A 144179-nucleotide genomic window follows, 5' to 3' on the forward strand; every position below is an offset into this window, starting at 1 on the left:
CCTATAGTCACCAGCCCAAGGATCCGTCTCAGCTTCCTTGCACAGTCGCTTGGCATACAACTCACCTTGGAGACGTCACATGCTCGCCGTAACTTTTCGACCATCTGTAAAGCATTTCCTTTGAGCATTAGATTTTATTGCAGAACTTCTTTGAAAACATCTTCGTCAAACTTATTGGCTGCCCATCTTTCAGCTGTCGTGTCCGGAACCAGTTCATTCTTGTACAATATCTGATTTCAAAAATAATGACCTGGCGGTCGCAATGTGTATATTCTTCACTAACGTACCACTGCAGATGCTTAGCTAAAACATTGCTAACAAATGGGACAGCTATTACGGACCCCATTTCTCTCTTTTGGAAATTATTCACGCATCCAGTGTTATCAACTAGAAGATTCAGACGAGAAAGAGTTTCGAGTAATACACGTCCTCTTACGTTCGCTTCTTCAGTACATGCGTTGTAATCTCCAGCTACTATCTTCGGACTGTAATCGTTTGCATTCATTGTTAGCCTCTCCAGCATAGATTGGAACTCCTTTCTCGTAACGCTTGGTGTGGCATAGCAACTGTAGATATATATTCCACCTATTTTTGTTATAGTGAAGCCACTCTCAAGGATCTTCGTAGTTCCTTATATGACTCGATTTCTGCATCCATGGTACTGTCTAGATTTGGTTTTCTTATACCCTTTGGGAGAGCAGGTCCTGAGCCGCTTAGCAATGGTTCAGATTTCGTTGAACGAACCTCATTTGCGCATAGTATGGATCTTCTGGTGGTTAAAGGGTAGTATAGATCCCAGGGCGAAACCGGTACCCACAATGGAGCATAAAATAGCTCTACTACCAAACCCGATCTCCACCTCCACATGGTGACCGCTGGGAGCTTTTTCTTAACGAAAAGCTGCAGGCGGAGAAGGATGAAGGCAAATCTCCCGCGCCTAAAAACGGGACAAATTTTACTAACTGGTTCTCCAGGTTGGGTAGGACTGACAATCCTACACGGAAAACCGAAGTTACGAAGCCACAACAGGGAAAACCACGCCAGTAAAGGGATAGCGAATATGTTCAGTGCGCTTATTTTATTCTTCCCCGAGAAATGCGATTTCAGTACCAACTTTATACGTCTCAGGAATTCAGATAGCAGAGCATCCTTCAAATCACCAACTGGAGCATGGGTTCCTCGCAGAATTTCTAGGTAATCTGCAAGTCTGTTTCGGTCATAGCTTCGATGTGGAGATCACCAATGCTCTATCCGGTATGCGGCTCGTGATGGCTAGGATTCGACACTTGTCTAATCCAAACTCCATCCGAATATCACGGTTGAACATGTCTACTATTCGCAACAAACTATGTACATCAAATGTGTCAGTTCGCACTTAGTACGTAGGCCATACTTTATTGCAACCCCTTGACCCATCTCGGCAGCCCTTCTACTCCTCGGACGGAATGTTGTTGGTCTCGAGGTGCGCATTGACCCTTCCACTAATGATGGACGTTATGAATTTGTAGAGGGTTAGTGAACAAGTAATCGGTCTTGTGTCTGCGGGGTCTTGCACAGTATCCTTTTTGGGGATAAGGTAGATAATCCCCCCAGCGAGGAAAGGTGGAAATTCCTTCGGCTGAGTCATGACCTGATTTATGCTGTGTGCTAACCGACCATGTATACTGGTGAACTTTTTGCACAAAAAGTTCTCCACCCAATCCAGACCTGGGCCCCTCCAATTCTTCGAGCTGTTTATGGCTTGTCGAACTTCCTCTTCGGTAACGCTCGCAAAATTCATGCCAGGCATAGTAATATGGCGGGTTTCTTCGGTAGTGATCCAAACAGGATGATGGGCGAGTAACCCTCAAAGTGCACCCCAATACTCTTTCGCCTCCGTCACCGAAAACTGCACTGTCTACACCCTCTGTTGGGGTTCGTTGAGTGATCTGAAAAAACTCCGCTGGTTTCTCGTGCAAATTGCATTCTGGTTATGTCTGGAGAGGCTTTCGCCATACCGTCGTAACCGACTACATACGACAGAGAATTTCTGTTTTAGTGTGTCCAGAATTTCAACTGCGGATGTTTCACAGGAGATAGCATAGTTCCTGTAATCCGCTGGCATTGGCAAAGCTGATTTGAATCAGTCTGGCAATATGCTGCCTTAGTGAGTCCCGCCGACGTTCCAAACAAATTTTCCATGTTAGATCTCTTCGTAAACTCAAACCAATAACACGAAAGCGAATTTTCTGGCCGTGTAATCTAGCAGCCGCAACTGCACCATAATAAACAAGTAATTGTAATTGCAGCAGCGATATATCAGTACACAGTCGAGATGCAATCTCACCATTGATTTGAGGTAGAATTTTTGGAGTTGCTGGCGATGCATAGAGCCTGGATATACCTATTCTATGCAAAGGATTCATTACTGAGAATTCTAAGCACGTTCTTTGGAATTCGTCCTGCACTTCAGCGGAAACTTCAGCTGGACGGTGGAGAAGAGTGCTTCGGCAAGTACTGAAACTATTGCCTGCAGTACGGCCCGATGTTATTGATGCCGCCGCCTCTTCCCGCATCGACTCACGGTCGCTAGTTTCCCCGATGACCTCAAGCAACAAAGGGCAGTAACATGTTGTACCCGCCCCCACCGTTATGTCGTAGTTGGAGCGGATGATGAAGAGGTTCATTTTCTCAGTCCACTTCTTTCGCTGCCTGCTGAAGTGTTCGCCGGAGGCGAAAAAGCTGCAGCAGGCGGAGCAACGCTCCTGGTTGTCTTGGTGCCTAGAAGTCGAACTGCCCCACGGCTAGCGGTTTTGACCCCATGCTATCCATTACGGGTTACTAAATGAAACGACTCTCGCCGGTTATGGGTACCGGACCTCAAATTTCTCCTTCTTCTCATTTCTGGGTTTGCATTTGATACCTAACCCCTAGATGGGGTGACTGCTTCCTCAGTGAGAAATCTGCAAGACTACAAACTTTCTGCACTTTCCTCACCTATACCCTAAGACGCTGCGGTGGCGTACAGCAATTCAGACTGAAGCTATCCCTCCTCCTTTCACAACCGGGCTTGGGAATGGGAATGGTATGACAGGAAGGCAGGCAGACGGACAGACAAATATTGAATCGATTTTAATAAGGTTTTGTTTCACACAAAACTTTAGAAACTTTGGGAACAACAATAAACTGCAACAGATATTGCGACACACTATGAAAACCCAGGGAAGCGCTTCAAAGTGGTCGAGATTTAAAAAACCCTTGGGTGGAATATGCTTAAACACAACAAGGTTAGCGGCAGAATTTAATGGCATGGGTACAAAGGCCGGAACATCTTCTGCAAAAGTGCTTGGATAGACACGGCCATTATGCAGAAGAATAGCTTAGGTTCTAAACTGCGTAATGCTAAGAAAATTAATAATGATATCAATTTTTAAAACCATTGCAAGCCTTAAATTACAAATGACCGTCCCAAATCATGTAAAACAACTGAAAAGCATTATAAACTTCCAAGGAAATCCTGGAAATAATTAAGTCTTGAAAACGATACTGCGCCATGATTACTGCATTGATCTCCCTAGGGGCCTTAGAGTAATCAAAAAAATAACAAAAGGTTTTCTTGCAAAAAATTAAACCTTCTATTATTTATTTACATTAAAACTAAAATAAATTAAATTTAAAAACTTATTAGCTATAATCCATCACAGTCATGAAAAATCGTAGCTTTTGAACTTTTCATCATAGCTACCCTTGGCAACGTCCATTAACACCGCTGCCATAGCAGGTCCCGTTCTGTCCACTAAGTTCTTCAGGTAACCGGAACTTTGGCTCAGCAAATTATATGGATGACCTATCTCCACAGCACGTCCGTTATCCATCACAAGAATTCTGTCACTGTCCATAACAGTGTGCAGACGATGGGCTATAGTCAACACTGTGCAATTTGCAAATTTCGTACGAATCGTGTGCTGAATTAGCTGGTCAGTCCTGCAAAGAAAAACAGAAAATAAGAGTGAGCTTTTCTAATAAAAGAAAGTCAAAAATCAACTTACTCTGGGTCAACATTAGCTGTTGCTTCATCCAATATCAAAATCTTGTTATTTCTTAAAATTGCACGTGCTAAGCAAACAAGCTGCCTTTGTCCCATGCTGAAGTTGGAACCTCCGTCAGACATAACACATTCCAAGCCGCCAGATAGGTTTGAAACGAATTCTTTGAGCTCCACATCGTCTAAAGCCTTCCAAATCGCCTCGTCGGTCGCTGTCTCAAATGGATCCAAATTGTAACGCAGGGTACCCGAAAACAACACAGGATCTTGCGGAATGATCGAAATGTTGCTTCGAAGATCATGCAAGCCCAAATTATTAGTGTCAATATCGTCAATTTCGATTACACCTTCATTGATTGCCAGGCGGAATATTGCTTGAATAATTGACGATTTGCCGGCTCCTGTTCTGCCAACAATTCCCACTTTTTCTCCGGCCTCTATTGCAAAATTCAAGTTTTTCAGGATGTAGTCTTTGTTCTCTGCGTACTTCATGCTAACGTCAATGAAACGTATCGAACCATTTTCCGGCCAGTCTTTTCCTGGTTTATATGCTTCTGCCGTTTCAAGAGCAGCCTCTGGCTGAACTCGCGTATACTCCACTACTCGCTCCACGGATGTCATTTGATTTTCCACCTCGGCAGTCTGACGCATTCCCCACTGACACAACCCAACCATGTTAATGCAATTCATGATGGCCAATCCTACATCTCCACTCTGGAATTGGTTTTCCATCAGAAGGAAACTAAACGTCACAGCGGCAATGTACAGGATGCAGACGACATCCAGCCAAAGAGCCAAAGCCCGGTTTGCGGCTGAGAACACATACCAAGCCGAAGTATTTATGTTTTCGAGAGCATGAAACTCTTTTTCGAGGACATCCTCAGCGCAGAATGCCCGAATTGTAGTGAGTCCTTGAAACGTCTGATTGGTATGCGAATAGAGCGGACTGCGTGCTGTGAACGATAATTGGTTAGTTAATACTTCATATATATAAATTTAACGAATGTTTGTCACTTACTCAAGGACTCTACTCGCTTCAAGCTTCGACTTGTGCGTACATAAATGCCACGTATAATGTAGAAAATTACAAGGATAATTAGCGCAGGAATCAACAGCCAATAGTTGGCAATAGCGACAATTACCATTATAGCGGTCATGTCCATGAAGAACTGTAAAGATTAGGAGTATTATTGCGTGAATTTAGTAGTCCACAGCAGGAATTGAAGCTTAGCCTGACCAAATTCCATTCTCAAAATGTACACTCACCCCAATACAAATAAGCATCGAATTTGGAAGACTACTGTCAATCGCAAAAATATCCCTTGAAAACCGGTTCAAAATTCTCCCTGATGAGTTTGTGTTGAAGAACTGCATTGTGGCTCTAGTGATGCTCCGGAAAAGCCTATCATGTAGTTTCAATGATATACGGAGGCACATCATGAAAAATCCGTAAGTCCTTGACAGGAACAGCACAAATGCCGCTGCCAATAATATTGAATACGTGGTCACAAATGCTTTCCGCTGCTCTTGAAAACCATCGCTTATTTGAACTTCGGCACCGTTCTGCGTTGAAGTAGTGTTCCCCAGAGAGATGTCCTGTTCCCAATTCACCCTGGAAGATTAAAAGATAGTATACTGTAGTGGGGCTGATTTTTAACTAATCTATTCACGAAGGTCTTATTAAACATTTGCTCCCAAAAAAAATCAGTTGAACTCCTTACGCTTGAAGATCCTAAACTATTATACATCCGCCAATAACGGCAATTGAAGAACGAACACAATGATTACTTTCTAAGTGGAAGAAACGCATCTAGATCTTCATGGAGTGAATGAAGTTATAGTCTACTAAAGATCATCCCAATTCGCACGATAGTTTGAGTAACCTTATATCTCAGAGAGTAAATAGTATAAGCTTCCTTTTCTTATTAGTTTCTGTTTACTGAAAGCGGAAACTGCCGTTGAGAAAAAGACTTCCCCTCGAGTTAAGCACTGGGAGAAGCTCCTAGTTGTTGTAAAAGATAATTAAAAAGGATGGAGTAGGCCAGCAACATATAAATTTGTGTCTCCCTTTGTAGTGCAAATGGGGAGCTACCATAACCAATAGATAACCGCCTGCTTCACCTCTTCATATTTTCCCTTTTGGTGAGGTATCCGGTATTTCATTTTCCCCTGCACTGCGATGGTCAGGTTTCCAAAGTTGTATTACCATTTTCAACAATCGTTGTTGCAACAATCCATATTGGATCAGGGCCTTTAAGTGTGTTAGAGCATTTCATTCAAGACCGTGACAGTACACTCCTGGATTGCAGTACACTGTAGGAGACAATGTGGTCAACATTGCGCTCGCCCGAGATTATTATCCTGGTTTGGCTCAGGTACTCATTCACAGCTGAGTCGACTAGTATCCAACATCAAATTACGATACAAATCCCACTGCCACCAGTGAGATTTGAACCGCGATCTTCCGTTCAACACCCTTGCATTCTAAACACTCAGCTATCCGTTCACAGTTTTCAAATAGATGCAGAATTAAAAGGAGTTCTTGGTTGCTGAACGATTCTGGCTTAATGCCCTCAATATTGCTCAGCTGTCGCTACAGACCACGATAGTTTTTTCCAATCGCTCATCAAACACCTAAATTATCCCTCTTAGCATCGCATTTACACTATGATCAAAAAATACTGGCAATTTTTAATTTAAAGGAACTGCGCTTGATAGAACCACCATATATGTCAATATTTAGCGTCAATACATCATTAGTATTTACTTGGCGTCTATTTACATCAGTCAACTTTTTTTACCTTTTAATGTTGGTAGCTCTGTTGAGCAATGAAATGAAATTTCGTATGCTAAAGGATCGGAATTGTGGCAAACAACATTTCGAGAATCTGCTCTGTTGAAAACGCGGGCAAACGAATAGTATAAAAACTTTAAAAACGGCCGTATAACAGTAGGGGATTTACCTCGTTCCCCACGCCCTCGGTAGACCTAGATTTCGTATGGATACACCGTTGTGATTTTTCAGTTGGGCAAGTTTTGAGTGTCCGGATAGCTGAGTGGTTAGAGCGCAAGACTGTCGTACGGAAGGTCGCGGTTCAAATCTCACTGGTTTCAGTGGAGTTTGTATCGTGATTTGACGTCGGATACCAGTCGACTCAGCTGTGAATGAGTACCTGAGTCAAATCAGGGTAATAATCTCGGTCGAGCGCAATGCTGACCACATTGCCTCCTAGTGTACCGTTACGGTCTTCAATGAAGTGCTCTAACACACTTCAAGGCCCTGATCCAACATGGATTGTTGCGCCAACGATTATTATTATTAAGTTTTGAGAACGAAACCTGTTTCACATTTGGGACACACATTTTAAGCCCGCACTCCCCGATGTTCCACCCGGTAAACGTATTCAAAAAGAACTGATTGAGCCGTTTCATTTGACACGCCACATATTCTGTGAAAAAAAAAGAAAACCCCCCCACGGGGATCCCCCCCCTTAACCCTGGTGAAAAATAATGTTACCCGTTGTATGTAAAGGGATTCATAGACCACATGTTCTCATCAAATTTCCTGATAATCGGTTTAGCCGTTTCCAAGTGAACCGGGTGTAACAGGCAAACAGACAAATAGGCAAACAGACATCGAATCGATTCTAATAAGGTTTTGTGTTATATAGAATCTTTAAAAATTGAAAGTAATGGGGCTCGATCATCGGTATACCAGCCTACGGAAGATTGCTAATGAATTTAGCATTACATATCGAACCGCTCAACACGATATGGTGGAAATTTTGCATTTGAGACCGTTGCAGCGAGTTGCAGCTTTTTGATTTTATTCAGATTTTTCGATTGGCTAGGTGGAGACATTTCCACATGACTACATTAGGTGTAAAAAATTACACCCCATTTCGCATGTATTGAGACCCCCCTTTAAGTTCCACATAGAACCATGTAGCTCACTATATATGTGGACGTTTAAAATTTGGTGTCAATCAGTAAAACGGTTTCTGAGAAAGTGCATGCGACAGGCAGACAGTTAACCGATTTTAATGAAGTTCCCCAGAACCTTAAAAAGAAAAATTGGAAACTAGTAAAATAGTTATACTTAGAAGACGTTAGATATTGTCTTCTATTTGCACTTAAGTCTAAAATTGATACACCAGTAGCTTACTCCAAACTACAATTTTTATTTATCGGTGTAGGTATATATATCGGGAGCAACTTACTGCCTTCATCAGTACAAAGCTAAGAAGCAATAAAATAAAATTGTAGTTTGGAGTAAGCTACTGGTGTATCAATTTTAGAGTGCAGAGTGTAGAGAGCTAGAGTGGCCAATGGGAATCTTCAAACCACTGAAATCATTCGCAACAAGGGTATTTATTACGGAGGCAAGCAGTAAGGATTGTTTTCACCTTATAATTTTCTGACCAATTTGCTTGCCAATGTTTCCACTCAAAACAGTGGAGAATAGAGAAAACTAATATTTTAGAGTGCATCAGCTGACGGATGTAATACGAGATGCCACGGAAACTATGATAAATAAATCGCACTCTGTCCGTTTTTGGACATCAAAAAAGCGTTCTATAACACATCGTGTGCAGAGATGTGAGTTGCCCTGATTCGAAAGTGCGGGAAACACTCTGACCTTTTCAATGGACAGGATGTTAGACAGTAGAAGTTCCAGCAGGTACAAACTCAGTTGTCATGAATACTACGCAAGGCTGTCCATAGGGTATTGTACCATCACTCCTAGGAGAGATAGCAAAGGCTGGAATACAGGAATACGTTGACGACATTGCTTTAACCTACAAGGAAAAATATAAGAATTCTCTATGTGATAGAATCTAAACTGGATTGAGAATGATTAGCACCTGTAGTGGCGCAACAATCACCTAACATCAACTCAGCACCATTCACTAGGAAGCGCGTGTACGATCATCTGACAGCCATCCAATATTTTGGAATTACATTAAATCAAAAACTACTCTGAAAGACGCATATTGCGAACGCATGTCAGAAAGCTACAACTGCTTTGATAACTTGTAATCGGAGGAAGATTTAATTCGGTATTTGCAATTGCTAACACCAAAGAATAGCATGATAATGAGGTTTCATGTAGACCAAAGATTTGAAAGGGGTTGAAGTAATAGCGCAAACTAGGAGATCGTGGCAGTGGTCTAAGACTTGAACCAGCAACTGATCACCTGGAACACTCACGGGTTCCTCAAAGTAGAGGGAGGGACTGCTGAGATCATTGGTTTAAAAGAATTCTACCTTGAACCAATCGGTACATTTCAAAGGAACATTAAGGGACAGAACATAGCTTTTCAGACCAACAATCAAGCGGCTAATCCTGTGAATTCTGAAATCTGATAACAGCGGTGCAAGAGATATGCTAGACTGATTTCCTAACGAAAAGCCATTACACCATATATTATAACGGCTATACACTAAACCATGTATTCGAATTATGTTTCCTAGTCAAATAAAAAATGAAACCTGCTGTTGTCGGCTTTGAAAACATAAGTTAATGGCTGTAAATTCTGCGCTTGATAGTCAAAATTCGATATGAATTCAAAATCATACTTGGAGAACAGAAGACGGACACCGTATTCGGACAATATGTCTGCTACCGTAGTTTGACTGCGGGTTTTCCAACTAGCGGTGGTACACGAAATGGTTGATATAAGTAGCTGTTTTTCGTAGAAAGGGGTTCAGAAACAACCAAGGCCCTCTCTAGACGTGACTTTCAACCAAATTGACTACGTGTTAATCGAAAGTCGCCACCTTTCGTCACTTGGATCACCATCTCGTAGCTATGGTGCTTCGAGGTCAAATAAGAACACCATCTCTAACGCCCTTCTGACGATTAGTTGAGAATACACACTGAGAGCACACATATTTGGTCCCATTCACAAATAAGTGGGAAAGACTGGTACGACGATGAAGGGAAGAATTTTACAACGGTGCGGAAGAATGCTGCATACCGGACAATGAAGCAATCTCGAAGAACACAAGCACGTGCAGATGCCTCATCTGAATTCCGAAGCGAAGACGCAACTTCACAGACAAAAGAAGGATGTTTAGGAGAACCAGTTTGTCTATGAACTCGAGATGTGCAGGGAACGACCGCATCAATCACGGCAGTTTTACCTATAAGTTAGCAGGATGAAGCCATATACACATCGATGCTCATCTTGCCGCGACAAAGATGGAATTCCGGACTCTGTGTGGGCATATTGGAGCGACGGGTTGAGTACTTTGATGAACTGCTTAACAACGAAAATATCGGGGGATTGCTGGCTCGCCAACTGAAGATGACGGACAAATGCTGCCACCACCAAGAAGAAGAAATGGTCAATTTAAGAATCATAAATTGCCCGGAGCAAATGGAGTTGCAACCGAACTGGTTGAATATGGAAGCGACTGACTGCGCCAAGCGGTTAATGAACTCATGCTCAATGTTTGAGAAAGCGAATCAATCCGCAAGGAGGCATTATATGTGCCTTACATAAGAAGGGGGATATCACGCTGTACAGCAATTCTGGAGCTATCACCAACTTACGGTCCAGAAAAGTTGGTGTTTTCTGTTTTGAATCATATTTTGTGAACCTTACTGTTGTGGATACGTGACTTTTTTTTCTTGTTTGTTTCTAACGTCCCAAAATAAATTACCATCCGACAGCTCTGCTATACCTGCAAAGGCATCAAAAACATCCACATTTAACTTTTTCGCCGTTTTGAACTAAGAAGAGGCATAATATTGAAGGAGACAGACTTGTCCATTAGGCAATTAAAGCTTAAAGACGGTACACACATCAAGGAAGATTCGGCATTATTGCAAGTAAAAGGGATCGAAAGTACAGAGTCGGGAAGTACGGTCCACACTGTACAATTGAAATTGGAAGAATTTGGGCAGATTTTGTAGTTAGCCAGTTAGGATCGCGAGAAGCTTCAAGAATGAAGGCGAGCTAAATGGGAAGAATGAAAGGAAAATACTGACTCGACCGAGCGTCTGTGGCGGGAAAGCTTCTAGCCTGAGTGCTGCAATGAAGTAGAGAAGGTCCACGCTAGATCACATTCCCTTTTGATGTCAGCCCTGGCTCCAGTTTAGTTTTTATTTCAGTAAAACTGAAGGGAGCATAACAGGAAGATATATGCCACATAAAAGGAAGAAGATCCGGTGGGAGTTGTCTGATTTCGCGATTGGGTCGCTCTCCCATAATGGACAGCACGTCGCCGAAACCGCTAATCGTGGGGCGGTTCGACGTCTAGGCGCCACGATAACCAGGAGCATGGCTCTGTCTGCTGTAGCCGTTTCACCACAATCTGTGGCGACCACTTTAGCAGGTTCGAGTAGGCAGCGGATGAAATGAACTGAGAAAATGAACCGTTTTATCATCCGCTGCTACTACGAAATAACAAGGGTGGGGTATGTACCTCATCTTCCCGTTCACTGCTGCACCAGACTTTCGTCGAGAATTTCCCGCAATACGCGCATGTGTACCGTTTCATGACTCCCAACGACACCATCCGGGGAACTGCTGAGTTGTATATTGTATAACATAACATAAAGGTTGGACTGCATTTATGTGCAAAGCGCCTGTCAAAATATTTTTATATAGTTTTGCACGAAGCAATACAGACTTGAGCGAAACTGCGTGACGCGACATTTACCCAAGTGACGCGGTGGAGTCGCCGGGCAGAGAGTATTTTGCAGTATTGCATCTCATCTATATAATTAACTGCCACGATATTTCAGTTTTAGTTTGTATCCACCTGTTAAAATGTCAACATATATAGCTGTTTGCAGATGGCTGCGCGCTAGTGAAATGTGAGCATGGTTGTGCTGAATGTAGTGTGTGGCTACGCTTCGTGCAGTAAATATGGAGTGGGTAATCAAAAACAAAAGAATTTTTGAAATCTTAAAGCTTTCAAAATAAAGAAGAAATTTATCTACCGAACCATTAAACGGTATAATGACATCTCTCCTACCCATTTAGAAGCGAGGTCAGCTCATTGTGATCGGTTTCGCCACTTCGCTTCGTCGAAGGTTTGATCTGGATGCAGTCGTTAGGCTTTCGAGTCTCTATCTAGCATATTAAGGCACCGTTGTTTCGGCCGCCTTTTGTCGTTTTCCATTGACTTCAGTGTTCACAACAATCTTCTTTTTTTCTTCAGCCTTTTTCCCGTCCACAAGCGGGGTCGGCTCGTCATGATCGGTTTCGCCATTTGGCTTTGTCAAATGTCTGATCTGAATGCAATCTCGAGGCTTTTAAATCCCCATCCAGCGTATCAAGCCACCATCATTTCGGCTCGCCTCGATCGCTTACCATCGACTCCGATATTTAGCCCAATTTTGTCAAGTGAATTCTCGTTGGTGCGAATTACATTACCATACCATCGAAGCCGCCTCTCTCGTAGTTTTTTCACGATCGGTGCAACTCCATATCGATCACGGATATCCCGGTTTGTCCCAACATACCTGACTCTCGTGCAAAAATCAACATGGAAAGACAATTGCTCAGGACAGAGGATTTCTAAATCGAGTAATGAACTATCCTTCATAAAACACGTAATAACTCGTGACGAGACGTGGACCTGATTGGCATGGAGGCAAGTCAACAATCGTCCAAGGGACGCTTGGAAGATCAGCCAAAGCCAGAAAAATACAATGCGGTGTGAAAGACAATCCTTTGCGACCTACCAGGAGTGCATGGTCGAGGGGGTGAAACGCTAGCACACGTGTGTTGCTTCAGAGGGATGTTATTGTGATGGAGATAAAAAAAATTGGCTGGAAATCAGGTTACTTTTCTTCCGATACTTTTTGACGATAAGGAACTTTAGCCACAAATACTGTTCTATGTCCCACCACCACCCATATCCAGGCAAAGGTACATCTATTCAGCCCATAAGTTGTAAAAACACGTTTCATTTTTGACTCTACATATTTGTTCCAAAGAAGTTTTCTAACAGAAAATTACAAAGAACGCCAGTTGTGAAACGGTACTCAATCCAAGTTACACTGATGCATGAAGCAATTTCATAACGCGGTTCACCATTGGCTAAGATCTTTAATTCGAGATATTTACACAGATCAGTTCTTGACAGGTTGTTGCCACAGACAATGATAGTCTCTGTTTCATTGCGGCAAAGGAGAGTGATGAGAGGGCACAATCAGGAAGTATAATCAATGCGTGCTTGCGGTATTTCTAGCAAAAAGTTTCTGGAAATGAAAACTGAATACCGTCTCCGTCGCATGAAGTAATCTTTATTCGGCATATATCGGGAACAACTTATCACCATGTATCCATATCTGACAGCGGACCCGAAGAGCTTTCGCGCCTACGAAGGTTTCCAACGACCGCTTAAACATACAGATATAGATTGATAGTCCGGGTTCTATCATCCCGATAATACGGCTATTGATCTAAATATGAAAAAATTGTAAGATTTGAACCACCATTGAAGGTGTTCTTTTCTATGGAACTACACAGGTTGTCAACCATCCCCGAAGAAGACTATTGAAACGTGGAAGCAGATCGATAAGCATTACCAACTGTGAGTCCCGCGCAAATTGGCGGCGAACATAATGCCGTGAAATTTCAATAACGTAATAAATTTCTTGAATTGCAACTTCGTGTGAGAAAATAACAAAAAAAATTTACTATTGAACTGACTAGTGAAACTTCCGAAAACTTATAGATAGTCGCGAATTGTTCGATGGCCATGTCAGTGATGTTAACGATACTGTTTCTTACCTACGATGATCAATAACTTGAGATTGAAGAAGCACTTCATCATTATACTCAATCATATAATATCCGACGAAATCCGCGGATACGGCGTGCTCCTCCACATAAAATTGAAGAATAGACCATCAATACGCTCAAACTAAGTAAAGCCGCCGGTAATGAAAGTCATCCCCCGGAACTTCTCCTTACTCCTGGTTCCTGTATTTGCAAGGGTATTAGCTATAATCAGCCTGAAGTGCACCAAGTAACATCCCGAAAATTTGATAAAAAGCAACACATTAACACCCTTCAGAACGTTGTTGCCCAGTACGTGGAGTTCAGAGCGACTGTTATCATAAGAACGACATATGATGATGCAAAATATTACATGTTGTATCGAGGCAAAATTTCGGGTAAATTTGAAATCCAATGAGAAGTCCAAAAGGGTTGCGTCATGTCGCCATGCTGCCTTGGATGGACTATGGTCATTTTTGCTCAAGCACCTTCACTAAACTGATGACATTGATTTGTTTCGTTGATCGTGTCACAGGAAAAGAAGGCAAGCAAAGTAGAATTGCAATTCGACATTAACGAAACCAGTCTGACTAATCATCGCAAATTTTAATATTTGCGAAGGCGATGAACAATTCAAGTATCTAGGTAGCATTGTTTCTCCCGACGCGACACTGAACTTGAAGTTAACCGACGCATGAGCAGTGTCAAATTCACATTCGCTGTGTGGTTGCAAATTTCGAAATGAAGCTATCTCAACACCAACGTTAAATTTGGATTGCTCTGCGCCAATATTATCCGTGTGCCACTTCACGAGAGTAGAACATAGAAAGTGATGGCTGCTGTTACTCAAAATTTCCATGCTCCATATTCTGACCTGAGACAATAACCATTGAAAAAATTGGTCGGTCTATAGGCCACATTGCCATGTATGTGTTGACCAAAAAATGCAGTGAATAGGTCACATATAAGGAAATAGCAACAACTCCATTGCGGATTTTGCTATGCATTTGAACTCACTATCCCAAGTTTTGGTCATCCTAGAAGAGTAGGAGAGGGGTGTAAGTTTCACGGAAAATGTTGGAGGGAGATGAAACGCATTGCCAGGAAACGAAAGCGACGCGCTAAGCTCCAAATAGCGGTTTCCAGCAACCGTATATGATATGCATACCAGAAGACGATCTAACATAACTTCATTACTTATAGGAAGATTAAAGCAAACCAGAGCCGTGCCCGATAAAGTGTCTTAAATTAAATGATGTCGCCGTGTGCGGAGGGAGTTGCATTTTCCAACACAAATGTTTTGCATGTATTCAATATAGACTGAGGAAAGCTCAGACCACGAGGAAGACACAATTCCAAACGCAATTGGTACGTGATTAAAGAGGTAGCTCCCCGGCGATGAGGGACTTTCCGGTAGTTCGCCGGGAAAAAGGGGAGGAGTTGCCGGTGACTTTGGTGTATAAAACTCACAGACGCCATATCTCTACCATGGTCAGATTCTATCATATCTCTGACTTACAGAGAAAAAGCTAAGCTGTTTTTCTCTGTCGTGCAACACTCCACTGGTGTATCTTAGTCGGTCCCCGAAGAGGCTGGCTACCAGCGGCTTGGATGGTATGAAGTGGCATTGATCCTCATAAGCGAAAATCTCGGTATTCAGCATTAGAAGAGAATCTTCCGTTCATGAATTTAATGGACCTCTTTTTAAGATAGACGACTTTCAGACTCCGCATCAGATACGAGATAACAAATGTGATAAAAGGGTGTTACTTTACGACGATAATGATATTAAAGTGTATACAAATTAACTTCGAGCTTATTGCACATTCAATCAGCGCATTAGAATTGGCTCTATTAGGTTTCAAAACAAAACAGCAACTTATGACGAGGAAATGATATACGGCAGATAAAAATAAAAAACCTTTAAAACCATAGGAACGGGTGATTTTAGAATAATATTAGCTACAAAGTTCTGCCTCGAAAGAAGATTTGAATTCTCTGAACCATAAAAAACCATGCATTACTTACCATCTTGATAAGAAGTAATCCACTCCCGTAAGCGTAGTCCTAGCAGCAATGAACAGTGAAAAAATTATCAACAATATAAAGCAGCCGTCCATTGCTCCAAAATATGACTTATAGACTCCAAACCCCACTGCTCCCTCTGCCTGTTGCTCTTTTCGTTCATCACTGTTATCCTTTTCAGACTTTTCAATCAACGCTTCACCTTCACTCGCTTCTCCTTTTATTTTATCTGGCTTTTCCTCCTCATCTTCTTCCTCATCGTGAGTCTCTCCTAGGAATTTGATACTTTCCATATTTTGCAACTTGCTAAAACTCCCCTGCGCTTGAATTTCACCAGCGTTTATCAGAAGTACATGTTCAACGTCCTTAAGAAATTGAAGCTGATGGGTGACCAGAATACAGATTTTATCCTTTAGATATTCTTTGATACATTGTTCAAAAATGTGATGGCCAACATGAGTATCGACTGCTGAGAGGGGATCATCCAAAAGGTAAATGTCGGCCTTCTTGTAAATAGCTCTAGCAAGATTGACTCGAGCTTTCTGTCCACCACTAAGACTTATTCCTCGTTCACCCACTATAGTTTGGTCACCGTAGGGGAGCAACTTGAAATCAGTTTTCAAAGCACACACTTCTACAACTTGATTGTATCGAGCTTGATCGAAGTCCTCAATGAAGACAATGTTATCCTGGATTGTACCTTCAAATACCCAATTTTCTTGACAAGCATAACTGATTCTCCCGTTTATGAGCGCTGTTCCGTATTGAAGATCTAGTTCTCCCAAGATCACGTTTAAGAGTGATGATTTGCCGGCTCCTACAGGGCCAACTACTGCCATTAACTCCCCTGGGTTAACTTCAAAGCTAAAGTTCTTTATAGCTATACTTTCTTTCGAATCCTTGGAATTCCAGTATGCTGTTGCTTTTTCAAATATTACGGACTTTTTATCACTATCTCCATTATGTATCCTTCTAGGTATACCTTTTCCAGATTTCTCGGAATTAACTTCCTCATCTTGAAGTAGAAATTCTCCAACTCTTTTCGCTGAGACGTAAGCTTGAGCCCCGAAAGTCATGGCCATTGGCCAATACTGAACAAATGAATCGCTTAAAGCGTTGAAGAAAGTCGAAACTGTGAAAACTTTCTTTGCAGTCAGCGCATTCCCGAAAAGGACATAGGAAACTAAACTCAAAAAAACTGATATTCCAGAAATCATGTATATGGAGTTCAAAGCTGCTTGTATGTAAATTCCTCCTTTTATAGCCGACAGTTCAGATGCTCTTATTTTAGCTATGACTGCAGCGAAGGACTTCTCCCATGCGTACATCTTGATGACTTGAATTCCCTGAATTATCTCATTCATAAGCTTCACTCGTACATCAGTTCGGGCTGTAGCTCGTTCTCTGAAGGTTGCCGTCTTTTTTGCAGCTAACGTTTGAACAGGAAGGAAAAGCAGCATAAAGCCAATGCCAATAACTGCAGACAGTCCTATCTCCAGATACATCAAATATCCGAAAAGTAACGCTTCGATGGGTCCCCGATACAAATCGTGAATGAAAGTCAACGCCGGATCGAACATCCCCAAATCGTTGGAGAGAATATTAATCGCCCTTCCGCTCAATCCGTCGTTCGTCGCAGTCTTCGATAGCCTCAGTATTTTGCGATAAACCAGCCCGGCACATCCCAGTCTCATCTTCGTACCAAGGAAAAAGGAATACAGCATATAAGGATGGAACACTATCACTTTGAGTAGTACTGGAACAACAATTCCAGCTGCATACAGCCACGCCATGTCCCTACTTATATCCGTTTGACCGGGCGTAAAGTAAGAAACAAGGCCACCGAGACTGAAAATTTGTGCGACTCTGTAAGGACATTGGGGGAGAAAATTGCATTTGAAGTCAAATATGGATTTTGTTCGGTAGTATGAATAATAACAGTGCAAAGGACAAACTTTTGTGAAAAATTCGTATGTTCTGTTGATTTTCGATTGCTAGATACACATATATGCACTTATTCTGCACTCAACCACCTGAAGTCCTAAAACTTACTTGGATCCTGTTTCGAGCAAGCAGTAAAAAAATGCAGCAGATATTGATAGCATCCCATATGCCCGGAATAGCACTCGCAGGATGTTTGGATTCTTGTTGGTTGTAAGTTCATGATTCCATAATTTGAGAAGTTTGTTGGTCAGACGTTGACTGTTGAGCGTCGGTTTATTTTCATAGATATCATCTTCTGTGAGCGGTTGTCGGTATCCTTTCCGAAAGAGATCTTTCATCCACCTGGAAAATATGAAAGCCATATGAAAATTTCCTCCCTTCTAATTGTTTTTACATTCGGGTATAGAGCAGTACAAAAAGTTCAAAAATGGTATTTGCGACTTGGAGGATACTTCTCGCTCCAGTCGACTTTTCGACTTTGCCGAAGATTATCTGAAGGCATTGCTGGAATAAGATGGTCGATAAACAACACGAGAATTGACAGAATAGATGGGATGAACTTTCAAAGCTGCCGCCAACCATCCTAACACCATTAAAATTAAACATATGCAGTTGCATGACATTTTGTTAAAAATTATGAGATTTCCACCAAACTTTACGTTATGACCTTCCTTATCACTTATATTATACTATTCTTTATTTAATGAGAGACCTAGATATCGCATGCGGGCATTCTTATTATATTCCTCGATTGAGTGACGATGCCCACTAAAGAAGAGACCACTTTATTATCCGCCCCTCTCCCCTTACTTATGTCAGAATCACAACTCTCTGCCAAAAACACTAATAGAGACCAATTATTTGATTATTATTATTATTCTGTTAAGGAAAAATCGGAGCGCGTCCTTGAAGAACTATTGTGCCCCTTTTACTGGTTATAGTGTACCTATTGATCATAGCATCTCAAGCAGGCCTATAACCGTTAGGAACTTTAGTATGTTCCCTACTTCCAGATCTTTCAGCTTTGCATCTGGTATTAAGTGTTCTCCCAGACGCCTCGACCTACTTTGCAGTGCCGGACACTGTCCCGGAACGTGTAGGCAGTGTCCGTAGATATCCCTAGCTTCCCTCTTATTTGATACTCCATGTTATTATGGTTATATTCTGTGGAAAAATGTATACACTCTTTGGCAAGCAGATACCTTGAATAATTTTCCTGAAGATATTAATGAGCATCCTATCGCCATCAAAAATACTCCTTTCTGGGGCGGTTCTTAAATCTTCAGCCACATCCCGAAGGGGCATTACAAAACCAGACTTCGGAATATTTTATTGGTCGCTACGATACCGCAAGAAACCCCGGGAAGTTGACGTAGTGTGCGCCATGACAAAAGAAGATTTATTATTGTGCTGGTCGGTGAAACAGAAGATGTGGCGGAGAGCGATAATTTCTCGTATACTACATCAAGAAAGAACTTGCATATCGTCGCAAACTTGTCGATGGTCCTTTGAGGGACGTTAATGGTAGACTCCTCGTCCACGATGAGGAACTAAAGAGGACACTTCACCACGGTTCTTAACCGTTTGACATTCGGTGAAGTTTTCCTCTTGGATCACTTTGGAGCAATGTGAGGAGGGTCAAATCTATACTTCATCTGCTCTTCATCGATTTGGGGAAGGTTTATGATAGCGTCAACAGGGAGTTTATCTATAGTATTTTACACAGGAAGAGCAGAGAAGCTAATAGGTATTTTCAGTGCGACATAGATTGGCACAAAATTCCATAAAAATAAAATACAAATTTATTTTCATTTTATATTTTTTCTGGACTTTCGGTCTTGTCTGGAAGGCGTGGAAAATTTCAACGGACCAGAACATTCTTTTCGCAAACGTTTTGACCGGTTTTCTCAAGCTGACTGACTAAGGGGCCAAAAGCCTCTGGATTGAATATAAACACTAACAAAACCAAGGTCTGACAGTAGTCATCATGCTAATTTCGTTTGTTTGTCCGAACGTGGGTAAAAAAATATAATAATTAAACTTTGTCTAATATGAAAAGAAGACACGGAGACCTGTAATTAAAATGTTTATTCTCGAAATCAAATTAACAAAAAAAAAATGTTGTCAAGTACAGATAGCGGATTAAACTGGGAGGTAATTCCACATTTGTGTCAGATTTTTATTGCGGCAAAAGTGCTGACGGCATGTCTTTAAAACTAGATTCAAAACTTCCTGACATATTGCCTGGGACACCTACCTGTTGCAGGTATTGTGTTACTTCTATTATTGAAGCTGAATCCAACGGCTATGTTACCCGCTCTTTCTATTTGCACTAATAAGAGAAACATCGAAGGCTCTGACCAATTTCTTTATCTCAGAAGCGTGGTCTCTGCGTATGGTGACACCGAACTGGATGTTGTGCGTTGCATTAACAGTGCTAAATCCAAAATCTCGAAATAAACTTAACAAACATTGTCAAGTTAAGATTGGATTGTTCTTTCTGTGTTTTTATATGGGAGTTGTGCATGGAACTACACTTGTCTGCATCGTGCTATCGTTGGCAATAACGAGCAATGCCTGATCGGCTAATATAGCCGGCAGAACCGACATGATTTCAGATATTTTGGGTATTGAGTATTCTGTACGGTGAAGTGCTTCGGACCTCATCAGCCACGGCCCAAAACTGCATTATAAAATATGGCTAACTACGGAATTGTGGAAACGGATTGACGAACGGAGGGGGCCCAAAGCTCTATTGGTCATTGCGCTCGAACTTCAATACCGAACCATTACAAAAAGGAGTTCGCTAATACGCATTACGCTCGACGCCTCATCCACGATGGTAAGCGGCTAAAAACGTAGAATGAACACCTCACCACGGTTCTCAATCGTATCACATTCGTTGAAGTTCCTCTAAACAGAAGAGAAATCATTTCGGCCATCAAGGCACTCAGACAGAGTAAAACTGCTACGCTTGACGGTCTTTCAGGAGAATCGCTACATCAGCAGTTTCTACAAATCTGCAACTTTCACTTGTGTTTGGTGCTCAGAGGTGGCGGTGAAGAAAACGGGGCGGCAACCCTGTCGGCCAAACCAAATCAAGTGGCCGAGGAGAACGTCCACAGTGGTGCCACCGGGAGACGCGGTACTCATTTTGGATTGCCGGCCGTGATGCAGTAGGCGAATGCTCCAAAGGCCGAATTAGGGCAAATTGGTCACGAAACCTCACCAGGGGTATACGGTTATTTGCGGTTGGCCCCCCAGTGGGAGCTTCATCGGGTTGTTGGTTATGCTCAAGCGAAAAGAGACCTCGGCGTGGTGTCGCGTTTCAATACGGGTGCCGTACTCCTTAGTTCGGTAGAGATTTAGGTAGGGCTTGCATCCACCAGTATGAACATCTCGAAAGCGTAATCAACAGAGAGCAAGTTGGTTTCCGCTCCGGACTCTCCTGCATTGACCACGTCAACACCTTGGCGATCATTTTGGAACAGTATGCGGAATTTAAATCTCCGCTTCGCCAGCTCTTCATCGATTTCGAGAAAGCTTTCGACAATGTGAACAGGGAGCGCCTCTGGCGTATTTTTCGCAAGAGGAGTATACCGGAGAATTTAATTGCTATTTACGTGCTGCATTGAGGCAAAATCTCGGATTTTGTGGTTCAGAGCCGAGTCCACCAGCCTTGCATCTTGTCACTGATATTATTTCTTCTTGTTTTCGGTGACATTCTTCTCGCCGCATAGTCTGGAAGACGTAGAGGTGTTCAATGGAGTATAACATCTTTCCTTAGATACCTAGAAATACGCTAATGATATCTGTCCGCTCTGTCATCGGATCATGGACATTGGTCAAATGGTTCTAGCTTTGGGATGAGAGGCAAGACGAGTTGGACTAAAAATAGACAACATCAAAACCAAGATTCTCATTTATTATCCTCTTCCTATCTGCATTATGGACAGAGCATGGAAAGCATTGATCAATTCGTATATCTGAGTGGTTTGTACCCGATGATGATGCACCGAACTAGATGTTGCCGCAGTAGATAAATTATAGATTAAGGAGAGGCGGCAATTGCATTACTAGTTCACCCTCCCAAGGAGGAGGAGGAATTCGGGCGCTCATTTCGCGTAACCGTGAGCGATCGCGTGTAGGTGGGGTTGACGTGCTATACTGCACTAAGTGGTAAACTGTGTCCTTCGCACGATCGACGTGGCTCCGCTATCAAAATATGTAAGAAGTTAAATTAAAAGAAAGAATATTGTACACATCTCAGCGATAAATGGTTTCCAAGCTTCGGTCTAATTAATGACCAGTTATTCTTGTGTTACTCAATGGCATGATAGTTGAGCTATTTGAACGCCAGTCTCTGGTCTCGTTGCTCCTTAGTCGAATCTTAATCGTGTCTGTCAGTCCATGTCTCATTTATATAGAGTTATCATCTGCACATAATAGAGTATGATACTGTGATGATAATAAAACTAAAACGTAGTCTCATGTCAAATGAAACACTGGAAAAGGCAATAACGAAAAGGGGGAGAATATTTGGATGCACTTCACTCTAAAGAGCATCACCTTATTCATACGTCCTCCCCCCTTTTTCTTCTCTCGCTACCATAGGAGAGTAACGAATAGAATGTGATTACCGCTGTTACTCAAATGCACCACATTTTTATCAATTCATGTCTACGTCATGTCATCAGGTATTCTGGCCTAAGACAATAACTACAAAGAACTTGATCGGCATACAGGTCAGATACCGTGTTCATCAGAATGCGGATAAACCTAAATAAGCTGTTCAATATTTTTTTACCCTATATATCCATGTGAGATACCAAATAAAAGGTCTCGATTACTACTTTCCGAAGCAGGTATTAGTTTTGACCTTGATTGCAAAAGGGAGGAGTGTGGTGGTCCGGAAAGGGTGAATTACTTCAAACGCCCATTCTCAGAAACTACTCAACCAAAGAATCCGATCAAAATTATAGTGGTTCAAGCACATGGTATCTAGGCTCTAAAATACTCCCTGTTACAAACTTCAAATTGCAGCAACATAGATTTTAATATGGTGCAGCATTGTGCAAAGTTTGGAGAAAATTGTACCATTATTAACAAAGTTGTAATAGGTCAAAGTTGTTGCACTCGCTAAGAGATAAAGTATCAGTACCACATCAAACCACCGTGCACCCAAATATTCATACACAAATTTCAAATGACTGCACTACACTTCCTAGCGAACTTTCCAATGTAGCAAAAAGAAAGTTTCTCACTGTGTCCAGGGGATGTCAACTATTGACGAGTCTTTTAGGCATTCCTTGAAAAGCAACTATGCCTTGTGTTGATGGTCTCGAAATATTTTAATCATCGGCTATTTAGATGGTTTTCTTTTTTGGCAGCTGTAAAATCTATTATTAATAATTTCCTCGGATTGGATGGGTTAACAAAGTTCGTAATGCGAAAACCCAGCATTCCATTTTCTTCAAACCTCGATGTTGCGATCCTTAAAAATATTGTCATTGTTCTAGTTCCCTACGACTCTCCATTACGATTTATTTAAATTTTCTTATTTGTTTATCGGGGGTCAAAAAGTAGTATGGATCTCAGGGCGAAACGTGGATTGGTACACACGGTGGAGCATAAAATTTAGGAAACGCCTGAAAAACCAACACCAACAGCTCTACCACCAAACCCTATTACCATCTCCACGTAATTATCGCTTTCTTAATCAAAAACTGCAGACGGCGGCGGTTGGGTAGGGCTGATAGCCCCACATGCAAACCCAAAGTTACAAGTAACACAATGACGAACCCGGCAACGAAAACGGACTAACGATTTGCGATTGAACAATATAAGCCGATATAACAGCGTTGCAAGTGCTGCATTGGACAGGGACCGGTTTCCTGATTTGTGCGAAAAGCGGTCCACAATCATATGTAGGCCTTTTAACCAAATTGACCACGTGCTAATTGAATGCCACCGCCATAATGGCTTTAAGAACATATAGAAGGGCCAATATAAACTCGGACCGCTACCTCGCTGGCCTTGTGCTCCAAGCTCGAATGACAATACCATTTAGAGTCCCCACTAACAATCAGATTAGAGTGAACGTTGAAGCCATCCGCAACAAACTTCTCTGTGACACCTACATTTGAGAGAGAGTGGAGTGGAGAGATGCCGCAGTAACCACAGTTATTGTGGAGGTCCTAGATATGAAGCATAGATAAATGATTTTCACAGCCACCTGAGGAATGTTATCGTTGGAACGACCAACAAATTCGGAACGACTTGTTCGATGATGAATGTAAGCTAGCAATGAAAAGGAAGTATGCTGCATGCCAGGCAATGCTGCACTCGCGACAGCGAATCAACACTGTGGATTGACAGTGAGGCATTATCTGTCGCCCACATAAAAAATGAGATATCACGCAGTGATGTCATTAAGGAGGCATCGCGTTGCTGAGTACCATCTATAAGATATTCGCCTCATACGCCCAAAACATCATTGGTCCATACCAAAGAGGCTTCACTCCAAGCAAATCACTAACAGACCAGATTTTCTTTCTGCGGCAAGTGATGGAAAAACTGTTGAAATATCACCACCAGTTCAACCATTTTTTCATCATGCCTTGTCATGCGTCCTCTTTAACGTGTGCTTGGAGAAAGTGATTCAATGCAAGAGACACCATCCTCTGCAAGCCCACCCAAATACTGGCATACACTGTCGATACTGACATTATACGAAGAACAACCCGAGATGTATAGTCTACCTTCATCCAGATCGAACATACAGCGCGAGATCTTGGGCTACACATTTATGAAGGCAAGATGAAGTACATGTTGATAACGTTAGCGCCAAAGAACAAAGAACCAACAACATCAAATAGCGCTGGTCATACGAAAACAATAAAAATAGGAGATTACAGCTTTGAGACCGTTGAAAATTTCTCCTATATATTTAGGGTCGAAAATCGCAACCGATAACAGCCATGACGATGAAGTCCGCGCACGGTTGTTGGCTGTCAACACAGCGTCTTTCAGCTTACAGAACTGCTTTGCTGTTTGACCCCTATGATGGTCAAACCTATTACTGTAAAAGACAACGACCTTGACAGTCCTTATGTATTCCTCGGAGACTTGAGTTCTTAGCAAACAAACTGCGAACTCTCGGCTACGTTTGAGAGAAGAATCCTCCAAAGAATGTTTGGCCTCCTGCATGGGATACCATGGCCTTCTGGTTGTAGAGAAAATCCAGCTCAACAAGTTGCGGTGCGCGGGTCACTTAATTCGTACGGACGCCAGGCAGCTTTTAGGAACAGCGAATTGATGGACCTCGGTGAAAACGGGGACATCTGAAGTTCCTTACTAAAGCAGACCTAGACCAGATACCAGTTGTTGCGCAGTTGAAGAAGATGATGATGTTTTTGTCTGCCGAGCTACTTTTACTATTTCTTAAAGTTGGCTTCAACTCAGTTAATTCTTAATTTGATCAACGGCATAAATGTGCCTGCAAATTCTGTATCTGTGTCACTGCATCCATACTTTCCCAGGTACCAGCAAACCAATCAAAAAAATCCATATGCAATACGTTTGTAGCGCATTTGTAACGCAAACTACGGACTTTGTGAACTATTTAAATTACCGGATGCAAAGGAATGCATTCATCAAATCCTAATATTTTTAACGTTTTCCTGAAACTTCGTATGCGCAAGAAGGAAATTATCAAGACCCGTCTGGACATTATTTCATTAAGCCTAACTGAGTGATACAGTGGAATAAAACGAATTTTAAATTCTGCAACAGATGGATGAGGATAGTTCTTATAAACAACAGCATGCACCGTAGAGCTGCCGAAAAATTAAGGATTTTTATCTCACATGTTCAGGGGAGGAAGGGGATGATTCGTTTGGAAACAACGCACAACAATCAAATGTATTCTCTTGATTGGTTTTTCTTTGAGATGAGATTCAGGAAAAATAATAAATCGACTCCTTTGACCTTGAAGAACAGAGATTGCCACGTCGATTGATCTTCCAGTCGTACAGAAGATGGACACGTGGAGAGAAAAAACCATCTACGGAGAGTACATCTTAAATTTGCGTAGAGGTTGCTGGTGACTAAAGAGTACAGCAACCACCACAACTCCGTCTGAAATACTATGTTCTACATCAAAACTTGACGGGTTGAAATAATGACTCAGTGGTAAACTACCATCCGTTTTATAAATATACTTCGCAGGTAATCTTCGAAAACGATCAGTTCAAACTACTGTGGAACCACAGCATTGTTCATCATCAACGGTGCAACAACCGGTATCCGGTCTAGGCCTGCCTTAATAAGGAACTCCAGACATCCCGGTTTTGCGCCGAGGTCCACTAATTCGGTATCCCTAAAAGCTGTCTGGCGTCCTAACCTACACCATCGCCCACCGTAACATATTGAGCCGGATTTTATTCACAACTGCACGGTCATGGTATCGCTCATAGATTTCGTCGTTATGTAGGCTACGGAATAGTCCATCCTCATGGAGGGGGCCAAAAATTCTTCGGAGGATTCTTCTCTCGAACGCGGCCAAGAGTTCGCAATTTTTCTTGCTAAAAACCCAAGTTTCCGAAGAATACATGAGGACTGGCAAGATCATAGTCTTGTACAGTAAGAGCTTTGACCCTATGGTGAGACGTTTCGAGCGGAACAGTTTTTGTAAGCTGAAATAGGCTCTGTTGGCTGACAACAACCGTGTGCGGATTTCATCATCGTAGCTGTTATCGGTTGTAATTTTCGACCCTAGATAGGAGAAATTATCAACGGTCTCAAAGTTGTATACTCCTCTCCTTATTCTTCCTGTTTGACCAGTGCGGTTTGATGTTGTTGGTTGGTTGGTTTTCGATGCTGGCGTAGCCACTATATACTACTTTGCCTTGCCTTTATTGATGTGCAGCCCAAGATCTCGCATCGAGTTTGTACGTCTCGGGTCTCTAGACCAGTAGTTGGGTGGACTTAAAGAGGATCGTACCTCTTGCATTTACCTCAGCATCACGGATCACTTTCTCCAGGACCAGGTTAAAGAGAACGCATGATAGGGCATCACCTTATCGTAGACGGTTGTTGATGTCGAATGGTATTGATAGTGATCCTGCTGCTTTTATCTGGCCTCGCGCATTGGTCAGAGTCAGCCTAGTCAGTCTTATAAATTTCGTCGGGATACCGAATTCTCTCATAGCCGTGTACAGTTTTACCCTGCCCTACCCAGCATTCTGACCGACCATTATCCGATCTAGATCCGCTTCTCCTTGTGGGATAATGCGAAGCAGACTTTGTGAGTACAGAATATCCAAGTGGTTCCGGGATTAGTCCCAACAAATTTGCGTAAAAAGGTGAAGACATTCGATCTAAGGACAGGATATAGTCGCCATGTATAGAATAGAGACGCAAAAATTCATCTCATCCTTGCAACGCATGCTATAATCTGAAAAATGCTATCCGGTAGCAATCTGGCCCAAAGGGCTCCGTTTTCGATATGCTATATGTCTCAGAAGGTTGAAACCGCCGCATCACTGATTAAGATATTGTTGATAATCGGAAGGTGTATAAACACATCTCGCATGGTCGCACACACTTAAATAGTTAAACGTTTCAAACTCTTTCTACGAAAGAGTAGCCCAAACCTTGATAAAACCTAACTGTGACCAACCATATCCACATGAATTATCGCGTGGAAGCTAACAGATAGGATTAGCACCTTTTTTAATTCAATAGCAACCGATCGATTAAGATTAGCAAAATTTTTACTAGTGTTTACTGGTTAACATTGAAAATCATAATTTTTCATTTCTTATCATAATATTGTGCTGCTTATGTTAATATCATATCAGAATTAGTTCCTTTATGAATCGCTACGGAGAACTCTGCGAAAACCACACGGCCCCAAAAAGCTAAACTGATAACTAATATTGAATTTTTGATAAGACGACGAGTTTATAAGTGCCTTCTAAATAATCTCTAGCAATGAAAATCTGGCTGTTGATCTTTCTGATATATTTATTGGTATGAACTTTTGGGAGAATAGTCACCAACAGGTGGCTTAGTTTGCTTCAAAACAAAGAGGTTACTATTTGGATATCAAGATAATTTAATAAGAGTTTGCACATATGTTAGCTATCGAGAATATCCAGATCGCTTTGATAAATTAGAAAGTTAAATTATTCCCTCTTGAATCTTTGGAATTCACTTTTCTAGCCTCTTGCAGATCTTTTTATGATCAATCAGTGAGCATTTTCCATTTATTCAAAAGGGTGTAGTTTTATAAAATAGTTAATTTTTGCCTATAAGGTTTCTATCACAATCTATTATATTAATGACTTCTAACTGAACTCATTTTTTGGTATTCTCGACATATTTTCGAATAAAAGTTTCCCCTCTCAAATTCCGTTACTTTTCTCATCAATACAGATCATTCTAAGCATGGTCTAAGTATAATATGTCTTTTCCGTAGGAATTTCGAAGGAAGATAAGCCGAGAAAAAGCGGTAGATCCACTCCTTTGTGGAGTATAGGGCATCCACACAGTCTCTTTTTCGTGTTGTTAATTTCTTTTTCTTATTTGACTTTCAATGTCTTCTTGTTCTTGTTGTTCTTCAGACTTTGATCCGTTCAGAAAAGGAGTTGGCTTGTTTTGATTAGTTGCCCCTGATCTAAATGCAGTCGCGGGGCTTTGAGATCACCATCCATTGTATCAGGCCACGCTGCTTCGGTCGGCCTTTTAGCCTTTTCACATCGTCTTCGATGGTCACATCAATATTTTTGAATTTTTGTTAGCGTAGATTACGCGACCAGACCATCAAAGAAGCCTCTCTTGCTATTTTTATACGATCGATCGCGAATATCCTCATTTCAGATGTGATCATGGCATGTTACGCCACTGGTCCATCATAACCTCTTCGTCTCTATTACCGCGAGATGCTGTTCATTGTTTTTTATAGTCAGCTAATACTCAAAATCATACAGGGCGGCAGAGCGCACGACACTACGGCAAGTGTTCGATTCGAGTTGTTCGTTGATAGGTGGATCACAAAGAAACTTGAATTTTGTATGAATGTTTTTTAGTTTCTTTGCCACCTTACGCTACTCAGGTAATAAACTCACACCAGCGAGACAAACACAATAATATTAATAATTATTTGCGCAACAATCCAATTAGACGAGGGCCTTGAAATATGTTACAACCTATAAGTGGCGATGTGGTCAGCATTGCGCTCGCCCGAGATTTTTACCCTGATTTGACTCAAGTACTCATTCGCAGCTGAGTCGACTGGTATCCGACGTCAAATCACGATACAAATCCTACTGCCAACAGTGAGATTTGAACCGCGGCCGTCCTTATGACTGCCTTGTGTTCTAACCACTCAGCTATCCGGGACACAAAGCGAACACAAACATTCATGAAGACCCATTCTTCATTTGATCTCAGAACAACGAGATTGAGATATTTGCACTCTACTCCTTCAACTAGGGAGTTGCAAGCGTATAAATTGAATCATCAAGGTCTACTTCCTAAATAGAAACATCATCTAACCAGTGAAAAACACGTCTCATTTCACATTTAGGCTCGTTTCAAACATATTCCGGTCCATTCGGTTCGGTTCGTTTTTGGTTGCAAATGAAATCCTAGACTCGGTTCACATTCGGTTCGGTTCATTTTCGGTTCAGTTGCGTATGAAACGGTGTTTTAGCCTCGATTCGGTGCCTATTGGGTTACACATCGAAACCATGTAGCCTCGAATACTCCCACAACACGAAGAGGTTTCATCCAGTTACTTACAATACAGTTTGAATTTGTGTTCAGGAAACAAAAAGGAAACAAGGCTCGTCACACAGACGGTTCAGTTTCGGTTTTGGGTTTACAGTGAGTAAATTTAAATGGTATGTTGACGGTGAAAGTCTGAGCTATGTGGTTTCAATTCGGTATTTAATAGACACATTTAATTTATTTAATTGAAACACTATTTTACACTTGTCGCCAGCAAGCGAAACAGAACCTAACCGAATGGAACCTTATAAGCAGGATATAAGACCCATACGGTTCCATTTGAACCGAACCGAATGAAACCCTTTCACATATACACGGTTCTCGCACGGTTGCTATTCGGTAAACTGCTTACCCCAAGAACATCCGACGACTTTTAAAAACTTGTCATTAAAATCCATTCACTGTGAGGTTAAAACCGAAACTGAACCGCCCATATGTTAACGCCTTGAACGCTTTTTGTTCCTTGAACCCAATTTCGAATAGTATTGAAACCTGATAAAATCTATTTATGTCGTGAAAGCGTTCCATAAAGTTTCAATTAGAGACCGAAAAGACCCCAATTTAAAATCGAAACACCGATTTACACTTGTCAGCAGCGACCGAAACTGAAGCGGAAACGAATCGAACGGAACCGTATATGTGTGAAGCCGACATTAAGGATACCCATATACATGAAAATCTTATGGACCTTAGATACTGAAAGCTAGAGATTATATCCGCACAGTGACCTACTTACAAATTTTATATGCTACGCAGCTTTAAACTCAAAAAAATCAAACCAAGAAAATGCACTCCTGCTCTGAAGGGGTACATAGCAAGGCGTCGGGAAAGGCCTACTAGCTGGTTCTTCTCCGATCTAAATTTAATATTGTAGACTCCTATCCTCTTTTTACTTACACATTTATTTTCTTAAATTGAGCTCAGACATTTAACTCGTTCGCTACGTACGTCATTACAGATCAGGATGAAATTTATTTGCCAGGGTTTTGGTTATCATCGGGTATTTTAGAAACTCAAATACATAATAAAGGTATTTTGACTTTTTATTTCGGATATATTGTCTAAAACTTAGAAGACCGCGCTATAATATTAGAGCCTTGGGCAAAGACCAGGAGAAAAAATCGGTCAATTTTGTACAATCGGTTAGAAGTGTCGTCTGGTCGTCCGTAAAAACAAATATTTTGGAATATTGTCTCAAATCTATTTTTTTTGGAAATCACTTTTCCGAAGACAGGGTGGTTGTAATAATAACATTGCTCCAAAAAGACTTTATACTGGGCATTTCCCATAATGATACACAGCCCCAGAAAAACTTTTTAATTATTTAGACACAGTTGGAGTCCATTTACTCATATTTGAATCACAACTCAAGTGTTCTTGCTTTTCTGCCAGACCTTCCTACAGACTGTACCGCATATAAGAACCCGCTCCCGCAGATGGCGGAAATAGAGTTGCACTTGAATTCAACAAGAACTGGTGTCATAGCACACTTCTCTGGACCCCACATTGGGCGCCATTTGTAATAAACCCAGATATGTCAAGTAATAAAAAAGTTTTGACTATGGTGGCGAGCAAACTCTTCGCAGGAAGCGTTTTCACTTTTGCCCTTTCGACTATTTCCATACGCTCCAGGTAGATATGTGCCACCTTCTCCACGCATCGCCCATACTTGAGGTTAATCGATTACCTGGATGAATTTTAGACACATTATTAGGGATACTTTGAGCCTGTAGTGCAAATAGCGCTCCGAACGTACACTACAAAAAATAAATATCAATAAAACTGACGTTCTTATTCTTGCGGATCACGGTATACCTCAGGATATTTGAAAAAGGGAAAGGCCTCCTTTTGAAATTATGGTGGATTTTGGAGTAAAATAGCCATCTATTGATGCTGATCGCAATACTATCGAAAAACATCAATACTAATTTGCAGAATTGCTAAGTGAGGCATTCGTTGACAGCCAGTGTAAGGTGAGGTTTCGAAATTTCTATCTTGACTAAAAATTTAATCCCGATCCTGTCTCCCGTGGCGATCGATAAGACGATTAGAGAATCAAAACCGACTCGACTCGAAGATGAGCTTTTTCGAACAACTCAAAACACAGCGGCAAGGCTGCAGAATTTTAACTTTAAATCAGCTATTGGAAAATATTGGGGGCCCTACCATCAGCAGGTGATGTCTTCTCGTGGGCGTGATGCAGCACGTTCTATTCTACGGCGTAAAAGTATGGATGGATGCCCATAGCAGAAATTTGTATCGTAAGTGAAGCAAGTCGGGAAACCGGAAGCTAGACGCTTCAGATATGGAAGATTTTGTGTATTTCTTTTAAAAAGAGATTTGATTGTGCCTTTATCCCATTTGTACATAGCACGTAATATAGGCATACATTATGTGAAAATATCCACTTTCAAGTGATATTGACATTGAAAGTCTTGAATTAGCACAGAAGCGACAGCTTTGACCTATTATAACTTTGTTAGTAATAGCGAGATTTTCGCCAAATTTGGTAGGATCATGCTCTACGCTGTAGCTTACATTGCTGCTGCAATTTCCGATTCAGATTTTTCGATTAAGTAGTTTCTGGGAATGGGCCCGTTAAAGAAATTCCTTCCATTCCTTTCCAAGAAATGTAAGAACCGGCTTCGAAAAGTAATAACCGAGTCCTTTAATTTGATACCCCATATGACTATATTTGATGAAAAAAAAATGCCACCTCCTTTTGCACGTATGGGGACCCCCTTAAATTCGATGTAAAAGAATGTAACTCACTACATGCATGAGCGTTCACAGTTCCCACGTTTCTACCAAATTTGGTGTCAATCGCTACAACCGTCTCCGAAAAAAATGCGTGTGACGGACAGACAGACAGACAGACTTACTGTCTGTCGATTTTAATAAGGTTTTGTGTTTACACGAGGAGCTTTGCGGCTGGTTGTAATAGTAATCGCTAGAGTAATCCCTGTGGCTTCCCTTGCTGAGGAACGCAATAACATTTATAATCACGAGGCAGACGAGTGTAGAGAGGTGGTTGCTGAAGAGCATTACGGACGTACAATAAATAAGTCGCAACCCCTTTAGGGAGGTGTGTCAAGAAGTGGACAGACTGAATGGCTCATGGGAAACTTAGGTCAGTGGCTGGAACGAAAGTAGATTAAGACTGATTATTTCCTCACCCAGCTTCTAAGCAGGCATTTTCAAAGAGATTCTGAGAAACGCTGATCAATGAAGCTGTGTTGTACTTTTGTATGAGAAAAAATCACTGAAATGGCCAGTAGGACTAAATTGGCTCTAGAATCCCAATGCAACTGAGGCAAGGTAAGATTATTTACAAAACATTACACTATTACCAGATTGAAGCGGGACGGTCTAGGTTAATATTCCATGCTATGTGAAAAATACCAAATGCATTTTAAATTCGGAAAATTTACATGGACTCAAATATTTTGTAAATAATAATTTACGTATTTCATGAAACTCGAATTATATTTAACATACCAGAATGACCATTGCGAAAAAACGTTTGCACCAACAACAGGATTGGGATTTCCTTTATAATTTCTCAAATTACGATTCATTGTCAGGAATCCACTAAATCACTCATTGAATAAATTCACTTAAGATTTGCAAAACACAAAATCACTATTCGCACTAATTAATCATGGGCACTGAGTTAATATCACAACGCGGCATCTATATTTATTTACTCCCCATTTTTCGATAAAGCACTCATCTCCAGACGCCATCTTAAACATCGATAATGAGTCCAAGTTTAATGGTTGGGAATGCAAAAATACGTAACTGGTATAGGGCCTTATCTCTTCCTATGGCGTGTAGAAGGTTTTCCGACATTTGCACGGTTTTCCTCCATTGCAGTGGAATGATTCGAACCTAACTGACATAGCTATCGTCTAACGGCTACTATCAGTTACTGTAATGGTGATATCAACCAAATAATCATCAATTGAATGGATATCTATGAAATGATTTAACTTTGCGTGAAATACGTGGTATTAGTGCCCGTGTGCAAACAGGTTGGATTTTCATGAAAATTGTTTGCAAATTTCCCTTTCATGCAAATATTTACTCGTACAATAACGATAACAGGTTGGTAGCTATTGCACTTGATGTTACTGCAACATCTACACATCAGCATTACCCTTCCAAAGATTCGGCTTCATACAGCCTTTATTCCTGAAATAGCCCGGTCCGGCCGATTGACATGGAATTTGAAGATGGGGTAGAGGGTGGCATAAGAAACAAAAGTTATGAATGATAAACAAACAAACAAACATTGCCTACTACCAAATACTATACTAAATTGATCGTACACACATTTGCGTTTTACTTCGTGCATAAAAGTATACATATGTGCATATAAAGTACATATATTCAATACCGTTGACAAATTGATATGTTACGATGACCTTATACACGTTTTAGAATGCACGAAATTCACATAAAATGTAAAAGTTTCACCTTCTATAACTTTGTTAATAATCGTCGGATTTCCTTCAAAGTTATGCCTTATGTTGTCCCCTATACCACTGCTGAATTTTGTACTTCTAGTATGAACTTAAGGGGGGTTTCCGGCAAAATTTTTAAAATATGCCAATGTACTATTGTTAACTTTATTTATGCAGGTATCGGAATGAGGTGCATTTTGAGGCCTAGATGTCGTTTAGATACACCACTGTGATTTTTTTCAGATTTTTCGATTCGATAGGTTCTGAGAACGAGACCTGTTCATTTTTGCCGGATCATATTTTGAGCCCTCACTCCCCTATGTTTCAGCCGAGATAAAATATGGGTTTCGAGAAGTACTAATTGAGCCTTTTCATTTGATACTCCACATGGTCACAGCCCTTTTTAAGGTTTTGTGTAAACACAAAACCTTATTAAAATCGGTTTACTGTCTGTCTGTCTGTCTGTCCGTCTGTCTGTCTGTCTGTCTGTCCGTCACACGCATTTTTCTCGGAGACGGTTGTAGCGATTGACACCAAATTTGGTGGAAAGCTGGGAACTGTGAACGCTCACGCATACAGTGAATTACATCCTTTTACAACGAATTTAAGGGGTGGTCCCCATACCTGCAAAAGCGGGGTGTAAATTTTTTTTTCATCAAATATAGTCATGTGGGGTATCAAATTAAAGGTCTCGGTCAGTACTTTTCGAAGCTGGTCTTAGTTTTTACATTTGTTGGAAAGGTAGGGAGTGCGGGTGGTTTAAAGTGACCATTCCTTTACGGGGGCCATTCTCAGAAACTACTCAACCGAAAAATCTGAAAAAAATCAAGAGTCTGCCACTATATGGTGCCTGGACTCTGAAATACCTTGCGCACTGATATCTGCATAAATAAAGTTAATAATAGTATATTACTATAATTTTTAGTAATTCGCTGCGGAACCCCCCTTAAATTCATGCTAGGACCACGAAATTTCGCAACAATATAGGGTATAACATAGAGCATGATCTTACTAAGTTTAGTGGAAATTGCACTATTACTAACAAAGTTATAATACGTCAAAGTTGTCGCTTCTTCGCAAATTCAAGACTATAAATGTCAATATCATCCGAAAGTGGATATTCCCACATAATATATGCATATATTACGTGCTACGTACTAAGAAATGCACAAAACCTTTCGTACCTGAAGCGTCCAGCTTCCGGTTTCCCGACTTGTTTATATCTGATGTAGGTTAAATTCTTGGCATTTGCTAATAATATTCAACTCAGAGTGTGAAGTGTATGAGGTTGACTGTTATCAATACAGGGCTTTCCATCAAATGATTTATTTAAATCGCTTTCTAAAGAATAGAGAGGAATGGAATTTTTAGCTATGTGACACGGAGCTGTCGTGCACTCGTCGCTCGTCACATCTTCCTTTTCTTCAGTCGTTGTCCCGTTTACAAGCGGGGTCGGCTCGTCGTGATCGGTTTTACCATTTTATTCTATCAAATACCTGATCTGGATGTAATCGCAAGGTCTTTAAAATCCCTTTAAATCCGTATCAAGCCACGGTTGTTCCGGCCCGCCTTTTGGTCGCTTACCATTGACTTCGATATTCAGACCAATATTGGTAAGTGAATTCTCCTTGGCGCGAATTACGTGACCATACCATCGAAGTCGCCTCTCCCACTACATATCAGCGAACGTCTCAAATCAAATTTACCGCAATATTGTCTGTCTGCTGGTCTCTATAGTTTTGAGTGTTAGCCGACTATAAAAGACAATGAACGGCGTTTTGCGGTAATCGGGACTAAGATGTTGTGTTGGACTAGTGGCGTGACAGGTTTTGATCACATCCGAAATGAGGATATCCGCGATCGTTATGGTGTTGCGCCGATAGTGGAAAATTGCGAGGGAAGCGTCTTCAATGGTATGGTCACGCAGTTTGTGCTAACGAGAATTCACTTGTCAACATTGGTCTGAACATGGAAGTCGATGGTAAACGACCAAAAGGCAGGCCGAAACAACGGTGACTTGATACGCTGGATGGGGATTTAAAATTCTCGAGATTGCAGCCAAATGGCGAAACCGATCTGAAGAAAAAGAAGATTTGTTTACAGCAAGCAAAACTTGTTACTGTCCTCATTTTATGATAGGCATTTCTTCCTTCGCTTTTGTGGCTGCCCTTTTGTTTGTGCTGGTAATTTACGTTTGAGCTTTTTGAGCTTTTGCAGCATTTCCTTTCTCTTGTTGTTGGCAAAGACCGACTTGATTATGTGGAGACACAATAATGGATGTGGTTTTCGCTTTGCGACCTCGGTTTGATTTTTTCTCGTGGTGGCGCTTTTGTGAGAAGGCATGGTTTGATATGATGGAAGCGCGAATGCAGGTAATGAGATGTGGAATCAGTTCAATTTCTAACCACCGATAATCCACAAGAAAAATCAAAGATTCGGCGCTGTTCTTCTTCGTCAAACTGTCTCTCAATAACACTGGCCACTGCGTTCACTTCATCTACACCCAGTGAACAGAAATCCGAACACTCAAGAGTTAAATGGGATAATACCAGTGGCTTTGGAGTCATTTGCGATGTTCATTGACGTCGCTACTTTCACCAGAGCCGCTTTCGCAAGTAGAGGAATGTGCATGATAGTGAAAGTGCGACCTGCATTTTGCCTCAAACACTCCAACATCAAGCAGCTATAGTCGATGGCTAGAATGCGGTGGGAAAATGCGTATTGTCACACCATTTTCAACAGCCAAATCAATCGCATCCACTGAAAGGTGCGCATGCTCAAGATACGCTAGGGCCATCTTCTTTCTCGGGAATAAATAAAAAGGTGGAATCGTATTTCCCGCTGCATTGATTGCAAACCCCAAAGTAATCATAACGCCTCGTTCACCCGGTTTGGCACGTTTGAGATCCCTGTCTCGTCCATGTTCCTTATTGAACTTGGTCCATATGGGGATTTAGCAAGCACCCGCTCTAAATTTGGAAAGAAGTGGTCAACATTGTCTTTGCAAAACGTCTTTGCACGACTCATGCTGGTTTGTTCCGGACTTCTTAACGAGAAATTTGTATGGCGTAACATTACCCGTATTACCACTGCTTTCCAGCCATTTTTCTCCCATCTCAACTCGGTGGATACTGTAGCTGAAATTTTCGGGCGAATTGGTAAACCAATTGCCTGACTTCTATGATACTCAATCCGTAAAAAAATCGGGAACAGCGAATTATATAAGCAACCAGTTATTCTTCCTGTTCATAATCAAATATCTGTCAAAAAATCCATAAATTACTACCACAATTATCGGAAAATATCGCCAGTTACATCCCATATGGACTAAGCCAGTGTTAGCGTATGATACAATGCGTTGAAGCAGTGTTAAAGCCTTCTCATCATCTATAGCTTCAATATCTGCAACTTTCATACCGAATTTCTTGATGTACCGCCCCAAACTTCGATCATCCATACCAAATTGTATGGCAGTTTAGCGAATCGGTTTCCTCTTCAGTTTGGCGTGGTCTTCGGGCAGCCATGCTAGAACTGAAAGCCTCTTTCACAGGGCTTATAAGGTTTGATATAATCCCTTGAAGCACGCTTCAAAACCTTCCTTTTTGAGGGAGTTTATTATCCTAATTACACCGCAGTCTGGCAATTTATTTAATTTAAACTTCCGCACACTTTCATATGACTCGAACTGAATATTTATTCACGTTAGACTACTCGATTTTATAATATATAAGATATAAAATTTTGAGTTTTAATTATAACCATTAGATCATTTATGGAAATTAAGGTTTTGCAAGTAAACAACACTTGTTTTTTTCTAGAGTATGGGAAAACAGACCTGACGATCACAGTTAATTATTTGCTACTAAACATTTCAACAAATCAGATCAACAACAATATTATTAAATTAAAATAGTTTTTGGTATTTGACGTCTCAAATTCGGTGTCTCATTTTTTAAAATTTAATTAAAAATGAAGAACTACACACACTTTCCTCCATTTGTAAGGTTTTGTTTGCAAAACAAAAGCTTATTAAAATCGGTTCAATGTCTGTCCGTCCGTCCGTCTGTCTGTCTGTCACACGCTCATTTCTCAGAAATGGCTATACCGATTCACACGAAATTTGGTGAGAAGGTGGGAACTGTGAACGCCCAGACATGCAATGAGTGATATCCTTCTACGTTGAGATTTAGGGGTTTTGGGAAAATTGAGTTAAACCCCCCCTTAAGTTTATCCCACAGTTACAGAAGTTGGTAGTAGTATCAAATATAATATGAAGCTTATTGTCACCAAGTTTGATCAAAATCATACTATTAGTAACAAAGTAACAGTAGCTCAAAGTTGTCTTTATCGTGTAAATTTACAAACCGAAGTACTAAATCTGACATCCTAAATGCATATATTGTGTATGCATATACAACGTGTTACGTACTAATTGGATAAATGCAATTAAATGTATGTATTTATAAAAGGAATACATAAATCCTTTCATACCTAAAGCGTCCAGCTCCGGTTTCCCAACTTGTTTTTAGTAAAATGGAGTCAATATCTGTCTGTCCGTCACACCCCATTTATTCGAAAGCGGCTAAACCAATTGTCACGAAATTTGGTAAGAAGGTGTGTCTTTCTTTGTGTTGAGTTTTAAGGCAATAATTACAATTAAACGCCACTATGAGTGCACATACCTCCGACTTAAACTCAATTTTTATGAATGGAAGCGACGGGACTAATGCAAGACATTAATAATTAACACTTGCAACGCAATTAGTGCCTCCCGCAGTTCTCAAAATGAATTCAGTCAAATTAATTACATGCAACAATAACTGTCGAAAACGAAAAGCGCCGCCATATTGAAAATGACGTGAAGTGTCAACAAACTATTATCTGTCGCCCATCGCAAAAGTTCAATTTTCCGAACGTTTTGGCGTGCCGCATTGCTCATCGGACTTGTGTATTTTTTCATACAAGCCCGTGTAATGAACTTCATTTGGCAGCTCTCACCCTGCACGCAAGCAGTTATTCCATTGTTGTGTTTCGGCCTTAACAATGAATAGGATTACTTGCAATGCTCAAATCTAAACCTCCTGGGACGAAATTAAAATATATTCGACAACGAAAAATGGAAAATGGAAAATACTAGGATGCATTTTCAATTCCAAATACCCAAATATTTTGTAAATAATGATTTACATATTTCATAAAACTCGAATTGTATTGAACATACCAGAATGACCATTGTGAAAAAACGTTTGCGCCAACAACAGGATTTGGATTTCCTTTATAATTTCTCAAATTTCGATTCATTGTCAGGAGTCCACTAAATCACTCATTGGCTATCGAATCAATCTATATTGATTGAAATTATTGGTAAATCACTTTTCTTTGCTGTTTACACCAACTAATCATGTACACTAAATTAATGTCAGAAAACGGATTCTATTTATTGATTCTCCATTTTTCGATAATGCACCCATCTCCAGACGCCATCTTGAACATCGATAATGAGTCCAAATTTACTGGTTGGGAATGCAAAAATACGTAACTCTCGTAAGGTCTTATCTCTGCTATGGCGTGTGTGAGATTTTCCGACATTTGCACAGTTTTCCCCTATCGCAGTGGAACGCTTCAGGCTTAACTGAATGCCGGCTATCATCGAACGGCTACTATCAGTTGATGTAATAATACGTATCAGCGAAGTAATCATCAATGAAGTGGATATCTATGAAAGTAATTTAATTGTCCATCAAGTTTCTTATAAGATCGTCTCCAAAAATGTGAACATACACCAAATGCTCGTGTGCAAACAGTTCACTTTTTCATTGAAATCATTCTCGGATTATTATTGGGTAAAAGCCGATATGGCAAAGATTCGTACCTTTTACTCTCAATACCGGAGTTATCTGAATCTGAAAATACCTTTCTTTCGTAGACTCAACTTAATCTAAATTCTATCCTGGATTGCTGATTCAATGCTTTATCCTACCTATTCCACTCACCAGTTCTGAATTATTTCGCGGCTCCATTCTCTCATTTAGTGTTATTTTCGTCGATTTCTATATTTACCGACTTGTTCACTACTCACTACTACTCCCAGCATTGTATCTTAGAGAGTAGGATTTGGAGAAGTGTCTCACAAGTATACACAGCGACAGCCCATTTATTACCCGGTTGCATTGTTTTCTTAAGGGTGATTGAAATGGTTTTTGTCTAGCCAGTTTTACACTTTTTACCAATCTCTGTCTATTTTGCCGCTTCCGGTTTTGTAAATTTTTTCTGTCCTCCTCTGATATTATTTCATCCCGCCGCGCCGTCCGTCGGTAACGTGACTCATGCTCCATGCGTTTGCAGGAGGATGTCTTCCATTGCATTTTATCTCAGACAGTTCGACTGAGCTAGCACGCCTGATTAAGACCCCCCCCCCCCCCTTCGTCTTGCCACTAAAACACAACACATCCAAGTTAGTTTTCCACCACGCTTTTCAGATTTCAGTTTTTCAACTTTGTTTGGCATCCCTTCTATTGTTGTATTTACCCTGATCCAGTTATCCTTTTATTTCTGCAACTCATCAGTAAAATTGGGCAGTCCACTAAAGTTTGTCGATTTTAATGATGTTTCTGTGTATTTTTGAGGTGGCTGAGCGCTCAGACCCTCGTAGTACCTTGTACTCGATTCGCCCGCTGGAATATCCCTAATTCGTTCATGAATCGCAGGATTTCTTTTAGTGGATGCGGTACCTGCTGAAGCTGTAGCACATCAGCACCAGAAAGCTGATGTCTAAATCATCCGAAGACCGGGGACTCACATAGAAAATGTTCCGTCGATTCTGGTTCCTCATTGCAGGATGGACACGTATCATCTTGGAGAATTCCTATTCTCAACATATGCCCAGTTTGTGAATTATGGCCAATCAAGTTTACAAGTCTTCCTGCTTTTCGACAGAATAAACTTTGCGGTATGTTCGTTTAAGGCATTAAGGCTCAGCCACCATTTTGTTAAGCTTGTTCCCAGATTTTGACGGTCGCATTAGCCAATGCTACTGACGCCCCAATTGCCAGTTCCGGTCCGAGCATGGGGGAAATTGAATCCTCTTTTGCTAAAGCATCCGAGATTTCATTTCCGTCGACATCACAATGACCGGATACCCAGAGTAGTTCGATTTTTACATTCCAGAACGATTGAAGTAATCAAAGGACTGCTCAATGCCTTCTATGCAGCTTGACTATCGCTACAGATTGTGCTGCGCCTGCCCTTCAACCGATCGTCAGTCATCCAGATTGTGGCCCTGAGGGTCACAGACACTTCAGCCTGAAAGAACGTTGTATATTATCCCAAAGAGAAGTCCACATCTCGTTTTTATTCGAGAGTTAAATTCCAGCTCTAGAACACGGTTCTGTTTTCGAGCGATCGGTGTAGAAGACGTCAGTATATCCTGACACGTATTCTTCGGGTTCGCCTCAGTTTTCTCTTCACTTCCAGATAAATTCATATCTTCTACCAAACAGATGTGGGAACCGAGGAGAATCAGAAAGCATTGCGAAAACTGAATTCACTTTTCCCAATAACTCTTCCAATAGTACGTGTCCCCCGCGTCCATTATTTCCCCATGGATCTAGTCGGATTAGTGCTCTGAATAAAGCCAAGGGCTGCAAAATGGAGTAATGCATGCGAAGCTATGCCGGACGCCGTGTTCATGCCACGAACAGTCTTTGCGGTATGGCTAGTTTACAGCGGAAACTCTTTTGCTTCACTTTAATCCACCACACTACGGATGCATAAGTGAACATCCGCCTAATGATAGAAACATATATCCACATTAGATATTACTTGGGCCCTAAGCCCTCATGTCAAGGCAAAGGTCCGCCTACAAAGCCCATAAGCTGTGAGATCTTGTTTCATCCTTACCTCTAGATATTTGTTCCAAAAAAGCTTCTTGTCTAGAGTAACTCCCAGATATTTCACTTCAATAATTGCCAGATATTTCACTTTTGCGGAAAGTTGAAGGTCCGTACCCCTCATCTCTGGAAGGCAAAGACCATTCCGTTTCTTCCTTTTTGAAAATATTTCCACTGCGGTTTTATTTGGATTTACTGAAAGTCCATGCCAAAGGCAACAATTGTCAAATAAACGGCGGGTTTTGTTTTTCTACACCCCGTCTCGACGAACAACTAGCACAGCCACGTCATCTGCATAAGCTTAAGCGAGTGTTGGCAGATTTTGCAGTGCACATGGTAGTGAATAGATCAACATACTCCACAGAAGTTGTGATTGAACACACACAGTAATCTCTACGCGAGCATAGTATAGATCCACTTAATTAAAGTTTCATCAAAACAATGCTCTTTGGCGACATCACAGAGTTTTTGGAAAGGCGCACAGTCAAACACCCCTTCAATGTCCACGAACACCCCCATGGCGTATTCGCCTTTCAGAGTTGCGTCCTCTATCTTTGAAACCAAAGAGTGAATAGCAGACTCACAGGACGTTGGTAAGCAAGTTGGTTTTCATTTAGTGGGTACGATCTTAGCGCCTCCTCGCGTATCTGATGCTCAGCCGATCTCTCCAGACATTTCAGAAGTTTTTGGATTTGAATTGTTATCTTTCCCAGGCTTAGGTATGGAGACTACCCTAATCGTCTGCCAAGATGAAGGCAAATGACCCAGAGCAAGACATCCTCGAAAAATCATCATGATCAACGGCACAACAACCGGTATTCGGTCTAGGCCTGCCTTAATAAGGAACTCCGGACATCCGGGTTTTGCGCCGAGGTCCACCAGTTCGATATCCCTAAAAGCTGTCTGGCGTCCTGACATACACCATCGTTTCACCTTAGGCAGGGTCAGCCTCGTCTTCTTTTTCGACCATAGATATTGCCCTAATATACTTTCCTCATCCATGTGGGTTAGGTGACCCGCCCATCGCACAATTCTTCTTGCAAGGAACCCAAGTCACCGAGGAATACATGAGAACTAGCAAGATCATTGTCTTGTACAGTAAGAGCTTTGACCCTATGGTGAGACGTTTCGAGCAAATCAGTTTTTGTAAGCTGAAATAAGCTCTGTTGGCTGCCAACAACCGAGCGCGGATTTCATCATCGTAGCTGTTATCGGTTGTGATTTTCAATCCTAGATAGGAGAAATTATCAACGGTCTCAAAGTCTGGTTTGGTGTTGTTGGTTGGTTGGTTTTCGGTGCTGACGTTCCCACCATATATTTTATCTTCCTTCATTAATGTGCAGCCCAAGATCTCACGCAGCCTGCTCGATCTGGATGAAAGCAGTCTGTACATCTCGGATCGTTCTTCCCATCCTCGAAAACTATTTCTCAGAAGTTGCTCTAGGTGCCCTGTACCCTATTTGAACATCGCTGGATAGATGCGACCCATGCCATGTGCTTTGAAGTGGACAGTACAGCAGCTCTCGCCTTTTCATTGTTAACAACCGCCCTCGAAGTGTCCCAATTCTCCTTGCAACAACTTCGTGTTGAATGGTGTGCAGAAATCGCTAATTCTCCTTCTCCCACTTCTGAGATCTGTTCTCCTCAGTGGTGTACTTCCAAGAGAGTCTGTGTAGACTCAACTCTGGAGCTCGTTACAAGCCCATCCAGTTTTCTAACAGAGTCCAACTTGCCAGACTTCATCCTTATTAACGACTCCGCGCAGCCTGGAAGTCTCCCTTTCACTTTTCAATTCCTCACAGTATGCTCGAAAGGAGTCTGGTTTCGAACATTTTATAAGCCCCTTATATTCACGCTTTGAGTTCCAGAAGTTTAACCAGCCTTCTTTCTTATTGCTTTTGCAACAAGATTCAAAAGTCGTTTGGTTGATTTCCTGAGTCTTTGCGGTTCTCGGTTCCTCCATGAAACCATTCTACTGCTTTGACCTCAGGCAATAGGACAAACCTCTTCAAAGCATTCTAAAAGTGTGCAATTCAGTGTTTCCAATTGATCCTGTATCGCCAAAGGAGTCTTTAATCTCCTAGGGAGCTCCACTTTGTTGCGAAGAAGTTCATTGAACATTGTCCATTCCGTTTTCCTAGGATTCCCTCTTTGTATTATGGACTGTTCGCCTGAAATAGACTAAATTCTATGTAATGGTGATCTGAGAGTGAGACTTCATCTAGCATCCACCAGTCTCTAATCAACTCTAACAACTTCGAAATAGATAGATAGACCAGTTGAACTGATAAAATCAAACAGCTTCTCTCCTCTAGGATTGCATTTGCTACTGCTCCAACAAATATGCTAAGCGTTCGCATCACAGCCTATTAAGAGATCAACTTGATTTTGCATATACCCTCCCCCTTAGTTCTTGGGTTGGCGGAGGACCCAAACAATCATATGGTAAGTATGCGGAGGCAACTATGACACTTCTCTTCTTGCCATTAACCTGGCATTGTAAGTTGACTGCAACTAGGTCCTGGCAACAGAACTGTCTCAGGATGGTTGCCTCTAACAATTTTGACATCACGACGCAGACTCTCGACCTCGAGTATCTCTAATCAAAGATACTAGCCTCCTTTACTGATACAATACCACAGATTTTTTTAAAACGAACCCATGACTCTTACACTAGAAATATATAAGGACAGTCCTGCAATTTTGCCAATAGATAGGACTAAATTTTATATTTATTAACATAAGTGTAGTCTAATATGAAAATCAGCGCTAACTGAAAGGTCTGCTGCATTCAATTTCTCTTAGTAGTGTAGCAATGCCCATCTTGTCATTCCCAAGATACTTCGCCTTCTTTCGCAGTGCCTTCCGTTTTCGTCGGCTGGGAGCTCTCCCAAGTTCACGGCGTCTGAGCTGCATGGATCTGTTTCCACCTTCCGGAATTAGGCCAGATCACCAGCTTCCCTATCTTCCGCCTTTCCTGGTAGATGCGAAGGAGAAGACTCTAACAAGTAAACCTGTAGCCCTTCCCCCTTGCGGTTGAAGTTTCCTTCTGCGGGGCTTTAATCTCCAGCTTCTAAAGTTTTGTGTGAAACAAAACCTTATTAAAATCGATTCAATATCTGTATGTCTCTCTGTCCGTCTGCCACACCCAATTTACTCGGAAATGGCTCAACCGATTCCCACCAAATTTGATGAGAGCATGTGGTCTGCGAGTCCCTTTATATGCATCGAGTGGCCCTATTTTGTATTAAATTTGAAAGGGGGCTCTCCATACATGCGAAAGGAGGCTGTATATTTTTTTTTTCAAAGAGCATGATCATATGGAAAATCAAATGAAAACGCTCAATTAGTACCTTTCGAAATTGATGTTATTTCTGATAATAGGTCAAGCGTAGAATGTAGGGGTGTAGTGTAGCATCCGGATGGCTGAGTCTTTAGAGCGCAAGGCTGTCGTACGGAAGGTCGCGGTTCGAATCTCACTAGTGACAGTGGAATTTGTATTTGACGCCGGATGCCAGTCGACTCAGCTATGAAGGAGTACCTGAGCCAAATCAGGGTAATAATCTCGGGCAAGCGCAATGCTGACCACATTGCCTCCTATAGGGTACTGTAAATTCTGTAGTGTACCATTACGGTCTTCAGTGAAGTGCTCTAACACACTTCAAGGCTCTGATCCAATATGGATTGTTGCGCCAACGATTATTATTATTATACAGGGGTGTGAGAGCACAAAATGTGTGCCCCAAAAAGTACAACAAGTCCCGTTCTCAGAGGCTATCCAACCGCAAAATCTGAAAAAAACTCTATATGAAATTTCGCAGAGTCCCACCATGTTAACCTAACAATGTCCAGCTATTTTCGCAGAAATTCTTACCAAACGCGGTAAGCGATTTCGTGGTGTGGAGCATCCGAAAAATCAGTCCGACACCAAAACATGGTGGCCGTTTCCGAAGCATATAGAAAATTCGATATATGCAGATCATATACACAAGCTCACCGCACCACCCGCCCTTTCATTATGAGCTACTTACAAGCATTGTTGGGGACCACGCAATCTTGAATGGCACACATAAATCATTCTAGCTCAGCGAAAAGTTTCGAAACGCGAAGCTATTTGTTCGACAAATGGCTGCTAAAAACAATTCGATTCCGATGGGCATGAGTTCTATGCAGAATTTCTAGGTATTTGTAGAAGTCTGTTTGGATGGAGCTTGGAGGTGAAGGTCACCAATGTTATGTCCCGGATGCAACTCGTGATGACTTTTTATGGAGGGCTTGCATTCGACACTTGTCTAATCCAAATTCCATCCGAATATCACCTTAAAACATATTAACTATTCGTAATAGGCTGAGATGGTCATCAGTACCAGCATAGAACTTGATGTCATCTAACTACATCAAATGTATCAGCTCGCACTCAACATGTGGAAAATTTTGATTATAAGGCGATGCCCTCTAGCATCATTCAGTAGCAATGAAAGGGGCTGCAGTGCCATAAAGAACCAAACACGACTCAACGAATTCCCTCGGAAGATCATCAACGGCGCAACAACCGGTACGCCATCTAGGCCTGTCTTAATGAAGAACTTCAGAAACCCCGTCTCTGCGCCGAGGTCCAACAACTCGGTATCCCTCGAAGCTGTCTGTCGTCCTGGCCTACGCCATCGCTCCATCTTAGGCAGGGTCTGCCTCGTCTTCTTTTTCTACCATAGATATTGCCCTAATATACTTTCCTCATCCATGTGGGTTAGGTGACCCGCCCATCGCAGCTTATTTAACCAGATTTTATCCACAACCAGACCAGATTTCATCGTTATGTAAGCTAGGGAATCGTCTAGCCTCATCGGAAGATGCCTCGGAAGATGCTTCTCACGAACGCGGCTAAGAATTCGTAATTTTTCTTGATGAGAACCCAAGTCTCCAATAAATACGTGAAAACTGACTAATCATTGTCTTGTGCAGTAAGACCTCTGACCTCATGGTGAGACGTTTTGGAAGTGTAAGTTGAAATAGGCTTTATTGGCTGCCAACAACCGTGTGCAGATTTCATCATCGTAGCACTCAAATTTGTTGCCTTCTATCTTTATTGTTCTTATTTGGCCAGTGCGATTTGATACCGTTGTTTCATTATTTTTTGGTGCTAGCGTTGCCACTATGTGCTTCGTCTGTCCTTTATTAATTTGCAGCCCAAGATCTCGCGCAGTCTACTGGATCTACATGAAGGAACACTATACATCTTAGTTGTTCTTCCCTTAAGGACAATATCGTCAACAGAATCCAATAGTTGGGTGAACTTAAAGAGAATGGACGTATGATAAGGCAACCCTTTATCTTAGACTGTAGTTGATGTCGAATGGTCTCGGGAGTGATCCTACTGCTTTTGTCTGCTTTCATAAAATGGTCAATGTCAGCCTAGGGTAGTCTCATAAATTTAATCAGGATACCGAATTCTATCATGGCCGTGTATGGTTTTACCCTGGCTTTACAATCATAGGCGGCCTTACAATTAACGAAAAAATAGCCATATTCCGCAAAGAAAAATCTGGTCTGTTGCTGATTTGCGTGTAGTGAAGCCTCTTTGGAATGAACGTCAGGCACTGATTCGCTGTCCCACACCTTTAGTTGATGAACCGCTTTATGTAGTTGGTTGCCCCCATATTTAACCAATTCGACTGGAATTCCATCGGCTTCTGGCGACTTATATTTTCTAAGTGGATGAATTGCATGGAATGTTTCTTCCATGCTCGGCGGTGGCAGTATTTGTCCGTTGTCCTCAGTTCGCGGGACCTCCAATTTGCGGATATTTTGGTTGTTGAGCAGTTCATCAAAGTATAATATTTAACCCATCGCTCCAATGTGCCCATTTAGTCGAAAATCAGATTTCCCTCTTTGTATCAGCAGGATGAGCATCGAGGTATGTGCTGCTTAATTCTGTTGACTTAGTTGCTCCCTGCACTTTAAAAGTTCACAGACTTCTTCGTTCTCCCAAGCTTCTTTTTTCTGGTCGTGGAGCCATTTCACCACTCGATGAAATTCATTATAAATCTTTGTGAATGTCCGCGTTCTTTGAAAGTGTAGCATTGCTCGGTATGCAGCATTCTTCCGTTCCGTTGCTAGGTTACATTCGTCGTCTAACCAATCGTTCTAACTTTTTTTGGGGCTGGGTCCAAATTTGTTATATTTATAGCTTTATCAATGACAAGGTTCTTCAGGTGGTTGAGAAGATTATTTCTTGATGGTATATCTCCCGGACCTGTTCAATAACTGCAGTTATTGCGGCACCCATTCCCCTCTTATAGGTGTTACTTAAGGTAGGTGTTACTTGTGAATGGCTTCAATGTTCACTCTGACCTGGTTGTTAGAGGAGATTATGGGCTATGTTCTTATTCGAGCTCAGAGCACTATGGCAACGAGATAGTGATCCGAGTCTATATTGGCCCCCCTATAAATTCTGTCATTCATCAAGGCTGAGGCATGGCGGCGTTCAATTAACACGTGTCAAATTTGGTTGAAAGTGGTCCGCGCCATCCAAGTACTTCCAACAACCATTTCGTGTAATACTACTAACTGAATAATCGGCAGTCCGTTTATATGTGTTTTTATGTAAGCTATGGAAGTCGACGTATCGTCTGAATATAGGCTCTTGACTGCTAAAATCTCGAAGTATGATTTTGATATCATACCTGGGGTAGGCCTCGAAGGTTCATTCTCCTGCCTCGGAAAAGGTATTCTTCTCCGAACATGCAGTCTCCTTTGTTGGAGCATGATGGTTAATAAAGCTCATATTTCAAAGTTTACATCGCAAACGTAAAGTGCATAGCATTTCGCTTATGTTTTATTTCTTCTTCAGGAAACCGGTCCCTGTTAAGCCAATCTCCTGCAACGTTTTTACATCAGCCCTATATTGGGGTATATGCTAGCTGCTGGACAGTATTCGGCCTGTACAGGGAGCGCACGGGTCATGAGAACATGCGCAGATCCGTCTGTTTTCATTGCCGGGTTCATCATTCTAAAATCCATCCAGTCCGAGGCTCCTATTGTGGCTTCGTAACTTTGGTTTTTAATATAGGGTTGCAGCCCTACCCAACCTCCAACCTGGAGAATCAGTACGATCTCCTCCATTTTCAGGGCGCGGGAGGTCGCCTTCATCCATCTTCGTCTATCGTTTTCCATTAGGAAAGAAGTCCCAGCGATAAGCACGCGAAGGTGAAGACAGGGTTTGGTAGTGGAGCTGCTGGTGTTGGTTCAGCAAGTATTTTCCAGTGTTTATTTTACTAACCTTAGACCGGCGAAAGTGCCTCTCCGTATACGGTTGAACTCCGAGGTATTAGCAACCTTCCATGACTGATGGCAAAAACAATGCCGATCTAAGATATTGATATATCAACTAAAGAAATTTCTTTGTCCTCTACATGCCGTCCTACAACTATCGAGTCGATAATGAGTTGCTCGATCCAACCGCTTAATCCAAATCAGCAGCTCCTCTGGCTCCTCTGGCAAAATTTTGTTGATCTCGAGGTGCGCATTCGCCTTCCCCTTCCCCTTCCCCCAATAACGGACGTCATGAATTGGGAGAGGGTTGGTAAGCAAGTAGTTGGTTGTTTAGGATAAGTGAGGGATCCTAAGTCCACAACCACTTGTTGTTGGACCGGACCAAATGGAGAGCAGCTTACTCCCACGTTTATTTGGTCCGCGGATCCCTCGTTTGGGGCATGGCACCCAAGCATTCAAAAATTGTAGGACAAACGGTTTCGTCCAGGGCAGAGGCAACTCTTCAGACGCTGCCTCACCTTAGTAAGTAGTTGGTCTTGTGTCTGCGGGGTCCTGCAACGTGTAGTTTTTAGGAACAAGGTAAGTAATTTCCGAAGGGAGGAAAGGTGGATATTCGTCAGGCCGACCTATGACCTATTCTATGCTGTTTGCCAGCCGACCATGTATACTGGTCAATTTTTTATACCAGAAGTTCCATACCAGCGCCTCTGCAGTTTTTCAATGCCTCGTCACACCTCCTTTTCATCCGCAAAACTCATGTCCAGCAAAGTGGCTTCTTCGACGGTAAGCAACTGAGTGTTAGTGATCAGAGGCTTTGCGTCTCTCTACTGTCTGAACACTCTGTTGGGATTCGTTGAGTGATTTGAAAAAACTGCACCACAATTATAGTTTCAGGAGTAACATATCAGCACACAATCTAGAAGCAATCTTATCATTGATTTGAGATAGAATTCTCGGAGTTAATGGAGACGCAAACTAACAGACGAAATACCTGGTGTTCGCAAAGGATCAATTTCCAAAAATTCTATACGCGCTCTTGGAGTCCGTCCCGAACTTCAGCGGAGGCTTCAGGGGGACGGTGAAGAAGAATACTTCGGCGAGTGCTAAAACTATTGCCCGCAATGCGGCGTGATGTCGCTAATGCCACCGCCTCTGCCGCCATCGACTCTTGGTCACCAGTTCCCGTGATGACCTCAAGTCGAACATGCTATGACGGAGTCGTCATTCTTAATTTTTTATTTTTATTTTCCTATTTTTACCTCTTTTATTTCTATTCGTCTAAGTTTAGTTTAATCTCTTGATATATTTTTGAGAAATCATTTCCGAGTTATCACAATCTCGGAAGATGCCGGATTTTACCTAATACTAGCACTAAGTGCCAAGCATTTAGGCTCGGACGATCCTACCTACTTAAAAACTAAAGGGGCACTGGTGGTGGTGGCCGGTGGTAGGTCAATGGGAGAATCCGTCGAGTACTCCCCGCAACATCGAGCAAGTATGCAGAATGGTGTACTTCTGCACGGTTTGAACCAGACTGTGCGAGAGTCCCAGGACATCGAGGAAGCTGTGAGGGATTTAGGTACAATACCTGTAACTGACAATATTATGGGAACTATAACCACCCGCTCGAGACGCCAAATTTGTTTGATTTCTCGAGCCAATGGCTCATAGTTCACCTTCTTCTCCACGTATTTCCGTTCAATGTTGCTATTATGGGGGATAGCAACATCAATAATATACGCGGAGCGACCCGTCTTGTCAACTAATAGTAAGTCAGGCTTGTTGTGTGCGGTATGGCGATCAGTCAGAACTTGCCGTTCTCCATACATGATGTAAGCAGAACTATCAAGTACTGCTTGCGGTCCACATCGGTAAACCGGTCATGTTCCCGTGATCAGCCCATGCTTATATGCAAGGTTTTGATGGATAACCTTACATACAGCATTTTGCCTGGTGATGTATTGCACCGGTGCCATAACAGTACAGCCAGAAATGAGATGATCCAACGTCTCTAATGCCGAACCACACATTCTGCACTGGTCGTTCTCCACCCGTTTTTCCATGATGAGCTTTTTATAAGCTCGGGTGGCAACCACGCCATCCTGAATGGCACACATGAACCCCTCCGTCTCAGTAAAGAGCTCCCCAGCACACAGCCACTTCCATTCATCGATCCGCTCTTGGTCCGACTTCAACCCACTCAGAGGATTGAAAGATCGATCCTTCAAGTTGAGTGGAGTCAGCCCAGAGTCTGCCATACCGACAGCCGCATGCAAGGGACTCGCCTGCTCTTTGCTGTAAAAATAAGCGCGTGGCCAGTCGACTTGGCGATGATGCTGTGACGCCACGTCAACCACGCCCCTACCTCCGATGTCACGAGGCAGGTTCATCCGCTCCACGGCAGACTTTGGATGATGCATTCGGAATTTAGACATAGTCAGTACCAGCATACAGCTTGATGTCATCTAGGTACATCAAGTGTGTTAGTTCGCACTTAGTACGTAGCCCATACTTTATTGCGAAACCATGCCCTCTAGCATCATTCAGTAGCCATGAAAGGGAGTCCAGTGCCATAGAAAACCAAAGGGGACTCAACGAATCCCCCTGGAAGATACCCCTCCTTATACGGATGGGCTCTGAGGTATTAGCATCCTCAGATGTACGGACTGACAAGGTGGTATGCCACCCTTCCATGACTGTCGCCAAAAACTTTATTAATTTCGGATCAATGCGATACAGATGTAGGATGTCGATTAGCCAGGTATGCGGAACGCTATCAAAAGCCTTGGCATAATCGATATAGCAACTAAAGAGGTTTCTTTGGCCTCTAGTTGCTTGTCCCACAACTACTGAGTCGATAATTAGTTGCTCTTTGCAACCCCTTGACCCAACTCGGCAGCCCTTCTGCTCCTCGGACAGAATATTGTTGGTCTCGAGGTGCGCATTGATCCTTCCATTAATAATGAACGTGATGAATTGTAGAGGATTGGTAAGCAAGTGATCGGTCTTGTTTCTGCGGGGTCCTGCACCGTGTCAGCATGCTCAGCATGCTGGGCAGGTAACCACCCCAATACTCTTTCGCTTCCGTCACGAGAATTGTATTGTCTGGACGCTCTGTTGGGATTCGTTGAGAGATCTGAAAAAGCTCCGCTGGTTCCTCGCATATGTTGCATTCTGGACACGTCTGGAATGACTTTCGCCATACCGTCGTAACCGACTGCATATGACAGAAAGTTTCTGTTTTAGTGTGTCCAGAATTTCAACTACGGGTGTCTCACAGGGGATGGCATAGTTCCGGTAAACCCTCTGTACTTTATTTCTCACCCGTCGGCTGGCACTGCCAGTGCTGATCTGAATCAGTCTAGCAATGTCGTGCCTTAGTGAATCCCGCCGACGTTCCAGACGAATTTTCCATGGTGGATCTCTTTTGTCACTCAAACCAATAACACGAAAGCGAATCTTCTGACCGTGCAATCTGATAGCCGTAACTGCATCAAAATACACAAGTGATTGTAGTTGCGACAGCGACATATCAGCACACAGTCGAGATGCAATCTCATCATTGATTTGAGATAGAATTCCCGGAGTTGCTGGAGATACATAGAGCCTGGGAATACCTATGCAAAGGATCCATTTCCGAGAATTCAATACACGCTCTTTGGAATTCGTCCCGAACCTCAGCGGAATCCTCAGCTGGAGGGTGGAGAACAGTGCTTCAGCGGGTACTGAAACTGTTACCTGCAAGGCGACGTTGTGTTGTTGATGCCGCCGCCTCTGCCCCCATCAACTCTCGGTCACCAGTTTCCCCGATGACTTCAAGTCAAACACGCTCCCTGATGGTGGCCGGGATTGTGTCGCTGCGAGTAATAAAGCGGTACTGGTCTGCGACTCGTTGCACAGTCACGTGCGCAAATTGCGGGAAACGCTCGACGAATCTCTGGTGCAACAAGGGGCGGTAAGATGTTGTACCCGCCCCCGCCGTTATTTCGTAGTAGGAGCGGATGATGAAGAGGTTCATTTCTTCAGTCCATTTCATCCGCTTCGTACGCGAACCTGCTGAAGTGGTCGCCACAGATTGTGGCGAAATAGCTGCAGCAGGCGGAGCTGTGCTCCTGGTCGTCGTGGCGCCTAGACATCGAACCGCCCCACGACTAGCGGTTTCGACGCCGTGCTGTCCATTACGAGAGCCGGACCCAGTCACCAAGTCAGACGACTCCCGCCGGTTATCCGTACCGGACCTTAAATTTCTCCTTCTTCTCATTTTTGGTGGTGCATTTTATCCCTAGCTGCCAGGTATTGAGATAGCCTCCTTAGTGAGTAATCTGCAAGACTATAAAGTTCCTGCACTTTCCTCACCTACCCCCTGAGACGCTGCGGTGGCGTATAGCCATTCAGACTGAAGCTATCCATCCCTCCTCTTTTCACAACCGGGCTTGGGACCGGCTTCGGCGGAGTCTAAAGAAATTATTATTTTTTTTTTAGTTTTCTTATATTTGATCCGTTTGCGTGAGTATTGATTTACATTGAAATGAGTCGAAACTAAATTTTTGATTTGGAGACACCCTCTTCCACTCTGTCTTGCTCATCCACGAAAGTCATATGACATTCCTCATTTTAATGACGTGAGGATGACAAAGCAGGGTGGAAACACCAAAGGCACCTGCAGCAGGGAAAGCATTGAGGATGTGATCGGCTGTGGATCTTCCCTCTCGATCGCAGTACTCGGGTCCAGCCTTTTACGATTCTACGCGCGGGATCAAACTGTTATTTTTTGTGTTTCATTTTCTGTTTTATCTCGCGAATTTACTTGCATTAGGTACGGGCGATATCTCGATGTTGGTCTGCTTTTCAGATTACGTTGCGGACCCAAGCATCGTTAGAAGAACACGTGAAGTTTCGTTAATAGACGGGTGAGGGATAGAAGGGTTGAAAGAAAGCGTCGAGAAAGATAAGATAGGCCCTAGCCTAGGAAGACCTCCACGTGGGGGCACCGAGATACGCTGTACTCGCTATGGTTTGCTGACCGTGATGCAGTAAGCGAATGTTGCAAAGGCTTACTCACGACGAGCGGGGACTCATTAGAAGTGGCAATAGATGACGAAACCTTACCAGGAGTATACTGATATCAAGGTATCCGGGATAGTCCCTGAATGTCTCGTGAAAATTCCTGTCTCAGGTCTTGCATCAACCAGTATGAAAAAACTGAGTCATCCACTCAGTATATACTGGTACCATCTCCGCCGAAACGCAACTGTTACAATAAAATTCTCCCTGGAAGGCAATTCACGATTGGCATAGCTAAGAACCTATCAACACCTAATTTTAACAAAGTCTTTATAATCCATCCAAAGCATTTTTGAGATCTATGATCGGCAGCGTGCAGTTTGCCGAAAGCCGTGGCATCCCTAGCTAGATTTGCGGGTCCTGCTACCACATCTATACACATTGTTGGAATAGTTAGTGTGAACTCCTTTTTTCACGCTGAGAGATAGTTACAATATACTATTTTAAGCTTCCTCTTCTCACTTATGATTTTTTTAAAACTGTTTTCAGGGGAAATCCTATTCTATTGCTCTGCTAAGAAATTAAAAAGAAAATAAAGGAAATTTGGTTGGGATAAAGCTCTCTGTTGTTTAAAAAACATACTAGCAGGCCAGTACTCAACATTTTCTCTTTCAAAATAAACATTATTTACAGTTATCATTTGACAATTTTCTTTCGAAGCTATTTTTGGCAATATTTTTAAGTGCCATCGATGTATTAGGGCAGCATCTTTCGACCAATTTTCGCAAGTATCCATTATTTTGACCCAACAAAATGTGTGGATGGCCAATTTCGACAACACGACCATTATCCATTACAACGATTCTGTCACTATCCATAACAGTATGCAGTCTATGGGCTATGGTCAACACTGTACAATTTTCAAACTTTGCACGGATAGTTTTCTGAATAAATTGATCAGTCCTGGAAATACAAGTAACCATTATTAATTATTCAAACGGGACTGCAAAAGCTAAGCGGCTACTTACTCTGGATCGACGTTGGCCGTTGCTTCATCTAATATTAAAATTTTATTATTCCTTAAAATAGCGCGTGCCAAGCATACTAGCTGTCTTTGTCCCATGCTGAAGTTAGACCCTCCTTCGGACATAGCATATTCGAGTCCCTCAGGCAGGTTGGAAACATATTCTTTGAGCTCAACATCCTTTAGGACTTTCCAAATTGATTCATCATCAGTAGTACCAAATGGATCCAAATTATAACGAAGTGTTCCCGAAAATAAAACTGGATCTTGGGGAATAATTGAGATATTACTCCGCAAATCATGCAGTTCCAACTGATTTGTATCTATTCCGTCAATTTCAATCACTCCATGGTTAATAGCCAGACGAAATATAGCCTGAATAATCGAAGATTTACCAGCTCCTGTCCTTCCTACTATTCCCACCTTTTCACCGCCTTTGATTGAAAAATTCAAATCTCTCAAAATGAAATCCTTATCCTCTGCGTACTTCATGCTGAAGTTGATGAATTTAATAGACCCATTTTCGGGCCAGGCTTTGTCTAATTTAGGTGCCTCAGCTATTTCCAAAGCGGTTTCTGGCCGAACCTCAGCATACTCTAGAACTCTCTCAACTGAAGTCATGTAATTCTCCACTTCAGTAGTTTGTCGGAGACCTCGTTGGCACAAACCAACCAAATTAATAGAATTCATGATAGCCAATCCAACATCACCGCTTTTGAATTGCTTTTCCATTGCAAGGAAGCTGAATGTAACGACAGCCACATACATGATGCAGACAATATCAAGCCACAGAGAGAGGGCCCTGTTTGCTGCCAGGAAGACATACCAAACTGAGGTGTGAATGTTTTCAAGAGCGTGGAATTCTTTTTCGAGAGTTTCTTCTGCGCCAAACGCTCGAATAGTTGTTAGTCCTTGGAAAGTTTGATTCGTATGCGAATATATTGGGCTTCGACCTATCAATGAGGATTTGTAATTAGTGAAAGCTATCACCAAATCTTACTCTAGTCCTTAAGGATGTATCGCTTACTTAATGATTCAACTCGCTTCAAGCTACGGGTTGTACGTATGAAAATATTGCAAATAATGTAGAAGACCACGATAATGATGATTGCTGGAATCAGCAGCCAATAATTAGCAATTGCGACGATTGTTATAATGGCAGTCATATCCATAAAGAACTGGAAAGAAATGATAATTGTAATAAAACTGGAATTTCATATGGAAATGTAAACGTAACGTAAAGCTATATTATGAACTTACAGTCAAAACAGAAGAATGGCTAATGAAAACATACGATGCGTTCCAACATAATCTCTTCTCAATGATTTTCAACTAGGACACTTCCTTCCAAAAAGTCCTCTTTGGAGCTGACAAGGGCCTGCTTAATCATTCTAAATGGAAATATGAAGAATAAAGCCTGAACTTTGGTGGTGGGACACTGGTCCTCCAATTTATTTATTTAAAAGGGTTTTAATTTTTGTGAGATTACTACCGACAAATAGGGAATCTTCAGTTTCAGACGGTTCTTTAGGACTTGATGAAAATATGAATATCTTAAGTCTGCCGTGAGAGATGAATGCGTGTGGATAGGGTCAAGTATCGCTTCACCATAGCACTCCAATCCCATGAGAAGCTAAGAGGTTTTGGCGAGAGCCGTACGTCCCCTGGAAGAAAGGAAGGGGATCGTCTTGGACCTGCCTTCAATGTCTGAACAGATACATCCCGCACTTGAGACCTTATAGGAGCCCTCGTATAGTGGCTGCAGCTGCCTCTCTGGTGGCATTAGTTCTCACCAGAACGTGTATGCAGATTTCAATGGCCCTAGGGATGTTAAGCACTGACTAACAAGCAACGCGAAAGGCAATGCCCTATGCCAATTTTCCAGCATCCTATTGGACCACCACCCTATCTCCACCGCTGGGACTCTGACCGCTGGGAGCTCTTTCTTAACGACAAGCTGCAGACGGAGAAGGATGAAGGCGAGCCTCCCGCGCCTAAAAACGGAATAAATTGTACCAACTGGTCCTCCAGGTTGGGGGTTGGGTAGGGCTGACAACCCTACACGGAAAACAACTTGTTACGAAGCCACAACAGGAGCCTCGGACAGGACGGACTTTAAAACGACGGACACGGCAACGACAACGGATAAACGATTTGCGCATTTTCTCATGGAACGTGCGCTCCCTGTACAGAGATGAAGCTGATGAGCAGCAACCCGATACCCTGTCCCAATATAGGGCTGACATAACAGCGTTACAAGAGATGCGATGGACAGGGACCGCTTTCCTGGAGAAGAACCGCTACACCGTATATTGTAGCGGTCATCCAGTAAACCATGTGCTCGGAGTAGGTTCCTTAGTCAGCCAAAAAATGAAACCTGCTGTTATCGGCTTTGAAAACATAAGCGAAAGGCTATGCAATCTGCGCTTGCGAGGCAAGTTTAGGAATATGAGCCTCATTAACGTTCACGCCCCTACAGAGGAGACTGCAGAGTCGGAGAAGGATACCTTCTATGAGGCAGTAGAACGAACCCTCGAAGCCTGCCCCAGGTATGATATCAAAATCATACTTCGGGATTTTAACATATGCATTCATTCATATTCAGGCGATACGTTGGCTCCCATAGCTTACACGAAAAAACAAATGATAACGGACTGCGGATTATTCAATTAGCAGGGTAACACGAAATGGTTGTTGGAAGCACCTGGTTTGCGCGGAAAGCGGTCCACAAACATACGTGGGCCTCTCCAGATGGGGCCACTTTCAATCAAATTGACCACGTGTTGATCGAACGCCATCACCTCTCAGCCTTGATGAATGTCAGAACATATAGGGGGGCCACTATAGACTCGGATCACTATATCGTTGGCATGGTGCTCCGAGCTCGAATAACAATACCAACTAGAATCCCCTCTGACAATCAGGTGAAAGTGAACACTGAAGCCATCCACAACACAACCCTCCGCGACACCTATAAGAGGCAAATGGATGCCGCAATAACTGCAGTCAACAGAGGACCTGGAGATGAAGTATCAACAAATGATCTTGACAATCACCTGAAGAACGTTATCATTGATACGGCCACAAACATACTTGGCCCCAGCCGCAAAAGAAGTCGGAACGGCTGGTTTGACAATGAATGTAAGCTAGCAACGGAACGGAAGAATGCCGCATACCGAGTAATGTTGTATTCTAAAAAAACGCGGCCACGCGCAGAGACTTATCATGAACTCCGTCGAGCCGAGAAGCGACTTCACAAACGGAAAAGGGAAGCCTGGTAGAACCAACAAGTATGTGAACTAGAAAAGTACAGGGAGCAACCACACCAGGCACGCAAGTTTTACCAACAAGTCAGCAGGATGAAGCCTTATACACCTCGATGCTCATCCTGCCGAGACAAAGAGGGAAATCTGATTTCCGACAGAATGGGCATATTGGAGCGATGGGTTGAGTACTTTGATGAGCTACTGAACAACCAGAACATCGGCGAGTTGGAGGTCCCGCCAACTGAAGACGACGGACAAATACTGCCACCACCAAGTTTAGGAGAAACAGTCCGTGCAATTCATCAGCTAAAAAATCATAAGTCGCCAGGAGCCGATGGAATTACAGCCGAATTGGTTAAATATGGAGGCGACCTGTTACACCAAGTGGTTCATCAACTTGTGCTCAAGGTATGAGACAGCGAATCAATGCCTGACGATTGGCAACGAGGCATTATCTGTCTTATACATAAAAAGGGAGATATCACACAGTGCAGCAATTATAGAGGTATCATGTTGCTGAGTACCATCTATAAGATATTCTCCACTATCTTGCTAGGCTGGATTGCCCCATATGCCCAGAACATCATTGGCCCATACCAAAGAGGCTTCACTCCAGGCAAATCAGCAGCAGATCAGATTTTCTCTCCGCGGCAAGCGATGGAAAAACTACTGGAATATGAACAACAGTTGCACCATCTATTCATCGACTTTAAAGCCACCTATGATAGCATAGCCAGGGTAAAACTGTACACGGCCATGAGAGAATTCGGTATCGCGACGAAACTAACAAAACTGACTAGGCTGACCCTGACCAATGTGCGAGGCCAGATAAAAGCAGCAGGATCACTCTCAATACCATTGGACATCAACAACGGTCTACGACGAGGGGATGCCCTATCATGCGTCCTCTTTAACCTTTTTTTTTTGAGGAGGTGGAAATCTTCAAAAGACACTGGCCTGGATACGCCAGCGTGTGGGATTCTTACCCACTAAAACCATCCCCGACTCCCTCCAAACCCCGTGGAACCACCGTACGGTATTACATCACGGGGCGGAGTCAGCTCATTTTAGCTTCGTCCCCTTTCGTCTCTACGCGGCGTACGTAACCGCGCTTTTCTGATCTCCTCTGCCTTTCGCAGTTTGCTATGGATAGATACGACCATGGAGTTGATCGCATCCCAGTCTTCATGACATATTACCATTCTTCGCACCAGATTCTCTGGTACAAGCACCTCTCCTAGAGTCTCCTCTAAGTCCTTCCTTTCCTCCACAAACCTTGGACAATGGAAGAATACATGCTCTGGGTCCTCTGGGACTCCATCGCAGTTTGGACAATCGGGTGAGGTATCCAGTTTAAACCTGAACAGGTACTGGCGATATCCTCCATGCGATATGCTCCATGCCCCCCCCCCCCCCCCCCATCTATCATCACTCCCAAGTATTTGATCGCAGGCTTAGAAGTGATGATATGATTCTCAATTTGAATACGGGCAAAATTTCTTTTACGGCGCTTGGTGATAAGGATCGCTTCCGTTTTTTCCTTCGCAAGTGTCAGACCAGAACTCTGAAGCCAACCCTTAACAGCTCTGATCGCTTCGCATAACTCGTATAACTCAGCATCTTCGAGATGCTTTGCGACAACAACCAGCGCTACATCATCGGCATAGCCCACCACCGTGGCTTCCTCCGGAAGGGGAAGATTAAGAACATCGTTGTACATGATGTTCCACAGCAGTGGGCCCAATACGGAGCCCTGTGGGACCCCTTGCGTCGAGAACAAGGCTGTCAAGCATTTCCTCGAATTCGGGCAGTGTCAGGCTTGGTGGGGCGTAACAGCTGTACACATATACCCCGTTTATTTTCGCCCACACAAAGCCGCTCTATGTTTGATTCCCAGTACATTGGATGGCCTGTCGACCGCATGCCCATATCGCCGTTCCACCAGACGTATCTATAACCCACACGCCACCGTGACGGTTTCTATAAGGTTCGCTAATGATCGCAATTTCCACCTCGGATTCCCAGATGGTCTGCCCGAGGAAATCTTGAGCCACCCTACAATGATTGAGGTTTATTTGAATAAACCTCATTTTTTCATTGAAGTCAGCGCCTTCCTAAATTCCGGGCATTTAGCACTTCCGGCAATATGCCGGTAATCCCGTCCCTCACTTCCTTCACATAATAAACATTTGGGCTCCCTATTGCACGCTTTGGCAATATGGCCTTTCTCCCCACACCTTCTGCATCGATCGGACCGATCAATGCCGCTGGTGCATGCCTTCGCGAAATGGCCAAACGCGAGGCACTTGAAGCACCTCTTTAAAGAAATCTGCTCTCTCAGACGGCAGACAACCCATCCGATTCGAACCTTCCCGGCCGCCAATAACTTCTGCGCGGCGTCCACTGGCAATCGCAATGTGGCCGCCTGAGTATTGCCATAGGCTTTCCGCAAACTCACAATGGACTCTTCGGCAAGTTCCTCCAGCTTAAACTGTTCCATCAAGGCAGTACAAATTTCTCCTTTGGATGTCACTTCATCGAGATCCTTGCACTGTATATAGACCTCATGTTTTTGGATCCGTACTGTGACATTCTCCCAAAGTGAGTTCTTAACCTGAGTTCGGAAGCCATCAGTTTTCCCCAAACTGGTTTCTTTCAGCTCAAACATGAGGTCACCCTTTTGGGTCCTTCGAATCTTGCTGACATTTCCACCTAGATCTTTTAGGTCGGGGTCAGCTTTGACCTTTTTCAATATCTCCGCGTAAGACAAACTTCCATTGCTGGAGATTACAATCGCTTCTGGGCGAATTCGCACCTTTGCCTTTTTCTTCGCCTTTTTCTTAACTACCTTGGTCCAATCACCTTTTTCATTCCCCTTGGATTTTGTCGAGTCGATTGCCGGAGCTCGCACTTGGGGGACCTGCTTTCTCTCTTCGGTGCCTTTAGTTCCGTTTTTCGGAACTATTTGTATGGCTTTTTTCCTCTTAGGCGCCTGTTGACTTCCCAGAGGATCCACATCTCCTTCCCGCACTCTCTTGTTTGGGGGCAGGCCGATTGCAATACGATTAGGTGTCACTTGGGTCGCTTGTGACACCGTTGGGGCAATAGATTTCGACTTACCCTTGGAATTTTGTTCCTCCTGCTGCGATTTGTTGTAGGGCACTCTAATTGCTCTGACCATATTTTTTATGGCTTGGTGGACGTTGTGCTTGTCCTTGATGAACTCAGACAGCTCCACTATTTTTGCACCAAGCTGTGTGAAGAGTAATTCCTCTGCTTCAGGGCTCTGCTCTCCATGATGATTCCTAACCAGATTGCTACTTTTAAATACTCCTTCACATTTGGCATTCATTGGCCTTCCCTTCGTTTTATCTTTTTTGATGTTTGGCATTGGCGGAGATCTCAAAGTTGACGAACTTCTTCTGAATGGGTCCTTTTCCTGGTCCTGGAGTACCTCCTGTTGCTGCTCCTCTTGAATATGTGTGGTCGATGTTGTTGCTGTTTTTGTTGTCCAACGATCTGCTTTCATTTCACCCTTCTTCGGTTTTGTTACTGGTGTCCTTGGTAGAGTGGTACTTCGCTTGAACACTTCCTTTTCCAAATCTAAAACACTTGTAGCATTAGATGCCACGGTGGCCAAGTTGTTCACCCGCTGATAATTTCTCCTATCTAGGGTCGAAAATCACAACCGATAACAGCTACGATGATGAAATCCGCGCCAGTTGTTGTCAGCCAACAGAACCTGTTTCAGCTTACAAAGACTGTTCCGCTCGAAACGTCTCACCATAGGGTCAAAGCTCTTACTGTACAAGACAATGATCTTACCAGTCCTCATATATTCCTCGGAAACTTGGGTTCTTAGCAAGAAAAATTGCGAACTCTTGGCCGCATTCGAGAGAAGAATCCTCCGAAGAATTTTTCGCACCCTACATGAGGATGGACTATTCCGTAGCCTACACAATGACGAAATATATGAGCGATACCATGACCGTCCGGTTGTGAATAAAATCCGGCTGAATAGGTTACGGTGAGCCGGTCACTTAATCCGTATGGATGAGGATGATCCAACCCGGAAAGTCTATAAGGGGCAATATCTATGGTAGAAAAAGAAGACGAGGCAGACCCTGCCTAAGATGGACGCCAGACAGCTTTTAGGGATATCGAATTGGTAGACCTCGGCGCAAAACCGGGATGTCTGGAGTTCCTTATTAAGGCAGGCCTACACCGGATACCGGTTGTTACGCCGTTGATGATGATGATGATTGGACCACAGCTGCCACGTAATTGTCTGCCGGCGTATGAAAGTTAAGAGCTTCCCGAGCTTCAAGAAGAGAGTAGCTTCGAAATATATTCCCTGGTCTACTATAACAACTATAACACTAAAACACTAGCTTATGCAGGTTAAATAAAAGTTGGCTAGGGAACGTTTTGTCGAGCTTTTGACGTAAGGCAAAAGTAAGGGACTTATTTACCGTGAACAAAGTGAACGGCCTGCCCTCAAGTTAAAAGAAAAAAGTATTCGCTATTCAGATACGTGCCTAATAGTGCCTAATTGAGTGAGATTCAACTGCTACAAGAAGAGGCCCAAGGGTCGTCAACTTCTGTTTTGTGAAAATTCCAAAAATGTAAAGTCCACTAACCGCTGCTCGATGGTCTCGAACGCCTCGATGGCTATTAGAGGAGGAGGACCTCTCGCGATTGCCTGCTTTTACACCCAGGCAGGAATAGGTTAAGGAGGGACTTGTGGTGAGCGGTTTAGGACAGGTAACGACGGTAATAGTTTGCCATGCCCAAGAGCCTTCTGTGGTTTTTTGCTGTCTTAGGCAGCCGAAATCTCGTGATCGCTTGTCCAGAAATAACCCAGAAATTTCAGCGGCGAGAAATTTACATTTTTGAATGTTGAGAAATAGACCATGGTGAAGGACTTATGACAAATTTATTAAACTTGAATTGCATTCCACTACAGCACGAATACTCTTCCCAGAAAACTACTTTAATATCAGAACCTCTTACCGACATGCAAGTCATTTGTTATCAAGTATATATGGTTGCCATAGTTCACAATATGGGGCATAGCGCCAACCATGTATACGCGCCAATATTGTCGGTTTCCCGGAATGCGCTTTGATTCCTTCCATGATTTTCCAGGAAACTTCCACTCTCCTTCACTGTAATATGCCACGTGGTTGTAGGGCAACCCAGTCATCAGTCATCCTGGGTTAGTAAGTTACTTTATATGGCATACCCCGCAATTGAATTGTCGTCCTTCCTTAATGTGTAATTTATCCACTGTCACTTCCGTTTCCTGACCAACTCACCTACGGATATTTGGGTCATACGCCGACCAACTTCGTCCTTAGCTATCGTCTTATCCCAAAATACTATGATAACATAACACGACACCGACATTAATTGATGAAAGCTTGGAGTTTGTGAGTGACAGTGATAGTCACTATCCATGTTTCAGAGGCCAATCATCAGCCGTTTTCGATAACCAAAGGTGTTAGTCGTAAAGTCAGTCCCTATCTAAGGACGTTTCGGTACCAGTATAATGTCGGAATTTGTAAGATGCTAGCCTACAAATTTTTATCCCTTTTATTTTATATGTGATTTACGTCGAGCAGAGAATATTTTGACTGTTTTCTTAAACCCCGCTAGTTGCCATCACTGTGAATTTCAAATAACGCCGACAGAGGAGAATAGTCGTGTGGGAAATCAAATGGAAGGGTTCGGTTAGTATTTTCTGAAACTGGTACTAGTTTTGACGTGAATTGTAAAGTGTGCGAGTAAGGAGTCAAAGTGTACGCACCTAAAGTGAGACAGCACTCATTTTCGGAAACTACCCAACCTAAAAATCCGAAAAAAATGTCCTCCACTGTTGTCCTTATGGAGACTGACGTTGAGAAAATACCAGGAAGCACCGCATATACACCACAGGATTTTTTCTGCCTCCATGTGTTGTGTACAAGCGATGTTGTTAATCTTCACTTGAGTACAATTTCCTTTTCGCAAAGTGACAGTTACTTGTATACCCTTCCATTCGTTTACTTTTATCCTCCACATCTGAAGCCTTAGATGCCATTCCAATTGCAGTGAAGTTAGTTTTGGATCTGCGTGTGAACTTAACATTGTCATGTTGTCAGCAAAGGTAGCTGTGGTGGTTGACCCGTTAACAGGTAACAACCGGCGGTGTAGCTAAGATACCGTACAGGACCAAGTACACTACACTACACCGAGTAACTTCTGCTCTGATCTTATATTGTTCACTAAGAACATCCTTGTATTTCGCCTGGAATCACCGCTGCGTTAAATACGATATTAACAGATTATGGAAACAACCAGGGAGTAGACGTTTTATTTTCTTAACAAGACTTGCGTGCCAAACCTTGACGAATACTTGAGCCACTTCTAGAAATACTGCTGCACAATATCTTCTGCTTTCTAGAGCATTGTTTATTTCTGATACAATCCGGTGGATTTGTTCTATTATATTGTGCTCCTTTCTAAATCCGAATTGGTGATCAGGTATAACATTGCTGTCTGCTAGAATTGGCAATAGCTTCTGGAGTAGTATTTTTCGAATATTTTCGATATTGTCGGAACAAGGCTTGTAGGTCTATACGATTTGACTTGCGTAACATCCTTCCCAGGTTTTGGAATCATTCTTATGATTGCACTCTTCCAACAATTTGGTAAATATTCGATTCTCAAGATTGCATTCAAGATATAGCCTAGTAATCTGAGCGCCATTCAATATCCGGATGGCGGCAGTTCAAATCTCACTGGTGGCGGGGAGACTTGTTATCGTGGCTGTATGTCGGATACCAGTCGACTCAGCTGTGAATTAGTACCTGAGTCAAATCAGAATAATAATCTCGGGCGAGCACCATGCTGACCACATTGCCTCCTACAGTATAGTGTAGTGTACCGAAACGGTCTTGAATGAAGTGCTCTAACACACTTCATATGGATTGTTGCGCCAACGATTATTATTATTATCCAATAAACCATGTGCCCGGAGTAGGTTTCTTAGTCAGCCAAAAAATAAAACCTGCTGTTATCGGCTTTCAAAACATAAGCGAACGGCTATGCACTCTGCGCTTGCGAGGCAAGTTTAGAAATATAAGCCTCATTAACATTCACGCCCTTACAGAGGAGACTGCAGAGTCGGAGAAGTATACCTTCTACGAGGCAGTAGAACGAACCCTCGAAGACTGTCCCAGATATGATATCAAAATCATACTTGGGAATTTTAACAGCCAAGTAGGGAAGGAGCCCGTCTTCAGGCAATACGTTGGCTCCCATAGCTTACACCAAAATACAAATGATAACGGACTGCGGATCATTCAATTAGCAGAGTCACACGAAATGGTTGTTCAAAGTACCTGTTTGCGCGGAAAGCGGTTCACAAACATACGTGGGCCTCTCCAGACGGGACCACTTTCAACCAAATTGACCATGTGTTCGAATAACAGCACCACCAAGAATCGCCTCTGACAACCAGATAAGAGTTAACACTGAAGCCATCCACAGCACTCCGCGACACCTACAAGAGGGAAATGGATGCCACAATAGCCGCAGTCAAGAGAGGTCCTGGAGATGGAGCATCAACAAATGATCTTCACAACCACCTGAAGAACGTTAACATAAATACGGCCACAAATATACTTGGCCCCAGCCGCAATAAAAGTCGGAACGGCTGACTTGACGATGAATGTAAGCTAGCAACGGAACGGAAGAATACCGATTTCCGAGTAATATTGCATTCTCAAAGAACGCGGGCACGCGCAGAGGCTTATCACGAACTACGGCGAGCGGAGAAACGACTTGTCAGACGGAAAAAGGAAGTCTGGGAGAACCAACCAGTATGTGAACTCGAAAAGTACAGGGAGCAACCGCACCAGGCACGCAAGTTTTACCAACAAGTCAGCAGGATGAAACCTTATACACCTCGATGCTCATCCTGCCGAGACAAAGAGGGAAATCTGATTTCCGACAGAATGGGCATATTGGACCGATGGGTTGAGTACTTTGATGAGCTACTGAACATCCAGAACATGGGTGAGTTGGAGGTCCCGCCAACTGAAGACGACGGACAAATACTGCCACCACCAAGTTTAGGAGAAACAGTCCGTGCAATTCATCGGCTAAAAAATCATAAGTCGCCAGGAGCCGATGGAATTACAGCCGAATTGGTTAAATATGGAGGCGACCAATTACACCAAGTGGTTCATCAACTTGTGCTCAATATATGGGACAACGAATCAATGTCTGACGATTGGCAACGAGGCATTATCTGTCTCATACATAAAAAGGGAGATATCACACAGTGCAGCAATTATAGAGGCACCACGTTGCTGAGTAGCATCTATAAGATATTTTCCGCTATTTTGCTAGGCCGGATAGCTTCATTCTCCAGGCAAATAAGCAACAGATCAGATCAGGCAAGCGATGGAAATAGTGATGGAATATGAACATCAGTTGCACCATATATTGATCGACTTTAAAGCCACCTATGATAGCATAGCCAGGGTAAAACTGTACACGGAGATGAGAGAATTCGGTACGCGACGGAACTAACAAGACTGACTAGGCTGACCCTGACCAATGTGCGAGGCCAGATAAAAGCAACAGGATCACTTTCAATACCATTCGACATCAACAATGATCTACGACAAGGGGATGCCCTACCATGCGTTCTCTTTAACCTGGCCCTCGAGAAAGTGATCCGTGATGCTGAGGTAAATGCAAGAGGTACGATCCTCTTTAAGTCCATGCAACTACTGGCCTATGCTGATGATATCGACATCATGGCAAGAACCACCCGAGACGTACAAACTGTCTTCATCCAGATCGAGTAGGCGGTGCGAGATCTTGGACTGCACATCGATGACAGCAAGACAAAGTATATGCTGGCAACGTCAGCACCAAAACCCCACTGGCCAAACGGGAAGAATAAAGATAGGGGAATACAACTTTGGGACCGTTAATAATTTCTCCTATCTAAGGTCGAAAATTACAACCGATAACAGCTACGATGATGAAATCCGCGCACGGTTATTGTCAGCCAACAGAGCCTATTTCAGCTTACAAAGACTGTTCCGCTCGAAACGTCTCACCAAAGGGTCAAAACTCTTACTGTACAAAACAATGATCTTGCCAGTCCTCATGTATTCCTCGGAAACTTGGGTTTTTAGCAAGAAAAATTGCGAACTCTTGGCCGCGTTCGAGAGAAGAATCCTCCGAAGAATTTTTGAACCCCTACATGAGGATGGACGATTCCGCACCGTATATAACGACGAAATCTACGAGCGATACCATGACCGTCCGGTTGTGGATAAAATCCGGCTCAATAGGTTACGGTGGGTGGGTCACTTAATCCGTATGGATGAGGATGACCCAGCCCGGAAAGTCTATAAGGGCAATATCTATGGTAGAAAAAGAAGACGAGGTAGACCCTGCCTAAGATAGACCGATGGCGTAGGTCAGCACGCCAGACAGCTTTTACGAACGAACGAGCGAACGAATTCGATTATCAATCAGTATCTATTTATTTATTTCTTTGATTTAACGGACAACAAACAGAGTAACCCCAATTAATTATTTTCCTCAGGAGTTGGAGAAAGCAAAAATCTTATCCTTCGTTTAAAACTACTTAAAGTAGAGAAGTTTAAAGGACGGAGCTGTTCTGCGTTGTAATTTCGGCAAAGGAATCGGGGAATGAAAATAGACTTCGAGCTCTGCGAAGGACACGTTGAAAATGTCTGCGCTACGTGTGTTAATGAGACGCAGGATGGCAGGTGATTTCGTCAGCGGCGGAGCAGTCCATCAAACCGGAGGAAAATTTAAAAAATGTGCATAGATCCAGATAGGATCTACGTTGTTGTAGGAAGGGAAGGTTCAGAAAGTGGAGGCGGGAGGGGTAGTCCACACGAGAGAAGCTTTTCTTAAAGAAGAGGGAACGGGGGAATTTACGTTGCACATTTTCAAGGGCAAGACAATCACAGTTACGGGAGGGTGAACAAATTACGGAGCAATACTCGAGGGTATTCCTCACGACGGAATTGAAGAGAGCTAAAGAGGGTTGGATGGAGTCAAAATCAGAGGAGGAGCGAAATATAAAGCCTGACAATTTTGCTGCTCGATTGATGACATCGAGGCAATGGGTGTCAAAGCGGAGTTTATTGTCGAAAGTGACTCCGAGGTCTTAAGTGGAATTTAGGCATGGTAAGGAATGCCCGTTAACAGAGTAGGAGAAAGAAGTGGGTGAGGATTTTAGGGAGTAGCACATAGAGTGACACTTTCTGACGGTTAGCGCTAAACCATTTGTCGAGCACCAACAAACCAGAGTGTCCAGGTTTCATTGAAGGAAAATACAGTCCATAAGCGATATAGCGGAAAACAGCTTAAGGTCGTTTGCATAGAACAAACAGGGACAAGTAAGGAGGGGAGGAAGGTCGTCAATAAAAAATAAAAATAACAAAGGGCCCAGAATAGATCCCTGTGGGACGCCAGAAGAGGGTGAGAAGGAGCGGGAAGTACAGCCGTAAAAGGAGACGCTGAAGGATCGGTTAGATATGTAAAAGGCAAGCCATAAAACAAGTGGTATGGAAACGTTTAGAGACGAGAGTTTGGATAGAAGTGTCTTGTGATTTACAGTGCCGAAAGCTTTAGCGAAGTCAGTGTAAATGGTATGCGTTTCTTGCCGTGATTTTAGATGAAGAATTTAGATTTAGATTATAGTATTATATTGAGTATGAAAGGTGGAACCTCAAGTTAAGTTGGCGGTGAAGTTAACGGTTTTTTTTTAAGTTGGTATTCAGCAGTTATTGATAATATGAACTTACCCCAAAACATATAAGCATCGAATTCGGTAGATTACAATCAATTGCGAAAATGTCCCTCGAAAAACGATTCAAAATTCTTCCTGATGAGTTTATGTTGAAAAATTGCATGGTGGCCCGAGCGATTCTCCCAAAAAGTCTGTCATGCAGCTTTAAAGAGACGCGAAGGCACATCATAAAAAACCCATAGGTCCTTGCTAGGAATAATATTAGCGCTAAGCCCAACATTACTGAGTAGATGGTTACGAATGTTTCCCGTTGTTCCTGGTGCTCTCCATTTGATGCAGTGGCAGAAAGGACTTCTATGTTTTGTATTGTAAGACTTTGCTCCCAGTTTACCCTAAAAAGATAATAAATATTATAGTTCCAAAATTAATGCGAAAAATAAAAACTGATATTAATCTTCCAAACTCTAGTCAATATGATTCGACATTCTGCAAGCTCATAGAAAAACATTTCGAAAGCTTAATAGACAAGAAGCACCTTGATTTCCGATGTTAACCTTCGTTTAATGGCTAGTTCCATACTCTGCGAATTATAGATGCGCAACGCATGCAATTCAGATCTCGATTGTATATATCACACACAAGATATCTTGTGCTAGATAGAATTGCCAAGAAGTCCGAAGTCCGACATATTGTGACCGATAATATTTCTTTTTGTGATCAAGGACATAGTTCACTTTGCCTTCTCTGGAGGAGTTCAATGAACCATGATGACTAAAATTTCGAACCCTGATAATAATAACATGTCAACGCGAAAGTCAAACACCAGTAAAAGAGATGAAAGGAAGAATTAGTGGAATGTACTTTTCATGTAAGGGACGATTTTGATATTGACAAAAAATATGCCAATAAATTCACAGGAAAATTGAACGAAACCAAATTCCTAGCCAGAGCATGTTAGCTGGAACTGCTTAAGAGATTTCAGCAACTATATACAAGGATTTTTGATATATTTAGGTATCTACCTAAAAAGTGTGGTCAATGCGCTCAATGGCTGAAAATTAGTACGGTCTCCAATTAAGTATATGAGAAAGGTCTACCCTTCGCTCACAGAAAGACAATTGTAAGTTACGGGGGAAGTTTTGTTCCCACCATAGCATCAGATACTTACAGATCGGGCCTCATTCATAAACAAGGACAGAAATTCCACAAAAAATCAGCTACAAATAGAGCAGAGCAGATCTTAAACAATTCGAAAACCGGAAATCCCGCGTTTCAGGCAGAAAAGCTACGGAAGATTCTTTTCTGTAAAAATATTTGGCTACACGATGGTTCGATTTGCACCATTACACATAGCTCGCATATACGCGTTGAATATATCTGATATTCAATTCGACGTGATTTCTTAGCGAGAAGTAGTTTGACGCAAAAGGGCTACTTCGATCTGCTATAATAATTGTACGATTTCCACCAAACTTACCGGTATGATGTTCCATATTAAAGCCTGTATTACTAGCTTATTGTTAGAACTAGGATAAATATATTAATATAGCATTATTATCTTTTTTTAGGCATAGGGCGCCACATAGTTCCTAAAAATGGGTTAGTTCACCCTTCCGTAGCTCCTGTACTCTTCTTCTTTCCAAACAATATCAAAACTAGGACCTGCTGCGTAAAGTACTTTTTGCCCTGGAGGTCCTTCTGGGATTAACCCCTCTCCATCTGCACATACAGATGCAGGCAAGGAAATCAATATTCAGGATGGCCGGTAGTATGAGTGAGGCGGGGAGCTGCCTAAATCGAAGATTGATATTCTTTCTTGGCGGTATCCCGAAATACTGATACCAAGGGATAACATGACAACGAGGTTTCACTGCCATAAGAAGTTTGAAACACGTTGGAGTAACAAGGCAAACTCACAGCAGATGGAGCGGGTGCCGGTGTCATTGGTCCAAGGAAAATGTGCTTTGAGCCAATGGGCAGGTACACTAGCATATTTCAGGCGGAAATATACGCCATATACAAATGTGCCTCCTTTAATCTGCAAAGGAACTACAGTGGGACAGTATCCGGCACTTGTGTAAAGTAGGTCGAGGCTTCTGGGAGAACATTTAATATCAGATGCAAAGCTGAAAGATCTGGAAGTAGGGAACATACTAAAGTTCCTAACGGTTACAGGCGTGCTTGAGATACTATGATCAATAGGTACACTATAACCAGTAAAAGGGGCACAATAGTTCTTCAAGGACGCGGTGCGACTTTCCCTTAACAGAATAATAATAATAAAGTACTCTTCGATACCTCCTTCTGACACACTAAATAGTTTTCCATTTCACAAATGAACACCTTTCCGATCTGGATCAGTAAGCACGAAAACAGAAATCATTTTCGGAAAGAAAATCGTCTTATACAAGGATATCCCGTTATAATGCGCATCGATGGTACCTATTGTAAAAGTTTTCACACTAACTTTTCAATAATAAGTCTTCACAGGGCACATGTTGATAATAAGTTTAATTATTCCACTTGCGTCACTAAGAAAGTTATTATAATATACAACACCACCAACGAGTCACAACAAAAAGGTTAATGATGGCTTTCGGAATATTAGGAAATTGCTATATCAAAATTTTGAAATTTTTGTTTGAATTTTAGAGTTTTGGAGAAGATAAGGATTCTGAGAAAAAAAATAAAAGTGATCATTTAAAAAATTAATTGTTTTGCATAGTTTAGTTTAGTTTACTGGGAGAGCCGCAGCTCTGAGCAGTCAGGGCATTATTAGGCCCATTGTACTATCCCCGTAAATCGCTTATTCAGTGACTTTCCGCATGAGGCGTTCGCAGGCTTTAGTGAATCTCAGCACATTCTTCAGAGGTAGAGAGTGTGCAGATTCTTCGTTAAAGAAAACCTTGCCAAAGTATCTTCGTCTGACATCTGAGGAGGCCGGGCAGCTGCATAAAAAGTGCAGGGCCATCTCCTCCTCCTCCACACACAGCCGAAACCACTACCCCAATCTTTTCCACATGGTAGTTTAAGGAGCAGTGTCCAGTTAAAAGCCCTACCAGGGTTTTCATGTCCCACTTCTTCAGGGACAACAAAAATACCGCTCTAGTGGCCCTGGGCTGTTTCACATGGATTTTCGCCTGCCGGCAAGAGTCCAAATTTCTCCAGTCGGCTACGTGAATCCTTGCAATTTCACCGTTTAGAGTAGACTTGACAGTAGATGGTCGGATTTCAAGAGCTGGTTCTAGCCCCACCATTGTAGATCCAGCCCTTGGCGAGCCTTATTACCAACGATCTTAGAGTGCCCCGGCACCCACATCAGGAATGTTTCGTTCAATCGACCAAGTTTCAGCAGCACCTGATGAAAACTTCACACCAACTGGCTTGATATGTCGTTGCTATTTAGTGCTGATAATGCCGCCCGACAGTCGGAACAAATTCGAATGGTGCCTATATGTGTCATTGGCTGCTTTCCGTTTCATCTCCACGTGAATGGGGGGTAAATTTAGGATAGCTTCAAGTACCGCAGTCGGCGTAGTATTCATTCCTCCAGAAATACTTAGGGAACCAAGTCTCTGAATCTGCGTTAGCTGCTTCCTGCTGTTAGCAAAGTTTAGTCTTGGCCACCAGACAATGCATGCATACATCAAAAATGTGTTTTATTATGCATGTATACATCCAGTATATCCATTTTGGTGAAAGTCCCTAGGTCTTAATAATCGTATTCCTACAGCACCAGAGCAATCTGCAGGATTTCTGATATTGTTCCTGGTTATGGTACTTCCACGTTAACTTGGAGTCGAAATGTACTCCTAAATTCTTGACGGTTTGTGCCAACTGGATTTCCGCCCCTGCTAAGGTGGGTAACGTATAGTTGCCCCACCTGACGTTCCCAGTGAACATAACTAGTTCAGTCTTCCTAGCGTTCACCGTGAGTCCATTGCGGAGGCACCAACTGTGGATTTCATGCAGAGTTGCATTCAAGCGGTCACATACTGTGTCCGCAAACTTGCCGGTAATTTTTAAGGCTAGGTCGTTCGCAAATGCTTGCGCGAAAACTTTTTTGTCCTCCAGTAGCCACAGGAGGGTATCCATTACCAAGAGCCATAACAGTGGAGAGAGAACCCCTCCCTATGGGCAGCCCCTAAGACATCCTGCTTCAATAGACTTCTGGCCGATCGATATGTGGATTTTTCTTCACTCTAGCATGTGCAGGATCCAACTGATCAGCAGCGGTTCGATTCCATGCTGTCTTCCCGCATCACAAATTGCCGCGAATGAGGCATAATTGAAGGCACGTTCGATGTCCATGAATGCGCCTAAGGCGTGTGCTTTTTCGAACATTGCCTTTTGAATTTTTGCCGCAAGTTCATGGAGTGCTGTCTCGCGGGATTTGCCGTTCTGGTAGGCGTGTTGCCTATGGTGAAGTGGCCACTTAGGAATGTGTGTATCCCTTATGAACCGATCTACTAGTCTTTCTAGTCTTTTTAGCAGAAAGGACGTTAGACTGATCGGTCGGAAGCTTTTTGCGTCTGTGTTGGTGAGTTTCCCTGGTTTGGGAATGAATAACACCTTTACATCACGCCATTTAATTGGAATATAAGCGTGTGCTAGACATGCGCGATATACGAGTATATTCCGAATATGTAGCACAGGAATGATATCATCTAGACCTACAGACTTGTATCTATGGAACGAGTTAAATGCCCATTTTACTCGCTCCATTGATACTACTTTGCATGCCAAATTCCAATTCCTTGGTTGAGGGCTGCATGCACCTGATGGCCCCGAGATTAGATTTTGGATGCTGCCTGGGAAGTGCACTTCAAGCAAATGGTTTGCTGTTTTTTCATCGCTTTCTGTGTACCTCCCATTCTGTAAACGTAAATAACCCTGTTTCTGGCTAAGTTCTTCAACCAGAATCCGCTTCAGCTTTGAGATTGCGGCAAGGGAGTTAATCTCTTCGCAAAAGCGTCTCCATGATGATCGTTTCGCCGATCTTATGCTCTTCTTTAGAGTCTTCTGTGTATCTTTATAGCAAATCCAGCTAGCGCCTGAATCACACTTCAGAGCACAATTGAGGAGCGACAAGGATGCTCTGTTTTCCTCTGTTTTGTCAAATCCGAATTCCACCACGGTGTTTTACCCTTCTTTGGTATCTTGCATAAGTGAATCTCTGGATGGAATTAGTGGAATGTGGAATGGCAATTAGAAAATTAGGAAATTGGAAGCAGCTAAGCTAAAAATTCTACATATTAGCAAATGAAATCTTTTTTCAGCTTATCACCGGATAAAACGAATAAAATGTTGCATGTAGCGAAGCCGCGGACACTACAGGACAACTGGGTTTCCGAGACTTGTGAAAAAGACAACTGACCAAAATCAACGCCGCCGTTGCTGTAACCTTTCTCATGTTTACCTGAGTGAAATTATGCGGCGTTTCCAACGATTAATTATCTGAAATAATAAAAACTTGTTGTTTCTTTTTCGTTGGTGTGAATATTTAAGCAACAAATTGCAATCACAAAAGCACAGACTGTCATTGCTGTATTTGGAATACAGCGGAAAAAGCTTCATGCACGATATACCGGCTCTCTTAGGCACAATGAGCTTGACTGTGTGAGCATAAAAATGTACTACACAAGGAGCAACCCGACCCAAAAATCTGAAAAAAATCACAAAGCTGCCCATGTATGATATAAGGAACCTCAAAATAACACCCCTTCCCGGGAATCTGTTCAAAAAAAATTAAATGATAATAGTATGTAACTATCTTTCTTGAAATTGAATCGAAACCTTCACCTAAGTTCATCCTAGAATCAGATATCTGACATACTAAATGCGTATACATTATGAGCTACGGACAAAGAATAAGAATATTTCCTTACATAATAAATATACAAAATCTGAAATTCTAGACTTTCGCAAACAGTGTATTAAGAAAATTCAAAATATAAAACATATACTCACCACTCTGCCAAAAAGTAATCGACCCCCGATAGTACAATCCTTGCAGCGACGAACAAAGTCAATATCATGTAAAACAGAAAGCAATTGTCCATCGCCTTGAAATATGACTTATACACTCCAAATCCCACAGATCCTGTGGCCTGCTGTTCCTGCCTATCATTACCGTTGTCTTTCTCAAACTTCTTCATTGGAGATTCTTTAACAGTAGCCTCTGCGTTCATATCATCTGCTTGACTAGTTTGTTCTGTAGGCGCAGCATAATCTGTTCCCAAAAATTTAAGACCATCCATTATTTGAAGTTCTTCAAAGCTTCCTTGTGCCTGAATTTCACCAGCGTTCATGAAAAGAATGTGCTCTACGTTTTTGAGAAATTGAAGTTGATGTGTAACGAGGATACAAATTTTGTCCTTTAGGAATTCTTTGATGCACTTGTCGAAAATATGATGACCAACATGAGTGTCAACTGCTGAGAGTGGATCATCCAAAAGATAAATATCAGCTCTCTTGTATAATGCTCGCGCTAAATTCACTCTGGCCTTCTGGCCACCACTTAAACTTATGCCACGCTCGCCCACTATAGTCTGATCACCATAAGGAAATAAATCAAAGTCACTTCGCAAAGCACATATTTCTATAACTTGGTGATATCGATCTTGATCGAAGTCCTCTGTGAAAATAATATTGTCCTGGATAGAGCCTTCAAATACCCAGCTTTCTTGGCATGCATAACTTATACTTCCATTTATAGTGACCGTTCCCACCTGAGGGATGAGTTCTCCGATGACTACGTTCAGTAAAGATGATTTACCGGCACCTACTGGACCAATCACAGCCATTAGTTTCCCTGACATGGCTCGAAAAGTCAAACCTTTTAGGATTCCATTTTCGGTGGTGTCTCCGCTCCAATTTGCTGTGACATTTTCAAATATAACAGATTTCTCCTTACTATTTTGGTAATGTTTTCTTGTTAACAGATCAGGATTTTTGGGTATGTTGACATTACTTTGATTTCCAAGCAAAAACTGTTCAGCTCTTTTCGCAGAAACATAAGTCTGAGCCCAGAGTGTTATGGATAGTGGCCATAACTGAATGAAAGAATCATTCAATGCATTGAAAAAAGTTGAGACCATAAAAACCTTCCTTGCCGTCAGGGCATTCCCTAGAAGGACATACGAAACTAAGCTGAGAAACACTGAAACGCCAGAGATCATGTATATGGAATTTAAAGCCGCCTGGACATAAACTCCTCCTCTTATAGCAGATAGTTCGCATTTTCGCACTTTAGCGATAACGGTAGCAAATGGTTTTTCCCAAGCGTACATTTTGATAACTTGAATTCCTTGAAGGATCTCATTCATAAGCTTTACTCGTACATCAGTTCTTGCTGCAGCTTTTTGCCTGAAGCTTGCTGTCTTCCTTGCAGCTACTCCTTGAGCAGGGAGAAATAGCAGCATAAATCCAACTCCAATAAATGCTGAAATGCCTATTTCAAGATACATGAGATATCCAAACAGAATTGTTTCAAGGGGTCCCCGAAATAATTCGTTGATGTAGGTCATTGTCAAATCAAACGTCGTCAAGTCGTTCGAAAGGATGTTGATGGCCCTTCCGCTCATTCCATCGTTCATCGATGATTTTGATAATTGTAAGATTTTTCGGTAAATTAGTCCAGAGCACCCAAGTCTCATTCTTGTTCCTATCATGTAGGAATATAACATGTAAGGATTGAATACTATCACCTTCAATACTAAAGGTATGACCACTCCAACTGCGTACACCCAAGCCATCTGGTTACTTATGTTCTCCTGACCGGGAGTGAAGTAGGAAATGAGTTCACCTAGGCTGAGAACTTGTACTACTCTGAAAAGATGTTAGAAAGAACTTGATTAGGTACCAAGTTCAAGGATAGTAAAATACTAGGCACATTGTAAAGGTTTACATAGAGAAGATATACTTACTTGCATCCCGTTTCCAGCACACAATAAAGTACTCCCATAATAATTAGCAGAGCTCCATAAGCCCGAAATAGCATCCGAAAAATATTCGGTTTTTCCCTCGCCAACTCATCATTCCATAATTTGAGAAATTTGTTAGTCAAAGGTTGACTATTAAGTGTAGGCTTATTGTCGTATAAATCATCTTGAGTTAGTGGTCGTCGATATCCTTTCCGGAAGAGATCTTTCATCCACCTTGAAAAGAAAGAATAAATATTCCAGTGTCTTAAGCATGAAACAAAGAGGCTTTTTGAAAGTATTCTGACCGGCGAAGTTTCCAGACTGTATACTGTGTTCAGGGTGGAAGGGCGGATAGAAAGGCCTTCAATGCAAATCAGAATTGATATTGATACAGAATCACTGTGGGGCCACGGCTATTCACCATCCACGAGAATAATATCGATGTGCCCATAATGAGTTAAACGAGGTGCGAGAAAAAAGCCAAGCAGAGCGAAACCCACTGTCATGTTCTTGAGAACATAATACTCGATAAATATAAGGCGAGCTATGGATGCCTGGGGTCTACACTAAACCTGAATGCTACATTAGCATCAATCAGGACCCTCTCAAGTTTATAAATCTATCAAGCAACAACGGAACACAGCTGAGAAGGGCAAACAAGGAGTGGATTCTGCTGTTCTGAAGAAACCTCCTGCAGCAACTAACAATGGGAGGATTGGCTTACCGCCAACTATCTAAAGGACTCTACATAAAACAAATAGGTGAAGCTCTCATCAAGAAAGAATTATTACAACTCAATATGGATAGCAACATCGTAGAAGTTAAAGAGCGAATGACGTAATGAGTAAGCAGAAAATGAGGAAACATAACGTAGTAGAAGACAAAGTAATATAGTCCGTAATATTAAAACAGGCGCGGGAGGCATCCGCCGCTAGTAAGTGCTACGCCGTGGTGACCCTAGATGCCAGGAATGCCTTTAACTCGGATAATTGGAGTTGAATTAAGGGCCCCCTGGTTAAACTGGGTGTCCCTGGTTACTTAGCTCCGATAATCGAAAGTTACCTTTCATATGCGATTATGGAGAGTCCCTAGAAGCACAGCGGCGGACAACGGCAAACTCCTCACGGTCAAGTTAGGTAACCAATCCCAAGCGGTATTTAAACGACAAAACTGTCTTATCAACTATAGATGTAACAACATACCTGCATGTGCACCAGGAGAAAGATACTTCGACGGAGACGGTAGTAACTGAATGGGGAAGACCAAGGAGGAAAATAAGGAAGCGAAGTTGAACGGCTTAGACTTGGATATTCTGCCACTCAAAGAAGTACCATGCTGGAGCAAAAGGAAGACATTCTGACGATGGAGAGAACCAATGGCCCGCATTAAAATAGCCCAAGTACACATTTACCATGTAAGAACTGCATTCGCAGTAATTGTGAGTCCAACCTCCATAAACAACGTTGGAATAAAGTTGGCTCAAGAACCCTGGGCGCATGGGCGGCAGATTCGTAGTCTACAAGGAGGTAGCACGCAGATACTTTGGAGTTTTTCTTACAAAAAACCAAGGACTTGCATCATTCTCAAATCCAGAGAGTTCAACGTTCCTGACCGGAGAACTTGCCGCTATTCAAATTTCACTGGAAGCTGAGGAGAGAACTCGGTAGTCAGTCGTGATATTTGGCTACTTCGCAGGAGACGACACCCGGATCCCGCCAAAGTTAGTTGTTAGAACATTCAGGAAGATGCTATCACTTCTCCTCGGTTTCCATGATAGCGGCCATCATGAAATCTGGAGAAGCAGGGACACCAATCAAAGGGCTGATATATAATATAGAGAACACGCCAACATTCGTGATCACCACTGTAAAAGAGGTACTAAACATAAATCTAGGGATTACTCTGATGAAAGAGCTATACAGGTGAAGAGTTAAGTCGGATCACTCAATAAAAAGATTCAAAATTGTACTCTCCTCAGTAAAGCAAAAATAAAATGGAGTTGTTCCACTGTACTAAATCCTATGTAATCTCTCTTGATGACAGGGCCCGCAGCAGGCCAACCAAGAAAGTACATCCAATGTCGTTAGAGACAACAGGATCGGATCGAGTAATAAGCCTCGGAAATATGCTAGGACGTCCCCCTCAATGGACGCGGCAGGACGAGCCCCGAACTTTGGACAAATGGGTAAGGGTTCTTCACGCATGAACGGCATCAGGATGAAAGTAAGTTAATCCGAGCAAAACAAATACGTATCTACAGGCTAAATGTTGACACCCTAACTAAAAAGACCGAGCAACTCACAAGAGCTCTTCAGAAAAGGCGCATTGATATGTGCGCTCTGCAAGGAACCCGAAGGTCTGGTGCCAAAAGCTAGGCCATAGAACGCGAGCGCAATAAAAATGGCTATAAACTTCTCTATTTTGGCACTCCACACACTCAATACGGTGTTGGCATTGCCATCTCAGAGGGTTTCCGTGATGCCATTAAAAAATTGGAACGATTGGATGATCGGCTGATGAAGCTCACCATTATATCAGCTGATCGCACTAGTCACTTCTTCACCGCGTACGCACCATAGACAGGTCGACTTGATGCCGAGAAAGATGCCTCCTGGCAACTTCTCGATAAAAAGACTTGTAACGTGCCTGCAGATGACTATATTATCATTGCCGGCGACTTTAATGGTCATATGGATTAAAAGACAGACGGTAACAGGTGCCATGGGGAAAGAGGTTTGGAGCGCGGAATGAGGATGGCGAGTGTATAATCGATTTTGCGAAGACCCATGACCTTGTACTTATGAATACATGGTTCATCAAACAATTGTCTCATCTTCCTACATTTTATAGTTGGAACAGTAAAACGCAAATCGCTTATATTCTCATAAGACGCCGACATTTTACCACCGTCACTGATTGCGAAGCCGTTCCCTATGAGACCATCGCACCTCAACATCGGCCGTTGATTGCCGTCCTGCGAAGCCACCGATAAACAGCGTGAGGAACGCACTGGCCCGCCGCGCATTAAATATTGGCGATTTCGTGAGAAGAAAAAAGAAATGATGTCACTTACGGGATTACCAACCATTACGAATGTGGGAAAATTGTGTAACCAAACGAAAGATACGATCCACAAACCACCTTCTGCAACCCTCGGGTCACCAAGCCAGGTAAGCGGTATATCAACCGAAATACTTGGCTTTGGAATGACGATGTTGAAATGAAGGTCTGTGAAAAGAAGCGCCTCTACCACAAGTTTCTAGACAATAAAACGCTGGCCAATTGCCAAATTTATAAGAATGCCTGAACTGGCAAGAAAGTACCCAAGTTTCAATATGGAAAAGAAAGGTTGTCCAGCAGAATGTTCAAATTACCGTCTGTCTCTCATGCCATGAAGATTTTTGATGCGTTCTTGACGATCGTATTCGCGAAATCTTTGAAATAACCGTGAATCAAGCCGTATTTCTCAAGAACTGTGAAACTTCTGATGCAATATACGCTGCGCGGTTACTCATGAAGAAACACCGGGAGAAGCATCGTATTTCTGGATATGGAGAAAGCGTATGACTGTGTGCCACACGAACTCATCCGGTATGCTCTACAACAACGCTTAGCACCAGAAGAGCTCGTGCGCAGGGTTCAATTACTCTACCACGATCCGAAAAGTAAAATTCGAACTGGCGGGTGTTCATCAAGGAAGCGCCCTCTCATCACACCTCTTTGTTTTTGTTATGGACACTGTCACACCGGATATCCAACGTCCCATACACTGCTTTATGCAGATGATATTTTCCTAGCATCTAATAGTAAAAATGATCTCGAGCAGCTTGCCCAAAAATTAAATGACCGTCTCATTCCACACGGTCTCAGATTGAATCTGAAAAAAACTGAATTTTTGACGACCGATCCCCATGAAACAGGCCCAGAACTGAGCGATTTAAATATCTCGAGTCAATGCTATCAGCCGATGGAGAACTGCGTTATGAAATTGTTTCACACATTAATGCAACCTAGATGGAGCAGCGTTCCACAACTGGTGTCCTTTGTGATCGGCGTATCAACGAACCTGTCAAATGTATAATAAAATTTAACGCAATGTCATCCATCCTGTCGCTCTCAATGGTTCTAAGTATTGACCGACTATAAAAACAATTAACAGCGTCTTGCGGTAATGGAGATGAAGATGTTGCGTTGGACTAGTGATGTGACATGTTTTAATCACATCTGAAATGAGGATATCCGCGATCGATATGGAGTGCTCCGATCGTGAAAAAACTGCGAAAGAGACATCTTCGCTAGTATGGTAACCCAATTCGTGCTAACAAGGATTTAAAAGTCTGCATCCGGATCAGGCATTTGATAGAGCCAAATGGTCGACCCCGCTTGTGAACGGAACAAAGACCGAAGAAAAAGAAGAACATTGAGAGCAACTCTGAAGTAAAATTAATAGTAAGGAATCCAAGGAGAACAGATTGGTCCCCTCTTCCTTCTTTCCGTTAAATTTTGTACTGTTCACAAGGGAGTCGGCTCATCGTGATCGATTGCGCCGTCTCGTCCTATCAAAGGCCTGATTTGAATGCTGCTATAAAATCCCAATCCAACATACCCGTAATGATTGGTAATCGCAAGTGAGATCATTCCTTTTTCCTTTTCGCAAAATCGTCACCATTTAATGCGCGGCGGGCCATTGCGTTCCTCACCTCAAGACCGCGATCAACGGTCGCTTTCGGGGTGCATGATCTGGAAAGGGTCAAAGACGGTCTCTTATGACAATATTTGCGTTTTACTGTTCCCGCGATAAAATGTTGGAAGATGAGGGAATCGTTTTATGAACCATATATTCATAATTCTAAGATCATCGGTGTCTGCGCTAGCCACACTCATTGCGCATTCTAAACCTTTTCGCCCTTGTCGTCTGTTATTTCCCCCACATAACCATTAAGATCGCCTGCAATGATGATATCGTCATCAGCAGGCACGTTGCAACTTCCTCGGCATGTCTGTGGTGAATACGCGGTAAGGAAGTCAAGAATCCTTGCACATTTCTCCACAGGACTAGGGCCCATTCTGCCAAGACTGAGGTGAACGCCCTAGCTTTTTTCTACACTTTATTTGTCTGATTCTCTGATCTCAGCATTTTATTTTTATTTTACTGAGGATAGTACAAAATAAATTGCCTCAAACCCTCAACCTGCTATGTAAATAACATGATGGAGTTTGGGTTTTGCTTTGCAATGCATCTACGTAATAATATGACTCACCTACCGGGAGGCGGAGACGTGACGTCAGGATCGAACAGGAACTGGAGGTAGTGATGGAAGTCCTCAACATAGTCATCATCGACATATATGAGCCGTCCGGATAAGAAAGTCCCGTCATCAAGGGATGTACTCTGATAGATCAGGAACTTAGCCAGAATGAAATCAAAAGTCCAAAAACCCTTCAATCGAACACAACAAACCGGGGACTGGCCAATATTCAAAACTCACTGACGACGTATAGTTACGCGATCAACAAAGCAAGGTTGTAACAGCATCGACCAAAGGGAGGAAGAAGAAGCAGCATAGGGAATTTACTACGGAGAACAGGGGTCATCTGCTTGTCTGAACTACCCTACGGCAGAAGGTAACGGGCAGAAGAGGAAAAAGGGGAATTGGAAACTAGCAAGAAATGTATGCTCGGAAGTTAGTGTAAGACAGGCTAATGAGAACCTTTGCACCACTGAACTCACACGGAGTAGATAGTTACCATGTATGAGACTTGTATGCCGTGGAAATAGAAAAAAAAAATTCACTGTTTGCGTTTTTAGACATTGAAGAAGCCTTCGACAACACAGAGATGGAGTGGAAAGTACCTTGAGAGTTGACAAACAGAAGTCCCAACAAATAGAAATTCAATTGTCATGAACACTACTCGAGCCTGGCCATGGGTGGGATGTTATCACCGCTAATCTGGAGTATGGTAGTTAATAAACTCCTAGAAGAGCTAACAAATACTGGAATGCAGGTCCGGGTTACGTAGGCGATATTGTTCTAATGTGTAGAGGAAAATATGTAGAATGATACCTTATCGGATAGAATCTAAACTGAACTAAGGCGGGGTTGCGCATCGACCCAGTTAAGGTCGCCATAGTACCATACCTAGGAAGCGCAAGCTTGATTGCCCGGAAACCAGATTACATGGAATGGAATTGGAACACGAAACAAAGGTCGAATATTTAAGAATTACTCTAGACCCAAAACTACTCCGGAAGGCACATGTTGAAAACATACGAAAGTGGTCTGAAAAGCTTCGATCTTTGCCCTGCGGGTGCAATTCTTAGACTAGGAAACAAAAAGAAGTCGTTTGAGACTAGATGTGATGAATAAGGAGGGTAGCCAAGCAGTTCAAACCGTAATTCGACTTTCGCCATGTCAACCACAGAGGTGAGGGACGGCGCACCGTTTTGGTGAAACAGAATTTTTTTTTCTTCAAATGTGGCCGTTTTTCCGCAATTTGTGCGTTTACCTTGTCAACTAATGATACATAGTATGCTCCTGTAATGATTTTTCCTGTTTCAAGATAATCGATTAAGATGACTCCATGACTATCCCAAAAAATACTCGCCATCACTTTCCCAGCCAAACAAACAGTTTTTGCTCTTTTGGGGCGATTCCCCCTTCGCAGTCCACTGTTTTAACTGTATTTTTGTTTCGGACGTATAATGGTGTATCCAAATTTCATCTACAGTAATTAATCGTCGCCAACAGTAGGAAATGTTCATCCGAACAAGTTTTTGGTCTCACGTCAGCAAACGCGGCACCCAATGCGCGAGCAGCTTTCTCATGCCTAAATCTTCATTCAAATGTAACAACACGTTCTTTTGACATATTCATGATCTCTGCTATCTCTCTCACTTAAATTCGACGGTTGTTTAGCTCCATTTGATGAACTTTAGCGATGTTATCGCTGCAGAATTCAGCTGCCTAAAATTTCACGGCGATAAATGACGTACGCAGCGTCCAACTCACCTTTGATTTGCGTAGGCCTATGGCTTTTTAAAAACAAATATTTAATGACAGCTCAATACTCGACTTTTACCATTGTCACAAAAACACTCACCTCGACTCACTTAAACGATTGTCAAGCAACAACTGTGCGTCCAAAATGGCTAAAATTTTGGTATCTGCCAAAAAATGCGGAACCACATTTCCTAGCTTTCATTGACAAGTGGTGCCATCTTCACGGTGAGGTCGGAAACTTCTCAGACCACCCTCGCTGCAACAGATTATAGGTACACAGTGAACTTAGCGCAACAGTCACGGAGTTACAAAAACTGCAAAACCAATGTACCAGCAGAGCAAAAAGGACATGTCTAACGGCGGATGTACTTCTGGGATAAACCCCTTTCCATCTTCACCTGCATATGCAGAGCAGAAGAATAATGTCCGAGAGTATCAGTGAGGTGGGGACCTGCATAGATCGAAGATAAATTGAAATTCTTTCTAGGCGGTATCCAGAATTAATGATACCAAGGCATAAAACGACAACGAGCTTTCATTTCGACATGAAGTTTGAAACATTTTGGAGTAACAGGGCGAAGTGGCAGAGCGTGGTGATGATATACGGATTATGCCAGCAACTAATTATTTGGTACACTCATGAGTCCCCACAACGCGCCGAGGTTACTGGTCCAATGGGTAAGCACACTAATACATTCCAGGCGGAAATATACACCACTGATAGATGTGCCTCGGAATTGGGTGCATAGAAAAAAGAGGATGAACGGCAGTAGGCCGGACCTACTAGGTGTGGAGCAATCCAGTGTGCTCAGGGGGAAGCGAACCCAAATTGTCAAATTGTTTAAACCTTACGAAGAAACGTTTTCGGACCATAGTGGGACACTGGTCATTGCCGGAAAAACTATCACCTGCGAAAACTAGGGATATCTACGGACTGTATACAGCGTGATTCTGTGAGGAGTGTGACGATATCTGCACACATTTTGTGGGGCAGTGTTCCGCACTCGTGGAAAGTAGGTTAAGGCACACGGGAAAATACTTAAAGGGGTCATCCCGTATGTCAGATCCGCGGAATCAATTTTTTTTTGCGTTAATTGTATCTATATATAGTGTAGAATATATGGGCAGTGATTTTTTGATATTCGGGGTCGTTCGGAAATTATACTGTTAATAATAATAATAATCGTTGGCACAACAATCCATATTGGATCAGGGCCTTGAAGTGTGTGAGAGCACTTCATTCAAGAGCATAACGGTACACTACAGAACACTGTAGGAGGCAATGTGGTCAGCATTACGCTCGCCCGAGAATATTACCCTGAGGCTGAGTCGGCTGGTACCCGACGTCAAATCACGAAACAAATCCCACTGCCGCCAGTGAGATTTGAACCGCGACCTTCCGTACGACAGCCTTGTGCGCTAACCACTCAGCTATCCGGACACTGATATAAGTCACATGCCAGATTTATGTCGATGGCCTTAATAAAGCTCGTATTTATCGGTCCGAATGAAGTTGGAATGACATCGCTAAAAGGAGAAGAATTGAATCCAAGACTGTCCAAATGTTTCTTCAAGAAACCTAAAGTTTATGGACTAGGTATAGCAGATTAATGGCCAGTTAAGGTTTTATGGCTAAAAATCGCATTCTACTTTTTAAATGCGTTTCTCTCCAAATAGCATATTGAAAACTGGCTGCTACCATTGCCCAAAATCTATCAAACCAAATTCTTTGAAATTTTCACGACTTATTCAGAACTTATTTATACGGTCCGTAAACTAGGTTAATTGTTATCCATTCAGTAGTTTTTTTTATTCATTAACGAAGCCTTAAAAAAACAACAAAATTCACAAAAAAAGTTTAACACGGCACCGAAAATTTTGCTTTTAATATTATTTAATAATCCTAGTTTGTGGACTGTAGTTAAGTCTGTACGTTAAAATGCCGTTTACTTTTTGCTTTAAGATGAACGCAGCGCCATCTAACGTGGCAGCAGGAAAACACCTTTTTTTTAGAGATGGATGTATAAATTGCTCTGGTTTTCAATAACCTACTATGCGATTAGGCTCGAAAAATTACTATGCACGCTCAAGATATAAATAAACCTATGGTGAAAAATTCGTATTTTTATCTTTATCCAGTTCTTCACAAAAAATTTCTAAAGAAAGCCAAAAAACGGCCCTTACACGGGATAACCTCCTTAATATTAGATCCCAAGTTAGAATACTTGAAAATAGAGAGCTTCGTCAACGTACTACGGATTATAGACTTTCTTGACATACTACAGTTAATGATTAATAGTCAGTAAAGGGCACAATAGTTCTTCTTGAGGGCAGTGCAACTTCCCTTAACAGTATTATTATTATCCAATGCCTGCCTAAAAACGGGACAAATTGTACCAACTGGTCCTCCAGGTTGGGGGTTGGGTAGGGCTGACAACGCTACACGGAAAACCGATGTTATGAAGCCACGAAAGGAGCCTCGGGCAGGATAGAACTTACAACGACGAACCCGGCAACGACAACGGATTAACGATTTGCGCATTTCCTCATGGAACGTGCGCTCCCTGTACAGAGATAAAGCTGATGACCAGCTAGCCGATACCCTGTCCCAATATAGGACTGATATAACAGCGTTACAAAAGATGCGATGGACAGGGACCGGTTTCCTTGAGAAGAGCCGCTACACCATATATTATAGTGGTCATCCAGTAAACCATGTGCTCGTAGTAGGTATCTTAGTCAGCCAAAAAATGAAACCTGCTGTTATCGGCTTTGGAAATATAAGCGAACGGGTATGCACTCTGCTCTTGCGAGGCAAGTTTAGAAATATAAGCCTAATTAACGTTCACGCCCCTACAGGGGAGAGTGCAGAGCCGGAGAAGGATGCCTTCTACGAGGCAGTAGAACGAACCCACGAAGTCTGTCCCAGATATGATATTAAAATCATACTTGGGGATCTTAACAGCCAACTAGGGAAGGAGCCCGTATTCAGGTGATACGTTGGCTCCCATAGTTTATACGAAAAAACAAATGATAACGGACTGCGGATTATTCAATTAGCAGGGTCACACGAAATGGTTGTTGGAAGTACCTGGTTTGCGCGGAAAGCGGTCCACAAACATACGTGAGCCTCTCCAGACGGGACCACTTTCAACCAAATTGACCACGTGTTGATCGACCGCCGCCACCACTCAGCCTTGATGAATGTCAGAACATATAGGAAGGCTAATGTAGACTCGGATCACTATCTCGTTGGCATGGTGCTCCGAGCTCGAGTAATAATACCACCAAGAATCCCCTCTGACAATCAGGTGAGAGTGAACACTGAAGCCACCCACAGCACTCCGCGACAGCTATAAGAGGGAAATGGATGCCGCGATAACCGCAGTCAACAGAGGACCTGGAGATGAAGCATCAACAAATGATCTTCACAATTACCTGAAGAATGTTATCATGGATACGGCCACAAGCATACTTGGCCCCAGCCGTAAAAGGAGTCGGAACGACTGGTTTGACGATGGAACGGAAGAGTGCCGCATACCGAGTAATATTGCATTCTCAAAGAATACGGGCACGCGCAGAGACTTATCACGAACTCCATCGAGAGGAGAAGCGACTTCACAGTCAGAAAAAGTAAGCCTTGGAGAACCAACAAGTCTGTGAACTCGAAAAGTACAGGGAGCAACTGCACCAGGGGCGCAAGTTTTACCAACAAGTCAGCAGGATGAAGCCGTTTACACTACGATGCTCATCCTGCCGAGACAGGGAAATCTGATTTCCGACAGAATGGGCATATGGGAGCGGTAGGTTGAGAGGTCTCGCCAACTGAAGACGACGGACAAATACTGCCACCACCAAGTTTAGGAAAAACAGGCCATGCAATTCATCGGCTAAAAAATCATAAGTCGCCAGGAGCCGTTGGAATTACAGCCGAATTGGTTAAATATGGAGGCGACCAGTTATACCAAGTGGTTCATCAACTTGTGCTCAAGGTATGGGACAGCAAATCAATGCCTGACGATTGGCAACGAGGCATTATCTGTCTCAAACATAAAAAGAGAGATATCACACAGATATCACACAGTGCATCAATTATAGAGGTATCACCTTGCTAAGTACCATCTATAAGATATTCTCCTCTATTTTGCTAGGCCGGATAGCCCCATACGCCCAGAACATCATTGGCCCATACCAAAGAGGCTTCACTCCAGGCAAATCAGCAACAGATCAGATTTTCTCTCTGCGGCAAGCGATGATGGAAAAACTGTTGGAATATGGACAACAGTTGCACCACCTGTTCATCGACTTTAAATCCGCCTATGATAACATAGCCAGGGTAAAATTGTACACGACCATGAGAGAATTCGGTATACCGACGAAATTAATAAGACTGACTGGGCTGACCCTGGGCAATGTGCGAGGCCAGATAAAAGCAGCAGGATCATTCTCAAGACCATTCGACATCAACAACGGTCTACGACAAGGGGATGCCCTATCATGCGTCCTCTTTAACCTGGCCTCGAGAAAGTGATCCGTGGTGCCGAGGTAAATGCAAGAGGTACGATCCTCTTTAAGTCCACCCAACTACTGGCCTATGCTGACGATATCGACATCGTGGGAAGAACGACCCGAGACATACAAACTACTTTCATCCAGATCAAGCAGGCGGTAATCGGTGCGAGATCTTGGGCTGGACATCAATGAAGGCAAGACCAAATATATGGTGGCAACGTCAGCACCGAAGACGAATCAACCAACAACATCAAACCGCACTGGTCAAACACAAACACGAAGAAGAATAAGGATAGAAGAATACAGCTTTGCGACCGTTGACAATTTCTCCTATCTAGGTTCGAAAATCACAACCGATAAAAGCTACGATGATGAAATCCGCGCACGGTTATTGTCAGCCAACAGAGCCTATTTCAGCTTACAAAGACTGTTCCGCTCGAAACGTCTCACCAAAGGGTCAAAACTCTTACTGTACAAAACAATGATCTTGCCAGTCCTCATGTATTCCTCGGAAACTTGGGTTTTTAGCAAGAAAAATTGCGAACTCTTGGCCGCGTTCGAGAGAAGAATCCTCCGAAGAATTTTTGGCCCCCTACATGAGTATGGACGATTCCGTAGCCTATACAATGACGAAATCTATGAGCGATTCCATGACCGTTCGGTTGTGAATAAAATCCGGCTCAATAGGTTTCGGTGGGCGAGTCACTTAATCCGTATGGATGAGGATGATCCCACCCGGAAAGTCTATAAGGGCAATATCTATGGTAGAAAAAGAAGACGAGGCAGACCCTACCTAAGATGGAGCGATGGCGTAGGTCAGGACGCAAGAGAGCTTTTAGGGATATCGAATTGGTGGACCTCGGCGCAAAACCGAGATGTCTGGAGTTCCTTATTAAGGCAGGCCTAGACCGGAAACCGGTGGTTGCGCCGTTGATGATGATGAATGTCATATAATTCACTTCCCGTACTTTTCATGATAAGTATTAAACTCCAATTGATTTCATTTGATTTCACAATTTGCGGATGTGATGACGGCGTCCATTTCATCTGTAAATCGAATATGTTTCCCTACGAGTCCAGCCGCTCATTTCAGCCACGTTTGACGGTTAGCCGCGGCATGCAAATGCGTCTATTGGTTAGCTGTGGCGCTCATCCGCCTAGGCGGTTGGCCGCGAGTACGTATTATATAAGCCGTTAAGGTCAGATATGCTTAGACTACCTCAGAAATAAAGGGGCAAAAAAATCAATGACCGTTCAGTTTTGAACAGACTAAATGTTTTAATAACGTGTTTGCCTTTTCTACTAACAAACGCTTGAAGGGTGTTAGTTCACTGGCAAATAATCACATGAATTGGTACTTTCCCTACTTATTCTACAAACAAGTCGGAATACCGGAAGCTCGCGCTTCGGGTATAAAGGTTTTGTGTTCATCTTATCTAAGAAATTCCAACGCACATTTTCCTATCCGTATATAGTTACAAATCCTACATACTCCTTCATATTTTTCCAAACTACGAGACATACGTCCATATTACAGCCGTAGATATTACGCTCACCCTAAACAAACCAACTGCCTATTTCCGAATACTGTACACATATATGCACGTATATCGATTGATCGTACCCATCTTTCCGATTTACTTCTTATATCTATTTGAATTAGGCACCTCCCGCAAAGTTCATTAGCACGCATATACTATCATATATACCTACATACACACATGTCTGGTTGGAGTAATTGATATTCTTATACAAATGACTAAAAACTAAAACAAAATAATTCTTTCCGACCCCATTCATAAGAACTCATTTCGTTGTGGTATTGACGAATTGACATGTGATGATGACGTCATGCAGGTTGTAGAGTGCACCAAATTCACAAAAAATTGTAAAGTTTCACCCCCTATAACTTTGTTAGTAATAGTCGGATTTTCTTCAAACTTGACCAAATTGTGCACCATGTTCTTCATTATATCTATGCTAAATTTTGTACTTCTGTGATGAACATAAGGGGGGTGGCGGGTAAATTTCTAAAATGTGGAAATATACTATTATTAACTTTATTTGTGCAGATATCGGAACCGGATATATTTTGAGGCCTAGATTTCACAGAGATGCACTACTGTGATTTTTTTCGGATTTTTCGGTTGGATAGGTTCTGAGAACGGGACCTGTTACACTTTTTGGGGGTCAGATTTTGAGCCCTCACTCCCCTATGTTTCACCCAATATCAAATATTGAACCAGTTTCGAAAAGTACTAATTAAGACCTTTCATTTGATACCCCACATGGCTACATTCTGTGAAAAAAAAATTTGCAGCCTCCTTTCACCTGTATGGGGAGCCCCCCTTAAACATAACACAAAATGGCGTCAGTTGCTGCATGTAAAGGGAACGGCAGATCATATACTCTTACCAATTTTCATGACAATCGGTCTAGCCGTTTCCGAATAAATCGGGTGTGACAGACAGACAGACAGACAGACAGACAGACGGACAGACAGACAGACAGACAGACAGACAGACAGACAGACGGACAGACAGACATCGAATCGATTCTAATAAGGTTTTGTTTCACACAAAACCTTAAAAAAAGAACAAAAGATAACGATCAACGTACCAAAAAGTCCACTGCGAAAAAATATTCGCCCCCACGACCGGATTGGCCTTTCGCTTATGATTACTTATATTTCGATTCATACTAAGAACTGCAGATCACTGAGGAAAACAAATTGCTTATCCCATTTCACAGAGCTTTCACTTGAGGTTTTCGCACAGGTTATAAATCCATGCGCGGCACCTTTAATTTAGTGCAGATACGTAAATATCACGCGAGAAAAGAAACAGATTGATCCTGACCCTGGCACTCTATCAAATGGAAAATTACAGTTAACTCATTTATATTATTTTGAAACGCTCAGAACAAAAGTGAATTCAAGACTGGCCCAGATATCTTCTAGTTTCTCCAGTATCATTGAATCCAGTATTTCTACGTAAATAAGCCGGTTATCACCGTTGTTAAAAAATTAGATAATTCTCAAAAGCGCAATCTCTCTTTATTTCAATAAATATTTTCTTAACAAGCTTATCTGAAATCTAATAGTTTGTTGTTCACGAGTATGTGCTCCTCTGTCTGGTGGCAGCATTTTATGAACACAATTCAAATATTTAATTACCTTTCTCTGAGGAGGAGATACCTTTAATTTCTTCAAATTTCAACGGTCACTAATGATGATAATGTACAGTGGTGGAAAAAATAATAGGGACAAGTAAATTGTTCTCATTATTTAGCATTTATTCCTTTAATGGTAATATAAATGTACGAAATAATATAAGTAAATAGAAACATATAAGAAAACTTACAAAATTTAGGGTAGAAAAAGAGAGACAACCGGCTTCCCCTTCATGCTCACAAAAGTGTTCTTTCTTTAAATATAAAACAAGGCGGAAACCGAAAGCTTCACACTTCAGGTAAAAAAGGTTTTGTGTTTTCCTATGTGAAGCGCATAACGCAATTCATTGGTTGATAGCATTGACTCGAGCTATTTAAATCACTCAGTACTGTCAGCGGCAGTTACCTGCCCAGAACTGAGCGATTTAAATATCGCGGTTGAATAGCCAATTGAGAAAAAGATGATGTGAGGAACAGTGAGTGAATAACAGTTCCGTATGCACATAGTTAAAAATTTCATTGCCCTCTATTTTTTAGAAAGCTATTTAAATAAATAACTTGATGGCAAGCACTGTATTGATAATAGTCAACCTCGTACACTTCACACTCAGAGTTTAACATTATTAGCAAATGTGATGTTAACCTACAACAGATACAAACAAGTTAGAATACCGGAAGCTCGCGCTTCGAGCGTAAAGGTTCATCTTATGTGAGAACACACACACATTTTTCTATCCGTAAATAGCTACAAATCCAATACATTCCGTCATACAAGCTATATGTACATATTACAGCCATAGATAATATCCTCACCCTAAGCAAACAAACTGCCTATTTCCGAATACTGTATATATATATATGCACGTATATAAATTGATCGTACCCATACATATTTCCGATTTACTTTGTGCACAAAAGCATTCATATGTACATATATAGTACGTATATTAAATACCGCTGGTTTAATGTACAAATATTCCTACCTGAATTAAATACTACCCGCAAACTTCATTAGCATGCATATACCTACATACACACATCTCTGGTTGGAGTAATTGATATTCATAAACAAATGACTAAAAAACTAAAACAAAATAATTCTTTGCGACCCCATTCATAAGAACTCACTTCGATGTAGTGTTGATGAATTGATATGTGATGATGACGTCATACAGGTTCCAGAGTCCAGGGAATAAACAACAAAATGGCAAAGTTTCACACCCTATAACTTTGTTAATAATAGTTTGATTTTCTCCAAACTTGACCGAATTGTGCATTACGTTTTTATTACATCCATGCCAAATTTTATAATTCTGGGATGAACATAAGGGGGGTTGCCGGGTAAATTTCTAAAATGTGGAAATATACTATTATTAACTTTATTTGTGCAGATATCGGAACCGGCTGTATTTTGAGGCCTAGATTTCATAGAGATGGACCACTGTGTTTTTTTTTCAGATTTTTCGGTTGGATAGGTTCTGAGAACGAGACCTGTTAGACTTTTTGGGGATCATATTTTGAACCCTCACTCCCCTATGTTCCCCCCAATATCAAATATGGAACCAGTTTCGAAAAGTACTAATTGAGCCCTTTAATTTGATACCCCACATGGCCACATGTGAGAAAAAAAGCCTCCCCCCCCCCTTAAACTTAACACAAAATGGCGCCACTTGATTATCACGCAGGACTCCGAGGTGATCGTGGTTGTTTTTTCGGGTTTATTTTTTAATAATTTTATTTTTTGTTTGTTTCTACAGGGTGCGACAGCATAACTTCCTTTTTTCAAAACTCAATAAAAACTATTGTATGCATCGGAAAATATTCATTTATTTTTTATAATGTAGGTACATGCCTAAAGTTTTTATTTACATTGTTTTGAAGATCAAATCTGTTAGCTGACGTCCCCCATTCTCCATACATTGCGTAAACCGATTTCTGGCGTTTGTCATGACTCTTGTTAGCATAGCAGGTGTTATGTTGGCAATTTCTTCTTGGATGTTAGTCTTCAAATCTTGTAGGGTTCTTGGACGGTTCACATAAACACGGGATTTCAAAAAACCCCATAGAAAAAAATCACAAGGGGACAGATCGGGAGAGCGTACCGGCCATTCCAAAACGCCTCTAATTGAGATAAGGCGCTCTGGAAAGTGTTCCCTCAAAACAGCCACCGATGCTCTTGAAGTGTGTGCTGTTGCACCGTCTTGTTGGAACCAAGTGTCCCCCAAATCCAAATTTTCTAGCCGCGGGAAAACCAAATTCTGTAGCATGTTTACATACCGGTCCGAATTCACTGTCACTGTAACCTCATTTTCCTCAAAAAACCAGTGACCAATAATTCCAGCTGAGGGAATTGCACACCACACTGTGACTTTGGGTGAATGCAAAGGCTTTTGATGCAATTCTCGAGGGTTGGTGTCAGCCCAGTAGCGCATGTTTTGTTTGTTAACCGACCCACACAAATGAAAATGGGCTTCATCGCTAAAAAAAACAATAGCACCAAGAAGAGCCTCACACGCGTTCATCCGAGAATTGAAGTCACGTTCTAAAAGTTTCTGCACTATCGCCATCTTATAGGGATGAAAATGAAGATCATCACGAAGAATTCTTCTAACAGAACGATCGGATAGTCCAAGGGCAGATGCGTGTTTGCGCGGAGTACGCCGTGGCGATCGCAACATTGACGCTCTCACTGCTTCAATGTTCTCAGGTGATCTAACGGGCTGAGGGACTCCAGTTCTTCCTTTTGTCGCACTTGCAGTTTGTCTGAATGTAGTGACCCATGTAACAATTGATTTACGGTCTGGGACGGGAGCCAACGGGGCTAAATTAAAGCGATTCCGAAATGCACGCTGTGTTACAATAACCGAACATCCGCTTGAAAAGTAAACCTCAACGGCAAAGGCACGCTCCTCACTATTCCAACGCATGATGGCGACTGAACCGTGTCGGGACAAAACTTTACAGTATCCCCTCTTGAACGAGACCACTAGCGCTCCGCTATGACATCAACTAACTGAGTTTCGCGCATTTTAAAAAGGGAAGTTATGCTGCCGCACCCCGTATATATATCTGATTTTATTTTGATATTTATTTTTGTATTTTCATTTCCCTGGAAGCATAAATTCAATTGTAGTGTTAGTTTAAATTTAAAATATATCTCGTACTATAAATTTTAACTAACTTCTTTTAATTTGAGGAGTCCCTTCATCTCTCCTTCTCCTTAGCCCGCAAGACTGCTGTTTTAAGGGCATCCTTCAAAATAATGGACTGAGCATATTAAAGATTGGTGGGAACCTGAGAGGCGGCGCCTCATTAAACATGTGAGGCAGAAGGAGCAAGAATCAAGGATGTGATCCGTTGTGAATCCTCCCTTGTGATCGCGGCACTAGGGTCCGGAGATTTACAACTCCACGTGCGCGGTCGAGCAGTCTTTTTTAAGGTTTTGTGTAAAACAAAACTTGATAAAATCGGTTTACTGTTTGTCTGTCTGTCCGTGACACCCATTCCCCCCGAGACGGTTATACCGTTTGACACTAAAAGGTGGAAACTGTGAAAACCCATGCATACATTGAGTCACACCCTTTTAAGTCGAATTTAAGGGGGGATCCCCATACATGCAAAAGGGAGGTGTTAATTTTGTTTTCATCAAATATAGACGTGTGGTATCAAATGAAAGTACGTGTATTTTCGAAAGCCGGTCTTAGTTTTGACATTTGCTGGAAAGATGGGGAGAGCGGGTGGGTCGAATGTGATTATTTCTTTAAAGAACCCATTCTCAGAAACTACCCAACCGGAAAAATTGAAAAAAATTCAGAGGCTTGCACTATATGGTGCCTAGGCTCCGAAATACCCTCCATACCGATATTTGTTCAAATAAAGTTAATAATAGAATATTACTATAATTTTTAGTAATTGGCTGCAAACCCCCTTAAGTTAATCTTAACACCAAGAAATTTTGCACTAATGTAGGCTGTAACACAGGGAGATAGAGCATAATCCTACCAAGTTTGGTGGAAATCGCACTATTACTAACAAAGTTATAATAGGTCACAGTTGTCGCTTCTGCGCAAATTAAAGACTATGAATGTCAATATCACCCGAAAGTGGATACTCTGACATAATATGAGCACCATATATATGTACTAATGCTATGTACTAATGGGGCAAATGCACCCTCATATATTTTTATATAAGAAATACTCAAAACCTATCATATCTGAAGCGTCCAGCTTGCGGTTTCCCCACTTGTTTTATTTTAACTTCCAGTTTTAGCTCGAGGATGGTTGTGGTAATGCGTGCGAATCCCCGCGTTTGTTTAAGTATTTTAAATTCAGAACCCGGTGCGGACCTTAACCCCGCCCCTCGATTAGCGCTTTCGACGCCATGCTGCCCATTACGGCAATCCAATCTAGTCATGAAATCAGGTGAGTCCCGTCGGTTCGGATGCACATTTTATTCCCAATTGCCAGGTGCAAGCTACAGGACTACAAAATTCCCGCTTTTTCCCCACCTACCTCCTGAACCTACGATGACTTACAGGATTGAAGCTATTCATCCCTCCTCGTTTAATGACGGAGTTTAATTTTGCTTTCAAATCAAAACTGAATTTTTCCCGTTCACTCCTTTGTGAAATATAGGACATCCATGCGTTCAAAGTCTAGACAGGGTCGAAAGGAAACACAAATATTCATGGCAATGAGACGCCCAACCAACTCAACCATAATAGAATGAGTTCTCCTAAATCATAGCTTTAATTTGCGGACCCATCGCCTTCTTCCTTCTAAAGCCCTTAAAAATCATTTCCATCATCAATGGCCGAGAGATCCCATTGGCCGCAAATGACCAACTAAGGCTTTCAAGATGATGTGTCCCTTTCCGAGGCCAATTTTCCGGCCCCACGCGCCAGTCAACATTGAATCTTCTATTTTGCATTTTTAAGTTCGCCTGTGTTTTCACATCTCACGATATTCCCCCATTCAATACTTCGGAATCTGATGCAGCCCCAAAGGATCAAATTAAAGGTCATGCGGAAAATCGGCTGAAACACAAAACCTTATTCGATTTACTTCTACGAAGTTGGAAAAGAAGAGATGAACCATAATATTGGGGAGTGTAGCCGGCATTGGGCATTTTTCATTTAAAAAAATAAAACACATTAGCACAGCGTCGTCCAAAAGCCTGTCCTTTAACACGAACTCTATTTGGAATCAATATTTATAAACTTTTTTTCATAACTACTTCTGGCAATGTTTTTAAGTGCTATCGATGTGGTAGGCCCAGATCGTTCAACCAATTTCCTCAAGTATCCTTCATTTTGGCTAAGCAAAATATACGGATGACCAATCTCTACAACATGACCAGCTTCCATTACCAGGATCTTGTCACTGTCCATAACTGTATGTAGTCGATGAGCTATGGTCAGCACTGTACAGTTTGCAAACTTGGCACGAATAGTTTTCTGAATAAACTGGTCAGTTCTAAAATAAAAAATAAACGCTCTTGAAACGGAACAACGAAACCTAGAAAGTTACTTACTCTGGATCGACATTGGCTGTCGCCTCATCTAGGATTAAAAGTTTATTGTTCCTTAAAATAGCACGCGCCAGACACACAAGCTGCCTCTGCCCCATACTGAAGTTCGACCCCCCTTCGGACATAACACATTCCAGTCCATCAGGCAGGCTTGAAACATATGCTTTCAGTTCAACATCTTCTAACACTTTCCAGATTGCCTCATCTGTAGCAGTGCCGAACGGGTCCAAATTATAACGAAGTGTCCCCGAAAATAGAATTGGATCTTGGGGGATAATTGAGATATTGCTTCTTAGGTCGTATAAAGCCAAGCGACTAGTATCAACGCCATCGATTTCAATCACACCATCATTGACTGCCAGACGAAATATAGCCTGAATGATGGAAGATTTACCAGCACCTGTCCGTCCAACTATTCCCACCTTTTCACCACCTTCGATTGAAAAATTCAAATCTCTCAAAGTGAAATCCTTGTCCTGTGCATACTTCATGCTGAGGTCAATGAATTTTATGGACCCATTTTCGGGCCAGGTTCCCTTTAGTTTGTATGCGTCTGTAGTTTCCAAAGCGGATTCAGATGGAAGTTTGGTGTACTCCAGAATTCTCTCAACTGAGGTCATGTAGTTCTCCACTTCAGCAGTTTGTCGCAGGCCCCGCTGACAGAGACCAACCAAATTAATAGAATTCATTATAGCCAATCCAACATCGCCACTTTTAAATTGCTTCTCCATTGCAAGGAAGCTGAAGGTGACAACCGCAATGTACATAATGCAGACTATATCAAGCCAGAGGGCGAGGGCTCTATTTGCTGCTAGGAAGACGAACCAAGCCGAGGTGTGCGTATTTTCAAGAACGTGGAATTCCTTTTCGATAGTGTCCTCTGCCCGAAATGCCCGAATAGTTGTTAGTCCTTGGAAGGTTTGATTCGTATGAGAGTAGATTGGACTACGACCTACAAATGAAAATTGGTACTTGAATAGAATACTATGCAATACTAGCCTATCTATCAAAGGGTACTTACTCAAAGATTCCACTCGCTTTAGACTACGAGTCGTGCGTATGAGAACGTTGCAAATTGCATAAAAGATCATGATAATGATAGCTGTCGGGATGAGGAGCCAGTAGTTTGCAATTGCAACGATTATCATTATTGCGGTTACATCCAGGATGAACTAAAAAGAATTTTGGATTAATTTAGATAAACCAAATTATATGTAAAATATGAATGTAAGCAAAGTTATGAAGCCTCCATTGAAAAAAAGGAGAACAGTTTAATAGAGAAGAAGAGCCGCCTATCACTCAAAACATACTTTTTATCGTTTTCAGCTCTATCGGGGCTGCGAAACACCATTGAAAAGTTGTCGAGCTCAAGAAATATATTTCATATATTTATTTGCCTCTTTATTCATTCATTTAAAGCAAAAATAGAGAGAAGATGGAATTTCCAATTGCGTTTTGTTTCCAGAAGGAAGGGAAAGTAAATAGCTTGTTCCACGCTTAAAAGGATGAAGAGAGAACCAAAGGAACCAACGTTAAAGTAAAGGAGTTGTCTGACCCCCAACGGTATAATCTCGAGATCGGAGAGTAAAATAAATGATCGAGCTCTGCGACGGAAACTTCGAAAATGTAATATCCGAGGAGGCAGAGCTGTTCATCAGAAAATTGAAGAACTTGAAAAGGGTGCACATGCTCGGAAGCTACTGAAACCCTTGAAACCACCCGGAGTAGAAGGTATTAGATTGCTGTGCGCTGAGGTAGGGGTCGATCGCTACCTGACTACGGAAACAACGAAGGGCTGCCCCCAAGGAGGTGTGCTTTCGCCACTTCTGTGGAGTATGCTGATCGACTCACTGCTATGCGAACTGCAAAATTTGCCAATACACGCTCAAACTTATGCTGATGACGTGGCTGTACTTGCTGTTGATCGGGATCTTGGAACGGTGTGTAGGAATATGCAACGTGCCGTTGATTTGATAGACAGCTGGTGGCTTAGACATGGTCTGTCAGTTAATCCAAATAAAACCACAATGGTTTTATTCACAAAAAGGAGAAAACTGGATGGACTTTGTCTCCTTGAGATGAGGGGTACTACCCTTCAACTCTCCGAAGAAGTGAAATATCTGCGAGTCACTATAGATAAGAAACTTCTTTGGAACAAACATATAGAGGTAAAGATGAAACGAGCTCTCACAGCTTATAGGCTGTGCAGACGGACCTTTGCCTCGACATGGGGACTCAGGCCTCATGTGGTAATGTGGATATACGTTGCGACCATTAGGCCGATGTTCGTATATGCATCCGCAGTGTGGTGGGTTAAGGTGAGATAGAAGGTTGTCACCGTAAACTAGCCGCACTACAAAGAACTGTTTGTCCGGGTATCACTGGTGCCATGAGCACGACATCCGGCGCAGCTCTGAATGCACTACTCAATTTGCAGCCACTGGATATATTTATTCAAAACGCTGCAATGAGAGCAGCTCATAGGCTAATTCGATTAGATCTATGGGAAAACAACGGATGTGGGGGCACAGAGCATTGGAAGAGTTACTGGGAGGACTGAATCCAGTTCTTACAATGCCTTCCGATTCTCGTGTCTCCATACATCTGTTTCGTAGAAGATATGTAGTTACCCTGAAGCGTAGAGAGGACTGGGAAGACCCAGAGGAATGCGTGGCGGGATATTCGGAAGTCTTCTACACCGATGGCTCAAAAACAGAAGAGAGTTCTGAAGCCGGAGTCTACCTCTCGAATAGAAACGAGAAGTGGGCTTTTCCTTTGGGACAATATGCAACGGTTTTTCCAGCCGAAGTTTATGCGATCCTAAGGGTGGCAAACTGGGTGATTGACGAGCGGTTGAATGGCAGGCGCATCGCAATCGGCAGTGGCAGTCAAGCTGCGCTGAGGGCATTGAGCAGTCCTTTGATCACCTCGAAAATCGTTCAGGAATGCAGAAACCAATTGTGAATTCCCCGCCTATGGACGCATCAGGCATCAGATCTTTGGTGCCGATGTTCTCTAATTGCGACGGGTAGCATCACATCCACTAACGGAAATCCTGCGATACGTTAACGAATCCGGAATATTCCGTTAGACGGGGAGGCGAGTACAATGGGCCAACACGGCCTGAGTGCTCAGAAGCTGTAGCTTCTCCCCCACCATACACACACACACACACAGAGAAGGTATTTTCCCAAGAGGATATATACCAAAGACCTGAATGCGGGCAAAAATGGTCTTCTTTCTGAAATCAGGTGTCACTCTAAACCTTTCAGAAAAATTTGCCTAAGATCGTCCATACTCAAAACGATGGAAAAGGTCGTTGACACCTATATTAGAACTAACATTCTAAAGCACAATCTTACACATCAGTGCCAACACGCTTACTGAGCAAGACCATCAACTAAACCTGCCCTATATCTGCAGATGGATGTATTACAGGAAGCCATGGAAACAAAATAAGTGGCACTGTGTGCATTTTTGGACATCGAGCGAGCGTAATAATACATTGCACACAGAGATACAAGATGCCCTGATCCGCAAGGGAGTGGAAAACTCCCTGGCCTTCAAGTTAGACAAAATGTTAGAGAGTAGGCAGCTACAAATTCCATCGTTGGCACAAAGTGGGGTATCATTACAATTAAAGTCGAGCATAGTAGTTGACAAACTCCTAGGAGAGCTAACTGAAACTGGAATACAGTTCCAGGGTTACCCTGATAATATTGTTTAAATCTGTAGTACACTAGTAACTGTTGCAGGAAAGGTGTGCTGCACATAAATCCAGTCCAGACCAATATAGTCCTATTCACTTGAAAGAGCAAACTTAATCACCTGAGACCCATTAAATGACATGGTACGGAGGTGAAAAGAGTAGCAGAGGTCAAATACTTAGGAATCACACTAGACACTAGACACACTGACAGACAGTTAAACGATTTTCAGGGCACTTGCATCCTCCCAGGTGAAATCAAAATTGGGGATATGTTCGACTGACATAATAAGGAGTGAATATTCTGGGTTTCAAGCGATATTGGGTTAGAAGGCAATGAGGTGGCGGAAAAGCTGGCAACGCAAGCAACAGCAACTCTACTATACTACTATAAGGTCTCGAATTCACAAGCTTTTTGTGCGAGTAGGACCAAATGCTCAGTTGTAACTGCAGTTCAGGGCAGAAGTGAGGCAACGTCTGATGAATTGCCTCTGTTCTGGTACGAAACCATAGCCGTCTTCGTCCCTCTTTTACCTTTTGAATCTTGGTTGTTAAACTCAAAAAAAGGAATCCGTGGACCATAAACAGTGGGAGCAAGGTCCTCTCCATTTGGTCCGGTCCGGCATCAAATCCTCCCAAATTCCTATAAAAAGAAATCGTCTAACTCCGGCCAAGCTATTCATTGATGTATCTAAGGTGGAGTTGAAAAGTTTCACTAGTGGTGAATTCCGGTAAAGTCAATGAGTCAGTCAGGAAGGTCAAACATGTTGTCGCCAAAGGTTACGCCCAGACCTTGAAAACAGCTCAGAAATGGTAAGGCCGTCCACTCAAAGTGTAGGAAAAGGATATTGAGACGTAGTTCTGTAGTGTATCGGTACGGTCTTGAATGAAGTGTTCTAACACGCTTCAAGGCCCTGACCCAATTGGATTGTCGCGCCAAAGATCATTATTATGTTATGGTTGACGGAATCAAAGGCTTTAGCAAACTTAGAATAAACGGCATGTACCACTTGCCGGCATTTATGGCATTTAGCAATGAAGTTAGTAATGCCACAAATGTTGAAAGCAGTAGATCAATATTTCCCAAAACCATGTTACTTTTTCGCTATGACGTGATTGACATGGATGATCAGCCAGAACTAGAAGAGGGTAGTGCAATGATCTGATAGTTAGTTAGAATGAGAAAAACCCAACAGATCCATGTCTGATATTGGTGCCAAGTTTATCATCGAGAAACTTAACCAAGTAGCAACAGCAGTAGAGAAAAACTGCGGGTGATTTAGAACAATCTGCTCCTAGAAGAGACATAGATAAGGCATGGAGTGAGGAGATGAAAACGAAAGAGCAATACGAACAAAATAGCTCACATGGTTTTGCGGGGAATTGGTAGTGGAGCTAGCAAAATTTATGGAAATGGGGAAGAATTTAGATTGCAGAAATTAAGGGTATGCGACCGAATTGAGTCGATATATCAGCATATTAGAGCCACCTCGATGCTCACAGGTATTGCCTATCTGCTTTCTAATAATCGGTTTCATGTGTCACGCATAGTCTTAAAATGAAGAAAGTCATTGACACTTTTGAAACTTCTTCCATAGTGCTTATGTCAGGCGAATGTTTTTCTGGATCGTCTCAGTGAACTAAACTGAACAAAAGCGCAGACGCGCGGAATAAGGGGAGGGAGATCAGCTTGAACCCGTTAATAAATATGCCATCCTACAGTGTAGTGTAGTGTACCATTACGGTCTTGAATAAAGTGCTCTAACACACTTCATGGCCCTGATTCAATACGAATTGATGCGGCAATTATTTCCTAGTTGTCGCAATCTCGGCAGATACCGCCTAATACTAGCACTAAGTGCCAAGTATTTAGGCTCGAACGATCCTAACCACTTAAAAGATGAAGGGCTGATGGTGGTGATGGCCGATGGTAGGTTAGCGGAGAATCCGTCGAGAACTCCCCGCAACATCGAGCACGTATGCAGAATGGTGTACTTCTGTATGGTTTAAACCAGAATGTGTGAGAGTCCCAGGACATCAAGAGAAGCCGTGAGGGATTTAAGCACAATACCTGTAGCTGACAATATTACGGGAACTACAACCACCAGCTCGAGACGCCAAATTTCTTTGATTTCCCGAACTAGTGGCTCATAGTTCACCTTCTTTTCCACGTATTTCTGTTCAATGTTGTTATTATAGGGGATAGCAATATCAACAATATACGCGGAGCGACCCGTCTTGTCCACTAACAGCACATCAGGCTTGTTGTGCGGGATGTGGCGGTCAGTTAGAACTGACCGGTTCGAATACATTCTGGGAGCAGCACTTACAAGTATTGCTGGTATAACTTCTCTAACGCCGAGCTACACATTCCGCACTAGCCGTTCTCCACCCGTTCTTTCATTATGGGCTCGGGTGGCCGCCGTCCTGAATGGGATACATAATTCCTTCCGTCTCAGTGAACAGCTTCCCAGCACACAACCATATGTTCGACAAATCCAAATCGATAAATAGTTGCCAAAAACAATTCACGTGTTCATCGATTCGCTCTTAGTCCGACTACACCCCACTCAGAGGATTGAAAGATCGATCTTTCAAGTTAAGTTGAGTCAGTCCACCCTCTGACTTACAAACCCGCATGAAAGGGACTCACCTACTTTTTTGCTGTAAAAATGAGTGCGCAGCGAGTCGAGTTGGCGATGATGTTGTACAGCCACGTCAACCGCGCCCTTGCCTCTGATGTCACGAGACAGGTTCATCCGCTCCACGGCAGAGCTTGGACGATGCATTTGGAATTTGGACATAATAGTCCGTATCCCTGTTGATTGATGATGAAGTTAAGTTGAAAATGGCCAAAACGACCTATTGAATTTAATTTATTTTCATAAGGCGTTTTAGTATAAACCACTGAGTTTCATTTCAAATTCAAGGATGTTCAAGGAGATAGAGGGAGGATATATAAGGAAGAGGAGGAGGAATAAGAAGAGATCGATACTGCGATCCAAGGAGTTGCAAGGAGGTAGTGTTGAATTGCATTGCATTGCATATTTATGGAAAAAGAAAGTAGTAGGAAGGAGCGGGACGGGCTATTGAAAGGGAGAGGCAAACTATAGCGATGAAACGACGACAAGGGTGGAAGGATATGTTAAAGTAGGAAGTTAGGAAAAACTGTCATACAATTCTCCATACAAGTGGAAAGGGCACGTACCGGCGAACTACACACAAGAAACAATGAGCAGACCGCAGATGCACAGAGAGACACGTAAGACAGCTAAAATGTAAGGATAGCCAGCTAAGAGGCAGATAAGTTCGGTGTGTAGTGAATGTTTGATTGCAATCAGGACTCGACCGCCAATAGACTTATGTGATGCAATCTCTGAATGGAAATTTCTTCAACCAACTCTGAATTTAATGTTTTACAATCAAGGCAAGTTTCTACAATATGGATGATATGGTGCTAGTGAACCAATACCGATAAATTAGACCACAAACATTTTAGTAGAGTAACGGAACAGTGAAGGCGGAAATAGATACGACCGACAGACCGTCGGAACTCTGAGCAGTAGAATCGTTGAGTTTCCATTGGTTTTGTTTCTTTTTGTGAATTTTTACAATTTTTTCCTATTTATATCTCATTATTTTTACTGATTTGGCATAAGGGACTGATATGGTTAAAAAAACCCCAATGCTCATATGTTCAACCCTAAATAGCACAGAGGCATGTCGACAGGACACTTCAGTGAGAGTCTTCATAGTCAATTCCGCCAACTTTCTAGTTTTTCAGATAACTGTCCCCTCTAGGTTGACTCCGAGGAACCAGAATAATCTTTCAACCGCCTCAAATCCACCAAAGTTATTAAACCTTTCTTATCCCTCCTCTTAATTCCTTCATCATCATCATCATCAACGGCGCAACAACCGGTATCCGGTCTAGGTCTGCCTTAATAAGGAACTCCAGACATCCCGGTTTTGCGCCGAGGTCCACCAATTCGATATCCCTAAAAGCTGTCAGGCTCTGGCCTGTCTCAGCCTCTTAATTCCTTCCTAGCTTTAAATCTGTATTTTCAAAAATGCAGACGTTATTTTCACATTAACGAAATACTTATCACTACTTACCCCAAAACAAATAAGCATCGAGTTGGGTAGGTTACAATCAATTGAAAATATATCCCTTGAAAAACGGTTCAAAATCCTGCCGGAAGAGTTTATATTGAAAAACTGCATTGTCGCCCGAGTTATGCTGCTAAAAAGTTTATTGTGGAGTTTCAAGGATACCCGCAAGCACATGGCAAAAAATCCATAGGTCCTTGTTAAAAACAGTATCAGTGCTACGGCCAGTAGTATTGAGTAAGTTATAACGAACGTTTCCCGATCTTCCTGAAATTCCTCTGCAGTCCCTGCATTATCCAGCAACGCGCTGATGTTTCTTGAAATAATAGCTTGTTCCCAATTAACCCTGAAAGCAAAATAAAAAGAAGATATATTGACTACTGGAAAAACGGTATACGAGTAATTAGTATGTATGTTACAAAACCAGTAGGCTTTTCCTTAAAATGATAAAAAGCAGGTAAGGAACTAAAAGTTCCACGCCAGTGGAAAGACATTAAACAAATAATCAAATCTAAAGAAAACCAAACTTCGATCCTGACTAACCTTGAGCAAGGAAGCAACCCTAAATCATCAATGGATAGTTCGAGTCTCAACGAACGAGGTGATAGAAGTCACTTGTGTCAGCATTACTGACACGGGGTACCAACCGGCGCTAACCGCTGTGATCATAATTTAATCCGCAGGCATTTGTCCCCAAGTAACTAGTTCATTCCACTTGAACAAAGGGCAACTCTCCGGTTGTATGAAAGGTAAGTTTGAGGAAGCCTCGCAGACATTTGCGATTAGCAATAAATTAAACCAACACCTGCCTTATAACGATCCCAACTGATCACCTAAATCAAGCTCAATCGGCAACAGCTAAAGGCTCATCTCCAGACAAATCATGGAACCAATGAATGAATCTTGCGAACTACTTAACGTGAAACTCTTCTTAGCTGCGAGAACTGAATTATTTCAAGGTATGAAGGACAGGTGAAAGTGACCTTACCATAACAATGTTTTAGAGGAGGTGCGGTGAAGTTCTGGAACAGCCTAAATATTGTTAGATAACAAGCACCAAGAAAAAAACTAACAGAGTGGCTGTTTTTCTGACTATCGGGATGTCCGAAATGGATATTCGGAACGCTTTTAGTGCAAAGCAAGCGTTACAAGTGCTAGTACCAAGAACCACCGGAGTCTATGCACAAGCCAAGACGCCTTCTTTCAAAATGTTTGCATTGTGTTCTAAAGCAGCCACTGCTCAAAACTGTCATCAAGCAATTGCTAGATGATATTTATATACCTCATGCAAAACCCACTGGATTCTAGGGAGGACAAATTAGGGGTTTCCAGTATACTGATCACCAGATGCTAAATTATACCTGGGTGAGCGAAACCAAAAGTAGTACCCAAGTATCGGTTTTTCCCTGTCATTCTTTCCTCAACACGGAATGAAAACAGATTATACTGGGTAAAATCGCCTTCAGGGAGCAAACCTTTATTATCTGATTCAGGGATCTTAACTAACGACCTGTGAAATGAATTCTTTAGCGGTCTGCTTTGTTCCTAGACAAAAAGGATGAGCTTCCTAGTGGAACCATAACAAAGGCTAGATAACATTATGCTGACTTCTCATCGTACCAGAAAACGGAAGAATTCGGATTTGACAAGGCCAATCTTCAATCAATCATCATCAAAAAATTTACAGCTTAAAGCGGATTTTTGCTAAAAAGTGTTGTCAGCAACTGGACAATCTGCGCTTGAACCGATGAAAAAAGCAGACAATCTGCTTAAATTGCCTTTTCTAAGTAGCACCCAAATCCATAAATTCGGGCCCAAAAACGAGTTTTTAGTATGCCAAAAAATGACATCAAAGGGGGTGGCGTATCTAATTCGTGCCGCCGATGTTAATATCAAAGCCTAGATAACATCACCCTTCCCTTACTAAAAAAAATATCATCATCATCATCAACGGCACAACAACCGGTATCCGGTCTAGGCCTGCCTTAATAAGGAACTTCAGACATCCCGGTTTTCCGCCGAGCTGTCTGGCGTCCTGGCCTACGTCATCGCTCAATCTTAGGCAGGGTCTGCCTCGTCTTCGTTTTCTACCATAGATATTGCCCTTATAGACTTTCCGGGCTGGATCATCCTCATCCATACCGAAGTGACCCGCCCAACGTAACCTATGGAGCCGGACTTTATCCACAACCGGACGGTCATGGTATGGCTCATAGATTTCCTCATTGTGTAGGCTACGGAATCGTCCATCCTCATGTAGGGGGCCAAAAATTTTTCGGGGAATTCTTCTCTCGAACGCGGCCAAGAGTTCGCAATTTTCTTGCTAAGAACCCAAGTTTCCGAGGAATACCTGAGGACTGGCAAGATCATTGTCTTGTACAGTAAGAACTTTGACCCTATGGTGAGACATTTCGAGCGGAACAGTTTTCGTAAGCTGAATTAGGCCCTGTTGGCTGACAACAACCAATTTCATCATCGTAGCTGTTATCGGTTATGATTTTGGACCCTAGATAGAAGAGATTATCAACGGTCTCAAAGTTGTAATCTCCTATCTTTATTCTTGTCGTTTGACCAGTGCGGTTTGATGTTGTTGGTTGGCTGGTTTTCAGTGCTAACGTTGTCAGCATAAAAAAGTAGACTAAAAAAAATATATAAAATATATCCCACACTTTCATGGTGACAATATTTATCACGAAAGATTTCCATTGGTTCGCTTTCCAACAACCTCGGAATACACGAATATATGGTTGCTATAAGCCCCTCAGTGTTGCACAGCGATTCCTGACAGCGTCTTCAGCTCCGCCACGACATCCTGAGAAGGGTATCCTCTTTCTCTCGTTCTCTCTCTCTTCAACTTATCGGCCATGCTGGGATCATGGGTTCTATTATATGGCATAACTTACTATATATATATATTATATTTGTCGCCCTTTCTCAATATTAAACCATTGCCACTCCCCCTTTCTCATCAACATATCCACGGATATCTAGTCCCTACGCCGGTGAAGTCCTTGCAGTGGAGGCCAAGATCCAGGTGCTAATCAGTTGGATTCCTCAGATACAGGAAGATCTCTATTGTGGTCGGATAAAATCCATTAACAGAAAGTGTCTTACGAGCGGACTACAGAAAAGGTTCCCCTCTTCCCAACCGTGGCACCTCCCTTAATGTGACTACTGGTAGTCAAACTTCTGGAGGACACTGTTCACCAAACCAATGACTCGATATTTTGGCAAACGATAAAAATGTCGTAATCAGAAACCATCTTTCTTCAGTTAGTCCAACGAGAGCATTTTTAATGCGGATCAAGTATTTTGAGGGCAGCCAGAGTCCAATTGTCTGGTCAGATTAGCAATATTGATCGATTCAGAACACTTCCTCATTGTGGGAACAGGAATTCAGCAAAGTACAGCAGCACCGAATAGAAAACTCCCTGTGGTCAAACTGTGATTCTAATCATCAGACACGAACATCAGCTCGCTTTACATGGTGGATATCGACTTATCCATGCCATTATTCGCACAAAATTGGGGGTCATCAATGAAACAACGATAGTAAAGGCAGTAACTAGGAAATGCATAACCGGCTTTAAGGCAAATGCAAGACCAAGCCAGCAACTAATGGAAGAAGTACTATCCAAACATATTCATCCAGTGAAACCTGGATCGAGTAAGCTGAACCTATCACGATCACGTGAAGTAGCGGTATATGCAGCCGTTAAGTCCATGAAACGACATTTAACTAAAGTGATCGGAGCACATCTATTGAAAGCGAAGATGTCTACGCTATTAGTCGTCGGAGCCTGCCTCAACTCTAGACTGTTGGCACCTATAGACACTGACTCATGCGATATCGATGTGCTACTGCCTTACTGGGGGGAATCTTTTCGAACTACCCAAAGGAGATATGCAGGATAAGTGTGCAAAAAGTAGCAGCTGGACCCAAAATTAAAACAGCAATTCCAGTAGCGATGGAGCCTAGGGTATCCAACTAAACTGCAACAACGAGCTAAGTGCTCATCAAAATCGGCAAGCTGGCCTTTAGACCAAATTCTGATGCTATAACCGGGAAAAAACGCAATAAAAACTAAGAAAAAGATCATGAAGCAACCCACCACACTGTAATGGCAACTTCCATAAAACTGACAATGGCAACTTCTGGAGTCAAAACTCCCCCATTGACTGTCCCAAGTGCGGTTTAAAGAAAAGGAAGGGGAGTCGCTATAATCTGAATGATCGTATAACATCTAGACATTCCAGCTTGACGTGCGAATAAACCTTACTCGGCTAGCAGTGTTGAGCTGGAAAGCTGATGCACCGCTGAGGTAGCAACTCCTTGGAGATCGACAATTTACTAAAATACATTTTGCTTGTCATTTTAGATGACTAAAAAAGGGATGATTTTAGCATCCTTGGGAAATGGATACCATGGCTCGGAAGCAGGATAATTTTTGGACTACGACTTTTTGTTTTCGTCAGTATTTTGTGATTCAATTCTGGACTATGACGCTATGCTCCTCGACGATGGTATCATGGCTCTTCAGAAGGCTCACTTGTTCCGACTTCAAAAAGTATTTCAGCAGGTACGAGATATTCTGAGAAATTCAGGCGTCGGGTGAACACCCCCTCCTTCTTGCGGTACTATATTTTTCTACTCTATCAACAAGTGCCAAAGAATATCGGCTCCGAGTGGGATCATCACTTGATGTGGTTGCATGCCTTCACTTGGGTGTTGCATCTACCGCTTGCAGGGACGAAGATGAGGGAAGAATGAAAAAAGAGTACAGTCGTTAAAATTCCCCATTGGGTGTTCGCATTGCATTCTTTGGCCAATATTATTCTTTCACGCTGCCTTCTCCACAAAACGTGATGTGCTTCAAAGGACCACGCCATTTTTCATCAAACAACTCAACTACATTGATGACATCTGCTTATTCTCACTCGCGACTTCGATTTCAACCAAATGGTTCTGGATTTGAATTTTTGATGGTGATACCGAACTCAGTCTTACTCGATGGTTGACGTCACTAGCTCCGCTTTAGCTCACCTGTCCAAAATCTGAAATATAGTATATCTTGACGTGATCATTAAGGTCGCTCCACGTCAACATTGTCCCTGTTCTGCTATATGAGGGTAGTACATGAGAAGTCATCATCTTGAGCGAAAAGGTACGTCGGTGTATGAGTAAGGAGGCAGTTTGTGAGCCACACATTAAGAAATGGAAAATGCCATTCCTGGCTATGACATGCATTGAAATACGTAATAGTAAAGTAGCTGATGATTGGATAGTCCTAGAAACACGTGGCGAACAACAATAGAGAAAGAATGTAGGCTTGCCAGAGCAGAAGAGATTTAAAACACATTTCAAAAGACCGACAAGAAAGACAGATAGGCGTGGCTGAAGCCTTATGCCCCATTTAGGAAATGATAGTAAGTGTATATATATTAACTTTACGATATTTCTCCGAAAAGAAACACTTGTTTATCAAGCGACCGTTCACTCCTTTATTGAACATTTTTCAGTTTCACTATCAAGTCCGCAAGTGCTAAGTTTGCAGTAGCGAGGCAAGCACAAAGACGAATATGAACATCTATGATGCAATCAGGATTTGAAACAGAGGCACAAGATTTACAAATCAATATTAAACGAAGTCACATATCGTACCGTATTTCATATCGTCATCTGTCGACTGTTAAATAGGCTCCTCGGTTTCACAAAATTCGATAAATTCTAAATTAAGCACTAATAAAAGGGCAAAACAAAAATAGTACTTACCACTGTGACAGAAAGTAATCAACTCCTGATAGCACAGTCCTTGCCATTACAAACGCCGCTAACACTATATAAAATGAAAAGCAACTATTCATCACTTTAAAGTATGACTTATATACATCAAATCCCACAGATCCTTCGGCCTGGTACTCCTTCCTTTCATCACTATCATCTTTCTTAAACTCCTTTATTAAATATTTTTCTTCAGATGCCTCTGATTCCACACCTTTTGATTCAGTCGCGTGTTCAGTGGATGCAATATGACTCTTCTCAGAAAATTGAAGACCATCCATAATTTCAAGGTCTTGAAGACTTCCCTGTGCTTGGATTCTACCAGCATTCATGAAAAGAATGTGCTCTACATCCTTAAGAAACTGAAGCTGATGTGTAACGAGTATACAAATCTTGTCTTTCAGAAATTCCTTGATGCATCTTTCGAAAATATGATGACCAACATGAGTATCAACTGCTGAGAGTGGATCATCCAAGAGGTAAATATCAGCTCTCTTGTACAAGGCCCGCGCTAGATTCACTCTGGCCTTCTGACCCCCACTTAAACTTATGCCACGTTCGCCCACTATAGTCTGATCGCCGTAAGGAAGTAAATCAAAGTCACTTCTCAGTGCACAAATTTCTATGACTTGGTGATATCGATCTTGATCGAAGTCTTCTGTGAAAATTATATTATCCTGGATAGGGCCTTCAAATACCCAATTTTCTTGACATGCGTAACTGAGACTCCCATTTATAATGACCCTTCCTACTTGAGGAGGGAGTTCACCGATGATCACGTTCAGTAAAGATGATTTTCCTGCTCCAACCGGCCCAATTATAGCCATTAGGCTTGCTGGCATAGCGCAGAAAGTCAAACCTTTCAAGGTCGAGTTTTCTGTGTTGCATCCGTTCCACTTCGCTGTGACATTTTCAAATATAACTGATTTCTCAGCAAAATTTTCGTTATATACTCTAACTGATTCTCTAGATTTACCGGAGGATTTACGATTCTCGTTGTTGGCTAAATCTACATTCTGAAGAAGAAATTCTTGTATTCTTTTAACCGAAACATAAGCTTGAGCCCAAAGTGTTATGGCTGTTGGCCAGAATTGAAGGAGAGATTCAGTCAAAATATTGAAATAGGTAGAAACTGTAAATACTTTCTTCGCGGTCAAGACGTTCCCAAAAAGGACGTACGAAACTAAGCTTATGAACACTGAAACACCTGAGATCATGTAGATAGAATTTAATGCCGCCTGGATATAAATTCCTCCTTTTATAGCAGACAATTCAGACTTGCGCACACTAGCAACAACAGCAGAAAAAGGTTTTTCCCAAGCATACATTTTGATAACTTGGATTCCTTGAAGTATCTCATTCATAAGTTTCACCCTTTTATCAGTTCGGGCTGCGGCCTTTTGTCTGAAACTCGCTGTCTTTCTTGCAGCTAGGGCTTGAGCTGGTAGAAACAGCAGCATAAATCCGACTCCAATTATTGATGAGATACCTATTTCTAAATACATAAGGTATCCGAACAGTATCGCTTCCAACGGTCCCCGAAATACTTCACAGACATATGTCATGCACATATCAAATATTGTTAAGTCATTGGAAAGGATATTTATCGCTTGTCCACTCATCCCATCGTTCAGGGATGATTTTGATATTCCTAGGATTTTTCGGTAAATCAGTCCAGCACATCCAAGTCTCATTCTTATTCCAATGATGTAGGAATGAAGCATGTACGGATTCAGCACTATCACCTTCAATATTATAGGGACAACTATTCCCACTGCGTACATCCATGCCATGTCGTTGGTTATGCTCGTTTGGCCAGGAGTAAAATAGGAGATGAGTTCACCAAGGCTGAACACTTGTATAACTCTAAAACGGGAATTAAATGTCAAGAAGAATTACAAAATACTATTCAAATCTGACATTACTTACTTGCATCCTGTTTCGAGCATACAATAAAGTACTCCCATGACAATCAACGCCATCCCATAAGCCCGAAATAACACCCGAAAAACAATTGGCTTTTTTCGCACTAGCTCTTCATTCCATAATTCCTGGAATCTGTTAGTCAAACGATGACTATTAAGGGCGGGCTTATTTTCATACAAATCATCTTGAGTTAGCGGTCCTTTATATCCTTTCTTGAAAAGGTCTTTCATCCACCTGGAAAAAAGAAATGAATAATAGTAATGGAATATTTTAAAAGTTTCCCGCATTGAGACCAGGTTAAACGTTTAAGACTCTTTTTACAAAATATAGTCTAACGTATTTCCAAAATGCATGCACCTAATCGCAGGCCACGCCAGTTCTCACCTTTACACTAAGATACTCTTTTAAGGGTTTTTTGGCATCAATTGTATCTAGATATAGCGTAGGATATATGAGCAAAGTGATTTTTTGATATTCGGAGTCGTTCAGAAATTATAGTGCTTCATATTTATCGGTCCGAATGACGTTCGAATGACTTCGCCAGAATCATAAGAATTGAAGACAAGGCTTTACATGTGTTTCTTCAAGAAACCTTATTAATGGTGAGTTAAGATTTTATGTTTAAAAATCGCATTTCACATTTTAAATGTGTTTTTCTCGAAACTGCATGTTGAAAATCGGCTGCCACCATAGCCCAAAATCTATCCAACGAAATTCTTTGAAATTCTCACGACTTATTCAATATATTAATGAATACATGGTGAAAAATTCGTATTTGTAACTTTAACCGGTTCTTCACAAAAAAAAATCTAAAGAAAGCGAAAAAAACGGCCTTCATACTTGATGACCTCCTTAAACTTCCAGAAAAATCCAAACTCTTCTTCAACTGTGCGCGTCCTCAATCGTCGAATCATTATGTAAATTTTTAGCTTCAACATTTTAAAGACGTCTTCCAAGACATACAGGTCTAGACTAAACTGCCTGTTCCAAAAAAGTGAGTTCATTGCATAGTATAGCCAGTACTAAGGTCACTGTCACTTGTGAGTTCCACCAGCGTGTATCGCAAACATGAGGATTAGATTGCATTATTTGAAAACACTTCCGCGACGAAAACTCCGATGACTAAAACTTGGAATTGGGTATTCCTCATAGCTCAGAAACTTACTGATTCTGTCCATCAACGTACAGTGGTTCAAACGAATAATCGGGCAAATAGTGATTCATGTTAACTCCGCCATGCTATTAACATAGTATGCGGGTCCCAAGCCCAAGTAAAGGAGGAGGGTTTGAGGCAACGTACTCTGTTCTATCCTCAGTAAAATAAAAATAAAATGCTGAGATCAGGGAAAGAGATAAATAGAGTATAGTTGGAGTTATTTCACTATGCTAAATCCTACCTGATCTCTCTTGGTGACAGGTCCCGCGGCAGGCCGACCAACAAAATGCATACAATGTTTTTACAAGCATGACATTCTTGACGCATGGACGGTGTCAGGACGTGAGCAAGTTAGTCCGAACAAAACAAACAAAACAAATACATGTCTGCGCTAAATGTTGGTACCCTAACTGGAAAGAAGGAGGAAATCGCAAGAGCCCTTTGGAAAAGGCGCATTGATATCTGCGCTCTCCAAGAAACTCGATGGTCTAGTGGCAAAAGCTGCGACATTGAACGCGAACGCAGTAAAAATGGCTATAAACTTCCCTATTTTAGTAACCCACACACTCAATATGGTGTTGGCAATGCCATATCAGAGGGTTTTCGTGATACCATTAAAGAAGTCAAACGATTTGACCATCGGCTGATGAAGCTCACCATTATATTAGCTGATCGCACTATTCACTTCTTCACCGCGTACGCATCACAGACAGGTCGACCTGATGCCGAGAAAGATGCCTTCTGGCAACTGCTCAATGATAAGACTTGTCAGGTGCCTTCTGACGACTATATTATTATTGCCGGCGACCTTAATTATCATGTGGGTGAAAAGGCAGACGGTAACATGTGCCATGGGGGAAAGGGGTTCGGAGAGCGCAATGAGGGTAGCGAACGTATAATCGATTTTTCATGAATACATGGGTCATCAAACGATTGTCTCATCTTCCTACATTTTACAGTGGGAACAGTAAAACGCAAATCGATTATATTCTCATAAAACGCCGACATTTTATCACCGTCACTGATTGCAAAGTCGTTCCCGATGAGACAATCGCACTTCAACATCGGCTGTTGATTGCCGTCCTGCGAATTAAGCCACCGATAAAACAGCGTGAGGAATGCACTGGCTCGCGGCGCATCAAATGGTGGCTATTTGGCGAGAAGAAAGAAGAAACGATCTCACTCATACGATTACCGACCACTAAGAATGTGGAAGAATCGTGAAACCAAATGAATGGCACCATCCACAAAGCGGCTTCTGCAAACCTCGGGGTCACCAAGCCGGGTAAGCGAGATGCTTGGCTTTGGAATGATGATGTTGAATTGAAGGTCCGTGAAAAGAAACGCCTCTACCACAGATTTCTCGACAATAAAACGCCTGCTAATTAGAAAATTTATAAGAATGCTAACCGGGAAACAAAGAAAGCGGTCGCTGTCACCCGATCAAACCATTACAAAAATCTTTACGATAAACTGGACACTCGGGTTGGCGCGAGAGAGCTGTATCGACTCGCTAAAAGCCGTAACGAACGTACACAGGATATCGAACACTTCTGTTGCGCTAATGACAAAACCGGTACTTTGCTTACCAACCGTCGAGCCGCAACGGATAGGTGGCGAGAATACTTCGAGCAGATTTCAACTGAAGAATTTGCTCATCCTCCACTTTCACAATCATTGCCGACATTTGGACCAGTTCTACCTGTCAGCGTGAGGGGGTGCTCAGAGGTGGCGGCGAGGAAGATAGGGCGGCAACCCTATCGGCCAAACCAAAACCAAGTGGCCGAGAAGAACCTCCATAGTGGGTGGCACCGGGAGACACTGTAATCACTTTGGTTTGCCGGCCGTGATTCAGTAGGCGAATGCTCCAAAGGCCTAATCAGGGCGATCAGACCCGAGTCTGCACAGGGACTCATCTGAAGTGGCAAATTGGTCAAGAAACCTTACCAGGGGTATACTGGTACCATGGGAACCGGGAAAGCCCCTGGACTCAGATACTTCGGGTGAACTCCTGTTGTATGTGAGGACAGCTCGGTTATTTGCGGTTGGCCCCCCTAGTGGGAGTTTCATGGTGGTTGTGGTTGTGCTGAAGCGAGAAGAGACCTTCGGGCCTCGACGTGGTGTTGCGTATCAACACGGGTGCCGTACTCCATAGTTCGGTAGAGATTTAGGTAATTCTTGCATCCACCAGTATGAATGCTAAGCCATGCACTTGGTATAGACTGGTACCGTTGTTGCTTGTCTGAGCGGGGCTCTGATTGTGGTCACAAAATCAATCCGTATTGTCTTAAGAGGACCGTAGGATTAAGTCTCACGGCAGGTGCCTACGTAAAACACTATGGGCTTCACTGTCAGCGTGAGGGGGTGCTCAGAGGTGGCGGTAAGGAAGATAGGGCGGCAACGCTATCGGCCAAACCAAGACCAAGTGTCCGAGGAGAAACTCCATAGTGGTGGCACCGAGAGACGCTGTACTCACTTTGGTTTGCCGGCCGTGATGCAGTACTCGAATGCTCCAAAGGCCTAATCAGGGCGATCAGACCCGAATCTGCACGGGGACTCATCTGAAGTGGCAAATTGGTCACGAAACCTTAGCAGGGGTATACTGGTACCATGGGAACCGGGATACCCCCTGGACTCTCATACTTCGGGGGAACTCCCGTTGTATGTGGGTACAGCTCGGTTGTTATTTCATGGGGGTTATGGTAATGCTGAAGCGAGAAGGGACCTTCGAGCCTCGGCGTGGTGTTGTGTTTCAACGCGGGTGCCGTACTCCTTAGTTCGGTAGAGATTTAGGTATGTCTTGCATCCACCAGTATGAATGCTAAGCCATGCACTTGGTATAGACTGGTACCGTTTTTGCTTGACTCAGCGGGGCTTTCATTGTGGTCACAAATACAATCCGTACCCTAAGAAGACCGTGGCATTAAGTCTTCCAGACAGGTCCTCACGTAAAACCCTCAAGGACCTAACTGTCAACGCAACTGAAGCCGAGGAGGCAATAAAACGAATGAAATCGTGGAAAGCCACAGGACCTGACGACATCACATCTGAGCTCTGGAAAGCGAAGAGCTGGGACCCAACACTGTGGATCAATGAATTCTTTAATCGGGTTATTCAGGAAGGAAGAACACCATCTGACTGGCAAGAAAGTACCACTGTTCCCATAGGGAACATAAAGGTAATCCAGCAGTATGTTCAAATTACCGTCCAATTCGATTACTTTCCCATACTATGAAGATTTTTGAACTCATTCTTGACAACCGTATTCGCGAAATCGTTGAAATAACCGTGGATCAAGCCAGATTTGTCAAAAACTGCGGAACTACTGACGCAATACACGCTGTGCGGTTACTCATATTCATGGAGAAACATCGTGAGAACCATTGCCCTCTTTACATTGCCTTTCTGGATCTAGAGAAAGCGTTTGACCGTGAGCCACATGAACTCATGAGGTATGCTTTACGATAACACTTAGTACCAGAAGAACTCTAGCGCTGGGTTCGTTTGCTCTAGCATGGCGGGTGTATCAAAACCGCTTTGTGTCTCTGATGGTGTTCATCAAGGAAGCGCCCTCTCACCACTCCTCTTTCTTCTTGTTATGGACACATGGGATATCCAACGTCCAGCGCCCTACACACTGCTTTATGCAGATGATGTTTTCCTAGCATCTGATAGCAAAAATGATCTCGAGCAACTTGTCCAAAAATGGAATGATCGCCTCATGAAACACGGTCTCAGATTGAATTTAAACAAAACTGAATTTTTGACGACCGATCCCCATGAAACAGGCACAATCACTGTCAGCTGCAGTGATCTGCCCAGAACTGAGCGATTTAAATACCTCGGGTCAATGCTATCAGCCAATGGAAAATTGCATTATGAAATTGCTTCACGCATTAACGCACCCTGGATGAAGTTTCGTTCCACAACTGGTATTCTTTGTGATCGACGTATCAACGAACGTCTGAAATTGAAAATTTACCGTAATGTTGTTCGTCCTGTCGCTTTCTATGGTTCTGAGTGTTGGCCAACTATAAAAGACAATGAACGGCGTCTTGCGGTGATATAAAGGAAGATGTTATGTTGGACTATTGGTGTAACACGTTTTGATTACATCCGATCGGCATTGGATTGCACCGATGATCGTGGAAAAGTTGCGAAAGAGGCGTCTTCGATGGTATGGTCACGCAATTCGTGTTAACGAGAACATCGAAGTCGATGGTAAACGACCAAAAGGCAGGCCTAAACAACTGTGACTTGGTAAGCTTGATGGGGATTTAAAAGCCTCGAGATTGCACCCAGATCAGGCATTCGATAGAGCCAAATGGCGAAACCGATCACGACGAGCCGACCCCGCTTGTGAAAGGGACAAAAGCTGAAGAAAATGAAGAAGTGATTCATGTTTTGAACATGCTTTTTGTACTTATTTATAATTTTTTTTTTTTATTTATCTTTTAGACAAAGAACCGACCTTTCAAGAGAAGTGTAAAACATAATATATTTTTATAAAACATCCTTATAAAAAACGTTACAGCAAAACATAAAAACAATCTAAATCAGACGAATAATCGAACAAACGCTTCAAATACGAAACTTCAATATTTTAAAACATTTACTTTTGCTTTTATCTTTGCTTCGAATCGACGGAGCATCGAGCGCACAAGATATGCACCAAATTTTGGAGAAATATTGTTCCACTGCTTAATAGCTTCCTTAAACTTCTCTATATTCTTAAATGCCTGGTGACTGGCAACAAGGCATTATCTGCCCCATACATAAAAAGGGAGATATCACATAATCAGCAATTATGAAATAACACGTTGCTGAGTACCATCTATAAGATATACTCCGCTATCTTGCTAAGCCGGATAGCCCCATACGCCAAGAAAATTAGCAACAGATCAGATTCCCTGTGTGGCAAGCGATGAATAAACTGTTGGAATATGGCAATAGGTTGCATCATTTTTCATCGACTTTAAAGCCGCCAATGACAGCATAGGTATTTTTAGAAATTTAGGGCAGTGATGAGCCACATTCCAGAAACATAGTGAATGTACCAGGGATCATCGTCCTGATAGAGGGCGAATTTATCCAATACATCTATGGTAGTTCCTCAGCACTTTGTCTCACATTTTGCTTTAAAATGTGTAAATGTTGATATTTATCCATTTTATTGTCCCTAAAATGAATATTCCATTCCAAACGCCCTCATGCTGACACTGACTCTCCATCACGTTTGATAGTGGCCCGAATATTATGTGAATAAAACTCTGTATAAGGTTTCCGCCACATATATCTTTTCTCATCAGAATTGAATTAAAAATGTTTCTGGTATTTACCGTTTCCCAAAGGTCAATATGCTTATTAAAATATTCTTTACAGAGCTAAAGCCGTGAAACTTTTTTTCTGACTGATGTATGGCGCTTTTCCACCTATTTTACCATGAAAATCATATTTCCCAAGAAAGTTTTCAACCGTTTCTGCACAAATATCCAAATCCAAATCGTTTTGGACTATATTTTCCAATTCATTTGCCGTTAAAGAATATTTTTATTATCATCTTTTTAGAGTACCCCGCTCATCATGATCTTTGATTTTTCCCCTTGAGCAGTTCTGCTCTTATTTTGAATTTGAAAATTTTTAGTTATAACGTTTTATAACGTCTAAATAGTAAAGTGGCTTCCACAAAAAAATTTCCGATAATTCAGACAGTTTTACCCACTTTATGTAGCTTTATTTTAAGTGACATATTTGAAGAGTTCTTTGTTGTGGCACCGACGGTCATTGTTTACATATTCTTTTCGTTTCGAAAAAAACTTGAATAATGCCTTTGAATCCCAACTTATGCAAACTTGTACCTATCTGTAACAAATCATTCCAGGGAGGGAGTAACATTATTTAGCGAAATTCTGCCGATTTGTCTGTGTCCGATTATTCGTTTGATGTGATTTTTTGTCTATTCCTTGTTTTTTTTCTATTTTTTATAACAATATTGAATGAAAATGTATTACGTTATATACATCTGTTGAAAGGTGAGTTTATTATCTAAGGGCTCCATATAAATTTTGAGAAAAAAACTTATAATTTAATACAAATTATTAAGTTCAAAGCTTAGAGCATTCTTTGTCCGATTATGCGTTTGAGCCACTGTAGTTGTTAAACGAGCAAAGGAAGTCCTACCCTAAGCTTGGAATTTGTTTACGTTAACTTTAAGTACATCTCTCCTTCCGTTTTATAGTAGCGGACTGTTAAATGCAAACCATGCTTTCTCGGCAAAGCTAAGCAAGCATTAGCCTTGTTTTGTTGCTTCAAGGCATAGACCGCGCAGAAACTCTAAAACAAGGGGAAAGGAATACTACCAACCTTTTGAGGAATCGAAAACCCCAAATATTATAAACAATCCAGCAGACTAGCGAACAGCTGGAATGGCACACCTGTGGGCGCATGTGGGAGTTCCAGAACATGCTGGACATACTAATCTTACTGACTTTACTGATTGCTCTCGCCGATTTTATTCTGACCGTTGCCTTCAAGCGGTGTTACACCGTGGGAAAGTTCACTAATGAATACCGAATGCTATTGTCTTCTGAAGTGAATATCTGTTGGGAACGGGGATTCGATTCCCGAAGAGGTTATCAGACAACCGTCCTCCATCCGAAAAATAACCTAAACAACTTAGAGACTGCATACTCAGAAATGATATAGACGCCAAGCTGGCCTGCAAAAGTAGATCAGAATAATAAGCCTTAGGAAGAGCCCCTAATTTAAAGGAGTACATGGCGACTTTAAACGACCCATGAAATCAAAGGCTATACTAATTCTCGATTAGGAAACCCAGCTGCGGGTTAATTGTCGAACCTTCGAATACAATGTCAGCCATTTATACTGTCCGAAGGTCAGTGAGAAGAATTGACCATCTATAACCAGAGGCCAATACAAATTCATGTGAAGGGGTGAAATTAAATTATCACTCATTCATGAATCATATATTTCGCTTTCTTCCTAGAGATTATCCAGAGATTATTCCCTAAGGAGGACGCTACGACGATTGCCTCCAACCATTCTCCAACATCGAAATAACGTTAAGAAAAGAACTCCTGGAGATTTTCAGCAATATTGTAAACAACTCCGACTTTGACGTCCCAAGCCCGTTTGCAAGAGAACGGAGGAAGTGTCATAATAGTCTAAAAGGTCGTATAGCCCCGTGGCACTTAAGTGAAAAAGCGAGGATCAACCCCACCCTGGCTAATGGTACTTTAAATTAACTTGCGGTAGTCAATTCCCTCCTCTATGAGTTTTGGGGTGGTAGAATTTACTCAAAGTATTCCCAGCTTGTCCTAAAAGACGACTAAAAGGCATGTAAATTTGTAGGCTAGCATGCTTGTGAAATGGCAACCATGCATCGAAATCGAACTGATCGTTGGATACGAGTTTTGGCTTTCTTCAACGAATTATAAGTGGATTTTGCAATGGGCAAACGCTTCTCAATGACGGTATCGAAGCTCCCCAGAAATCTCGGTTGATCCAAATTCAGAAATACAGCCTGGGCATTATGGGAAGAGAATTCCTCTCGCCCCCGCACTACTACAGTGTTATTGTGCAGCAGGTCTGCCAAAATTAAGCGGTATTTCGAAATCGGATCAATGCTTGCTGCATCCGCTAACTGCGCCTCCTTATCCTTGGAACCAATATCGGATAGAATTCTAACTGTTAGATTCCAGACAGTAGGAACACCTCAGCAGCGTAGTGCTATGCAGCAACAGAGACTTCCAATGCAGGGAAAAAAGGAAGCTTTCTTTGAGCAACTCAATGTAGTCCAAAAAAATATATCGCAATCGTGATAGAGGTCTGAATGCCAAGGCAGACTTTGATAACACCTTCCTCAAACACGTGATGAGCGAACACAGTGTTGGGGACAATAATAATAATGGTAAGAGATTTACGGCTTTCCACATGTGATGGGCAAACACAGTGTTGGGGACAATAGTAACAATGGGAAGAGGTCTACGACTTTCCACAGCTTCCACGACCACATCATTACTGGCACATTTTTCAAACAGAGAGCCCGCTATAATTGGTTCAATTGGTTCTCAACTGACTGGCAACTAACCTCTAACCAGTGATCTTCTGGATGTACGATACCGCATCATGAAGTAACTTACAGGTGGACGTAAGTCTCCCGATAATCCCGGCCGGACGTTAACAGAAAACTACTCCAGCATGGTTTTCAACCGTCTTACATCTAGCGAAGTTCTGCCTTTTGTGGATGAAATGCCTTGTAACCCTAATATGCGGAAACTAGTTTTGGACTTGCCAGCCTCTCCGCAGAACTATTCATCCTCCATCCCGTCGCAAAGATAATGGCTAAAATGATCCTGGAATTCCTCAAGAACCACTCCGAAGGTTTGGTTCAGAGAGCAGTTATTTGTGAACGTGATGAACAAAAGGCGGAAGTAGCAGCATATACGCCACAGATTACGGAGGGATAACAATTCCATCGCTGATTGCGCCATGCAGTTGAATCCACTCTCCCAAAGGGGTGGGCCAGTGGATCGCCCAGAGAGCACTTGGCGTAAAACAGGAGTGCAAACGTTTCGGGAAGTTTTGGAAGGACTGTGTACAATGGCACGTAGGCGTGTTTGGCACGCTATTACCCACCAAGAGCTGAATGGCACCATATAATAATATAATGGATGTCGTATAGGGCAATATCTTAATGTTTGACAGATTTTTTGGGTCGGTAGTTTCTAAGAATGCTTACTTTCCTCTAGGGCATTTCCCCATCTTCAAACTCATGTCAAAACTGTGAAAGTGGCAATTGGCGCCTTTCATTTCACACAGATATAGTCGGTGAAAAAAAGCTCACCATCCTTCCGCATATATGGGGGCGCCTTTAAATTTAGCGTAAAACGATATCACCTAGAGTGTGCATATGGGTGGCAGGCATCAACGTTTCTGAGAAAGATGCGTGTGGCAGTCAGCCAATAGTATGCTTGTAACAAAATATACTTACCTTTACAGGATGCTGAGCTCCATTTTACCCTATGCCTATGGTGCCGATTGACACCCTGGATGATGAACGACCATATACACATAACGGCAAGTCCATCTCAACTTTGTCACAGACGAAGAATACCGAAAAAGAGAGCTCTATAAATAGGTGGTAACAACGATCGAAAAGGGAAAGATCGTTCGGCATACAGGCTGATACCTACTATTAAGGGGTACTTGGACAAGGATCATAGAGAGGTCAATTATCATCTCATCCAGTATCTTGTGGGAAATCCAGGATATCGACAGTACCTCTGCAGGTTTAAACTTGATTGTCCAAACTGCAATGGAGTTCCCGAAGATCCACAGCACGTGTTTTCCACTGCCCGAGCTCAATGGTGAGGCGCTGACAACGGAAAATTACGTGTGGATCTAGCCAACGAGCAAAAAAACCCAACGCGACCAAAAATCAAATAACCCGGCTCATACCTGATGGCGTAATCAAGTTAGAAAACTAGAAACGGACTCAATTTTCCTATAATGTCGAAACAGATTTTTTATTCCCATATACCGATACTCCGTGGCTCTTGAAATATCAGTATGGTCTAGTGAACATCGGTATAGTCTAGTTTTAGACAGAAACTCACTAAGGAAGAGGACAACTGGTCCTCGAAATATCGGTATATAGGAAATAAAAAATCATTTTCGACATTAAAGGAAAATTTAATCTTGTTTCGGCTTTCTAACTACAACCAAGGCGCCACATTCACAACAGTAGAATTGACATATCAATATAGGCGTGAATCCAGCTAAAATTAGGGAGCTGACCAGGTTGGGCTATCTGATTATGCAGCTGAAGTAATGTGCAACACATCATCAAAAATCATATGCGGACCATCAACTTAGCAAAGTTTGCCTAACATTGTCTAACGAAACGGCGACGGATGGAGGATCGCCACCTTTGTTGCTCCACAGGAGGGATCTAATCGGAACCCGCTTTCGGAGGGTCCCGTGGAAGCTAATCCCAAAAATTGACGTTTTGCAGTACTTCGCCCCCCCCCCCCCTTCGATCAAATATTAAAAATGAGACCAGCGTTGGAAAGTACTAATCGAAATCTTTGATTTGACTATATTCGATGAAAAGAAGTTAAACTCCACTTAAAACGATATTACCCATGCTTGTTTCACATAAAACCTTAAACAGAATGGTTCCTTACCAAAGCTGCGGCTAATGCTGCGACAGCGACAGACAACAACTAAAAGGACTACGTCCAAGTCGGGTTCGGGTCAAATTAAAAAAGTAACGAGATCACGCAGATTCGGAAAAAACCGCATTGGTAATAACAGCAGAAGAGGGCATGTGCTAGCTGATATTCTACGCAAGGTACCCAGATCCCGTACTGTAAGTGTTCGGCGACAATGCTATGTGAATAAGGCTACCACAAAAAGGACAACTGCTGTTCGAATTATCAAAGAAAAGCACATCGATCTCTAAAAGAATATAGAAGTCTCACTCCGTGACTAAGCCACCATCCAAAGATCTCGACGAGGTCGCTATCCTAACTATGTCAATGACGCCAACTAAGAAAGTTGTATTTGCAGGTAAAGTTCGCATCGGTTCGATCATGTGCAGGCTACGCAGTATCCACCAAAGAGATGCTTTAAACGCCTCGGACTCAGACAAATGGCGAAGGATTGCGCAAGCTTATCGACAGATCGAAGCTGTATTGAAAATGTGGAGAGCAAAATCATTTTGCGTAGGACTGCACTAAGAATCCTCACTGTCTTCTATGTAGACAAATCATGGGTTGCGATCGCAATCATATAACAATGCAGTATCAGGTGCCCAGTTGAATTCCAAGCACTACCAACCTGCTCAACATGTGCTATCACAGAAAGACTATAAACGGAGATCGATTTTACTATTGTCTGGGAACAATACAAAAATCTCTAACAAGACGTAAGGCAATCGCACGTAAATGGAAAAGGTACTATATGCAACTGTGGAAATTGAGCTTTGCGGCAAATAATGAAGCATCGCGATTAAGGCTCTATGAAGGCTAAGATGGATGAACTCTACTTTTACAACTTTTATGCCGCACTAAGCGTTGCAATACCATAGTATTGCAACAAGCTGGACAGACTAGCGAAAGACGCTAGAGAGCACAACCCCAAGATTATTGCTGCGACTTCAACACCTGGACAGAGAAACGAATAAACTTTACTTGAAGTTTACTCCTGCTTAAACATCACTCTGACCAAATGTTAGAAATGTAAACACGTATAGGCGTGGAGAACTAGGATCCGCCCTTGATCTTACTTTCGTGAATGACTCGCTAGTGTAGCAGCTGCACTGACAAATCGGCGGAAGGAATACGCACAGTAACAACGAGAATTGTCGGATATATGCATGTATATCGATATATTACCACTGATAAGCGACCCAGAGTAGCAATTGCGGGTGAATGCCGAATTTACTGGAGCGGCTGTAAATAGGGCATCGCAGTTCTCCCAACAAATATACAGAGCAAGCCATGCTGAGATGCCAAGTAGAGTAAACTCTCAGAAATGCTGTCCCAACTGCCAGTGAAATGATTCCGACGAAATGTCGAGGACATACAATATAACGACAATTGTTCCTCAGGCCTGTTCTGGGCCCTCTACTATGGAACATAAAATATGATTGCGTTCTACGGCTCACAGTTGCTAAACAAGTCCCGTCGAATCCGTAAATGACGTCGGGATAGTCATAACATACCATCATGCCGACCAAATAGAGATCTTTGCGAGCGAGACGATCTGGTTTCAAGATTTCGGGATGAAGCTTACCGAGCATATTCGCTCTCAGCTATCACTGAAATACCTAGGAGTAGCTTTCAGCTAGTAGTTAAGCTTTAAACTCCATCCAAAACTAATTGCGCAGAAAGCAGCTACCATCGGCTTAATATTAACAAGGATACTGCCAAATTTAGGCGGCCCGAAACACAACTGACAGTTTCTATTATTGCCAGTCATCAGCTCTGCTCTCCTCTACGCCGCACCAGTGTGGGCATCTATGTAAACATCTTAGAAAATTGAAGACAACTCCAAACTGTGTGCCGACTAAGTGATTTCCGAACATGGTGCGCGCAATTTCAGGGATGATCCCGGTGGATATTCTAGCCAATGAGGAAAGCCGTTGGTATGAGTAACCGGACGTAAGCCTAAGCAATCAAAGTGAACGATTAAGGTCATTGACGGCGTGGCAAACAGCATGAGACCAGGCGAAGAATGGTTGGTAAACACATAGACTTAGCCCAAACATAAGTACCAAAGCAAGAGGAGTTATGGCTTGATTTAATTCCTAAGCGGATGCTATGAATATAGGAAGTGCCTCTAATAGGCTCGGATATTAGACCAAAATTTCCTACCTGCGAAGGTGAAGCCGAAGATGCAGAATACGTTTTTTCAATTAACCCGGACTTGAAAGCTCAAGCAAAAATCTGATTTAAAGTTCCGAACGAAACGAAGGTATAGAAGGGAAGCTACTAGAATTAACATTGCACAAAGCAATCACAGCTAATTCATCTAAGGTTAAAAACTAAACAGCCTCGCGAAGCAACACCAGAACCGTGGTCGATCGGAAAGATTATGGAGAAAATTTTGGGAGGCTGTAGACGGTATGCGCATCCTCAATTACAGATAATTATCCATGGTGGATTTCCCTAACCCAAAAATAACAAACAGGCAGGCAGTGAACCGATTTGTATAAAATTTTCTTCTCCACAAAATCTTAAAAATGACGGAAACATTATATACAGCTGAATTATGTAAAAAGAACTCATATAAATAAAATAAAACGCGTAGCTTCTAATTAATCATTCCACTTTACCGTGGCTGAATACCTAATTATTTAACTAGGTATGTCAATTTTGAATAATTTTTACTATATTTCCTATTTTGTAATGTAATTTAGTTTATATGTCTCTGTTATTTACTATGTGTGCATAGTATCGTAATATTCTTTCATACGCGGTACTTGAATATAATTTATTCCACGCCATATTCAGTTCTATGCAACCATTGCGGAAAATTCATTGCTGATTCATTGCTATTTGTAATTGCATTGATAAAAGACTAACAGAATAATCATATTTCATTTTTCTAAATTATGTTGATGCCACGTAAATAAAATAATTTAAGTAAAACAAGTGGGAAACCAGAAACTGACGCTTCAAAGTAATTTTTTTTGTGAGGAATTTGTGGGACTGGGTGCACCACTGTTTGATTTGCTAATATCTAATGACGACCCCACTTAGGTGCAGAAACGCTTAATTTGCAGTTCATTTCGAAGCATTGTACTACTAATTCACACCGCCCGTTTTCGCAATATTCGTTCTAAGCCATCATCAGAACGGTCAATCTTACCAGTTCTTTGGTGAGCATAAATTCCGATGAAGGCCGGGTCTGGCGCCTTCTTGACGAACACCACCACAGCAGGGATGCTTTGCCGCTCAAAACACTGATGAAGATTCTGTTCTTGGCACCTTCCGCGAACAGAATTTCACAATCGCCTACTGCCTAAGGAAGCTGTGCCACTCAATAAGTGATACACTCTTATTGTCTCAGCGACACCATGTTTGCGCCAGTTGGCTCGTTTCCAGTCCAGTTTCCTGTTTTCCCAGAGTTCCCCACAACTATCCCCTTTATCCCTTCTATCTGACAAAACACTCCTACTGGCAATGCTTTAAGAAAACAGTTTTGTTCTTGCAAGAATATCATGTGCTTCAGTTTATCCTGCATATTGACCTGTGCCAATATTGGAAACTTTAGCGCTGCTTTGACTAATTTCCATGAAGATTTTAATTCTTTATTTTGGAAATCATGATAATAGAAGGCGATATCATCAGAAGCATCCAGGTTGAACTATAACAAAAATCACATTTCATCACTTCTCAGTGCGAGATACGTGCACCCCACAAACCCCAACCAAGTAAAAACAGTGGCATGGCTGCAAAGCAGGTTTTTACAAATTTCCTTACGTCGTCATTAGTCATTCCTTCAGAGATATCAGGAGTTAGTAGTATGAAATCAAAGCATGTAATCTGTGTGCATATACGAGGTGGAAGCGAGGCATAATCTCTGAGCACTCAGACCGCAATTTTATAATTCTATTATACTCGACGCCCCTGTCAAATCCTAAATTCCATAGCAATCTGATACCTAATGCGTCCATAGGCGGGGCACCATATAGCAAATATTTTATGAACCCCACTTCCTCACTACAGGATGGATATTTTTCATCTTGTAGAATCCTTATTCTGAACATATATGGCCTACTAGAATTGCAACAGTACACTTTTTAATATATTTGTTTGGTCCTTAGGAAAAGTTTAGCATATCTAACAGCATGCAGGTTCTCCCACCTGTCATTATGAACTGACACTCCTATTGCTTCCGGGTACGTCAAGGAAAACATTAAATCCACTTTTAGAAATAGAATTCATACAATTTCTAAATTTCGGAACGATTCTTGAGGTGATCAGGGGCCTGCTCAATCCTGTCAACACAACTTGATTATCGCTGTAGATTGCAACGAGCCAGTTGTTCAATCGCTCTTCAATCTTCCAGAGTGCTGCCCTTACGACCAAATAAATCGTAGCTCCAAGGAACATTGTATATTATCCCAAGGAAAAAGCCCACTTCTGGTTTTCATCCGAAAGATAGACTCCTGATCGAACCCTGTTCTAATTTTAAGCCAGCATCTCACGTATAATAGTAGTAGTGATTTTATTCAAGTTACCCGGTTGAAGTAATCGATTTCGGGGATAATATATCGGAAGAACATATGATGACGAAACTCGAAGCTCATCGACTCTCAATGCGCCCCTGTGGCGAAAAAGGCAAATACTACATCAGCTATAGATTCAGTAATATCCCAACGCATATGCACACGAAAAACCCAGAAACGCAGTTTGGATGTATCTCCTAAGCACAACCTACCAAATTCCCTGAATGAATGATGAGGCATCAAAAGCACGAGCATGAAGGTAAATAAATCTCACCATACAACAGCTGCACCTGCACTAATTTCAAAGGTTATTTCCAATATTAATGTTGGAATAGCATTAACTCAAGAACCTTGGGCGTACTGAATATAGATCTGTTGTCCGCAGGAATGAAGTAACAAATTCTACCACTCTTAGTTCCAATGCAAAATACTATCAGTCAGATACTATACTTGCCACGTTCTAGGTGTCCAAGTTCCTAGCATCACGTAAGAAGTCCTACCTATAACCGTCGTGAATCTTCTTATTAGTGGTCTACTAAGAAACTGGCAAATTTTGACGGAACTCTCTGTGTTGAATTGCATAGTAAGGCAAATTGGACAAGGGAAATTCTCAAGTAGATACCGAGCAGAATTGGAAACAATGGCTGAAGACTTGAACGGAGTCATCCTTAAAAGGAATGAGTCTAGCTCCGCGAATGTACCTCGGTGGAACAAAGTCCAGATGAGGACAGAAATTCAAAAACTCTTCAACTGAACAAAACAACACATAGACTGGTCAAAGTACAAAAATGCACTAACTAAGGACATTTATCGAGTATAATGAGCACAGGATCTACGTAGTTCTTGAAATGCATTCCCAAAAAGTCTATACCACTAGTTCTTATACCCCACCACCAAGACATGGAATCCAATTTAAAAACCAATTAACTAACGATAGATGAAGAAGAGGTTGTTAGGTGCATCATCGGAGAACGAGCAGCTGGTATCAAGTCAGGGGACAGTAACCGTCGAGATCAGTCCAGTCGATGCCAGCTGTACCATCGTTTTGTTGAAACAAACAACAGAGATGTCCAGAAGCAGACGAACTAGCTACTAGCTAGCTTGGAAATCACTATTACCGACCCCCGCATAGCGAGTAACAGCCACAGTACTCCTACGCCAAAACCATTGACGCCGGTTATCCCCAAAGAAACAAGGCCCGACAATCTCACACCGGAAATCAACGAAGAGACAATGGCTCATTGAAGTCATGCTCCACCAGTACCAGAAGATTATGCATATTCTGCAAGACTTCGAAAATTACAAAGAATAAGGTGGCTGATACTGACAGTGGACGATATGAAAAAGGCCTCGCTAAATACCGGGCGATTGTAGAACAGGGACTCGGACGTCAAGCAACCTCGCTCACAGTGAAACAAAAACGACCATCTAACAAGCCACGAACTTCAAAACCTTGACATGTCCAAGAGTCACTTACGTATGGCACTAGCGAGTGATAACTCTGCTAGCTGTAAACAGTTTTAACGATCTCAGGTCTATGGCAGGAAAGAAATAGGGGGGCACCGCGAAAATACTAGGTTGGATATATAATATAATACAATAGCACGGCCTCGGTAGGGTAATCTTGCCGAACAGAATTAAACTCGGTACAAAAGTCAAGGGGTTATATAAACTCCAAACACTTGCTGGTTCGTGTCTTACGTGTCCAATAGCATATTTGCAAGTTCTGTTAGAATTGACTTCTCTGTATCTTCACATATAAAGGTAGAAAAAGAGGGTGTCGTATCTGCGCTCCTGAGACCGGTAGACCGACATCTTTTTGAAGAAATACTAATAAATAATACAAATAGGCGATAGGTGGAAGTGGAAGCATACTGCACCAGTACTGGAAACGTCAACGGATTACCCGTGATATCGGTGGATCCCTCAAAGCAAGCAAATACGCACTAATCATTGGCCAGAGGAAAATGTATTTTGAACCAATAAGTAAACGCACCAGTATATTATTAATCAAAGTACATGCCCAAGACAGATGTGCCTAGTGTAACCTCTAAAAGCACTATAGAAGGCTGAACATTACAACCCTCTCCGACAGCTAGGTGCCTATCAAAATTTTCAGATCTAACCAAGCAAACCCTAAATAGGTATGGGAATACCTAATTAAATTAAATAGCTAGGTTCTGGATATTGTGAAAGCAGTAGAAAAGTAACACTACGGATCAGAAAGGGCCGAAAGGCTGAAAGGAAAAAGGAAGGTTGGTAGAACACTACTGGACATTACTTACCAGGAATGGAAAGCTCCAGGGAGCTTATGGGAACATGTGAACCTAGGGGTTATTAGAACCTTACCCAGCATAGTCTTAGAATCATAGTTGGAATACTCACAGGCTACTACCGACTAAACTACCACCTGTGGTTACTGGGATATCGGACGGTATTGCCGGTTGGGAGAGGATTGCAATACCTAATACTAAGCGTAATGTGAAAAAGCTAAATTTTCGTTACACTGTAGTTATAATAGCACACTATAACCATCAGTGGGGAGTAATAGTTTTTTAATCCAAAATCCTCTCAATAACATAAAAATTGGATAAGGAAACATTTTTAGCAAACGTCATATATATGTATGTCAAAAACGATTGCATATTTGTATGTAAGACATGGACATCAGTAATCAAATCACTAAACACAGTGGACGTATGCAAGCGGTGTTTTGCTACGAAAAATCACTGTGACCAGCATATGAACTCAAAATGTGTATACGTTGCAACGCTGATTTGTATGACCTATGAAACCAGCTATATCCAACAGTATCCCTAAGGCTTCTAACACTGCAGAGAATAGGTCCATGCGACGCAGGGATCAGGGCACAAAGCAGCTTTAAAGGGCACCAAGAGGACGATGGGAGCGCTCACTTAATAAGGACGCCAAATCGGTTTTGAAACTCTCGGCCTAGGCAAGGTATGTAAGAATTGTTATTGCATATTAAGTAAGGCCTGTGAATGATATTTTGTTGATGCACTCTATTATGCGAAAGAATACTGACATATCTATTGGAACTAATGAAAAGAATTCCTGATTCTTAGTAAGCGAACGCAAACTGGCTCTACCGTGGGTATCTCATGTAATACCACTCTATTCACATTAAACGTATGCAGTCTGCCACTCTGACTTGACGCGCGGACGCATAAATTAGCATTTCATCTTACATTTTACGTAAAGACATTTCGATGATTACCAGACAAACAAATTAATTGGTTTAATTGACACTTCATCATGTTACTTGAAAACAATTCACTGGAAACTCGACACACCACAGAAAAGCCCAACATACCAGAAACTCCATTTAGAAAAGATATTCGCCCCAACAACGGGGTTGGAACTTCGTTTACTATTATTAATATTACGGTTCATCTTCACAACTCCACTGTTTGGCGCACTAAGAATACTTCTAATCCATAAACGAGGTTTTACATTAACATTTGAACTATTACTATATGTTACAAACCATTGCTCGCCACTTTTATACAACGCACTTGCATATAAGCATGTATATAAAACATGCAATAAAAAGCTGTTTTTAGCATGGCTATGTAATCATTCTCGACCCTCCATCTATTTGAAATTCAAATCGCGGACTAGTCATATTATATCATATTGAAACGTTTACATCAAAAACGGATTGGGAAGGGGTCTGGGTGCCCACCACCCGCACGTAGTGAACACTGGAATCCTAGTCACAAGCAAGTCTGTAACTAAGGAAGCTGCCAGCGTCACGGAAAAATTAGATAATTCTCGGGACCCTTTAAGAAACCTGGGAAATTTTCAAAACGTATTTATATTTTTAGTAAATATTTTGTCTTCAGCTCCCCATAAAGTTAACTGTCTCCCGAAACGACATGTATTTTATTATCTGAAAGTAACAATTTATGAACATAATTTAGATATTTAATTAACTTTTTCTCGTCCATTGTGTACCTGCAAATTTTATCTCACGTTAATTCTTTTAATTTATACGTCACTGAACGATATGTAGTTTTCCGTAATAATATATATTTGTCATTATAATTATGTGGTTAGACGCTGCAGGAGCTCCAGTACACCAAGCGATTTCCATAAGTGTACTCTCGTTATTTGCTATTCGGAGAAGAAATCAGAATAATTATTAACATTAGATAACAGACCGCACGGAACGCGTCTTTTTCCTGCAAGTAAGGTGCTAAGAGAGGGGGGAAGACTCGACCAATCAATAAAGAAATTTAGCTCAATAAAATCGTTATATAGCGTTCAAGTAGCAACACGCGATTGAGAGCAAATTAATAAGCGATAAGAAAAAAATATAACAGAAAATATCAGGAAGGTTCGTGACTAATCGAAATAATATAACGTAATAGGTCTCGTTGTCAGAATCTATCCAACCGCAAAATTTTAAAAAAGTTATGATGTTGTATCTAGATAAAATCTGGGCCTCGAGATACACGCCATTTTAATATCTGCTTCAATAAGGTTATTTTAGCACGTTATTATACTTAAGATACCCCCTTAACTTATGAATACTCCGCCACAGACATCCCCTCGGACCCCGTCTTATCGCCGTAGAGTGGCCTGTAGGAATTTGCTACTATACTAAGAGTGTAAGACACATGAATATGGAAGCTAAGAGTTTTCATTCTCCAAATGCTAAAAAGTCACAGACTTCGAATCCACCCACGATTACAAGCAATCAAGCCATGACCAGGGCACGAATTTTCATGTTTTCATGTCTTCCACGGGAAAATCTGTGGATCCGCTTCAATATAAAGCTAGTATTTAGTACCTCCGGTGCAGATAGTCAGATAAAAGTATGGCAATTCTCGATTTTGAAGGAAACGTAATCGAACTATGGTCGGCCCGACCCCGGCACTGTTCTAAATAGACCAGAAAGCGGAAGAGGAAGGCTTAGCAGACGAAAACTTCAGCCACTAGGGTTAGGAACTACAGACTAATTCCTGCTCACTCTCTCCCCCTTATATCAGAAAAAAAGGCATGGATATAGTTGCATTAGTAAGTGTGGTAATATCCAGAAAATCAGACGCAAGGAAGTGAAGTTATCGGTGCAAGATGAGGACCCGCACTGAACATAGCAGACTCTGCCGTTAACAGAAATGCGCGAAAGGAGCCCAAGACCAACGCATATTTTCCTGCCTTTGAAAAAATGTTAAAAATGGACCGCAACTACGGTCTAATAATTAAGGTTTTCGCTATCCATTTGGAGTACATCATTGTGAACACCGAGCTTAGCAGGATCAAACATGACGGAAACAGGCCTTCCGGCCTCCAAGGAAGGCAGGAGATATCATTCACACGCTCGGTGGACAGAACCTGTGGTAATCTTAGACACAAAGGAGTGAAGCTTATAAATGCCAGGAAGGACAAATCGGTCGTCGGGGGTTTGAAGGTACTCAGGCTTCATGATGCTCCACTTTTTCTTTGACGCTACAACATGAGGAAAATCTGGTTACACACCGAACGTGGCATACGCTTCTACCCGTGTTCTTTCCCATTTAAGACTGAGCTTATGTCGAAAAACATAAAGGTTGCTCACACCAATCTGCAGCATGCCAACGCGCCTTTCTTTTTACCTAGCAGCAAGGTTAATAAAGCAGCTGTGGTGCCCTTATATCTTTCTGATGCAATAGCTATCGATTTGAATTAATAAATTCTATCTTATTAGATCAGTTAAGATGGCTCATATCTTCTAAGATGAAAAATCCAAAGGACTGAGACTTGTGTCCTGATCTCTAAATTTTTAGAAACAGCCACGCTGAAATAGTTTTGCTCCCGGGCCAATACCAGATTATTGGCAAGATTGAAAATGTCATAGTGACCTTTGCTTACTTACGCAATGATTCTTGTTCTACCGGTGCAAGAATTAAGGGTAAGGTATTAAGGTAACGTATGCAGAATCAAGTGGTCTTGAGTTTTTAACCGGTTGTGATGAGAACGGCCAGTACTTTTGCTGGGGAAGTAACAAATGCATTCCTAGAAGATTTGATTATTTGATTTATTTGATTTTTATTGATGACTTAAAGGGAGAAACCACACTGGAAAGCCGATTTTCCTAACTATTTTTGGGATATTTTTAGTGGGAAAATTAATTGGAATTCAATTAAGTTTGGATATTAAATTAGACCAGTCCACATCCACTTAATGTTGTCGTGTTTGCAATTACATAACAAGTCGGGAAACCGGAAGCTGGGTGCTTCAGGTATAAAAGGTTTTGTTTGCTTCTTCTGTAAATATATTTGAGTGTAGAACAATCCCATTTGTACGTAGCCCGTTATATATATGCATTTAGCATGTCAGAATTAGTACTCCGGGTTGTAAATTTACACGGTAAAGACAACTTTGAGCTACTGTAACTTTGTTACTAATAGTATTATTTTTATCAAACTTGGGGATAATATGCTTCATATTATATTTTATACTGCTACCAACTATGATAACTCTGCGATAAACATAAGGAGGGTTTTACTCAATTTTCCTATAAATTTGGCTTCGAAAAGTACTAATCGAGAGCTTTCATTTGGTACCCCACATGACTACATTCGGTGAAAAAAAAATTTACACCCCCCTTTTACATGTACGGGGACCCCCCTAAATTCAATCTAGAAGGATATCACTGACTGCATATCTGGCGGTTTTACAAACAAAACCTTAAAAAGAAGCGATTTCCATATATTGCCACGTTCGGTCATGCTCCTAGGCCAGAGGTGAGACAACATACGGGCGAAACTGCTAATTATATCTTTTTCTAGAAAATCACATTGCGAACAATTTTTAAAATTTTTTTTTTTTACATTTAAGCCAAATAAGATTACGCGACATTATTCCGTTAACTGACGTTCTCCAACTGCGGGACGTGTAGCAACTCCACCTTTCCTGTGAAGACTAGCTTTTAATTTTACATTATTAACTTATTTTCTAAGAATATGAACCTGAGCAGGTGAATCAAAATCAAAAATTTTGCAGCTATTGAAAAAAATTCTATTTTTACCATTTTTACAAATAATGCAAAAAAGTACCTTTAAAATATGATATTGTATCAAATGTTGGTTCATCATCATCACGAACGGCGCAACAACCGGTATCTGGTTTAAGTCTGCCTTAATAAAAAACTCCAAACATCCCGGTTTCACGCCGAGGTCCACCAATTCGATATCCCTAAAAGCTGTCTGGCGTGCAAACCTACGCCATCGCTCCATCTCAGTCAGGGTCTGCCTCGTCTTCTTTTTCTACCACAGATATTCCCCTTATGGACTTTCCGGGTTGGATCATCCTAATAATTAACGATTAAGTGGCCCGCCCACCGTAACCTATTGGGCCGGATTTTATTCTCAACCTGACAGTCATGGTATCGCTCATAAATTTCGTCGTTCTGTAGGCTACGGAATCATCCGTCCTCATGTAGGGGGCCAAAAATTCTTCGGAGAATTCTTCTCTCGAACGCGGCCAAGAGTTCGCAATTTTTCTTGCTAAGAATCGTCTAAGCAGTTTCTGAGGAATACGACCGGCAAGATCATAGTCTTGTACAGTAACACGGTTCAAGCGAAACAGTTTTTGTAAACTGAAATAGGCTCTATTGGCTGACAACAACCGTGCGTGGATTTCATCATCGTAGCTGTTATCGGTTGCGATTTTCGACCCTAGATAGGAGAAATTATCAACGATCTCAAAGTTTTATTCTCCTATCTTTATTCTTCTTCGTGTTTGACCAGTGCGGTTTGATGTTGTTGGTTGATTCGTCTTCGGTGCTGACGTTGCCACCATATATTTTGTCTTGCCTTCATTGATGTGCAGTCCAAGATCTCGCGCCGCCTGCTCGATCTGGATGAAGGCAGTTTATACGTCTCGGGTGGTTGTTCCCATGATGTCGATATCATCAGCATAGGCCAGTAGTTGGGTGAACATAAAGAGGATCTTATCCCTCGTATTTACCTTAGCATCACGGATCACTTTCTCGAGGGCCAGGTTAAAGAGGACGCATGCTAGGGCATCTCCTTGTCGTAGACCGTTGTTGATGTCGAATGGTCTTGAGAGTGATACTGCTGCTTTTATCTGGTCTCGCACATTGGTCAGGGTCAGCCTAGTTAGTCATATCAATTTCGGCGGGATACCGTATTCTCTCATGGCCGTGTACAGTATTACCCTGACTATGCTACCATAGGCGGCTTTACAGTCGATGAAAAAATGGTGCAACTGATGTCCATATTCCAATAGTTTTTCCATCACCTGCCGCACAGAGAAAATCTGATCTGTTGCTGATTTCCGTAGAGTTAAGTCTCTTTGATATTGGCCAATAATATTCTAGGCATATGGGGCTATCCTCGAGATAGCGGAGAATATCTTATAGATAGTACCCAGCAACGTGATACGTCTATAATTGCTGCACTGCTTGATATCTCCTTTTTTTTGTATATGGGGCAGATAATGCCTCATTGCCAGTCGTCAGGCATTGATTCGCTGACCCACACCTTGAGTATAAGTCAATGAACCACTTCGTGTAGTCGGTAGCCTCCATATTTAACCAATTCGGCTGTAATTCTACCAGCTCCTGGCGTTCTGTTTCTTCTATACTTGGGGGTAGTAGCGTTTGTCCGTGGTCTTCAGTTGTCGGGACCTCCAACTCACCGATATTCTGATTGTTCAGTAGTTCATCAAAGTACTCAGCCCATCGCTCCAATATGCCCATTCTGTCGGAAACCATATTCCCTCTTTATCTCAGCAGGATTAGCATCGAGGTGTGTAAGGCTTCATCTGGTTGCCCCTTTTATTTCTCGATCTCACAGACCTGTTGGCTTTCCCAGGCTCCCTTTTTCCGTCTATGAAGTCGTTTCTCCGCCCGCCGGAGTTCATGATAAGTCTTCGCGCGTGTCCGCGTTCTTTGTCAGAGGGAACTCTGGGGTAGTGCTGTTATTCGAGCTCGGAGCACCATGGCAACGAGATAGTGATCCGAGTCTATATTCGCTCCCCTATTTGTCCTCACCTCCATCAAGGCTGAGAGGCGACGACGTTCGATCAGCATGTGGTAAATTTCGTTGACAATGATCCCACCTGTTTGTGGACCATTTTTCACGCAAACCAAGTAGTTCCAACAGCTATTTCATGTGACACTGCTAACTAAATAATCCGCAATCCGTTATCATTCATATTTTGATGCAAGTTATGGGCGCCTACGTAATGCGTGAACACGGCCTCCGTTCCTACTTAGCTGTTAAAATCCCCAAGTATGATTTTGATATCATATCTGGGACAGGCTTCGAGGGTTCGTTATACTGCTTCGTAGAAGGTATCCTTCTCCAACTCTGCAGTCTCCTCTGTAGGGGCGTGAACGTCAATGAGGCTTATATTTCTAAGTTTGCCTCCAAGCGTAGACATACTCGTTCGCTTATGTTTTCAAAGCCGATAACAGCAGATTTCATTTTTTGACCGACTAAGAAACCTACTCCGGGCACATGGTTTACCGGATTTCCACTATAATATATGGTGCAGTGACTCTTCTCCAGGAAACCCGTCCTGTCCAACGCATCTCTTGCAACGCTGTCACAATTTTCAGTTTTCAATGTAGATATACATATATTTCGGGAGCAACACAAAGCAGTACAAAGTTTCGTACTGATGAAGGGAATATATATCTACATTGAAAACTAAAAATTGTAGTTTGAAGTTACTTGTCTATCAATTTTAGGCTAGACTACAAATAGCAGACAAATATCTAATCCCTAACGCTATTACATCAGCCCTATATTGGGACAGGGTATCGGCTGGCTGCTAGGCAGCTTCATTTCTGCACACGGAGCGCATGTTTCATGAGAAAATGCGCAAATCGTTATTCCGTTGTCTTTGTCGGGTTCGTCATTTTATTATCAGTCCAGTCCGAGGTTCCCGTTGTGTCTTCGTAACAAGTTGTTTTCCATATAGGGTTGTCAGCCCTACCCAACCCCCAACCGGGAGACCAGTCGGTACAATTTGTCCCACTTTTAAGAGCAAGAGACTCGTCTTCATCCTTCTCCGTCTGTAGCTTTTCGTTAAGAAAGTGCTTCCAGTTGTAGAGCTGTTGGGGTTGGTTCAGCAGGCGTTTTCCAGGTTTTATGCTTCACCGTGGGTACCAATCCACGTTTCGCCCTGGAAACTATACTACCCTTTGACCACCCACAAATGTTGATTCATATTCTTAGAAATTTTATAAGGAATCATACCTCTAAACTTCGTAATAATCGACATATTTTTTGAGTCAGAATTCCCGCAATTGTGAAAACTTCATTTTGAGAAAAACGTGTTTAAAAAAAATTGTTTGAAAAGTCCTTTTTTGGATATGAAGACATTCCTCAGCATTGATTGCAAACAAAATACAATAAATACAAATGCACCCGTTGAAGGGGCTGATGCCAGGTAATTATAAATACACTATAAAGCAGTAGAAGGAGAATGTAGGGATAGCCATAGAAGAGCAATTGGGAACTCTTAATCTAACATTGTACTTTGAATAGGTTTGTCCTATTCGCCGAGGTCAATGCGGTAAACCGGTTCCATACCAGAGCACTGAAAATAAGGATTGGTTGAAATTCAGTGGGAATATAAGAGCTTCATAAAATGTTCAAAGTTTTAGCAACTGAAGGGCGAAAGCGAGACTGCAAGCCTGTTCAGAATCCTTAAGAGGGATAAGCAGGCCAAGTTGGACTCTATTATAAAAACGATCGAGGATTGAGTCAAACATCTGGGAGAATAGATAACAGGAGTAGAAGGGTTTCTCCAAGCTTTTAAGCATAAAATTATTGCAAGGGGAATTAGAACACTGCGAGACCTTTGGGCATTTCAAACCACCTGATATGAATGGTATTTTAGCTATCCCGCGACGCTAAAAAAGGGCATAGAACACCTAGTCGGAATCTCAAGACATATTTTTCTACCCTGTCTTACTCTGGGTATCATGCCTACCTCTTGGCGGAAGGTAGCTATTCAGACCCAGGGAATTTCAGACTAATCAATATAACACAATTCTTACTAAAATGTTTGGAGAGACTGATTGACCGTCACATTCATATTAAGCGCAAGAAGGTTGCACCCACTAAGCAGAACCTTTTGGGTCTACTCTTCGTTCATTGGTTTCAAATGTAGAGAATGCTACTCTGAGCGATGGATACACTTTTGCAATCCTGTCAGAGAGCATGGCGTCAATGATACTTTAACTAAGCAAATCTAACTCAAAAAAGAAACGAATCTAACTAGTCCAACGAAAAACGAAACGCTGCCCCGAAAATGTATGCTGCTGTCACTTCTGTGAAGTATGTTGATCCACTCACTATTACGTCAAATGCAAATCCACAAATATATATCCAAACCTATGGACACAAAAATGGCTCTGCTGATGGACATCTCGGAACGGTATATACATAGAAATATACAATGCACCTTTGATTGGATTGATTGTTGGTGCCACAGTCATGAAATTTCAGCGAATCCAAATAATGCCATAATTACATAATTTACAGAAGCAAAGAAAAGAATATTACAATACATGCTTTCCAGAGATGAGGGTAATAGGCCCTCACCTCCGAAGAAATGAAATATCTAGTTCGAGTTAATTTAAATAAGAAGTTTCATGGGACAAACATGTAGAGATGAAGAAGGAGCAGTCACTACGTGTGAGTTGTGCAGATAAGCCTTTTCTTGGATTACCATTAAGCCGATGCTCGCTTATGAATCGACGACGACGCAGCTCTAGATACATTACTCAATTAGCAGCTCTTGAATACATACATATATTAATAGCACTCTAATGAGAGCAGCTAATAGACTAACTCGTTTAGATCTATGGGGAAACAACTAACATAAGGGATACAGGACATTGAAAAATCTATAGATAGAACCGACTCGGTTTTGGCTCTGCCTTCCAATTCCCGATATGATATTACTCTCAAGTGTAGGGAAAATTGGCTGGCCCTGGATGCTGCCAGACACACAAAACTTTTCCAAATGTCCACCCTGTAATGAGCTCACACCCCCCCCCCCCTCCCAGCAGCAACCGACCTTAATGAGGCTTATATTTTGAAATTTTCATCGTAAACGCAGAGTGCATAGTCTCAAGTTTCATTTTTTTGCTGACTAGAAAACCAATTCCGAGCACATGGTTTACTGGATGGCTGCTATAATATATGGTGTAATGGCTTTTCTGCAGGAAACTAGCCCTTTTCATCCTATCTCTTAGCTGTTACATTAACCATTTATTGGGACAGGGTAAATTGTCGGGGCCGTAGTTGTGAAATCTGTCCCGTCCGGGGCTCCTTTCGTGAGTCCGTAACATTGGTTTTCCATGTAGGGTCATCAGCCCTACCCAACCCCCAACCTGGAGGACCAGTTGGTACAATCTGCCCAGTTTTCAGGCGCGGGAAACTCACCTTCATTCTTCTCCGTCTGCAGCTTTTTGTTAAGAAAGGGCTCCCAACGGTCACCACGTGAAGGTGGAAATAGGGTTTGATAGTGGAGCTGTTGGTATTGATTCAGCGGGCATTTCCCAGGTTTTATGACGTCACTATCCGCCGGATTTTCACAATACATTACAGTATTATGCCCAATAATGTGAGGAGTAGACAGATCTCCCATCGGACGCGGATCCAAGTGGTACACCTGCTGATGTGCAAATATTTGTTCATGTATTTTTTTTCGGACTGTGCATGGGCACGTGTCTGGTCATTTCTAGAGCGTGGACGAAAATCGCTATGGGAAAGATACCCAGAACACAGAAAGATACGATTTAGGAGCTCGGAACGAAAGTACCGACGATTTTTGGAAGTGAGTAAACAAACTACCGGCCTTCGATATACTTTCATTGCAGTGCATCGGTGGGAGATAACTTAGCCACCGTGGCATCCTATCGTACAAGCGATTAAGATCTGGAGAAGGGAGGTACTCCAAGACCAAGGTATTGACCCACTCAGGGGAAGCTCCTCAATTCTTCAATCTCAACTAATGCCAACGACATACATGTGGTTTAAAGTTAGAAATAGTGTTGAGAAGTTTTCGAATTGACAGTGGTAACTTTATTGAATCAATGGAAGGTGAAGGTATTAATTTTTGTTGTTTTATGATCTGTTATCAAAGTCTTCGGGTTGCGTTCGTTTGCTAGTAAGGAAGAATTTGTTGAAAAAAGTCGTCCAATGGAGGTATAAAATATTAAAACGGAAAGAAGTCTTGTATTTTTCTAGTAAATTGCATAATCTTGTGGATTGATTCACCGACTGCACATTAAAAATACATTCTTTTGTAAACCGTAACTGTCATTTTCTTCCGAAAATAACGTGTGGCGAACAGAAAGAGTCGACAATTTAATTAATTTCCGTACAACTGCTGGAAAGTGCGGCAAAAAAACATCGAGGATTTGACATCGGATTTAGTTCTATGTAAACTGGATACAGGTTCGCGAATCAAAGATTTGATTGATGCTCATTACAGATCATTACTTCCACAACAAAAATTAAAAAAAAAATATTGCGAGTTTCAACTTGAAATTGTGAGGGATAGTTTTCGACACTATAACTATATAAAAGAAACTGTATTTTCGTAGGCAAAATTGAAATCCGAGCAAAGCTAAAAACAATCGCAGTAATGGTATTAAAAACTCAAAAAAAATACTTCTTAACTTGTTAAGAAGACTTTTAGCACCATATACAGCGTTCACTCCTCATGACATGGATTCAACCAAATGTTCGACATGCTCACCTGGAATTTTTGTCCATTATTCAAGAAGACGTTCTATCAAGAATTTTTTTCCCGAAGTGGAACATTTGCGAAGCCTATCGTCTACATAATCTCTCACATTCTCAATAATATTACAGTCCGGGGATTGTGGAGCGATTTTGAGTAGCTTCAGACATTTGAACACTACGACATGAATGTTTTTCAGGCTTTATGCTCCGGAAAATTGTCTTAGTATTGAATGTTTGATAAATGCTCCATATCTCTGCGCGGACATTCAGTTTTTTTAAATATCGATATCGATATTCGTATCCATATTAACCTCCCCGAATATCACATTATCCACGTCGTTACGGTCGTTAACAGCCCCACATCATAACACTTCCCTCATCATATTTCACTATGCTTTTCAGATTTTTCGGCCCAAGTTTTGTGTTGTTTCTCCCAAAATGCAACATGACTGCGAATTATATTCAGTTAAAATCCGCCCATAAGTCAGGCCAAGACTTGGCCAGAGCTGAAATATTTTGTTTAATACGCAGTCATGCCATGTTTTGCTAATTATGTAAATGAGCATTTAACATCTACGAATCGCTTCGTTCATGTTGCTCCCAGAAATGAGCTGAGACTGCATCTGAAAACAAACCCGTGTTTCCTTATTATTTGTGACGCTTGGGTGCTAACTGAATCATATTTATAACTACAAATTAAAAAAAAAAATTAGGACTCCTTGGACCAAAAAAAAAGGAAGTAAGTTGCTCCCCATTTGTATGTTGCGTTCTTGTAAAAAACAAAATACATACAACTCCTTTTACCTCCTTTCCAAACACTTAGAGTGGCTCAGACCTTTTAGATAAATATTATAAAGTAACCAACAACATTTACAGTTTGATGTTTTGCATCGTTATCTTGTTAGAAGCGGAAAGAAAGGACTATATCTAATTTTTGGACACTGTTTTAGAATCGTTAGATACTTACGCTGGTCTATGATGCTGTCAATGAAATGCACATTTTCCGGCCCAGCGACTGACACTGGCCTCCATTTTTAAGGATTTGTTTGTAAAACAAAACCTTATTAAAATCGGTTCAGTGTCTGTCTGTCTGTCTGTCTTTTTAAGGTTTTGTGTGAAACAAAACCTTATTAGAATCGAGACGGTGTCTGTCTGTCCGTCTGTCCGTCTGTCCGTCTGTCCGTCTGTCCGTCTGTCCGTCTGTCCGTCTGTCCGTCTGTCCGTCTGTCTGTCTGTCTGTCTATCTGTCTGTCTGTCTGTCTGTCTGTCACACCCGATTTATTGGGAAACGGCTAGACCGATTGTCACGAAAATTGGTGAGAGTATGTAATCTGGTGTTCCCTTTATATGCAGTAAGTAACGCCATCTTGTGTTAAGTCTAAGGAGGGGCTCCCCATACATGTGAATGGAAGGTGCAATTTTTTTTTCACATAATGTAGCCGTGTAGGGTATCAAATGGAAGGCCTCAATTAGTACTTTTCGAAACTGGTTCAACATTTGATGTTAGGTGAAACGTAGGGGAGTGAGGGCTCAAAATATGACCTCCAAAAACTGTAACAGGTCTCGTTCTCAGAATCTATCCAACCGAAAAATCTGAAAAAAATCAC

At 42.1% G+C, this 144179-nt stretch overlaps 3 protein-coding genes across 4 annotated transcripts; all 3 read right to left on the bottom strand.

The window, feature by feature from the left end:
• Positions 1–3600: 3600 nt before the first annotated feature.
• LOC119651403 (probable multidrug resistance-associated protein lethal(2)03659) lies at positions 3601–39419 on the bottom strand. Of its 2 annotated transcripts, none has more exons than XM_038054990.1 (7): positions 39220–39419; positions 17845–18078; positions 15796–17658; positions 5291–5636; positions 5043–5193; positions 4029–4977; positions 3601–3963 (listed from the first exon to the last, which is right to left on the bottom strand). In XM_038054990.1, exons 1-7 carry the CDS (start codon positions 39297–39299, stop codon positions 3684–3686), a joined length of 3903 nt encoding a protein of 1300 aa, XP_037910918.1. In that variant the 5' UTR covers positions 39300–39419; the 3' UTR covers positions 3601–3683. The 2 variants fall into 2 exon arrangements, with proteins under 2 accessions (XP_037910918.1, XP_037910919.1); XM_038054991.1 differs by lacking the exon at positions 39220–39419 and adding an exon at positions 33031–33416.
• A 15389-nt stretch (positions 39420–54808) lies between these two features.
• On the bottom strand, positions 54809–91610 carry LOC119652529 (probable multidrug resistance-associated protein lethal(2)03659). The gene is made up of 7 exons (XM_038056730.1): positions 91303–91610; positions 77174–77404; positions 75216–77075; positions 69301–69637; positions 56215–56365; positions 55192–56140; positions 54809–55126 (listed from the first exon to the last, which is right to left on the bottom strand). The coding sequence occupies exons 1-7, from the start codon at positions 91380–91382 to the stop codon at positions 54847–54849; spliced, it is 3888 nt and encodes a 1295-aa protein (XP_037912658.1). The 5' UTR covers positions 91383–91610; the 3' UTR covers positions 54809–54846.
• A 5403-nt stretch (positions 91611–97013) lies between these two features.
• LOC119651721 (probable multidrug resistance-associated protein lethal(2)03659) lies at positions 97014–132327 on the bottom strand. Its single transcript, XM_038055443.1, has 7 exons — positions 132162–132327; positions 112914–113144; positions 110976–112850; positions 105209–105548; positions 98408–98558; positions 97390–98338; positions 97014–97331 (listed from the first exon to the last, which is right to left on the bottom strand). The coding sequence occupies exons 1-7, from the start codon at positions 132239–132241 to the stop codon at positions 97052–97054; spliced, it is 3906 nt and encodes a 1301-aa protein (XP_037911371.1). The 5' UTR covers positions 132242–132327; the 3' UTR covers positions 97014–97051.
• Positions 132328–144179: the final 11852 nt, after the last annotated feature.

Source organism: Hermetia illucens, chromosome 3 (genome assembly GCF_905115235.1).
Source record: "Hermetia illucens chromosome 3, iHerIll2.2.curated.20191125, whole genome shotgun sequence".
Lineage (NCBI taxonomy): Eukaryota > Metazoa > Arthropoda > Insecta > Diptera > Stratiomyidae > Hermetia > Hermetia illucens.

Coding starts and splice junctions, on each gene's coding strand:
- LOC119651721 (XM_038055443.1), bottom strand. CDS start 132,241: ATGAACCGTAATATTAATAATAGTAAACGAAGTTCCAACCCCGTTGTT. Junction 113,145..132,161: donor TTTTCTAAATGGAGTTTCTG/GTATGTTGGGCT, acceptor TCTTTTTTCCAG/GTGGATGAAAGACCTTTTCA. Junction 98,559..105,208: donor CGATGCTTATTTGTTTTGGG/GTAAGTAGTGAT, acceptor AATTCTTTTTAG/TTCATCCTGGATGTAACCGC.
- LOC119651403 (XM_038054990.1), bottom strand. CDS start 39,299: ATGAATCGAAATTTGAGAAATTATAAAGGAAATCCAAATCCTGTTGTT. Junction 5,637..15,795: donor GATTACTTCTTATCAAGATG/GTAAGTAATGCA, acceptor TTAATCTTCCAG/GGTGAATTGGGAACAGGACA. Junction 3,964..4,028: donor ACAGCTAATGTTGACCCAGA/GTAAGTTGATTT, acceptor TTTTCTTTGCAG/GACTGACCAGCTAATTCAGC.
- LOC119652529 (XM_038056730.1), bottom strand. CDS start 91,382: ATGAATCGAAATATAAGTAATCATAAGCGAAAGGCCAATCCGGTCGTG. Junction 77,076..77,173: donor GTGCTGGAAACGGGATGCAA/GTAAGTATATCT, acceptor ACATCTTTTCAG/AGTAGTACAAGTTCTCAGCC. Junction 69,638..75,215: donor GATTACTTTTTGGCAGAGTG/GTGAGTATATGT, acceptor TTATCTTTTTAG/GGTAAACTGGGAGCAAAGTC.